This window comes from Aedes albopictus, chromosome 3 (assembly GCF_035046485.1).
Source record: "Aedes albopictus strain Foshan chromosome 3, AalbF5, whole genome shotgun sequence".
Classification (NCBI taxonomy): Eukaryota; Metazoa; Arthropoda; class Insecta; order Diptera; family Culicidae; genus Aedes; species Aedes albopictus.
The window spans coordinates 430,158,745-430,302,145 of NC_085138.1; the positions used below are offsets into that span (position 1 = coordinate 430,158,745).

Here is a 143,401-nt window from a genome sequence, read left to right on the forward strand (position 1 = left end):
ACTGAAATTATAATAAAATACAAGAATTTACCGAGACTAGTCTCTACGGGGCAATATGGTCATACTAGTGGAGGAACATTTCTTTGTCGTTACTGACTGAAATTTATAGTCATGAAGCAAACAAATTCACTGGGTTTAGTGAATGCATCGATTGTTGGTGCTCTCCCAAATTCAAAAAAAACTCTCACTAACCTTTGGTTAAAACGTTATTCGAAAGAAGTGATTTGTTCGCCAGAAACCTTCATCCAATTCGTTGTTCTATTAACCGCGTTATTACGTCTCTGTCGTCGTCACAGTCAACAGGTGGAATCCCGTCTCATAGTTAGTAGCCAAAATAAAAACTAACATTTCCGCAATCGTTCCGCTTATCAATTTTATAAAAAGCATCATTCGCCATCGCTTTCGTAGACGCCACCTAGGTCACGTCGCCGGGATGGACTGCGACATCCAAAACACTCTCTCCACGTGGTGGAATCCACCACCACCCGATTGGGGAGAATCTCGCGAACATGCGAGGGGAAAATTGTACAATACGCATATTCTGGGGTTCTAAATTAATAGCTGAAGAATGTTATGATGCTTAGAATTTGGGAATCAGAGAGAAAGATGCACAAATAAGGTCAGTGCATTTTAAACCATCCTCTCTGTATATCAACAGATAGCCATGGGATCCCGTTCTTCGTATCACGACCAAAATGCGACAATAACGACGACGGCGACGGATTGCAACAATCGTCATCATCACAGAAAAAAAAAAACAGAGCATCTCGCAGTCGCCGTCTCCGAGGAGAGCACCGGCGGCGAACGACGAATCCAGCGAGCGCGCGCCATCAGCTGCCGCAGTACTTGCGCACATGTCGTGTTGAGAAGGCGGTATTTTACCGAACGCTCTTCCAGAAGAACGTGAAATCGTGAAGTCCGAGTCAATCTCACCGTATAGAAATAAACACAGGGAAGCGAAATCTCGCATCCGGTGGAATTCGACAAATCCGTGATATCCAATTGTGATCAGATTGCATCGTGTTGGCCGGAATTGATTGGGCGGGTAAGGTTGCACTGATTCCGGCGATAAGACGAATATCTTCGGAGTGTCCGTGGGAAGTGATAATACCTGCTACTGTTGGGTGTCAATCCAGTCTAGTGAAATAGCAAGTGAAAGCTTGAATAGATTTGTGGAAAGCGAAGAAAACCGAAAATGATAGACAGTCTAGATTCGAAAATTGAGTTCGCGATACCCAATCCCCTGGATATTGCCAAACTCATCCGCGGGAAGAACTACTCCTCGTTCTGGTCAGATCTGCACCAGCAGGAAACGGCCAGGGCCGTGGCCATGGGTTCTCTCGGGCTGGGGGTCAGTGAGCCGCTGCTGACGAGTGAATACAATGCCAGCGATTTCAACCTGTTGAGCAGTTTGCAGAGCTTCGCAGGTCGACCCGGAGCGGTTGGGTTCACTGCAGACGGAAGCGAACAGCTGCTGGATCCCACCTATGAGCGCTTCATCGGCGATGTATGGGTGGGCATCGTGCTCACGCTGATGATTCTGTCGTCGATATTTTGCATGTGTTCCTGCTTCCTGTACCACAAGTTTCGACAGTGGCAACGCAGTGGTAAGTAGGTTGCTGGATGTTTGTGTGATGTTTGGTTTTCCTATTTACGAACGCTGCTGGCTGTCGATATATCTTTTGTTATGAAGCTGTGATTATTTGCCGGAATGCTTATCGGCCTAAGGGGAGATGTCGGCGGTGGCTTGTGATCAAAGTTAATCTAATTAGTGGGAACATGCCTTTAGTCTGGGATTGTACTTTCTCTTCGGGATTATGCATATCGCCAGAGGTTTAATTATTCAACTGACGGCTATCACAGAAGTATCTATAACTATGTATGTTTGTTTTATGAAAGCTGAGAGCAACACAAACATTGTTTTTAATTTATTTCCGATATTTATCATCAGGTCTGATTATTGGGATTAAAAATTATAAGGAACAAAAAGCGGAATAACATTAAATAGAGATGACTTTTCTCAAGATCCTAGTAAAAAACGCTTCAAATATCTTAAATTTGTTTTGTCTGTGTTCCGGGCATACATGCCCCTCTGCATGTCAACATCGGATTTCTTAACAAAAATAAAAAAAGATAAGAACATTTTGACTTTAATCGAAACCCTTGCGGTTTATAGTATGTAACGAATAGTAAACTTTTCTTTATATGGAGATCATTCTTGGCAGCAACAAAACCTAGGACTATCACTATTACCAAGTTATAACATGAAATAATATGATTCAAAAGAAGCAAGTACATACATTTCTGTGACTTGCCTTTTCATAGAAGTTTATACGATCTAACAAGTACATTTTCATTGTTTATCATGTAATCTAGCATGACTCCTATTTCACAATATAAAACAAATTTACGTGGTAATTTTATTATATTACATGATATTTTATTTACTTGACGAAGTTCAACTGTTGCTGGAGCTAATTAAATGATCGCTTTTACTTCCTTGAAAATTCTTCTTGCACTTAAGTGGATTTAACAAAGGTACATTCGACAACTGTTTGGAATTAGAAAATGTGATTAGGACGGTATGACGTATGCAGATGTGTTGCATACTATAAAGAGTATTGATAGACACAATCATGCTATATAAGTGACAAAAATTCCGAATTTCGATAGAGTAAGTATTTACCAAAACTAATTGTCAGAACAAGGAAATTTGCTGTCATGCACATTACACATTCAAATTCCTGAATGGTGATTCATCAAAACTTGCTTTTATATACCACTTTGGGAGATTTGTTGTGGTAGTACTAGTGGTAGTACGCACTTTTTAAGACACCCTCACGCTATTTCATTAAGCATGAGAAGTTTTCTTCAGATGCAAGCCAACTAGATGTAAAAATTGAATTATTTTAATCCAAGTATAACTGGAATATCTGAAGAAGGGGTGAGGTAAACGCCTTATTGGAGCACAGAGAATTTATTATTGATTATATGGCATCAATCCATTAACTACCATGCGCCTCCATCACGTTCCATTTCTGGCATGAATGTAGCGTGGATCAAAAAATCATTTTTACTCTAAACAGCTCTTTTTAATCTAGTCTAGTCTAGTCTACACATATACAGTCATTCATTGAAAGAATCCTGGAAAATGAAAGAATCGACTAATTCTATCATTTTTCTTGTCATTAATAATGCTTGGAGCACATCAAAGATGTATTTCAAGCATTAAAGCGGCCAGGCCTACTGTGCAGCGTTGTTGTTTCTATTAAAGCCATAGAACGGGGTCATCTCGTACCAATCGTTCGGCATACATAGTTTGGGATATATTTGTTATTCGTTGGGAGTGACTTGGCTAAGAGGGTTAATGTACACTCCATGAGTTCTCCTAGGAAGGGACACAGGTATTTCCCCCTCGTGTCCTGGCTAATGTAAGCCTAGGTTTAAGCGCCATTACTCGCCCTTTGAAACGAAACTAAACTAAAATTGAACCCCATTAAATAATGCAACGAAACGATATTCAGTGAAACATTTGCATAAAGTATCTTTCAAAATATATAACACGATACGATCTCACCAAATTCATCCTTATGTCCATTTGATAGTGAGTTGATGTCAGTTGTTTTCAGTGATGTGCAATATCATTCGTCTACTGCTTCATGATTCAGCACCGTCACTAATTAACCCTTTTCACCATAAAGAATTAGGGCCCATATAGCCGAGGCGGTAAACGCACGGGTATTCAGCATGACCATGCTGAGGGTGACGGGTTCGATTCCCGGTCGGTCCAGGATCTTTTCGTAAAGGAAATTTCCTTGACTTCCTTGGGCATAGAGTATCTTCGTGCCTGCCACACGATATACACATGCAAAATGGTCATTGGCAGAGGAAGCTCTCAGTTAAAAACTGTGGAAGTGCTCATTGAACACTAAGCTGAGAAGCAGGCTTTGTCCCAGTGAGGACGTTACGCCAAGAAGAGAGAGAGACCATAAAGAATTATATCACAGCAAGCCGGAAACTTTTGGGACAACTGTCAATCGCTTCTGGTGCGGTGGCATCCATTCGTCAAACTACCATCAAAATGTCCTACGTAAACTTTTACTATTTCCGCTGCATAAGCAAAGCACCACTACCATATTCCTGACACTACACTTCCACGGATTCCCTCAATATTCCGCCAACTATTGAGTCCTTTTTAAACAAGTTATATTTGCGTGCCACAATGCCGCCATCCTTTATATTTATCACGGAGTATACAAGAAAGGCAAACACGAAAAACATTTCAATAACACAACCACACAGCCACCACGAAGCGGATTATACCCGGTTTTGGAAGTCTGCTATATCGAAACCGTCTTCCGAATAAAAGAACACATTACTAATTTCCCTCAGTTTCACTCGCGGATTTATTTGCAATTTCATCGGCCAAACCGAATGGCATAGACAACGAAAACCGTGACAGCGCATCAAAAATACACCCGTCCGCGCGCGCAGTTTACTACGATCTCGTTTTTGCTCCACACTGCTCTTTTTGATTCGAAACCAGATTCTATGCCTTCTCCCAAAAAATGAGCTGATATGGTTGAAAAAATGGGAGTGCACAAGCCCTTCAAATTTTTTTTATGGGAATTACTATGGGAAAAGGAAGTTTTCCATTCAATTGACCGTAGCATTTCCCCAAGTGCCCTAGAGTGTCAGTTGACCCTTGGTACTCCTAGGGGGCTGTCCACTAATTACGTAAGGGTTTATGGGGGGAGGGGGGGTTTGAGAAATCTTACGCGCCATACAAAAATATTTGGGTTCTCATACAAAAAATCTTACAAGGGGGGGGGGGGGTGTTGGTGTCGAAAAATCGTAAAATTTCCCTTACGTAATTAATGGACAGCCCCTAGGCTACTTCTCGCTCAGTCCCACCTACCAGCATGTACTTTGTCTTAGCCGCATTCACCACCAGTCCGACCTTTGCTGCTTCACGTTTCAGGCGGGTGTACTGTTCTGCCACCGTTCCAAATGTCCTAGCAATAATATCCATGTCATCCGCAAAACATACAAATTGGCTGGATTTCGTGAAGATCGTACCCCGGCTGTTGAGCCCGGCTCGTCGCATAACACCTTCCAGGGCGATGTTGAATAGTAGGCAGGAAAGTCCATCACCTTGTCGTAGTCCCCGTCGAGATTCAAATGAACTGGATAGCTCACCCGAAATCCTTACGCTGTTCTGCACACCGTCCATCGTTGCTCTTATCAGTCTAGTCAGCTTCCCGGGAAAGCTGTTCTCGTCCATAATTTTCCATAGCTCTGTGCGGTCGATACTGTCGTATGCCGCTTTGAAGTCGATGAACAGGTGATGCGTTGGGACCTGGTATTCACGGCATTTCTGGAGGATTTGCCGTACGGTGAAGATCTGGTCCGTTGTCGACCGGCCGTCGATGAAACCGGCTTGGTAACTTCCCACGAACTCATTTACTTTAGGTGAAAGACGACGGAAGATGATCTGGGATAGCACTTTGTAGGCGGCATTCAAAATGGTGATCGCTCGAAAGTTCTCACACATTAACTTGTCGCCTTTCTTGTGGATGGGACAGATTATCCCTTCCTTCCACTCCTCCGGTAGCTGTTCGGTTTCCCAGATCTTGACAACTAACTGGTGCAGACAGGTGGCCAACTTTTCCGAGCCCATCTTGATGAGTTCCGCTGCGATACCGTCCTTACAGCCGCTTTGCTGTTTTTGAGCTGGTGGATGGCATCCTTAACTTACCTCAGCGTGGGAGTTGGTTCGTTCCCGTCCTCTGCTGCACCAACATAGTCATTTCCTCCGCTGCCTTGGTCCTCCGTGCCTACATTCTCTTCGCCATTCAGGTGCTCGTCGAAGTGCTGCTTCCACCTTTCGATCACCTCACGTTTGTCCGTCAGGAGGCTCCCGTCCTTATCCCTGCAGATTTCGGCTTGCGGCACGTAGCCTTTGCGGGATGCGTTGAGCTTCTGGTAGAACTTGCGTGTTTCCTGTGAACGGCACAGCAGTTCCATTTCCTCGCACTCCGCTTCTTCCAGGCGGCGCTTTTTCTCCCGGAAGAGACGGGTCTGCTGCTTCCGCTTCTGTCTGTATCGCTCCACATTCTGTCGGGTTCCATGCTGCAGGATTACCGCCCGCGCTGCATCCTTCTCCTCCAGAACCGCTCTGCACTCCTCGTCGAACCAATCGTTTCGTCGACTCCGTTCTACGTACCCGATAGTGCTCTCAGCTGCGTTGTTGACGACTGCTTTGATTGTACTCCAGCAGTCCTCTAGAGGGGCCACATCGAGCACACCCTCGTCCGGCAACGCTGCCTCGAGATTCTGCGCGTATGCGGTGGCGACATTCGGTTGCTTCAGTCGCTCTAGATCGTACCGGGGCGGCCGCCGGTAATGTACGTTGTTAATAACGGAGAGTTTTGGGCGCAGTTTAACCATCACCAGGTAGTGATCGGAGTCGATATTAGCGCCACGATAGGTCCTGACGTCGATAATGTCGGAGAAGTGCCGTCCATCAATCAGAACGTGGTCGATTTGCGATTCCGTTTGTTGTGGTGATCTCCAGGTGTAACGATAAGGGAGGCTGTGCTGGAAGAAGGTGCTACGAATGGCCGTGTTCTTGGAGGCGGCGAAATCGATGAGGCGTAGGCCATTTTCGTTCGTCAGCTGGTGGGCGCTGAACTTTCCAATCGTCGGTCTGAATTCCTCCTCCTGGACTACCTGAGCGTTTAGATCCCCTATGGTGATCTTGACGTCGTGGTTTGGGCAGCGGTCGTACTCGCGTTCGAGCTGCGCGTAAAATGCGTCTTTGTCATCATCAGTGCTTCCGGAGTGAGGGCTGTGCACGTTTATTATGCTAATGTTGAAGAATCGGCCCTTGATTCTCAACCTGCACATTCTTTCGTCGATCGGCCACCAACCGATCACGCGCCTCTGCATGTCGCCCATCACTATAAAAGCTGTTCCCAGCTCACGTGTGTTGCCGCAACTCTGGTAGATGGTATGATTACCTCTAAACGTTCGCACCATAGATCCTGTCCAACACACCTCCTGCAGCGCAACGATTCCGAACCCGCGGTCCTTCAGTATATCGGCGAGTATGCGGGTGCTCCCGATGAAGTTGAGAGATCTGCAGTTCCACGTACCGAGCTTCCAATCGCAAGTCCCTTTTCGTCGCTGTGGTCGTCGCCATTGGTATCGGTTCGCATTCTTCTCTTGTTGATTTTCCGGTGCTAGTCTTTTTTACGGCTGGCTCGCAGGGCCTGACACCAACCCACTAACCCAGGGAGCTGGGCTTACCTTCCCGGAAGCTACGGGTTCTGCATTGGCATTTCCTCCAACTACAGTGCTAAATAGCTAGGCTCGAGCGCCAGTCTTCGCCGGGGGTGGTGTTTTTAATGGGCGCCCAGGAGATAATATTTTACCTGAGCTTCCACCCCCAGGTTTGAGATAGAATCGCCTTGGAATATACCTCTCCTCATGTTGAGAGTTCTGTACCGCAATGCAGCTGTTCCCTTGGTATGTAAGTTGTAGATAGGTGCTCCACAGTGTGCTGTGGTAGCCTGATGACGTTCCTGTCTACGTGGTACAACTGCAGTACCTTCAGAAGGTACGAGTGTGGTACTAAGTCGTACGCCATGCTCTAAAAGGTAAAAGGTTCCTCTGCATTTCGATGGCACGAGCCAAAATGACTACATCCATGATAACCTGATTTTTGCAGCCTTTCAAGGTTTTGCGACACCCTTTTTGTTCTTCAGTCATCACGTTGTTGACATCGCAGTGGTCTTGTATCCTCCTCACTATTACCGACGACAGCACCTTGTACAGACTTGAAAGACACGTTATTGGTCTGTACTTTGCTGGATCAGCTGTGTTATCGTCATTGGGCAGAAGATGGGGTGGGGTCTTCTAGTACCATGTTAGTAGTATCCCACCATCCACCCTTGGACCATCGCGAGTTTTTATACCACAAATTTCGTTTCGCAATCGTTTTGCAAGAGCACTCAACCACTTGTACATAGCTGTCGAGAATCTTAGTAATGTTGATGTACAAATGCATAATGGTTATTGGTAGAAAAATATACATTTATTTGTTCAACATCATTAAGACAAGACATAATCAACAATAGTACGCCACAATACTCGGTTTGTGGCTTCCGCTCTCCATCCTCGGTCGCGCTCAATGCTCTTCAGGTCACGCTCCACCTGGTCCGCCCATCGGGCTCTCTGCGCTCCACGCCTTCTTGTGCCAACCGGATCAGTTGCAAACACCAGCTTTGCAGGGTTGTTGTCCGGCATTCTTGTAACATGCCCTGCCCACCGTATCCTTCCGGCTTTGGCCACCTTCTGGATGCTGGGTTCGCCGTAAAGTGCAGCGAGCTCGTGGTACATCCTTCTCCGCCACACACCGTTCTCCTGCACGCCGCCGAAGATCGTCCTTGGCAAGCGTCGATCAAAAACTCCGAGTGCTTGCAGGTCCTCCTCGAGCATCGTCCATGTCTCGTGACCGTAGAGGACCACCGGTCTTATTAGCGTCACAGAGAACAGACATCCAAGTCCAGTTCCGAAACTGTGTAAGGAATTTAACGACCATTTGAAATCGGCAACACAAGTGGCAATAGCGTGGCGCTGCAATCGGTTAATTTCTCATACTAATTTAATTCACCACTTGAAATGTTTCAATTCACCACTGACTGTGGCAATATGGTGTTTGGCGGCGTTAGTGTTGTCATCGTGTATTGGTTTGCAACCTTACTCAAGTGAAGATTCAAATCCTTACACAACTTTCTGAATGAAATTTGTTCTAGCCTGGATATCTGTTCTCTGTGTTAGCGTTTTGTACATGGCGCATTTGGTGCGTGGGTGAATCTTTTTGGACCGCAGCTTCTGCTGGTGCCCGTGAGCCTACTACTTCCGCTGATGATGTACCTTTGAATTCCCGAATTCGTAGAAAAAGCTCTCCGTAAATAACTGTGGAAGTGCTCAGAGAATACTAAGCTGAGAAACAGGCTTTGTTCCAAAGCGTTTCGCCAAGAGGAATAAATATCTTAAAGTTGGGCTCTGTCGTACTTTTTCTTGCAAATTTTAAATTATTCATCGCGTACCATTCGGGAACAACTCATTGTAACACACGTCACTTTAAATTCAATTCGCAGCCTACATAACGGTTCACATCAATTCACACATGGCTCGCCGCGGCCCAGTCCAGTCCCGAGTCCGGTCCGGACGGGTCGTTCAGCCCTTCCTCGTGAAATATTTTTCCCATCATTTGCCGATTGGCCGATCAGCTCCGCCGCACGTTCTACAGCCGCATTTTAGTCTCTCTCTGTATACCGCAGTTCCCATATGGGCATGCGAAACCAGTTCCAATCAGGCATAAATAATTTCGTGTCGAAGAACTTCCGCGTCTGTCTCTCCGTCTTCTATAAGTATGGCTCCCCCATAAAGAATTATTGCTCAAACTGCTTTGGCTGGCTGGCGAGCGCTGTTTGTTGTTGTCGTCGGTTCATAAATGTTAGTGGTATTATCATTTATCGTCATCGTTGTCGGTTTTTCGATGATCGCCGTTCTGTTTGCGTAGAACCGGATAATCGCGTTGCGTTTGCTCTTTCTCTGATGATGGTCTCTCTCTTGTTGTTGTTGTTGAATCTCGTCGCACCGCCGCCTCGCAACGCATAAGGAGGGTCAACTGACCTTGACTCGTATCAGGCCGGTATCTCTTCACGTGGCGATCGATCGATCGATTCCTATTACCTATAGCCAGTCAGTCGATGTGAACTCGAAGGTGGTCGCGAGGTGCTTAAGTAAGTGATCGTTACGATCACTGACTGTATGCTAAGAGGTGCTCTCTCGCTACTCGTACGAGAAGGTACTTGGGCTAATCGGTAATTATCGATTTACCGGTTATGAGGGAGTCGACTAGCAGTCGATTGCTTCTCGTTTCAGATTATTGATGAGCCGTCTGTGTTTCTACCGGGCAAAGCAATGTAGTGGGGTTAACGATCGCGATAATGTTAGTTTGTGTGAGTGTTTTTTTACTCTTTGTTTATTCGACCTTCTGCTCCTAGCGGTAATATGGGAGATTTTGCACGGCTCTGGAATGTTTGATTGTGTAATGGATGCAGGAAATTCAAACTTTGTATGGAGAAGTATTTAAAACTCTATAAGAATATGCTTTTATGCAACTCAGTATCATAATTTATTTTTATATAACTCATGTTGGTATCATAATGGCCATTTTTTCCGAACTGATTCATTATGCAACTGAAATGAGTTTACTATTACTTTGCAAAAGTGAAGTATTAGTGAAGTGTTTTTAAATTAAACTAGAGTCTGAAATGAGTTGCATAATGAAACATAGTTGCATAATGTTCATAATGCAACTCATTTGGGTTGCATTATGAATTGAATATTATGTAACTAAAATGAGTTGTATAATAAAAAAATCATTGCATAACATTTTGTATGTGACTCGTTGCAAAACTCGATTTTTTCAGCACTCTTCGTATTTATCCAACTCGGAAAGCCTCGTTGGATAAATGTACGACTCGTGCTGAAAAAATCAACTTTTTGCAACTCGTTACATAAATAACTATTATCGAACTATCAAATGCTGACGCAATATTTCGATATGTTTAGTTTTCTGGTTTTCTTAAGTATATTACTTTGCCCATTACGTGCTGCTGATATGCTGATTGCACTCTACATATAAGAGCACAGATTTCAGTCTGAAAAACGGTGCAGAGTCTACCAAGTGAATAAGACCGATGTAGCCTTAGCTAACGAGAGTAGACATCAGCACTTGCTCGACCTTTTAAGGACAAACGTCTTGAAATCCCGCTTCAACAGTGCATCAGAACTTCAGACGCACAAATCTCAGGAAGCAAGCTTCAAACAACAGTGCATTTTATTATTCTGCTCATTTGTAATAAACTTGAAATAAGAAGCTCAGGTGCGCTGGTTTTGTTTACGAAGAGATTTGTGCCCTCGAAATCGTGAGTAGGTGCCAAAGTCGGCCATTTTGGAATTCTAACAAGTCTGTCCTTAAAAGGGAGCCATCAGAGTAACATACAACTCCGACTGGAATTCTTCTCTCCTTATCACTAGATGTCCACTTTTTTCGAGAAAGAAATCTCGTGAAAAATGTTCTAGGTATATGAAAAATTTCAAACAATTGTAAGCAAGAACAACTTTGTCCCAATTCAGGGGAAAGCTTCAGACGTCGCCATTAAGCACATCCATTGGAGATGGCCTGATTTTTATTGGATTGTTCTCACTTCGCCATTTTGCAACAATACAAGACATCCATAAACAACAGTTGTGTAAGTTTTGCTGAAGGTTTGCCGGCATTTTTCGGAGGCAATATAAACTTTCCTTATTCTGAACTCAATATGAGGTGTCCAGGAAAGCTTGGAATGGTCGAAGGGACGCAAAGGCTGACCCGAAATTCCATAAAAGTGGGGACAAGACTCCCCCTTGGGGGCATCAACAAACACTCAATTTCCTAATCGCTACTTGACGTAATATCGAGAAGAGATGAGCATCTGGTAAATCTTATTTTGAATCATTTGGGGTATACCATGACTCCGTGCGGCTTCCAACATTGTATCGAAAGACACGTTGTCGAAAGCACCCCTGATATCTATGAAAACACCCAAACAAGATTATTTTTGAGTGATTGTTTTTTTAATATCGTAAACAACTTTGTGTAAAAAAAAGTCACAGTTGACTTACCAGATTGATTAGTTCACATGAAGAGGCATGCTAGCCAAATGAATATCACGGATGTGATGATTGTTAATGCATTCTAAGTATTTCAGAAGAAAAGAGGTCAAACTGATAAGCCTGAAACTCTTTGCATCTCCATACGACGAAAGACCCACTTTCGGAATAAACTCTACAGTAATATCCCGCAAAGATTTGGGAATATAGTCCGTAGCAAAACGGCACAAAAGTAATTTTTCAAAACATGTTTGTAATACAGGTTGGTTCCGTTTATGTTACTATCCGATTTCGTCAACATTCAAATTTTTATCAAAACTTTTCCCTCGAATACTAGTTATAAATAGTTTAACACATGGCATTCATGAATGACTTAGAAGTTACCGCTCATAACGACATAAAAGACATATGTGCCACAGCAGTAACACATTCATTCACATATTTATTCATTTTATTCACATTTTCAATAAAAAAAACCTCTCGAGGATCTTTTGGAGGAATTCACAAGGAACTCACGGAGGAATTAGCTGGAAACTTCTGGAGGAATTCTCGAGGAACTCGTAGAGAAATTTTCGAGCAAACCCTGGAGGAATACCAAAGCAACTCTTGGAGGAATTCCCGAGGAACTCCCGGAGAAAAAATTCCAGAGGAACCCCTGGAAATATTTCCAAAGAACTCCTGTAGGAATTACCGAGGAACTCCTGGAGTAATACCCGAGGAACTCTTGAAGCACTTCCCGAGATATTCCTGGAGGAATTCCCGAGGAACTCCAGTAGGAATTCCCTAGAAAATTCAGCAGAAATTCCCGTGGAAATCCAGGAGGGATTCCCGAGTAAATGTTGGAGAAATCTCCGAAGAACTCCACGAAGAATTCCCGAGGAACTCCTGGAGAAATAATTCCAGAGGAACCCCTGGACATTACCGAGGAACTCCTTGAGTAATTCCCGCGGAACTCCTGGAGCAATTCCCGTGATACTCCTGGTAGAATTCCCGGGGAACTCCAATAGGAATTCTTAAGGAAATCCAGCAAAATTCCCGGGGAAATCCAGGAGGAATTCCCGAGAAAATGTTGGAGAAATTTTCGAAGAACTCCACGAAGAATTCCCGAGGAACTCGAAGAGAATTTCCCGAAAAACTTCTTGAGGATCTCTAAGAGGAATTTCCGAGGGAATCCTGGAAGAACCTCCGTAGAACTCCTGTATCTATTCCCGAGGAACTCCTGGAATTATTTCTGGGGAACTTCCACAGCATTTCACGGGGAAGTCCTGGAGGAACTCCCGGAAGCAGTCTCGAGGAAATCCAGAAGGAATTCGTGGAGGAATTCCCGAGGAACTCCTGGAGCAAATCCCGAGGAACTCCTGGAGCAATTCCCAGGGAACTCCTGGAGCAACTCCTAAAGAACTACTGGAACGATTCCCGAGGATCTCCTGGAGCAATTCCAGAGACACTCCTAGAGATATTTCCGGGGAACTCCTGCAGGAATTCCCGAGGAGCTCGCAGAGCAATTCCCGAGTAACTCCTGGAGCAATTCCCAAGAAGCTCCTGGAGCAAATTCCGAAGAACTCCTGGAGGAAATCCTGAGGAACTGCTGGAATCAGGGATGTTTTCGATCACCTGGCAATCGTTTGACTCATTTGTCCATAACTCAGTTCAGAAGCCTAATATTGAAATGTGGTGTTCGGCAAAGTTGTAGATTAATGTTTTCCCTACAATTATCACCAAAGACGCCATATTCTAACTCTTATATATACGGCGCTTGAGCGCTAGTATCACCTACTCATAGTAAACGATCGAAAAATCCGATCGTTTAGTATGAGTAGGTGGTACTAACGCTTTTAAGCGGTAAATATTAGAGTTAGAATATGGCGTCCTTGGTGATAATTGAAGGAAAAACACTAATTTACAACTTTGCCGAACACCACATTTCAATATTAGGATTCTGAACTGAGTTAAGGACAAATTAGTCAAACGATTGCCAGGTGATCGAAAACATCCTTGGCTGGAATAATTCCCGAGGAACTCCTGGAGCAATTCCAGTGACAATCCTAGAGATATTTTCGGAGAACTCCTGGTGGAATACTCTAGCAACTTCTGCAGAAATTCCCGAATAATTCCTGGAGGAATTCCCGGGGAACTCCAGGAGGAATACCCGGGGAATTCCTGGAGCAATTCTTGAAGAACTTCTGGAAGAAATCCCGATGAACTTCTGGCGGAATTCTCGAGGAACTTAGGGAGAACGTTTCGTGTAACTCTCAGAGGAAGTTTTTGGAAAATTCTGGGGAAATTTCTAAGGAAATCCTGTAGGGGTTTTGCATGAATACTGGTGGGAATTTTTGGAATAACTATGGAGTTATTTCGAAAGAAATCTTATATAAATTTAAAGAAAAAATCTGTAGGGATTCTTCCACAAATGAAGAGATTACTGATCATCTGCTCATCATTGCTAGCCGACATTAACATCCACGCATCGTATCGTCGGTTAAGAAATTGAGGATTCTGAGGATTGCTGCCAATGAAGTTTTTGACGTGTATGACTTCGGAGTATTTAGGATTACATTCAAAATAGCTCTTAAGGACCTGTGATAGTTTTTAAGAATCAGTCTGTGCAGCATTTGCTGGAGATGTAGTGACATAAATAAATCTTCTAAAGGAATTTGAAGGAAATTCCTGATACAATTCACTGGGATCATCTGAATGAATTTCCGTGGACTGCTCCCGGGAAACGAAAAAATAAAATTGGGAAATTGTTGGAAAAAAATCACGGGAAGGGATTTCCGAGTAACTCCTGAATGAATTTCTTGGATATTGCTGAGAGAGTTTCCTGGTGAACTTGTAAAGGAAGGTAGCTATCGACTGAGGGATCTGAAAACCTGGGACGATTTTCGGCTCGGCAGTCACAATTGCAATCAAATGATCAGATATTATCGTAATAATCATCGAAACGTCGAATAAAGGAAAATATCTGATCGTTTGATTGCAATTGCGACTGTCAAGCTGAAAATCGCCCAAAGTTTGTAAAGGAATCGTCGATGAAATCCTGGTAGATTTCCCGGGTAAATCTTAGAAAAAATCCTTGAGATTCGACAAGTGCAATGCTGTTTGCTGCCCACTCAATCGATTCAAAACTCAAAGCTTGCGTAGTAACATTTAAATGTTCAAAAAGGATGTATCGATGGTCAAATAAAGAGTTTTCGTCTAATACATGCCAATTGGCAACTAGCGGAAGGCCTTTTGAATTGCAGTATGCGATAACATGTTTGAAATCTAAAGGGGATAGTTCATCATGCGGTAACTAAACCTAGCAATAGACGTATTTCTAGTTGATATTCCCAACAGATACTTTAATTATAACAGCAGATGCATAGTTCATAGTCGAGTGTAGCGACAATTGCGTTGTTGACAAGCACACATCCTCGAGGCATGACACGCGAGTTTGTCATTTTGTTTTTACTGAAAATAGCAAACGCCGGGTTCACAAGGTTTCCTTGATAAAAATTCTCCCTATGAAAGTAAGGTTCTTAGACTAAAACCACTTAGGCTACAGAATTTTGCGTAAGGCTGCAAAGATTGATCGTTGCTATTCTTTTATGCAAAAGATTGATCTATCCTACCCGTAGTCACTTCCCAAACTTGGCAAGACTAAACACGTTTCAATCAGAGCACAAAAAAGAACAGCAGCAAGAAAACCAGATCGGTATCGGTAGGAAAACGCTAAAGGCAAGGTTGCACAGAATACACTGTGTAAATCGCATAGTATACGATACCATATAGGTGAAAATTGAAACGAATCAATGGCTTCTTCATAATCCCGCCCTTATTAAGCCTCAAGTTAATATTGATGATCAACTTCATACAAGCCCGAACAACCGTCAGATTTTATCATCGTCTGTATGTTGGATTCACCATAGAATTCATAAAGCTTTTGGTTCATCATTCGCCTTCTATTCTGGTTTGCAAATGAAAGTACTTCTGGTAGAGAACTTCGATCATGCAACATCCGATCGACGTCAATCCTCGATTCGTGTCATATCGGTTATTCCCATGTACACCATTTACAATACATACCATGTACTTCTTCATCGATCCAAACAAGCCCTCCTCATTACGGTCAGTAAATGCCGGCAGCTCATTACGAAGTGTTACAACGCGGCTCCATCCATGTGATAATTACGTCGCACATCAATGAAGGCGACCACGCTAGCGCTGACGAAGATGCTGTACGACGACGACAGGGCACCACAAGATTTGCTTGTCTCATTTCCAGTGCCAGCGCGAAATTCACATCACACAATCGATGATGATTGTGTTTGTATGTTTATTACGAAACCTAATTAGATTAGCACTATCGTGTGGATTGCTGGCGTGGATGCTGCGCACAACAACGGAAGAACTAAATAATTTGCAAATACTGAAAGCAACTGATTGATACCGTTGGGGTACGGCCAATAATGGCTCTAATCAAATGAGTGCACTCCTTCGAACTATGTACAATATTGTAAGGAATATTTCTCGTTTGAATAAGCCGCGTCATGCAGCCTTGATCTGGTTGACAGTGGTTGGGTATGTAGAAGGTTCGAATTACTGTCCAGGTGCCAGTTGCTCACATGATTCTCAATCAGCGAAAGTACACAATGAGATTTGTACATGTTAAATTTCGGACACCTAGCTGAATCATGATTCGCACTTTTCCAGACATGAAAAAAATGCTTTGAACTGCTATTTTGGGGATTTTGTAAATTTTGTTGAGTTTTGCGACACTTTCAAACCTGAGAAAGCAAAGAATTGGATGTAGCAGTCGAGGTACGATTTTTAACAGATCTGGTGATTTTTTTTTGCTTCCGGTAATTCTAGAAAAAGTACTAGTAGCTGAAAATTTTTATGATTTTGCCAATCACTAGTTTACAAAATAAAACGAAAGTCGTGAACTACTGTCAACGACCAAAGTTTTTGAAGCATAATTTAGCACTGACTTCGAAAACGTGTTTCAAAAATTTTTAAGTAGATCAGTTTTTGACGTTTAGCTCAATATCAAGTTTTACAACTTTTTAAAATATGGAATTTAATAAAATTTAAATATCTTGCGTTTTGTTCAACCAATTTTAAATCTTTTTCCATAAATTAAAAGCTGAATATAATACCATTCGATCATCTGAATGCAGGTTTTACGTCAGATTGATGAAATTCAAGATATTGGCGAGTTTTGGGGATGATCTCCTTAAATTTTAGCAAAAATTCCAAAAATTTATGAAGAAATGTATTTTTTCAATAAAAAAAAAACAATTTAAAAATTCTTTCTCATCGTTTATTTGACATGCCATATGTGGGTGAGTTACAGTAAAAAATTCAGCTCAATCGGAGCATTGATTACGGAGAGTGAGATTTGTGAAGTGAGCGACTTTGTTTAAAAATAGAACAAAAATCGATTTCAAATCATCAACCTTGTATGGAAAGTCGAAAAAATGGTCACTCTACTGTAATTTTTTTCCTTCACGTTTTCGAACTCAGGACATGATTCTACACCGAAAACGATCATCAGCTTACCGAGTTCAAAAGTGCTGTAAACTAGTGTAATTGTAAATGTCCAAATTTCACCATTTATCTACGCCGTACCGATCATCCTGCCGCAGGTGCGTCGTTGAATGCGATGTCTCAGGCGACATTTCAATTAGCACATCGCCCAGTCCGGATCAATGTCCACACGGAAACAGTCTGCTTTGCCGTTTCGTTCATATGATTCAACCGGGCAGCCACAGTCGATAGCACATTTCCCTGCACTTTGCAGTTATCATTTGCATGGTCACTACTGCGTCTGCAACAACACCTGCTGACGTCATATGCAGGTACATTGTTCTGGATATTCCATCCTGCATCAGCAGATGCCTTCACTTTCGGTTCAGAAATTTCGTTTATCTCAGCCGGACCATCTCGATTACTGTGCAGTGCATCTGACCTGGTCTGGTGGACCGCAGTTTTTTGTTCTTTTGGAATAAATTTCCGAAACAACGGCCGTCGACCGTCGCTGGTTGGCTGGCTGCCTCGAGTTGGTTTCCTTTTTCTGGCTTGGAACGAAGAACCACAACAGCGCGGCGAAAGGAAACGTGGAGATCATGCCCGGCTGATTATAGGGGTTCGAGTTTCTCGTTTCAAAGGGATCGGCACCAGCTTTCCCGGGGGCTCGTCTCGTCGTCCGTTCATGACAAGCGGACACAGAACAGAATAATAAAGAATTCGGGACCCACTGAACACAGGAATAATGAAGCATACCGGGGAAACGTGGCTCAACAAAAACAAAAGCCCTAAATTATGATGGCACTCGCGCCCTGCCACGAGGGACGCACATAAAATTATAATGAGTTTCGATTTCAATGTTTTGTATGTAATTTAATATATTTGTATCGAATACTAATGATTTCAAATAACTTAAATATTATTATATGTCTCATGCACACTTCGCTTTTCTCTATAAGGTTCTTGGCGTTACGTTCTCACTAGACAAAGCCTGATTCTCAGCTTAGTGTTCTATAAGCAGTTCCACAATTATTAACTGAAAGCTTCCTCTGCCAATGACAATTTTGCATGTCGTAGACAACTTTCTCAACTCTCAGCTCTGTCACGACTTTGGTATACGTGTGCGACCCCTACTCTATTCTTCAAACTTTTAAACAAAAGCACTAGGCAAAAGTCGTCAATACATCGTTTCTTGATTACACGCTTCTGATCTGAGAAAACAGCAAGTGAGTGTAACTCTTTGCGAATGAGTGTTTCCATCCCTGCCGTTGAGTTAAATTTTCCTTGCAAGCACAAGAACAACATTGGCAGATTCAGTTGTCAAAATGGACGTGCTCTGCTTTTAACTAGTGCTGGATTGGGAAACTGTTTTTTATCGTTTGACAATCAGTTGATATCGCTTTTCGAAAGTGACACAATACAGTCCTAAAGTAAGGTTCAGTCAATTAGCCCTTACCTGCTAAGCAGTGCATCACTCAACCTCAGTTGATCTCATTTCTTTGTAGCTTCGAATGCATTCGAATAATGTTTGATGAAAATGATTAACATTGCTTATGTTTCACTTCGACCGCCTCTAATTATATTATCGTCGTAACGTCAAGGAATTCCAAATTGGTCGATATTGCTCCATGTGAAAATCTATGGAAACATTTAGGAGAGGCTTGCCTTTTTTAAGGGATAATGAGCCCGGAACTTTTAGTTGATAATATGCAAAAAGTCACTGTGTTAAATGCTGATTCACAGGGAAATTCCCAATAAATTCAAAAGAAAGTATGTATATCTCACGATTTAGTCGCATATTCATCTACAAAAATTTTAGTGAACCAATCATAAATTTTAGTAATTCTTTTGTATCTTTATAGAGTCCTTAGAGGATTCCCTGGAGGAATCCCTTTAAAAACCCATGAAGAAGTTCCTATGGGAATGACTAGTACAATTCTAGAGGAATTCCCCAAAAATCCCTGAAACAATCACTAAAACTTAAAAAAATTCCTGAAGAAATGTCTGGACAAGTTTATGTAGAAATTTTAAAGAAATTCCTGAAGATTCTTATGTAGGAATTCCTGGCGGAACGCCTAAAGGAATCACTGGAGCTCCTGGAGAAATGCTCGGTGGAATCCCTGGATAAATTCCTGAAGAAATCCCTGGAGAAAGTCCTGAAGGAATCCCTGGAGGAATCCTGAAGAAATCTCTAGATGAATTTCTAAAGGGACCCTTGGAGGAATTCCTGAAAGAATATCTGGAGGAATTTCTGAAGAGATCTATGGAAGAATTTCTGGAGGAATTTCTGGAGGAATTTCTGGAGGAATTCCTGGAGGAATTTCTGGAGGAATTCCTGGAAGAATTTCTGGAGGAATTCCTGGAGGAATTTCTGGAGGAATTCCTGGAGGAATTTCTGGAGGAATTCCTGGAGGAATTTCTGGAGGAATTCCTGGAGGAGTTTCGGGAGGAATTCCTGGAGGAATTTCGGGAGGAATTCCTGGAGTAATTTCTGGAGGAATTCCAGAAGAAATTCTTTAAGAAATTGCTGAAGAAATCCCTGGAGGAATTCCTGAAGAAGCGCCTGAAGAAATCACCTGGAAAAAATTCTCGATGGAATCCCTGGAGAAAATATTAAAGGAATTTCGGGAGGATTTCTGAAGGAATCTCTGTTGGAACTCCTAAAGGAATCTCTGGAGTAATTCCTGAAGAAATCCTAGGAGGAATTGTTGAAGCAATCCCTGGAAGAGTTCCTGAATGCTTGGAGAAACCTTTAAAGTAATCCCTGGAGAAATTCCTAACGGATTCCTTGAAGGGATTTCTAGAGGAATCCATGGAGGAATTCCTGAACGAATCTCTGGAAGAATTACTGAAAACATCTCTGGAGGAATTTCAGGAGGAATTTCTGGAGGAATTCCTGGAGGATCTCCTGGAGGAATATCAGGAGGAGTTCCCGGAGGAATTCCTATGGAGCAATCCCTTTGAGGAATTCCTTGAGGAATTCCTGGACGAAACCTTTGAGGAATTCCTGCAGGAATCTCTGGAGAAATGCTTGGATGAATTGCTGGAGGATTCCTTGGAGGAATTCCTGGAAGAATCCCTAGAGGAATTCCTGGAGAAGCGCCTGAAGAAATCACTGGATGATTTCCTGGCGGAATTTGTGATTGATCTCCTGGAAAAATTCGCGATAAAATCTCTGGAGGAATTCTTAAAGGAATTCCTGGAGGAATTCGTATGGAGAAATTCCTGGAGGAACTCCTGGAGGAATTCCTGGAGGAATTTCTGGAGGAATTCCTGGAGGAATTTCTGGAGGAAATCCTGGAGGAATTTCTGGAGGAATTCCTGGAGGAATTTCTGGTGGAATTCCTGGAAGAATTTCTGGAGGAATTCCTGAGGGAATTTCTGGAGGAATTTCTGGAGGAATTTCTGGAGGAATTTCTTGAGGAATTCCTGAGATAATTTCTGGAGGAAATCCTGAAGGAATTTCTGGAGGAATTCCTATGGAGGAATTCTTGGAGGAATTCCTGCAGGAATTCCTGGAGGAATCCCTGGAGGAATGCCTGCAGGAATCCCTGCAGAAATTCCAGAAGAATTTCCTTAAGACATTGCTGAAGAAATCCCTGGAGGAATTCCTGAAGAAGCGCCTGAAGAAATCACCTTGTGGATGCTGTCGACTGGTGATTTTGTACCTGGGGGTTTTCGGCCTTGCAAGGCCGAAAACCCCCAAGAAGAAATCACCTGGAAAAAATTTCCGATGAAATCCCTGGAGAAAATCTTAAAGGAATTTCGGGAGGATCCCTGTTGGAACTCCTTAAGGAATCCCTGGAGTAATTTCTGAAGAAATCCTTTGAGGAATTGCTGAATCAATCCCTGGAAGAATTCCCGAATGCTTGGAGAAACTTTTAAAGTAATCCCTGGAGAAATTCCTAAAGGAATCCTTGATGGAATTTCTGGATGAATCTATGGAGGAATTCCTGAACAAATCTCTGGAAGGATTACTGAAGAAATTTCTGGAGATATTCCTGGAGGAACTATTGAAGGAATTCCTGGAGTAATTCCTGGAGGAATTTCTGGAGGATATTCTGGAGGAATTTCTATGGAGGAATCCCTTTGAGGAATTCCTGGAGGAATTCCTGGAGGATACTTTTGATGAATTCCTGGAGGAAACTTTTGAGGAATTCTTGGAGGAAACTTTTGAGGAATTTCTGGAGTAATTCCTTGAGAAATCCATGGAGGAATTCTTAGAGCAATTCTTGGAGGGATCTCTGGAGTAGTTTCAGGAGGAATCCTTGAAGGAATTCCTGGAGGAATCTCTGGAGGAATGCTTGGATGAATTCCTGGAGGATTCCCTGCAGGAATTCCTGGACGAATCCCTAGAAAAATTTCTGTAGAAGCACCTGAAGAAATCACTGGAGGAATTCCTGGCGGAATTCGTGATTGAACTCCTGGAAAAATTCTCAATGAAAACCCTGGAGAAATTCTTGAAGGAAGAATTTCTGATGGAATCTCTGTTGGAATTCCTGAAGGAAGCACTGGAGGTATTCCTGAAGGAATCCCTGGAAGAATTCCTGAATCCTTGGAGAAATTCTTGAAGTAATCCATGGAGAAATTCAAAAAGGAATAATTGAAGGAATTTCTAGAGGAATCCCTGGAGAAATTCCTGAAAGAATCTCTGAAAGAGTTACTGAAGAAATCTCTGGAGGAATTTCTGGAGGAATTTCTGGAGGAATACCTGGAGAAATTCCTGGAGGAATTCCTGTAGGAATTTCTGAAGGAATTTCTATGGAGGAAATTCTGGATGGATCCCTGGAGGAATTCCTGAAAAAACTGCTGAAGAAATCTGCGCAGGAATCCCTGGAGAAATTAATGGAGGAATCCCTGGATAAATTCCTGGAGAAATCCATGGAGAAATTCTTGGAGCAATCCCTGGGGGAATCCGTGGAGGAATTCCTAGAGGAATCCCTGGAGTAATTACAGGAGAAATCCCTGGAGGAATCTCTGGAGGAATTCTTGGATGAGTTGCTGGAGGAATCCCTGGAGGAATCCCTGGAGGAATTCGTGGAGGAATCCTTGGTGAAATTCCTGGAGAGATCCCTGGAGGAATTCCAGGAGAAATCCTTGGAGGAATTCCTGGATGAGTTCCTGGAGGAAGCGCTTGAGGAATTCCTGGAAGAATCCCTTGAGAAATTCCTGGAGGAATCCCTTGACGAATTATTGGAGGAATCCCTTGAGGAATTCCTGGAGGAATCCCTTGTGGTATTCTCAGTGTGTGGATTTTTATCGCGAACCACTGAATGGTCCATACTCAGCAAGTGATACATTCACGAATGTAACATTTCGTGAACCGACATGCTCGGGAACGCTCCTCGAAATGCTGTTCATTCTCTTGTCCGGTTCGATACGAGAGCGCAATCAAGAGAGAAGATGCTCGATGACGCTAATGAAAGCGATGCATTCGGTCAGTATATTTTAATGTCATAATTATTTTTTATTGTGACAACACAACCTGCACCGTCATGAATACAGTTAAACTAAATAGTAGTTCACGTTTTTAAAGCGAAAACGCATTAAATACTGATAAAAATAACGATTATTCACAGTTGTTCCAAGCCAACGATGAGAGATCATCGGTAAGTGTTACACTTAGCGATGCCCGCTCATCGCCACAGCTTGTCTATATCGGAGTGTGTCCCTTCGTGAACCATGTGGCTCGACGAGAGAACATACACCGCTTGGTAATTGAAACAGAACCAACAGAAGGGAAGAAAAACTGCCGAGTGGTTCACTTATCACTTTTTCGGCCAAACACTGGGTATTCTTGGAGGAATTCCTGGAAAAATTCCCGAAGGAACTCCTGGAGGAATCCCTGGTGGAATTCCTGGAGGAAGTTCTTAGAGGAGTTCCTAGAGGAATCTCTGGAAGAAGCCCTGGAGAAATTCTTGGATGATCCCTTGAGGAATTCTGGGAGGAATATCTTTAGGAATTCCGGGAGGAATCCCTTGAGGAATTGCTGAAGGAACTCCTGGAGGAATTCTTGGAGGAATCCCTGGAGAAAGTTCCTGGAGGAAGTTCCTGGAGGAAGTTCCTGGAGGAAGTTCCTGGAGGAAGTTCCTGGAGGATTTCCTGGAAGAACCGCTGAAGGAATTCCTGGAGCAAGTCCTGGAGAAATTCATAGAGGAATCTCTGGAGGAATTCTTGGATGAGTTGCTGGAGGAATCCCTGGAGGAATTCATGGAGGAATCCTTGGTGAAATTCCTGGAGAGATCCCTGGAGGAATTCCAGGAGAAATCCTTGGAGGAATTCCTGAATGAGTTCCTGGAGGGATCGCTTGAGGAATTCCTGGAAGAATCCTTTGAGAAATTCCTGGAGGAATCCCTTGACGAATTACTGGAGGAATCCCTTGAGGAATTCCTGGTGGAATCCCTTGTGGTATTCTTGGAGGAATTGCTGAAGGAATTCCCGAAGGAACTCCTGGAGGAATCCCTGGTGGAATTCCTGGAGGAAGTTCTTAGAGGAGTTCTAGAGGAATCTCTGGAGGAAGCCCTGGAGAAATTCTTGGATGATCCCTTGAGGAATTCTGGGAGGAATATCTTTAGGAATTCCGGGAAGAATCCCTTGAGGAATTGCTGAAGGAACTCCTGAAGGAAGTTCCTGGAGGAATTCCTGGAGGAAGTTCCTGGAGGAAGTTCCTGGAGGAAGTTACTGGAGGAAATTCCTGGAGGAAGTTCCTGGAGGAAGTTCCTGGAGGAAGTTCCTGGAGGAAGTTCCTGGAGGAAGTTCCTGGAGGAAGTTCCTGGAGGATTTCCTGGAAGAACCGCTGAAGGAATTCCTGGAGCAAGTCCTGGAGAAATTCATAGAGGAATCTCTGGAGGAATTCTTGGATGAGTTGCTGGAGGAATCCCTGGAGGAATTCATGGAGGAATCCTTGGTGAAATTCCTGGAGAGATCCCTGGAGGAATTCCAGGAGAAATCCTTGGAGGAATTCCTGAATGAGTTCCTGGAGGGATCGCTTGAGGAATTCCTGGAAGAATCCTTTGAGAAATTCCTGGAGGAATCCCTTGACGAATTACTGGAGGAATCCCTTGAGGAATTCCTGGTGGAATCCCTTGTGGTATTCTTGGAGGAATTGCTGGAGGAATTCCCGAAGGAACTCCTGGAGGAATCCCTGGTGGAATTCCTGGAGGAAGTTCTTAGAGGAGTTCTAGAGGAATCTCTGGAGGAAGCCCTGGAGAAATTCTTGGATGATCCCTTGAGGAATTCTGGGAGGAATATCTTTAGGAATTCCGGGAAGAATCCCTTGAGGAATTGCTGAAGGAACTCCTGAAGGAAGTTCCTGGAGGAATTCCTGGAGGAAGTTCCTGGAGGAAGTTCCTGGAGGAAGTTACTGGAGGAAATTCCTGGAGGAAGTTCCTGGAGGAAGTTCCTGGAGGAAGTTCCTGGAGGAAGTTCCTGGAGGAAGTTCCTGGAGGAAGTTCCTGGAGGAAGTTCCTGGAGGAAGTTCCTGGAGGAAGTTCCTGGAGGAAGTTCCTGGAGGATTTCCTGAAGGAATCGCTGAAGGAATTCCTGGAGCAAGTCCTGGAGAAATTCATAGAGGAATCTCTGGAGGAATTCTTGGATGAGTTCCTGGAGGAATTCCTTGAGGAATTTTTGGAAGAACTCTTGGAGGAATCCCTAGAAGAATTCCTTAAGGAACTCTTGGAGGAATTTCTAAAGGAATCCATTGAGGTATTCCTGGAGAAATCGCTGAGAATCCCTGGAGGAATAACTGAAGGAATTATAGGAAGATTTCCTAAAAGAATCCGCGGAAGTATCCCCTGAGGAATGCCTAACAAAATCACCAGAACTAATTTCTGAAGAAAGCCTTTGAGGAATTTTTGAAGGAATCATAAGGAATACCCGAAAGAATTTCCGGAGGAATTTCCGAAGGAATTCCTATGGAGGAATTCTTGAGGGATTCTCTGAAGGAGTTCCTAAAACAATCCTCGAAGGAATTTCTGCAGCAATATTTGAAGAAATGTCTTCTATGCATTCTTAATTAAAATGCCCGTCTAGTCCAAAGATTATTCAATTGATTCACAGTGCATATTTATTTGTTCTTATGTCAGTAATGGTCTGCTTTTATGATTTGGGCAGTCCATGCTTAAGCTGCGATGCCTTTTAATTTTTTTATTTGTTTGGCAAAAGTACCTAATAACATTTAGAAATCAAACTACATAAGTGACCCGATTTTATCAGCCCCTTTTCGAAACACATATTTTGCTCTCTTCAAACACTTAAACAGTTTTTCAAATTTTTATTCCTATATGTTCTGGATCTCAGTTGTAGCTTGATAATAAATATTATTAAATTGCTTAAAATGTGATCGTATGATAATGAGAGCAAAAAGTTCGTCGCATAATGGGGCTGACAAAATCGGGTCCTTACTGTAGCGCGAAAACTTTTAAAGCCATTTTCCCAATCATGGAAAATGTGTTCTGATTCATAAATTCAGCGAAAAAGGAGACATGCCACATTAAGCTAAAAAAAACTCTCAACTAGGTGCTATATCAATTTGTCGAATTGGTTATCCTGCTGCTCCGGGGAGGATTACTCAGAACCCGACGGAGCACTATGCGATAACACAAACGCTGAGCTAATGGACCACTGATTGGGACCAGAAGAGATCAACCGCCTTTTCCCGTTCTGTTTTTGGAACCGGTTGTGCGAGATGTGGCTTCATGTTTTACAGCTATGATGAAAAAATAGGATGACTCACTCCAACCGGGTCAAGCTTCTATGGAATTTTTCGGTTCAATCATAGAATGAAAGGATGGACGACGGATAAGCTCTGGTTTTGGAACTCGCTCGTGTGTGTGTGGTAACAAGGTTATCTAGTAGAAAATATCGAGTTGCTTGTTCTGACCTACATCACCAAAGAGGCAACAAAGAAGATTGATGACCGTGTTCAATCATTAACTATGATGAGAGTGGCTTTTCTCGTGTGAAACCTAATGGCGGTGTTCTTCCGACGTAATATTGATTATAGAGAATCAGTTCATCGCTGCTGCTCGCAGTAAAACGAATCAATTTACAGTTACTTCATGCGCTAGTACCAGCGTTTACGCCGTCGTCACGTCTATTTAAAGCCCTTTGGGCGAGTAGGTAATGGACTTGACCTTCTGATTGAATGCCCCGTGTTTCACCAGATCCGGCGATAACCCTCCGACCTCATTCTCGGTGTGTGACGCTCTTTGTTTTGTTTACGGCAATTTTCAACTGTCACGCGTCCGAAAACATTGTGTGCAGGACAACAAATTGTAACAAGCAGCTGCCAAATTGTTTGCGCTTATCTGTAAAATTTCCTTCGATTAATGTCCCCGGCTAACAGTTAGGGTGGCCAGGCCATGTTAGCCTTTCGTTGCTTCAGGGAATTTTGAAACTAAGTCATTACTAGTCCTGGTTTTTTTGCACAGTACTTACGAAGTGGAAACTAGTAATTTCCACGTATGGTAACCCTACCGCCCTATGACCGTGACCTGCTATTCAATTCGGTCAAACGGAAAAGGGTCACCGCGCATTGTGTCGCCTCCAGCCAGCATATGCGTTTGTCGTTTTGCTAGAATTTCGTAGGCGCTGACAGAATGGATCGATTAAATTGACGTATTGACAACTGTCCCAACGACCAACAAGAGTGATAAAATCTGCTCTTATCCCGGTCCGGTGACCCCCAGCAGATCTGATTAATGGAACACATGTCCAAATTTGGAACATGCTTCATCGGATGGAATGTAGATATGTACTTCATCCTGAGGACTCAACGAGTAGTTCCAGTAGCTCGATATGGTAGCATATTTGAAGCTGGCTCGGGGCAATAAACTTGCAACAACATCCGTCGAACGGTAGCAACAACTGAGGAAGGTACAACCGTGGCAGAGGAATAAAGAAGAAATAAATCCAAAGCCCATAATTTATTCTAGCATTTCTTCCACCGCGCAGACGGCAACAGTTGGCCGCCGGATCCCGTCCGATGATGTCTGACGGCGCAAAATAAACGAGCGAAAAAGAGTGCGCCCAGTCAGGCTACAACACATGGCCAAAGGTATCAAGCAATTTGATTGCATCTTTTTCATCATCTTCGGCGCTCTTATTACCGGAGTATTTCAAATAACTATCCAGCATCCATCCATGGACTCGGTGAAGTGGCTTAAGGGATAGTGTAAGGGCTTAGGAAGGGCCGGCTGCATGACTGATTGCTTTGCCGTCAAGCGATTCCTGCCGGCATTGTTCGCCAAGGAAGATGGAATGAAATTAAGATGTATGCTTTTCGAGCAAAATGGTAGGGGAGGATCAAGGTGATCTGCTGAATGATTCTCTTGTATGCTTGGATCATGAGGGTAAATCGAAAAAGTTACATTGTTGGTACTGAGAAGGCATTAGCAGTATGAACGGTCAAAATTACTCACTATGCTTTGTATGAACTACAGATTCTTGGGCTAACGGAGTAATTTATTTTTTTGTATGGGATACAGAATTTCCAAAAAAGCTATACAGATTTTCGAAAAAGCCATCTGGCATCCCTGCTATGTAGTGACGTCATATTATATTTTAGAAGATAAATCTAGCGCTTCTGAGTAAATTATATACTCGAGGTGTTCCATGGGAATTGATGAGAGTTTAAAAGAAACTCACAGGGGCCTTGGGGAGACTTTCAGATTAGTTTTGAAGCGTATCAAGTCATTTCAGGGGGCATCCGGACAATTTAAGAAAAGTCTACGGTCGCTCAAAAGGGTTTTAATAGGGATCAAGGTATTTCAAGGAGTTACAGGAGGTTTTGGGAGGTTTCAGAAGTCATTCAAGGCATTTCAGAAGAGTTTCAGGGAAGTATCGGGGGTGTCGAGGAGCTTCAGAAGAGATTTAGATAAGTTGTCAGTGCCTCGAAAGGAGGTTTTAGAGCATTATTTTAAGGTATCTACTGTGAAATTTCCGGGGTAAATTGACAAAAGATATATGAATAAGCCTAGGTGAATAAATACCTCATTATTAATAGTTATACTTGTAGATTCGATGACTCATACTCAAAAGAGTTCTTGTGGTCTAATAGAAATTGAACTCGTAAAAATATGAGAAGCATTTTTTGCAAATACAGGTCGGACTCGATTATCCGGGTGACTCCAAAATTATTTCACCCCGGATAATCGAATCACCCGGATAATCGAGCCATGCTTCTTTTCTTTTATTTTTGATGTTCTTCAATCAAAAACTGTTCGTTAAACATAGAAGCTAATGTCGAATTCGTTTATTTGCACCGCCTGCACCGCTTTGCCACCGGGTGTAGCAAACTTGCACCGAAACCGTTCGTTTATTCGCAGGTACTGTTCCGTTTTGACACTCGATTAGCACCGGTGCAAGAAAATGCTACACCCAGATTGAGCTCGGTGTAGCAAGTACAAAGCTAGTTTTACCAATACATGCATATCACTGAACTTGTATCGTGGTTTTGTTTTGGTAGGAACGATGTTTTTTTTTTGGCGTTAGGTAAATAATTTTCTTGGATTATTAAATATTTTGTTTATTTTGAGATGTTTTGTTTCCAAACAGCAAATCTGTGCATTTTAAAATTTTTAGACTTGATCGGCTTTCAACTTCTGAGGAATCTTCAAAATTTATTGGTGAAATGAAATTTCAAAGAGTTGCTACAACGTACATTTTTCCCATCACTATTTTTTTTTGGTTATCGCAAATATGAGGATGTATTTTAATCAGGAGAAATGACACTTCCTTTGCTAATAAAAAAAATGCGTGTTTATCCGTTGCTAACCGTCGTTAACCGCGTCTAACTGCTGCTCAGTTAGCAGCGGCTAGCGACGGTTATGAATGTATAAACCTGGATTTTCCAGTTAGAAAAAGATATGTCATTCCCCTTGATTTTAATGAGAAATATGAAATATTAACATTGGAATTTTCTATCCCAGGGTGATCTGTTATTTATGAAAAATTTTGACGTAATACAGTTTTGATAAGCCGAGAAAAGAATAAAAATCTTTTAATTCAAATTCGACTAAAATATTACTGAAGTAACATTTCGTAGCTACAGAAAATTTCGAAAACCGTAAATTCTATTTATTTTTTTTCAATTACAGCAAATAATGAATTTTTCAAATACATTGAAAGTCAAACAAATGCCACAAAAGGATGGTTAAAGCGTTTTTAAAATGAGTTGCGTTTCAAAACGTTATGTTTTAAAAAGCATTAACTTTTTTTTCTTTTTATGTTGTACCTAACAGTTTTCTATTGGACTGCCTTTAACACTTGAAGCACAGACAAACAGACGTAACACCTTGAACGATTTTCATGGATATCCATCGCCCAGTTCACACTACCATCACCTGGTGGAAAAGTTGCACGAATCACTGTGTTGTGCCATATCGTCAACAGAAGGCGCTAGCGTGAAACGTCAAACGCATAGAAAAACGATGCGCGCGCCTCTGGTTGTGAAAGCCACTACTATGAAAATTTAAAATGATCGTTAAAAGCGTGGTCGATGAAAATTTCGCAAGTGTTACGTCTGTTTGTCTGTGCTTGAAGTGTTAAATTTGGACACGTAGATCGTTTAAAATTGTATGTAAGCATTTTTTTTTTATTAGCCAACGAAAATGTTTAAACTCTGTAAAGTTACTTTTTATTGCAAAAGAGTATTAAAACATTGGATAATAATTTTCAAGTATAATTGATCCACATACAATTGATCATTACAAGTTTATCATGTACAAGTGGATTACTGAAAACTTTCAAAATTGTTTAATTGGATATCGAAAGTAAAAATATAAATAAATTGAGATAATTTTGATTGTGTTTATTTTCGATATTTTTCATTATTTTCATTAACGCTCTTACGCGCTCTTACTAATACTATCATAAACTGTTAACAAATTGCACCGAAACCGTTCGTTTTTCCGGTGTCAATTGCTACACCGGTGCAGTGCACCGTCGGGAATAAACGAATTCGACATAACATACATAACGTTGTTGTGCCTAAACTCAACGTCTAGTATTATTACAACCATGTTTTTTAAAAATGAAATTTTAGCTGAAAAATGTGAAAAAATAAAAACAATTTTTAAATAGGCTAAATTCTACTTACAGGTGTTGTATTTGATGTTTATCACATTTGTTGACGTATTGTTATCTAAAAATTTGTAAACAAAGCAAAAACAAACTTTTCCCCGGATAATCGAGCCATTTTTCCCGGATAATCGAGCCCCGGATAATCGGGCCCCCGGTTAATTGAACCCCCGGATAATCGAGTCCGACCTGTAAATGCACTATTCAATCCATTACATTTTGGAACATAATATTTTATAATAATGTGCCTGTAACTTCAGAAGCTGACTCCGAAAAAACTCTAAACTCCTCTTGAACCCGATGTAACGCACATGAAACTCTACGAAGCCCACATAAATGACACTGTAACGCCTCCAGAACCCCCTCAGAATCCTCTAAAACATCTTTAAATTATTTCTAAAACCCCCTAAAACTCCCTGGAACCCCATATAACGCACCCTCCGAAGTCCGAACACATATCAGCCCCTTCCCAAAAACGCCCCTGACATCCCCTGTGACGTCTCGGAATTAGCCCCCTCCTAAAACTTACTAGAAAGCCCTCTGAAGCCCCGCATGACGCTTTAAATCTCCTAGCCACTCACCCTTCTTAAACTTCTTTGAATCCTTGATATCAATTAGGTAATAAACTGAATCTATTTAAGCAAAAAATCTATGTATGCAGTCCCGACACACACATAAATGGAGGTTTAGGTGTATTATAGCTGTAGATTTTAACTCTTAATCTTAATCTTAGTCCTTAACTCAAAAACACTCTGGATGACCAAGCACATAATAAAGATTTTTCACCTCCAACTGTCTACGAATGATTAATAAAATGTGGGACACAAAAATTTCAAGAAATATAAGGTAAGATTTCGATTCTATCCAATGGAAACACAAATTAAACAGAAGAAGAAAAAATAAGTTTCCTCTGAACTATACTGTTGGTACCAAAATTGCTGTCCAGAGCTGCTTCCAATTCAATCAAATTAATTTGGTCCACTAAACAAAAAACACCTCACGCGCTGAACCTCATGCAACCCTAAAACCCACCCGGTTCTCGCTTCTTTGGCAGATAGCCTTCCCACCGGCAGCCGAAAGCTAACTCTAGGGGAACGTCCATAAATTACGTCACGCTTTGAGGGGGGAGGGGGGATTCAGCAAAGTGTGACGACTCATACAAAAATTTCAGGGGTCTATACAAAAAGTGTGACATAGGGGGGAGGGGGGTTGAAAATGATCGATTTTTGCGTGACGTAATTTATGGACGTTCTCTAGTCCGTTTTGAAGCCTCCTCGTTTACTTGAACCTTTCCCGAGCCGAGCCGCAAATTGTGAAATGTGCACGAAAATGTAATTTAAATACACAATGCAGTACCGTTGCTCGTCATCGTCCCAGAGCCGCCAAATGAATTTCGCTGAAATGAATCGTAGCTGCAAAACTGTGCAGCAGATTCGATGATTAACTTCGGTGGAAGTGGGGGCAATCCAGCTTCGAATGAGAGGACCCTCGTCGTGTCCGCTGCGGTTCAAGCAGAGCTTAACATTTTTCGCAGTAATTTGGAGAAAAGGTAGAAACCTGACCAAACTCCTGAGCATGGGATTAGCCGTTCAATTCATTGTAAGTTTTCACAAGATTGGTTTCATCCGATGAAAATGCAATAAATGGCAAATGCTCCGAACACTCCGAACAGAAATGCACGTTCTACACGGACTATAACGAAGTATGAATTAAGGTTTCTCATTTTAGGCAGTTTTTTTCCCCTGATTTTCAGACAGATTATTACCGATCGGTGCTCGGCGAACTAAGTGACTTGAAGGGAAAACATGGTCTGGATCGATAAGAAGTGGCCAACAGCTGCTGAAAGCAAGCAATGAAGTCATTTGTGAAAATCAGGAATGCTTTGTTGGTTATGTTCCGAAAATGAAATTTGTCGCAACAGTAATCCAATAAAATAATCATCTTCTTCTTATGGCGCTATAAAAGCATGCATTGAATAAAATTGACAAATAGTTTAACTGTAAAGTGAAGAAACGATGCATACAAAAAATCGATTTATTTAGAACTTGAGATAGGAATAAAATTCGCTCAAAACATTTCTATTAACGGGCGTGACCAGAGCTTTTGTCATCAGCGCCCATTATACAAGAAGACTCAATGAAGAGAAGGGTCAAGTTCACTTCCAAACTAATTAGATCGATCAATAATACAACATTTCCGTGCAGGCAGTAAGTGTATACATACAGTGTAGCAAATTCTGGTTTGGATTACCTCATTATTGGATGGCTTCATTATCAGGTGCCGGTTGCATTGCATAACGACCTGTTAGATGAGCAGTTATGCATGAACGCGACATTGATGCATTATTGGGTCACTGCTCAATAACCTCATATGGGGCCGTCCATTCATTACATAAGGCATCTTTTACAAATTTCCGATACCTTCCTTTTTCCCTTTGTAAGATTTTTTTTGTGCAAGTTTTGTATGACACGTAAGATTTTTGAAGCCCTCTTCTCCGTGAGAGTTTTAACGTAATTATTGAACAACTTTGTATTTGTAAATATAGATGGCAAAACCAAGTGCACACTTTCTTTCTATGCAGATTTATAATGAACTAGCTGTCCCGGCAAACTTTGTCTTGCCGTCTTGTGGTGGTTTGACAACTGTTGAGCTCAAAATAGCACCGCACTCTAGATTGATTTCATTTCGATCGTGTTGATTTCCTTCCCAGCTTATAAAAAATCAATACTTTATCAATTTTCTTACATTTTTCAGTTTATTTTTGTAACTTTTTATACATATAAACACAGCCACCATGAATACGTATCGAAACGTGCAAGGGTCATGCTGATCGGTTCGGCCGTTCGTGAGTTTTGTTGCCTCAAAGGGACTACAAACTCATTTTTATATATATAGATTGGAACATCTACAGATAACTCACTCGTAAAACGATGGTATTGTTATTAATTTTAATCTATATCAGCATTGCAAATGAAATTTATATGGGATTTAGTATTACTTTTTCGCAAAGCGATCCGACACTTACGATAAAAGTTATAGCGTTCAGATCGTATGATGGTGCTTCACATTTAAGGACAGACTTGTTAAAATCCCAAAATGGCCTCCACAATGGCCGACTTTGGCACCTACTCACGACTTCGAGGGCACAAATATCTTCGTAAATAAAACCAGCGCACCTGATATTCTTATTTTAAGCTTATTACAAGTGAGCAAGAACAGAATAATAAAATGCACATCTGTGTGAAGTTTCCCTCTTGAGATTTGTGCGTGTGAAATTCGTTTGCACTGTTGAAGCGGGATGTAAAGGCGTTTGTCCTTAACATGTTAAAGAATAAGGCTATCTGACGTTTGTTCACCCCTCTCTTTTTGGCTCTCGAGAAGCATTGTTTCCGTATGAAAATATTAAACAAAAACCTGCTATCTTCTGCTGCTGCTTGAGAGAGAAGGGTGATAATCGTTAGATTGCCTTATAATATCTATATATATAAAAATGAGTTTGACTTCCCTTTGAGGCAACAAAAGTCACGAACGGCTGAACCGATCAGAATGAATCTTGCATGGTTAGATTCGTATTCATGGTGGCTGTGTTTATATGTAAAAAAAAACTAGGAAAATGAACCAAAAATGTAAAAATATAGACAAAATGCTGATTTTTTATGACCTGGGAAGGAAATCAGCACGATCGAATTGAAACCAATCTAGAGTGCGGTGCTATTTTGAGCTCAATAGTTGTCAAACCACCACAAGACGGCAAGACAAAGTTTGCCGGGACAGCTAGTCAATAATAAAATCTTAGTTTTTGGCTTGAATAACCAAGCGTATAACTCCGGTATGACTCTGCATCCATAGGTAATCCTTACGCTGATGATGGGTACATAATCATCATCATCATCATCATCATTTGAATTACCAAGCGTATAACTTTTTTCACAAGCGACGGATCATTGTGCGGTCTTTGACAAAGTTTTTCGGTGTATCCTAGGCTAGACTTCAATTTCAATACTTAAATAGTTTTAGACAAAAAAATCAACTTATAGGAATAATACAAAAAAGTACGTTTTCCCATACTAAATCCCATACCAATTTCAATTGCAATGCGGGATACGGGGATGCCACCAATCGCTCCTAAATTTAGCAAAGTTTTAATAGACGCTAAAAGTGATTCCAATTTACAGTTTGTTGGCCCAGAACCATTCTGTGGTAAATATATCAAACTGTACAATTAAAATGGACCTAAAACGCTGGGATGAGCAGAGGGTGATATCCAATTGGATGGATGTCAAAAATTGCAATCAGTCAAAACGATTTATAACACCAATTGCTTATAAAACCAAAAAGCTCTTTGAGCTCAACAAGAGAGCTCTAGTAACTGGACACTGCTCGAGCAGGTATCACTTGAAAAATATTGGCCAGATTCAGAGTGATAGCTGTCGTTTATGTAATACGGAACGGGAAACCTCAGAACATCTGCTTTGCAGTTGTGGTGCTTTATACACGCGCAGGCAAAGATTTATAAATAGTGGTTGCTTGCAACCCACACAGCAAAAAATTTCTTGTGATATCAGATCAGTTTCGCTGCACATCAGTCGCGTCGTAAAAGTGATGTACATATTTACATCCTTTCCACGCAGCAAATCAGCCGCCGCAGCTTGACAGAAGGTCTAGCAATCGCTAGAACCGGAACGATAGATGATTCATATATAAGTAAAATATTGGCATGGATTCGTACACTGATCCGTTAATTGTAAGGCATATCCCTTACCTCTCGGCTATTTCACCGAATTGGAAGACGGATGATAAATATGATTCTGCTTCTGGGTATCAGCTGAAATGGGTTTGTTGACACTTTCCGGTGCCAACTAGGGTGTACATGGTGAGTGTGATAATTGTTGGAAAACGATGCAACAGTCTGAAATTACGTTCGAAATTGGATATGTCGCCAGAAATTACGCGCCTGGATATTACAAAATTATTTGCTGTGCAGTGAGGTCTGGTCTGCAGAACCTGGTAAGGTCTTGGGGTTTAGTAATTCCATTGCACCTGACTGGAAGACGACGCGTCGTGGCAGAAGCTGATTACTTGGCATATGGTAATTAGCTAGCTAGATGCGAATATCAAAACGGGACTTGCCACAATAGTTCAACTAATTGGACGCTGTCAGTGGCTTAATTTCCCCGACAGGGGAAGGAAAAAATAGGCGCTAAAAAGAATCGAAAAAGCTTTATTCCAAAAAATCGACCTTGTTGACCCAGTTTATTACCTACCCTTCCTCAATGACCGTGATCGTGTTGGCCAGCGCCGTTATTGAATTTTTAAAACCTCTGACTCTCAAAAGTGCTAACCTTAGAGGTTCCATCTTCCATATTAGTTGTATGTACACACCCATAAAAAAAATCATGTAATTTCAGCTAAACCTAACGTATGCGAGCATCTTTGGAGACGTAAATTTGCGAGCAATTCCATTTGACTTCGATGATCAATTTATTTTGTATTTTTGCGCAAGCAAAAGGACATTTAAAAACCCCTAACCTGGAGATCAACACAGCGCACCACATTCGAAGCTAGGATTCGATACATGGATTTAGAGAAAAAACGATTTTCGCTCACTCCAAGAACTTATGCTGAGATTTAAGCTGGATTCCTGCAAGATTTTATTTTTTTGAAGTCCTTCACTAAGTCATGGTGCGATTCCTCCAGGAATGAGTGCTTCGATTCTACCAGGAATTTCTGGTGGCGTTTATCCAAGAGTTCCACCGAAATTTCATTAAAAAATTCTTCCAGGGATTTCTGTTAAAGTTCGTTCAATTATTTTCCGAATATTACTCCAGAGGTTGTTGCTGGGATTCCTCTAGGATAGCTCCAAAAATGTTTGCTGGTATTCTTACAAGATTTTTCCAGGAATTTCTACAGGAACTCCTAAAAAATGTATCCAGGGATTTCACTGGGGATTTCTCCAATAACTCTTTCCAGAATCACTTCATGGATTAGTCCAGGAAATTATCCAGGGATTTTCGTAGGGATTCTTTCAGGAATGTCTCTTGAGATTCCGTCAGGAATTCCTGCTAGAATTCCTTCAGACATGTTTGCTGCGATTTCTCCAGAAATTTCTGCTGGGATTCTTCAGGAATTTCTTCTGTAGTTCTTTCAAGCATAATTTAGGATCATCCTTCAAGAATTCTTCCAGGGATTTCTATAAGAAACTCTTCAGATGTTCCCGTAAGATTTTTCCAGGCATTCCTACTGTAATACCAACATAAGTTTTTGTTGGGATTCCATCAGAAATTCATACTGATATTCCTGCCGAACTTTCCCAGGAATTTCTACTGGAGCTTCTCTATGGATGTAGGGCCTGGAACCATTTGGGCAGGGTCTATTTTAGTCAATTGTTGATGTAACTCAGCCAATTTGAAGCAATTGAATTAGATGTTGTACGTAGCTCACCGTGGCGCAACAATCAAGCCAATTGATTCAAAGTTGACTGAGTTATAGCAGTAAACGCCCAAAATAGGTCTCCCTGACCAAATGATCCCAAACCCTGTCCAGAGATTTCTGAAGGGTTTCTCCAAAAAATCTTCCTAAAATCACTCCGTGGATTTTTTTTCTAGGGATTTTCCTAGGGTCTCCTAGGACTATGGACTTCCTCTAAGGGTTCCTCCAGAAATTCTGCTGGGGACTCATCCAGGGATTTAACCAGCGGTCCATCTAAGGATTTCTTTAAAAAAAAACAGCAGCCTATGCTTTGTTTTTTTTTTTGCACGGGTCGTTTTTCTACCATAACTCAATCAATTTTAAGCATATTGACTTGAATTTTCGTTCACTGATAGTACTGATGGTGTTTCCCTGTGAAATTTTTTATGTGGATCGGTTTAGAAATGGCGGAGTTTTTATCGAAAATCAACCCGCGCAAAAAAAATCGGGTGTATGCTTTTAGTTATTTCTCCAGGAATATCACAAACAATTTAGCCAAGAATTTATGTGGGAGAATGTTTCCAGGATTCTTCTGTAGATTTCCCTACATGACTTTCTTTATAGATGTCCTAGATGTCCCTCTTGGAATTTCTCCTCCTGGATTTGCTCTTGGTATTTCTCCAGCAAATCCCTTGGTATTGCTCCAGAAATTTCTCTTATGATTTCTTCTGAAATTCTTGTAAAGATTCTTTTAGAAATTCTTGCTGGGAATTCTCCTGGAATTTCATGAAAAATTCAGAATTCCATGTAAAATTCCATGAATTTCTTAAGAGATTTCAATAGGAATCTCTCCAATGGTTCTTTTAGGTAGGTAGTAAGGTTCACCGGACCGGGGCAAGTTTAAACGGGTTGATAAGATGAAATAGCTGCCCGTGTAGCTGATGGCTTAGAATAGCACTACGGACCACCTGTTCCGGGGGTAAAAGTCCACCAAACTGGGAACCTCAATCCAAGGTGTCAGACGACCCATGCTGATGGATGAATGGTTGATCAAAATCAAGTGTATAAAAAAAACAAAACAAAAACTGTATCAAAATCGATACTTTATTGCCCTTCAATGGCAGTTGAGTAATGTGACATGCACATGCGGGTAATGTCACAATAGATCTAATAACTGGTCGGAGTGACAGACAACAGGAATAAAAAAGAGATAAAACAGCAGGTTTACGTGATTATTCTCTGGATATGGTGCATGAACCAATTTACATTGGGCCCTTGCTAATCCTAGTTTTTCACAGATGTTGATATTCTATATGTATCTCACTGACAGGCTCTTCAGCAACAAAATACCTCTGCTTTAAGTAGAAAAGAATGTTTCACCGCCCAACTAGGCGAACGAAACTGATATCCCTGATTGGCACAAATATAAACAGCAATCAAAATTAAAGTCGGGTGGTGACGATGACACCAATGTCAGATCCTGCGAACGGCTGGCCTCTTATAAAGTAAATATTTTTGTTTCCACTTGACGATGATGGCTCCGCGTGCTCGTTGGCTTGGCTCAGTGAGCAGCAGTCAGGCAGGCACGGTTGATTACCTATTCCTATATGAGGATATTCGATTAAAACGTGTGGTGCTCGCATGAGAGCCATCAAAACGGTGCACGCGACCCCCGACGACCGACGACTCGTTGTTGATTGCAATAACACAAAATAGCCAAATTTGATTTCCAGTGAGTTTATTATGTTGGCCTGTACTCTACACACCTCCTAGCATGCAGCACCGTATGTTTGCCATACTTGAATGTAGTTCAAAGGATAGGTGGACCGAGGATTATTTTGATTGGGGTTAAAGGTGTGCCGGAACGAAATACAATGTATCCGATTGGAAGTGCTGCGAATGGATCGGGTAAGCGAAATGAATTGGGGTGGGTTTCAAAACAATTACACGTGTATGGTATGAGTACCGCATTAGTTGAAAAGGTCCTGGTGTGTGGTGGCAGATGTTGGATTGTACGTATGGTTGATGTGATTATAGTAGGAAAACGTACACCAAATTGATTCCGGGAGATTCATGCCTTGTCAAAAAGCTAGCCTTGACTAAACTTGCTGCAGGTTCTAAACTTTCTGAATATAAACTGAAAGCAATTAGACAATCAGTTATCTGCCGCCACTCGCATAACAGTCCCATCTTTGCTGGGTTTCCTATTCATATGGGACTGTTTTGCGAGTGGGGGCAGTTATCGCAATCAATCAAAACGTATATACATTATAAGTAAATTATGCGTTTTTTTTTTGAGAAAGATTTTGGGAATCGATTTCTATACATATTTGCAATAATATGCTAAGATGGATCGAGCTTCAATAATGCAATAATATGCTAAGATCGAGATCGAGCTCAACAAGTTGACAGTATTTCAACTAGTGATTCAGTAAGAATAACAGGTGCACCGTTTTCCCTATCATAAATATGTGCAAATACACTTTATTCTTTCCATGCCTGACGAACAGACTACAAAATCTAAATAACGCTGTATAACATCTCCTCAACAAGTACCTAATCCCAATCCATTACGCTTTGCAACCAAAGAACGGTGTCAAAACGGACTTCCTGCCACCGCATTCACCACGGAATCGTGTCGTCGTTGCCAGCCCATTTTTATGACACATATGTGCGAAATTAGTCATAACCCTCCCTGTTGTCAGTGAGCACTTGCTGTGACAGCAAGCAAATCCTGCAAGTTTACCCAAGTGAACAAATCCTTTTCGGATTAGATGATTCGCTGTTTGCACTAAAAGTGAACAAACTGTTGTCGTCGTCCACTAGTCGACCACGTTGAGCAGCTTGAAATAATACGACGGGAAGGCGGTAAACTTGAAGGCAAACGGGAAAAGGTTTTCGCGCCCGCGACGCGTTTGCTCTCTCGGTTCGGTAGTTAGTTACGTTCGAAACCGCACATGTGCGAACGTTTCCTTAATTTGCATGAAATGCGTTGCTTTGCAATGTGCTGCTGCTGCTACCGAGAAGCTTGTGGAAACCACAAACTACAGTTTGGATATGAGATGCAGGAAAAGAAAAAATAATACAATCGATGATTGCCATCGGTCAGAGGTAGAACATTGCTTCCTTGCAGTTGCGTTGCAGTGACAGAAGCAGGAGCTATATTATTGAGTGAATGAATTATCGTAAGGAAGGAGGAAAGTGTTGTAGATCGATTGCATGGTTTGAATTCCTGGCACTTGATGCTTGCTTGGCATCTTTAGTTTTGTTAACACATATGCTCATACCTAATTGTATCAATTCAGTGTTGCCATTTTTTAAGTGTTTCAATGACTTTTGACATAATGGTTTTCTGTTTAAGACATATAGGGAGACTGCAGACTGATCGATCTGTTCCAATGAATGTGCGTCCAATTTCATCCTGTACAAAAACATCGAAAAAGGGCACTGTAGGTTTCTGTTGACCCTTCATGCAGGAAGCTGAAAAGCACAGAGATAAGGCCAGAAGCTTTTTGCTCAGGAGACGGAGACATTCGAGTGGCTTTTTATGTTGAAGGAGGAAACAGCTACCGTCTAGTGAATGGCAAGCCGTGGTTTCGATTTCCACTGAAGAACTTAAATTATTTCAACGAACATATGAATGTACAGGGGATGGCCAAAAAATCTCAAATTTTTACTGTTTGTCAACCTGTTATATGTGCATCATTGGTACAAATTTGGACTCGATTGATAAATATTTCGCAAAGTTAGAACCGTTTGGGTAAAACACTATTTTTTAGACAACTCATTTTTGAACTGTCATATCTCGGAAACCAGTGAACCGAATTGAATGAAATTTTGAACGTACACTATTGGTGTATTTAGGATTTTTTCCAAGGGGGTGCCAGTTTCAGTGGCTTCCAGGTTATTTTTCTTTTTTTTTTGTAAAAAGAAATACCGATCCACCCTCAATTTCTCAGTACAATGATATACTGAGTCGCGGGACAGATTTAAGCGCGCTGTACAGGTACTCTTCGATATAACGTACAAAAAAGTTTTCTCTTTGTACGTTATATCGAAGTGTACGTTATATCGAAGCAGAGAAAAATTTAATATTTTTTATGCTAGTATTCTTGGAGAATTCCGTTCGAAATTCTTGGAGAATTCCGTTCGGAATTCTTGGAGAATTCCGTTCGGAATTCTTGGAGAATTCCGTTCGGAATTCTTGGAGAATTCCGTTCGGAATTCTTGGAGAATTCCGTTCGTAATTGTTGGAGAATTCCGTTCGGAATTGTTGGAGAATTTTGTTCGGAATCCTTGGAGAATTCCGTTCGGAATTCTTGTAAATGTTCGTGGAAATTTTTATATTTTCATCAGGAATTCCTCTGGTAGTTCTTATATGAATTATTTTGGCAACTACTTTGAAAGCTCTAAGGTAATTTTAATAGATTTTTTTCCGGAAATTTCTTTGGAAATTTGTCAGGAAATTTTTCGTTGAGAATTTCTGATTTTCCAGTTCAGCAATTTTCGTAAGCAATAAATTACAAAAGTAATCACGATAAAATTGCCTGAGAAATTTTCAAAATAACTAAAAAAGAAATTGCTTAGATAATTACGGAGGTATTGCCATTGAAATTTAGAAAAAAAAATCCAAAAAATTGTTGATTGCATTCTCAAGAAACGTAACGAGCTGAATATCAGTTTCTTAAACTGAACTTGCTTAAGAGTGGTTTGTTCCTCTCCTACAAAGCTAAAGTATTTGTTGGGTTGAATGAAACTACCGTAGGAATTTTCAAAAAAAAAAAAAAACGACCATGCCGAAAAAACCCTCAAAGAAATGGCCTTAGGTTTAGCAAATAAGGAGCCGTGTGTTCTTGAATCCCACACATTCATCTCTCATTTTGTCAATTAGCAACATGCTGTGCCTTCTAATTAATTATAAGTTTTTCCCGTACATTTCTATAGGATTTCACTAGAGATTTCTCTAGTAACCCCCTAGGATTTCTCTGGAAATTCCAACTATTTCCGAAACACGTTTAGGGATTTCTATTGGGATTCCTTCAGCTAGAATTCCTTGAAGAAGGCCAAGAGGAGTTCCAGGTGTAATACCATGATTAATTTCTAGAGTAATCCATGAACTCCTGGATGAATCTTTTGAGAAATCCCTGGAAGAGTCAAAGGCATTTCTGGAAGTATCCTAGGAAAACTGGCTAGAAGAATCCCGGCAAGAATTTCAGAAGAAATCTCTAGAGGGATTCCTGCAGGTATCACAACAAGAATTTTTGGAGGAGACCTCGGAGGCATTCCTGAAACATTAGAAGTAGCAGGAATCGCTTATGGAATCCTAGGAGGAGTTCCTGGATGAAAGTCAAGAGGAGCTCCTGGAGAAGTCCAACAAGAAATATTTGGAGAAATCCCAGATTTTTTTTTTAGGATTTCCAGGAGGACACACCGAAGGTACTTCTGCAAGACTACTAGGAAGATTGTCTTGAATAATCCCAGCAAGTTTTTGAAGGAATTTCTGGCGAAATTCTTAGAAGAATCCGTAGAAGAATTCTGGGAGGTATTGCGGTAAGAATGGAATGGAAGAACCACAGCAAGAATAGCTTGAGAAATTCAGCTGAAATTCCTGGATGACGGCCAAGAGGAGTTCCTGTAGGAATCCCATGGGAAATAATTCTTAGAAGGATTCTGGGATGTATCACTGTAGAAACCTCAGCTGAAATCCTAGAAGGAATTGCTGGAGAAAACTGTACAGGAATTTCTAGAGAAACCCCATCAGGTATGCCGGGGGGAATTCAAAAGAAATCCTTGGAATACCTAGAGAAGTCCCTGCAAGAACCGGTAGAGGTATTCTGGAAGAATCTATAGAGAAGGCCCTGAAAGAATCGCAGGAGGATTTTCTGAAAGAATCTCAGGAAGAATTCCAGCCATAATGCTAGGATAAATTCGTATAGGAATTACTACGAAGAATTTCTGAAGGAATTGATGGCAGAATCATAGGAGAAGTTGTTTGAGGTATTCTTGGAAGAAGGCCAAAAAGAGTTTCTGCAGCAATTCCATGAGCATTTTCTGGAGAAATCTTTGGATAAAATCTCTGGAGGAATTCCTGGATGAGTCCTTGGAGAAATCCCTGGTGGAGCAACCAAAGAAATTTCTGCGAGAATTCCAGGAAGATTGCCTGGAAATGTCTCAGCAAAAAAGCCAGGATAAAGCTCTAGGACAGGCCTGCCCAACCTTTTTCGGCCGCGGGCCACTGGTGAAACTGCATACCAGTCGACGGGCCAGAAATAAAAATTCGTTATATTCGTTAAATATAATGTATTATTATTTTTTTATCTTTTCTGAGCATGGCTAGATAATAGAAAAGAACTTTTTTGCAGTTTAATGTTTCTAATGAAATTTGAAAGTTTTTTTGATTTCTTGCAGAATATTGGAGCTTGCAAAGAATTTAGGAAGTTTCAATAACATGTTTCAATGTAGTACCAGACAGAGCTATTGAATGGCACAAAAAATCTCTGAAAGCTTCAAAAATTGTGATAAAATTTTTCATGTTTTTCCTAAATTAAGTTTATGATGTAATCTTTCTATTTTGTTTTACAATCTTATCAAGCGAATTTTCACATTACATATTATTTTAATGTTAAGAATCTTTTTCTTCAATTCTGTAGGACACTCAAACCAAATGCTTGCATATTTTTAAATCTTTAAAAAATTTACAAAATATACTGTAAAAAGTCATTTTATTTTTTAGAATTATTAAAATACATTTCCATTAAAAAAGAAAAATATTCAGTATAATAATATCTCGGGCTAAATTCTATCATTTTTGTCCAATCGTGCCGCGGACCGCACAAAATGTCCTCGCGGGCCGGATCCGGCCCGCGGGCCGTATGTTGGGCGGCCCTGTCCTAGCTGCTTCCAACTAGTGGAACAGCATAACTTAGTAATCAAAGGAAAACACTTTGGTCCTTATTACATTTTACACCTTGTTGATAGTGATAGGTCTCGGTTTTAGGTGTGGCCGAGATAGACCTTGAAACAGGGACAAATGGATTAGTATTATAATCTTTTATACGATGTTCATTAGTTTGAAACAACAACAAGGATTCCGATGCATGGTCAATATCGGTATCATTTCTTGACTTTATCGTTAGGGGATCCGACTTTGACTGAAAAAGGAGCGTGTTCAAAGCGGAACCTATCAATCAGAATCCTTCTCTGCGATCAAGTTGAAAATGACTACTGTAATAAAATCGAATACTTTATAACTTCTCAATGGTGATAAAGTAATACGACATGCACTATACAAATGACACGGAATATACCACAATAGATCAAATATTGGTCGCAGTGGTTTATGTTCCGAACAGAGAGAAAAAAATGGAGAAGTCTATTGATTGTTCTTACTAATATGGGAGCATCCATTAAGTACGTCACGCTAAAGTCGGGAATTTTCGAACCCCCCTCCCCCATTTGTACGGGTTTTTTTCTATACTTAATACATTGCTTGTCACACTTTCACAAACCCCCCCTCCCCCATAGGACCGTGACGTACTTAATGGATGGCCCCTATCCAAAACGCCAAAACGTACAATAGTTATACAAATAATTCCGGGTGTGCTTAAGTTTTGTTCAAATGTGCCATTAATAAATATTGGTATTATTATGTTAAGTTTTAAATTTTAGGTGACTGTCAAGGAAAAATTCTAGGGGGTGCCAAATTTGTTCTAGGGGGTACCAGGCACCCCTGGAACTCCCCCTAGCTACGCCTAACACTATGTAAATGCTTCACAAACTATTAAAACACAGGCACTTTTTAAACGTTGAAAAAAGTTATTATGGGTTGACATTTTTTGGATTTTTTTGGAAAAATTTATATTTTTTTAAGGTACACCGGCGCAAGTTGAAACAGGTGGGGCAAGATGAAACACGAAGTTTAGAAATAGATTTCAATACAATTTGGTAATTTATCCTTCGTTGAAAGATTGTTTGAATCAAAAACTGTGCGTTATGGCGATCAAACTGTTTATCATCATTAGAAAACATCATGTTAACTCGCTGTTTCAACTTGCCCCGGTGTACCTCACATCAATGTCAATAAATTTTAGTGCTGATATCCAAAGATTTTCCACTTCTGTTCTCAAGTTATCTCTGATCAGATATATCAGAGCCTGTTTAGATTGAAGGAAGAACACATTTAGTAATTTTTGTGTGGCATTGTAAATTTGACTTATTTTCCTCTATATGGGTAAAAATTTCAACCCGGTATAACGTTTTTCGCCGTGAGAAAATTTTACATTTTATAATGTTGTATTAAGTATCAATATATTGTTGATAAACGTTAAAAAAATCCAATGCCAATGATGCACATATAATAGGTTGACAAACAGTCAAAATTTGAGATTTTTTGATGCACTTTATGAAAGGTTATAGCAAATTTAACTTTTTTTGTGAGAGAAAAAAAAGTTGCCTATCCCAAACAGTTTGGCCATCCCCTGCACCTTCTTATGTATGTAAAGAAGAGGGAGAAATTACATAGAAAGATACAAAGTAGAAGGAAAGGGACGGGCCAGGGATTGAACCCAATACCTTCTGCATACGAATCAAAAGCGGTAACCACTAGACCAACCAATCCCGTCTGATATACAGAACAGTCCTAAATAACTCAATAAAGAGAAGTCATCGGTAATACTAAGCACAAACAATCACGGAATTATCTCTGTTTTTAAAAAGTATACAGTAAGAAAGATGGAAGAAATCAGACAAAAATCGTCCGTTACATTGAAACGAGCTTTTCAGGAGTTCATCGTGGATATCCTTACTATCAAAAATCGTACAAGGGTTCAATAATGAATCTATAAGAGTTTTGCTTAAACTCTTCGAAGTGATCGGTGTAGTATTCCAGAAGTTTCGTGTTAGTCCTGGAAAGGAATTCATAAAAGTTCTTGCAAGCAATTATATGTTACTGAATATAAGCTACATAGATAAAAATAATGAGATTTACACGTCATGTAAACTTAATTTATGTCATGTAAACATAGTGTTATGACGGTTTACATCAAACCCTGCACAAGGGAGGGAAGTTAACATGATATTTCATGACTTTTACATGATATGTCGTGTAAACTTTTGCGATATCCCACGCTCCAATTATATGCATCATATGTCACAGAAGTTCACATTCTTTTTTCGTTCTGTGTAAATATTCTTCAAAGAACTCTACTTCAGATTTCCTTATGAGTTGATCCGGAAACCTGGACGGAATCTGCCAAAGATTTCTTCAGTAATAGAATTTGCAATGGGAATCTCCGTAAATAATCCAATAATTTTGAGAACAACATCAACAAGTTACTGCAAACCCTTCTGAAATTAATGCATACTTTCACCGCAGTTCCTTCTTTGAAATATTTCTATAACTTTCAATTTGGGAAAAATTTCACAGTGATTTGCACAGGATCTTATTGTGGTAAAAAAGTACTTCAACGGCGAGAACATGCACCTGGAAATCCCGCAGAAAAAAAAACAACAAAGTTGTTTGATAAACTATATATTTCATTCTTTGCAAAGCAGATTTTGGCAGATAATGTCAGAACATGATTTCCGGCGAAATAAATCAAACGAATAGGTGTAATTTGGATAGATCAAAATCAAGAGATCGGATCGGATCACAAACGTTTGTGACCATTCAACATTGCACTCGAAGAAGCGATTAGGAGGTCTGGCGTGCAGAAGATTGGCAAATAGCACTAGGCACTATCATCACATGATCGTACATGCTCCTCGACATGATATTGATTTTATCGACATTGATCGCATGATAGTAGAGGCGGCTCAAGAAAGGAATAAAGGATGTGTGAATTGTAGAGACGAATATTGTAAAACGTATACAATGCGACAAAACTTCAGTGTACTGGTCAGTGATCATATATCCAAGAACACAGTTTAAAATGCTCCGAAATTGAAGTACCTACTTATAGAGCTGTGTCTATACATGATCCAAGCTGAGGGTGACGGATTCGATTCCCGGTTGGTTCAGAAACTTTCCGTGAAGAAAATTACTATGACTTCCTTGGCCATAGAGTATCCTCGTGCCTATGTGACATACACATTAGAGTGGGTTAACGTTGTATGGAGAAACTTTAAATTTGTTCGTATCAACCCGGAACAAAGCTTTTTTAATTCCTTTTAGCGTCCAAAACAACTGTGCAAAATTTGGAAGAGATTGGTTGCGTCCCCGTGTTCCGCATTGCGATTGAAATTTATATGGAAGTTAATAAGGGAAAACGTACTTTTTTGCATTTTACTCATAAGTTGAATTATTTTGTCTAATACCATGTAACTAACGACGTTAAAGTGTAGCCTAGGATATGCCGAAAAACTTTACCGAAAGCCGCAGAGTGATTTGACGCTTGTAAAAAAGGTAATTCGCCTGGTAACTTAGGCCGAAAATTGATATTTTATTATTGATGTTATTTCTTCATATGTTAAATGTTGAGCACCACTGGGCAATCTGTACGTTATAACTTTTTTCACATGTTTCGGATTACTGTGCGGTCTTCGGCAAAGTTTTTCGGCATACCCTAGGCTAAACTTCAAATATTTCAATTTATGAGAAAAATGCAAAAAAGCACGTTTTCCCATACAAATTTCAACGTAATTCGGAATACGGGGAAGCAACCAATCTCTCCCAAATTTTGCACAGCTGCTGGACGCTAAAATGAATCGAAAAAGCTTTGTTCCGAAAAATCGACTTTGTTGACCCAGTCTAATACACTAGACCTGTGCGCCGATTATATTTTGCTCGGCGGCGGCGTGAGGGCCATTTTGACCATAATTTCAACATTGGCAAAGCGAAGAAGTTGTTATTACGTTCTAGTATTTGTAGTCCGAGTCTGAGTCTTAAACTAAAGTTATTTTTATTGCACTCCTGTAGAGTTTTGTTTTTTTTGTTATGTTTTCTCAGAATCTTCAGTAGCTATCAAACTTGATAATAAAGTCACGCTGTTTACACTAAGGAATCCCCGAATGATTTCAGGGAGGAATATCAGTAGGAATTCTAGGAAGAGCCTGAAAGAAACTCCTGAAGAAATCCATGGACTAATCTCTGCAAGAACTGCTGTATGAAACCATAGAGAAACTTCTGCTGGAATCTCTGGCGGTTCAAGAATCTCTTTTAGAGATCTCAGCAGAAAATTCTGAAGAAATCCCTGATTGCAACTTTCGAGGAAATTCAGAAGGAAATCCAGGACGAATCTTGCCAAGAAATTCCGGGAGGACTCTCCAAATGAATTCAAGCAGGAATCCCAAGGAAAATACAGCATGAATTTCCAAAGGAGTTCCAGGAGGAATCCCCGACAGAATTCTAGCGTGAATTTCAAAAGAATTTCGAGAAGGAATTACCAAAGATTTTTAAGGAGGAATCAACGTAACACATAAAGAAGGAAATTCTCAAGAAATTCCAGCAGAAATCTCTGAGAGAATACTGAGAGAAATTTCCGAAAGAATTCCATGAGGAATCCTCGAAGGGATTTCAGGAGGAATCTCATAAGATATTCCAGCAGGAAACTCCGAAAGAATTCTAGGAAGAATCCCCACAGGAATGCTAAGACGAATCCCCGAAGGAATTCTAGGAGGAATCTCCGAAGAAATTCAAAGAGAAATCACCATAGGAATTTCAAGATGGAATCCCGCAGGAAATCCAGAAGGAATCACCGACAAAATATCAGGAAAAATCTCCGAAGGAATTTCAGGAAGAATCCTTAAAGGAAGAACTCCTCAAAAGAAACCCCCGAAGGAATTCTAAAAGGAATCTCCGAAATTACTCTAGGGGGAATCTCCGCAGGAATTCCAAGAGAAATCCCCAACAGAATTCCAGGAGAAATTCTCGAAAGAAATCTAGGAAGAATCACCGGAGGAGGAACCCCCGAATGAATTTTAGGATGAATCCGCGAGAGAAGTCTAAAAAGAATCGCCGAAGAAGTTACAGGAGAAATCCCTGCAGAAATCCCAGAGGTGACCTTCGAAAGAGTTCCGGGAGAAATCTACGAAGGAATTATAAGCGGATTCCTCAAAGAGGAATCCCCGAAAGAATTCTAAGACGAATCTCACAAAGGAAGTGGAGGAGGAATCTCCAAATAAATTTAAGACGGAATCCTCGAAGGAACTCTAGGAAGAACCTTGGAATACCAGGAGAAATTCCCAAAGGTATTCTAGGAGAAATAACCGAAGAAATTCAAGAAGGAAATCCCGAAGGAATTGTAGGAGGAGCGATTCCATGAGGATTTTTTGAAAAGACGAAAGGAAATCTCCAAAGGAAATCTATGAGGAATCGCCAAAGGAATTCCAGAAGAAACCCCCGAAGGAAATTCAAGAGGAATCCCCGAAAAAATCCCAGGAGGATTTGATGAAGCAAGTCCAGGAGGAATCCCCAAAGAATTTCCAGATTTTTTTGAGGAGTTCGAGAAGAAATCCTCAAAGTATTTTTAGGAGGAACCATCGAAAATATCCAGGAGGAATCCTCGTAGGAATTCCAAGAGAAATCCTTGAAATAATTCCAGGAAGAGTTCCCGCTGCAATTGTAAGAGTAAACCCCGAAAGAATTCCACGAGAAATCTCCGAAAAAAAAACGAAGGGGAATTTCCGTAGAAATTTCAGGAGGAATCCCCGACGGAATATCAGTAGGAATCCCCAAATAAATTTCAGGAGAAATCCCCGAAGAAACTCTAGAAGGAATCCCCGAAGGAATTTAAGGAGGAATATTCGAATTAATTCCAGGAGGAATCCCCGAAGGAAGTCCAGGATAAATCCCTGAAGGAGGTCCAGTAGGAATATCCTACGGGATTCCAGGAAGAATTCCTGAAGATATTCCTGGAGAAATCCCCAAAGAAATGAAAGGAGAAATCTCTACAGGAATCCCAGGGGGAACCCTAGAAGGAATTCTGGAAGGAATCTCCGAAAAATTTCCAAGCAGAATACTCGAAGGATTTTCAAGAGGAATTCCCATAGGAAATCCAGGAAACATCTCCGAAGGAATTCTAGGAGAAATCACTGAAGCAATTCCAGAAGGAAATCCCAAAGGAACCATTCTCAACTGAACAGTTCCTCAGAAAGAACTAGTTGCAATTTCAATTTTTTATGGTGCAATTTTATTTTTCTATGGAGCAATATTCAATTTTCTATGGGTACAATTTTGATTTTTTATGGAGCATTTTCATTTTTCTATGGAGCATTTGTATTTTATTATAGATCATTTCAGTATTATTTATTGGTGCAAAAGTTCACTTTTAATGAGAAAATTTTATGTTTTACCGGTACATTTTTTCTAAAGTATGGAACGTTTTCAATAATTTATGGGTAACATTGCACATTTTCATGGAACATATGTTCATTCTTTATGGAGCGCTTTTTGATATTCTATGGAGCGTTTGCAATTTGTTATGGTTGCAATAACCTTTTGCCCCTTAGAACTAGTTCTTCGGAACCGTTCGCGAACGGTTCGCCCATCCCTAGACGGAATATTAGAAAGAATTCCCGAAAGAATTTCAGGAGGAATTCTCGATGGAAGTCTAGGAGGAAACCCCGCAAGAAAATCTAGGAAGAATCTCCAGAGGAATTCCAAGAGGAATTCCCAAAAAAATTCCAGGAGAAATCCTCGAATGAAGTCCAGGTGCAGCTCTGAAGGTAGTCTAGGAGAAATTCCCGAAGAAATTACAGAAGAAATTTTCAGCGGATCTTTCCGGGTAGGGGAAAGGATTTACAGGAGGTATTGTCTCGAGAATTCCAGAAGGAAATCCTTGAGGAATTCTTGTAGAAACTTCATGAAAGATCCCTCAAGAATATCCTGGAGATATGCCTGATTATAATCCTAAGGGAACATTACATTCATTAGAGTACAAAAAGTGCAGTGCTTCTGTACACCCTATAATTGAATAATCTTTAATAAAGTTGAATTGAATTGAATTGAATTATTGAAGGAACTCCTACAAGATTCCCTGAAGGAGCTCCTGTAGGAATTCCTGAATGAGCTTCTGAAGAAATCTCTGATGTAATTCCTGAAAGCATCCGTGAGTCTTCCTGAAAAGATCTCAATCTCAATCTACAATCTAAAAGAACCCCAGGAGCGATCCATGGAAGAACTTCTGAAAGAATTCCTAAAGGAACTTCTCAAACAATCCCCTAAGGATATCCTGAAGAAATCTTAGAAGGAACTCTTATATAGGAATCACTGAATAAACTTCTGGGGTAATCCGTGAGTTCTTCTGGTAATATCCTTGGATCTTCTTATAAGCACAGAGAACAGACATTTAAGCACGACAAAAATACGTCGAAATCGTGTGTAAAGGATTTAAGGGTCGATTTCTTCACCTCGGCTTAACCGGTAAGCCAGGCTTACCCATACAGTTAAACCTGGCTTAACGCTTAAGCCAGGGTGAAGAAATCGCCCCTAAGTGTACCTCAACGCTATTAACGGAGATTGCCCCACTTATAAAGTCGATTTGACCCCACGATGACAGTGTTCATCGTTAAAATACACTAGCCCACAAAACGACACGAGCGCTCAAACGCCAGAAACGGTGAGCACTGGAAACAAAAACGACAACACGACCGTGTTATTGATGGGCTGCTAGCGCCATGCAACGGGAGCATAACCACATACTCTGATATGACCGTTACAAAGTTTTACACAAGGCAGAAAGCAAAGATAGACGTCTGTTCTCTGTGGTATAAGATTCTCAGAAGGAACTTCTGTAATGATTTCAGAGAGAACTTGGGAGACCCTTTAGCGAACTCCTGGAGAGGTCACCGAAGGAACTTCTGGGGCAATCCTTGAAGAACTCCTGAAAGAATCTGTGCAAATTTTTCTTGAGGCATCCCGAAGTAATTCCAAGAGAAACCCCGAAGGAATTTCAGGAGGGATTCTTGAACAAATTCCAGGAATTTCTGATGGATCTCCTGGAGGAATCTCTAAGGAAACTCCTATACTAGATCCTAGAGAAACTCCTTTAGAAATTCCTTAACCCTCTAATACCCAAATTTTTGATTTTGATCTAAATATCATTTTTCGTCATCTAAAATCGATTTAAACATGTTTTGGAAGATGATTCTTTTTAGTTCTCGATTTCGTGAATTTCAGTTTTTGATTTTTCTTATTTTTTTTTTTGAACATCCCCACACTTTTATATTTTCCCTGGAAGCCAATTTGGGAAACGGATTTTTTGAGATGAAAACATTTTGAGATTTTATGATTATTGTTGAATTATTATTAATTTAAATTTTTTCACAGAAAATTTTATTTTCCGTGTAATTTTAAGGAAAATAGTTTTAGAGTGTATTCGATTCCCTTAAACTATTAAACAAGGATAGAATGATTTGGGAAAAATTTAAAACATGTTAATTGTAGCGATTCAATACAAAATAAACAATGACTTCTAAAAGGTGACTAAAACATCAATTTATCAATGATTTTTAAAAAATGTAAATACACTTTAAAATACACCAAAAACCGTTCTGAGATATACAGAATAGTCCCAAAAATCAGCCAAAAAAATAAAAAAATTTCATTTACCACGAAACAAAAATTACAAAAATGCTCAAACTATACCCCGTCTAAAGGCGGGATTGGGTATTAGAGGGTTAAGGAACTTCTGCAGGAATCCATGAAGGAACTCTCAGACTAATCTCTGAAGGACCTCCTATGAGAATCCCTGAAGGACCTTCTGGGAGAATCTCTGATGTATCTCTAGTAGGCATCCCTCAGTTTTCCTGAAATAATTTTTGAAGGTATTCCTGTCGAGATCTTCTTGAGATCTTCTGAAAAAAAAAATCATCCTGGAGGCATCCCTGAAGATCTTTCTGAAGGAATCCCAGGCTGATCTCCAGGAGGCATCACTAAATCCTTCTGGAAGATTATCTGAAGAAATTTCTGGAGAGATGAGAATGTGTGTTTTAAGAAATGAGAAATCAACTATTGTAATTAAACTATTATGATAGTGATCGTGAGATTTTATCTCAACTTTATATAAATTTAATTTTATTCATGCACTGATCACCGACCGGCGCGAAAAATGAAAATCGGCGGCGTGACAAACAGCGGTGTATGGCGCGCCGCCGATACCTCAGTCGGCGTCGGCGTGGGACAAAAAGTGTCGGCGGCGGCGCACAGGTCTAGTCTACGCAGCAGCTCCCTCACGACTTCGGTATGCGTGTGCGACCCCTACGCTATTCGGCAAACTTTTAGACAAAACCACAAGGCAAAAGTCGTCCATGCATCGTTTCTTGATTGCACGCTTCTAAGCTGAGAAAATAGCAAGTGAGTGTAACTCTTTGTGAGTGTTTTCATCCTTGCTCAACAGAAGATACCAACTACCGGCAATCAAAAGTTCCCAGCAACGAAGAATAATTTAGTTAACGTCAGATGCAGTCAACCCGCAAGAAACGTTTATGGGAAACTGAAACGAATCCGCTCGTTCCGAACTATACTAAAGGGAAAAGAGACACTTCACTGAGCGACGACACACATCTGTGCCCTTTTGCATCAAGAAGTAGATATCAGCGCACTTGTCACTGTACTGCAAGAAGTCCTACCAACTGTAACCAGAGCAGCAGCCAACAAGTCAAACGTCTGTTGAATGCTCCGCTCGCTCATCTCTTCTGTCGCTTGGAGATACGACGACAGACGGTGCTTCCTGATGGCTCCGGATTTTGCTACTTCTCCCTCTGAAGCAACTTCCCCGACCGGCGACGTCCGACAGACACATACATGACTCACACTTGAGGAGGACTAATAAAAATAAAATTATTGCTGTAAATACAAAAGACGATCCCTTCTCCCTGCAAGTCGTGGTTTGCTCCTCAGCCTCCGCCTACGATGGACCACATTTTCACGAAGGGGGTTTCCTCTCTGGATCTGAGGGGGAGAAAGAAGCGAAGGAGCTTCACGAGGAAAACATTCTATGATCCATGAAACTGGCTTTTCTTGCTGGCTACACAAGCTGCTTGCCTTGCGTTGTGGGTGATTGGTTTTTGGTGAAGGTGTGGGAAGTTTAATTTTCCTCCTAGATGCCCAAGGGAGAATATTCGGAAGAAGGGAATGACATCGCATTTATACCTTGCCGAAGGGGAACGACACTTGAGTTTAATTAGTGACTTTCGTTGAAGTTTTTGGGGAGAAGGTATGAGCGAGCGCATACGTACGCTAGATGGTTACTGATGAGGCGTTGAAAATCTGATGCTTAACTTCGATGGAGCGCAATGATAAATCAATGTGGTTTTGTCAATGATCATTAATGATGAGGCTGGATTTGTGTGTTCGTTCGTTGGAGAGTTCAGCATGAATGAAATCTAACGTGCGTATGTTAATGGAGGAAATGCATATATGGCTTTATTAGAATATGTCCCCTTTTCGGAAAACGTACATGCTCTAGCTTGATACCCCCATCAATCCCGAATGCCGCTTGATGCTCTAATTTAGATTGTTTTTTACGTGAAATTCGATCCACTACCAGCATGCTTGCTATGCTGTAATTTTATTGCTTCTGAATGCACATCATGTTGGAAGCGGAATCTAATTGACGCTTGTTTATTTAATGCTTTGCTTAAGTTAATAAATTTCGTTAATGTCTTTTTACGTCGCTCGGAGTCGGAACAACATGTAAGAGGCAATTATCATTTCACCAATTCAATCTTTCTAAACAAATATTCAAAGTAAATTTCTTACAAAACCATTTTTCTAACTTTAGAGAGCACAAATCTGTGATATCAATCGCCTTTCTGTGTCTAAATATTGAAAAAATTAATTGAAAAAAAAAAATGGCAATGTATGAAAACTAGCGTGGGTCATCGGAACCGATTTCTCAGATCAAAGCTTTTTTGGTTTCGTTTCGGGTCCTGAGTATCTGTGCAAAATTTGAGTACGATCGGTTGCGTCTACACTTTGCGCATTGCAATTGAAGTTTGTATGGAATCTTGTATGGGAAAACATTTTTTTTTTGCGTTTTCGTCATAAGTTGAAATAGTTTATCTGAAACTTTTTAACCGATGATGTAAAGTGGTAGCCTAGGATGTTCTGAAAAACTTTGTCGAAGACCACAAAGCGATCCGATGCTTGTAAAGTTATGCCGTTTTTCTTGTTTAACCTGGGTTGGAACTGGATTGGCGGAAAATGTGTAAACAAACAACGTCAAACAAACTTTAGTACAAGCGAAACCGAAGTCGGGTTGAGGTTGAAACTGTGATCTGATCCAGTTCCAACCCAGGTTCCCAAATAATCGATTAATAAATACCGTGGGGTGCCCTAATTTCGCGCGGGTCCAAATTTCGCTCACTGATAATATTTAGAGAACATAATCATAGAACTAATTGTTGCATTGTCCAAATTTCACTTTAGATAGTATAGTTACAGTAATATTGGGACAATTGCACAATTGTTTTTATGATTATGATGTCTAAATATGATCAGTGAGCGAAATTTGGACCCGCGCGAAATTAGGGCACCCCACGGTTATCGATTTACAATATACGCAAACAAAATAATATTTTATTAGATGACATCTAGGAATACATCTATGGTAGAATTTGAATGCTCCCTCATTATAGAGACACCGAATGTTCAACATCAAAATTTTAATTTTTCATCCTAACTTATATTTTGCCCTGGTGATTGCTATTTTCCTTTGACAATGGCTTTTAATATCATCATTCTTGATGCCCATGCTGACATCGGGTTAAAGCTCCTCAATTCAATCGTATAATTTGTTCTAGACGCATCTGGAAGGGAGTTTACTCTTCTATACAGAAATGGCTTGTTTGTATTTATATGGAGCAAAACTCGATAAAAAAGTGAGAAAAGTTAACTTTACCTCGAGCTTTACCTATGCTGCGCCTTTACGGAGTCGTACTTTTGTCATATTGTTGTTGTTCGAAATGCTGTTACTATTCCTAGTCATACTACACAGGACTTTACCGAGAGATCATTTAATCATTGATCGTGTTTCTTGGAAGTTCGGAAAATCGATCGTTGCAGTTACCCTATGGAAGGTACTGAACGGTATGGTATTTGCATGTCGCAATTTGGATCGGATATGTGGTTTTCAGACTCGTAGAGCTCGATAACGCGTTAAATGGTTTACATATCTTTCACGGCGATGCCTGCACTAAAAGTGTTTGATAAAAATAAGAATAGAAAATCGGCCAGAGAAGTATACAAGAAAACCCTGACCACTTTAAACCTTTTTTATATTTTTTTTCATAGGACTGCATGTAAAAACGTGGGTACGATGTTGGCCAGGACAACTACTCCCAAGTAACAATCTTAATTCTATTTGGTTTTATTTGTTTTTATGATAGTTTTATCGGAACATTGCATATTCTAGTTGATCTTATCGGAGTCTCAGCTGAGCACAACTATTCTTCGTCAATATGTGGTTTTAAAAACACCTCCAAGAATACTTGAGGTTCAGTTCATAAAACCATAAACACAACAAGAACTGTTGAACTTATTTTCAGTTTTATAAGGTTCTTGTAGTTATCTTCAATCATCCGTTCTTGATCAAGAGTAACTGTTCTCGCATAAGAACAGTTTGGTACATGAAAAATACAAGAAAAAACTCAAGCATCAGATTTTGATTCTCATCGTTCCATTATTGCTGCCAATCAAGAACACCTACTCGGAAACCCAACCGCAACGCGGTGCAGTGCCAAGTTCCTCCGGTTGCAGCATTCGAAATGAGGTGGGTATGGTCATCTAGGACATCGTTTCCCGTGCAATCGGGGTTCCAATCATCGATCTTCAAAATCAACAACTACTTACCTGTTGGAAGTGCTGACCGGAGGAATGAGGCACTGCACCGCATCAAGGCCGGTTATTCATCGGACGAGATTCACAAAATCCACCGCGGTGCGATAATTTATTGTTTGTTTACAATTTGGTGTACATGTTTTATGACGTTCTTGGCGGAGTTTGCATAAACCTATATCAAGAACGTTATAAACCTGAGTACTCTTGAGTAATACTTCTTACCCTTGCATAAGATGAAATAAATTTAAGGCGTTCTGGATGGAGGCCAACCAGGCTGCATTGAGAACGTTATAAATCCTAGTATTCTTGAATTATGCTTTTAGCTCTGGCATGAGTTGAAAGAAATTTAAGACGATCTTATGGTGATGTTGATTAAAACCATCGATGATGGACCGACCACCGGCCTAGATTTCAATGGAAGCCATGTTGAGAAAACTCATGAGCAATGTTCGCATGACCAGGAATAATATTTTTAAATATTTTATTAGTGCGTTATAATGGAAGCGCGTTGCAATTTTTGGAAGTATCTTGCAACATTTATACGATGAATTTCGCTTGGCATTTGGCATCCTTGTTACACCACGGAAATATTTCCAATTTGTGTAATAAATTAATCCCGATTACAATAATGTGTCATTTTCATTGTGTTTTTAATTTCAATTTAATTCACCAAACTTTTCTGTCGACATAAAAGCTGCATCAGCAACAACACTGACAAATTTATTATCGTTTTATCGTGCACTTGAAGAATTCTACAAGGAGAGAGCAATTCGCCTTGAGGACAACTTGGGAAGTACAACAAGTTTTAAGAAAAAATTAAAAACAACTCTTCAAGAGCATCTTAGGATGGGCCTCTTTGGTCTTATGGCGGGTTTGTGGTTGAGTTGATGCCGTGTTGCAGAACAATTTGGTTTATGCATGGTTTTAAAGAACAGGTGTTGAAGAATACTTCAAAAGCATTATAAAATTAATTTTGTTACTTGGGCTTTCAATTTAATAATCCATTTTGGGTTGGAGTTAAAAAGGTGAATATGTTTTTGTTGGAAAGTGTTTTCTTGTCGTTTCTGAACGTATCTTTGTAAAGAAACGTATATAATTTGAAAATCGCTCGTAGACTTTATGGCCTTGAAGAATTTTGGCTTTTATTGTCAAAACTTTTCGTCAGATCGAACACAGAAATTCTATGTTGAGGTCAAGGTATACACGATTGAGGTATACACGATTACAAAAAACGGCAAAAGTCAAGAAAGTGAATCTGTGAATTAGTTCATTCACGTTTTCTTTTCATTTTACAATGTGCTTCAGTTCATGTCAAATCGTTTTTCAAGTATTTGGCTTTGGTAAGTTAAAGTTGGGGTGTGGGACCAATTAGGTCCTATGTTGGTCACTTCATGCTATATAGGCAGCACCTATTTATTACATTTATTCAGTGACGATTCCCATACCTCAAATATACATGTTCAACAAACGTAAATTATTATTGAATTTTTTCATCGTATTTGGTTGAAAATGGCGAGAATTGTCGTTTCCGTCCATTTTCAATTTGATTCTGATCCTGAATTCTATATAAATAAAAATGGAATGGTGTTTGTATGTCACGAATAGGCTCGGGAACGGGTCAACAGATCGACATGATTCTTTCACAGTTGCATTCCGCCAGGGCTCCGACGTGTTCGTAAAAAAAATATTTAGGAAAAGTGACCGGGAAGGCAAGAAAAGCGGGAAAATCAGAAATTTCATTTTTTGGAGCATTTCTTCATGGAACCGGATGTCAAAAAACAGAGTAGGCAGGCAGTACGACGTTTGCCGGGACTGCTAGTTCAAAATATATAAAAAAAAAACAGTATGCAAGACAAAGTTTGCCGGGGACAGCTAGTTTATTATAAATTCGATAGAGAGAGCTCTAAAAATACCTGTGAAAATGCGAACAGAATAGTAAGAGGAGGTTCAGATTCTGATAAAGTTGGTTTAGCACGCCAGAAAATGTTAAAGACTAATTTGAGTAGTTGAAAAAAAAAATCGATTATTATTTAACCGATTATTTAAGAATAAATGGGCATCCCCACCATGCAATGACATTTTGACAGAATAAACGTCGTTCGGATGGCGCATGCATTTAGTGTGATAGTAGTACCTCTTCTGCCGCTTGGTGGCGACACATTCACTAAAAAGGAGTCGCCAAAAATTCGTAAGAGTGACCTATATTGTTAATATAGTATACTAGCGGTACCCGGCAAACTTTGTCTTGCCTACTGCGTTTTTGACGTTTCAAGTTTCTAGCCAATACCAAGTCCCCGGTCAAAATGTATGGAAGATCGATTTTCAAAAACTCTCAATTTTTCCATGTTTTTTGCCTCATAAACCTTCCTTGGGTGAAAACTAACAGAACAAAACAAAGATGATCAAAATTGGACCTTCCGTTCGCAAGTTATGCGCGGTCCCACGTATGCCACTGCATTTTTATTAATATAGTATATTTGGAGTAAGTCAACCAAGTGCTGGTACGTGCCGTTGCTTGTTTGCCTTGGATCGAGTGTAGCTCACTCTTTCACGCGCATCGGTCTCACGTGCTTTCCCATGTTCTCACTGAATCTGCACCACGGTGGCACTGGGGTGATTTTCTACACATAGAGGCTTGCAGCAAAAACCTAACCTAATTCTCATACGATTTGTAAACATTGCCCTCAATTTTTTTGAGGACAAGGACGGCTTTATGGACCGACGCCGAAGAAAAGAAAGAGACAATGCTGACGTCACTGTGCAAGCGCTCATTCGCTGGAGAAAATCCTAAAGCTCTCTCACCACACTGTTGTGTGGTTCAGTGCTCACTAAGTGAGTTTAACGATGTATCTTTGCTCAGAATATTTGCGCGCAACTGAATCTCATTGGTGAATACGAGAGACGGGCTCCTGTTGGGTGAGAGGTGTATTTTGCTTTTCTCTTTGTTACACTGGGGATATGGATATTTCTTGCAACTTGCAGATGAGTTTCATTATAAGCTTGATGAGCGTAATAGGGGTACCGTTAAACGGGGTAACATTGATAGTTTTTCAGCAAATTCCATGATGTTACCTGGGAACTTATCTACTTTTTTATTTTTAAAAACCAAAAAAGTTTTTGAATGAATCAAGGTGATTTCAAAATTCTAGTGAAAGTTTCATTCTAAAAAAAATCCGAGGGCTTTCATCGCATTCATTTTAATATTTTACAGTATTACAAAAACTAAAATTTTGCAAATCTAGCAGAAGTTTTTTTTTTAATTTAATTTCTTCAAATAAAGTAAATCGTTCATAAATTTCACTAGGTATTTTTTGGTACTCATTGCAGGGTTTGTTTCACAAAAAATATTTCAGGAATTCTTCTAGGGATTTCGTTGAAAAATTATCAAGAAATTCCTTAAGAAATTCTCAGAAAACTTCTTCAGTAATTGCTTAAAAAATCAATTCAAAAACTCTTCTGCAGATTCTTCTTAAATTTTCTCGAAATACTCGTTTTGAAATTCCTCTTGGGACGCTTTCAGGAAGTTATCCAGGATATTTCTCCATAGTTTCCCTAAGAAATTTCTGCTGATATTCTTTCAAAAATCTTTTATGGATAAATTTGGAAATTTCTTCAATGATTCAACACTTATATTAAACATTTTCTTCTGGAAAATTTAATGAATTTCTTAAGAAGAGGTTCCTGTAGAAATCCCTCCAGGCATTCCTTCATAAATGCCTCTGGGAATTCCCTCAGCCATTTTTCCAGGTTTTTTTTTTAAGAAAATCTCCTATTGACTATTTTAGAAATTCGACCAAATTTTTCTTCGGAGAGTTACTATCGATTTCTTTAAAAAAAAGAAATCTTTCAAACCGCTGAGAAAATCTTCCATTGATTGCTTTCGAAATTGTTCCATGTTCATTAGAGATTGCTACATAAATTTCTGTTGGAATTCCTCAAGAAAATCCTTCATGAATTCTCTCATAAATTCCTTCAGAAATTCATAAATTTGGAATTCTTTTTAAATTTTCTCCAGCTATTCCGCCATTGATAATCTGCCACTGATTTCATCTAAAATTGCTCCAAAAGTTTCTTATGAAACCTTTCATGCTCCACGGATTGCTTCATAATGCGTTCTAGAGATTTTATTTTGTTTCCAGAGATTCCTGAAGATACTTTTTCATGGATTCCTTCTCTGGTGGCCGGCAGTACAACAAGGATTTGCTAGACTTTACTGGATTATTCCAGCAAAGCATTTCAGAGTGTGAACGATCCGTGACTGGGTAACGGGAGATTTCGGAAGAGCTGTGGAGTAGTTCAGCGAGTGGGATTAGTAGGATCTTACAGCTCCAAAAATACTTCTTTCAGAAATTCTTTCAGTGGTTCTTTACAAACATTCACTGGCATTTCTTCAGAAACTGCTCCAGGAATTTTTGCAAGTATTAATTCCAATCGGAAATTCTTGCAGATATGTATCCCGGATTTTCATTAGGTATTTTCCGGATATTCTTGCAAGAATTCCTCCAGAGATTTTAGCGAGTTCATCAGGATTTATCCAGAAATCCCAACAAAAAAACATATAGAAATTTCTACTGGTATACCTCCATGTCAATTTTTCGGCTAATGATTACTCAAAAAAAATCGGGAGATTTGTAATATTGGAAATATTTTGATTGAATTTCAGTAGAAACCTTTGGTAAAGTTATTGGAAAATTCTGGTAAAACCAATTGAAGTAATCGCCGAAAATTGGTAAAATGGATCATTTGAGGATTCCTGAAACCCTCTGAAAATCAATTAGGTGCTTTTGAAAACAAAATTCAGTTGAACAAAGCATCCAGAAAAGAAAATAAAAACACTGTAAAATTTCTTGATTTATGTATCACTTATGTTAAGAATTTGTAATATCAATTCTAATTATTGTGCTGGTCTTAGTTAGGTTTTTGACACTACAGGTCGGACTCGATTATCCGGGGGTTTATTTAACCGGGGGCCCGATTATCCGGGGCTCGATTATCCGGCAAAAATGGCTCGATTATCCGGGGAAAAGTTTGTTTATGCTTTGTTTACAAGATTTAAGATTATAATATGTCAAAAAATGTGATAAACATCAAATACAACACCTGAAAATTGGATTCAACCTATTTGAAAATTGTTTTTATTTTTTCACATTTTTCAGCTAATATTTCATTTTCAAAAAACATGGTTATAATAATACCTGACGTTAAGATTAGGCACTACAACGTCATGTATGTTAGCTTCTATGTTTAACGAACAGTTTTTGATTGAAGAACATCAAAAATAAAAGAAAAGAAGCATGGCTCGATTATCCGTGTGATTCGATTATCCGGGGTGAAATAATTTTGGAGCCACCCGGATAATCGAGTCCGACCTGTATTTTTTGCACGACTCCATTGAAATTCCTAAAAAAAAGCACAAATGAAAAAACTTCTAGAAGAAAAAAAAACGGGATGTTTTTTTTTAAACACTAGCGTTTGAAGAAACTTAGAAGAAAAAAAAGAATAACTGAGTCCTCTCTGTTTCAGTTGTTTTCGATTTTTTTCATAAATTAATTTTGACATAACAGTTCTAACTACATGAAATTACAAGGACATTGCATGCTTTCAGGCGTTTTTTGTGTATGGAAGATTTCTGTCTATATTTACAAAATTGATTCCATTTCGTAAAAACACCCCAAGTAACATTTTTAGTTTTTTTTTTATTGCCTACAAGCTGTTGTTAAATTCAAAACAATAAAACTCATTTTAAAGCTTAGTAATCCTAACAGCTCTGATTGTTGATTCCGCCACGTCCAGAGATCCGACGAGCCCCAACGTCCCCATTTCTAAACAAACGTGTTCACACCCAATCCGCACAGAGAGGATCGTCGATAATGCGGACGGTCGTGCATCCGAGATGAGAAGAATGGACAGATAAATTGAACACAAACAAAACAGCCATTGGTGAAGATACAGTGCCGATATTCATTGCTAGGAAAAATGAAATTAATCTAAAGCTGATTCTTATCGCTACTTCAAATGCTAGTTCTCTAAACCCTAATTCTTAAATAATCTAAAACTAGGTAATATTGAATTAATTGAATATTGGGGTTTGTGCCTAATTAGTGTTATTGATAAACCTATATTATGCTATTTACAGTGAAATCTTATTACCTAGTGTTCATTCACTCCATTCTTACTGAAACAGTATTTTTTTTTACCTAAACCTACAAGGTGAGAACATGCGCTTAGTTAGCTTAAACAGAACATGCAATTACTTAAACTATACAAACATTCACAACAAATAGGTGCGTGTAGTTACATTTCCCGAGAGTCTTGGAATCTATCTACCCATCATCCTCAAGCAAACTGTGGTGAGATTGTCTTAATTTATACGCTATATGCTATTGAACCTTATACTATTTCTATTAATTAGGCACTAATTGTCAGTGTATCTCAGCTCCTAAATAATCACGGTGGCAATAGCGAATCACCAAAAGTGAGTTAGGTAACTAAGACAACCAAACGTAATTATTAATGCAAATCGTAAACTTGCAGGAATTTTGTAACCGTTCCTACCGTGTAAATTGGAATAAAGAGTTCACGAAATCTACATTCGCTTACCGCCCAACATCTTACAAAATTCTTTTGCGGCTCTTGTATGATGTCCGGAAAGAGCTCGAAGACTGGATCTGGCAAGAACAGTTCTGCCGGAACGTTCAACAACCACCGGGAAGGTGGAACGAGCGTAACAGGCGCGGCAGCGGTAATCCCAACTCGAGTGACCGTACCAACGACCGCAGCAAGTTCTCCAGGAAACATCTCTATTGTCGCTGCAAGTGCAGCAGCGGTCGCGACGAGCGAAGCAATGGGCATAACGAACCTTGGAGTCGGTGCATTGCGCACTGCAGCGGTAGCGGTCAACAGTTCAACGGATCTGGTAAAGGCAGGAAGCCCCCTTCCTACCACGCAGGTAAATGCTGACGTAGCCAATAAACTTAGTTCTAAAGGAGCGATTCCGAAGCAAACGGCTTTGATTGCCGAGCAGGGAAAAAGGGCATCTCTGTCAAATCTACGCGGAAAGGTCGTTGTCAGGCGTAATCCGTTCCGTCGCGCGCGTCCGAATCGGTACAGAAGTTGTGAGTTGTGTGCAGATAGTGACAATAGCAGAATGGTGCAGTGTGATGGTTGCGAGAGATGGTTCCACTTTACATGCGTGGAAGTCACCGAAGGGATAGCCGAAATCAGTTGGGTTTGTCCAGTGTGCCCGGCCGCACAGTACGAGACGGAACAGTTAATCCCTCCTAAAGACGTCCGAGCAGTGTTGCAGGCAGATAATCCACCCCCAATGGACAACGGCGAAACAAAATCATGCGGAAAGAAGAGCAGCAAACGAAGCGAAAAACGGAAGCTAAATTTGCGGTTGCAGAAACTTGAGGAACAGAAGAAGTTGGAGCAGAAGTTCTTGGAGGAGAAGTTCAAAATCCTGGAGGAATGCGAAGGTGACAGCGAGACAGATTTCGACGACGAGGACCTCGAGAAAATGTCCAACATTTCGCAATGGATCAGAGACACAGAAGGCGGGGAAGCAGTCCAAGATTCCGGTGTCGTCGAGGAGGACCTGCAGGAAGAGGATAGACATCCGTCTGTACCTACTGAACAGTCAGTACTAGTCGAACAACGACAGCCAGGCCAGCCACATTTTTCGCAAGGTGGACAGCGAAACACATTTCACATTCCGGATTTCGCTCCCGAGCAGCGCTCTACGCCACAGACGCAGCCGGCGATTCGTGCAACCAACCCAGCATCGCAATGTTTCCCGATTCCTTCAGCGAGACCGCAATCTATCACGCGTCCACGGCTGACCGGACCGGCACTACAAGCAGAACCGATCCCTGCGGAAGAGACCGTTTGTATTCTCAATCGGAGTCAGCTGGCCGCCAGACAAGCGGTCTCAAAAGACCTTCCGGAGTTCGAAGGTAACCCTGAGGACTGGCCTCTGTTCTTTTGCATGTACACTTCATCAACGAAGATGTGCGGCTTCTCCAACGAGGAAAATATGCTGCGTTTACGCAAGTGTTTGAAGGGTAAGGCACTAGATGCCGTGAAGAGTCGCCTGCTTCATCCTTCTAATGTTTCTGGCGTTCTCTCGACGCTTAAGATGCTTTACGGCAGGCCAGAAGCGATCGTCCAAGCTGGTATTAGAAAAATTCGTTCACTTCCAGCCCCGGAAATAGATCGACTAGAGAGTCTGGTCAATTTTGCGCTCACTGTCGAAAACCTTGTGGCAACAATAGAAGCATGCGGTGTACAAGACTTTGTGTATAACGCTTCGCTCAAATTCGAACTGGTTGAAAGATTACCACCGACGCTTAGATTGGACTGGGCGAAGTATACCCGAGGGAATTCGGCCCCAAATCTCTTGGACTTCAGTTCTTGGCTGTACTCTATGGCGGAAGATGCGAGTGCGGTTATGCAGACATGCTCCACTGCTCCGCGAAGTCGCAGTAATAAGGGAGACGCGTTTGTCAACGTACACTCCGAGTCTACCAAAAATTCGCGAGACCGAACGCGAGAACCATTCAAAGAATGCTTCGTTTGCAAAGGTTCTTGTCCAGTAATCACAAAGTGCAAACGGTTCGGTGAACTGAGCTACGAGTCGAAGTGGTCAGTAATACGAGAAGCGAAGCTGTGCCGTAAATGCCTACGTAAACATAACGGTACATGTCGGCAACAAAACAAATGCGGAATCAACGGGTGCACTTATTTGCACCACCCTTTGCTACATAATGAGAAAACTGGAAGCGAGCATGGAGCAGTAGCGGCAACGAATTCCAGTTGCAACATCCATCAAACTCAGACCAGCGATGTATTGTTTCGGATTATTCCAATAGTACTACACGGTCCTGCGAAGACGGTGCGGACGTACGCCTTCATCGATGACGGATCCGAACTCACGCTCATGGAAAAATCACTTGCGCTGGAGCTTGGACTGCAAGGATCTCAGATGGCCCTCTGCTTGAAATGGACAGGGGATACCAGCAGAATGGAGAATGATTCTCAAAAGGTTGAGGTGGCTATTTCTTCCGCCAGGAATACATCCCAAAGGCATAAACTCGAGGATGTTCGTACTGTTCAGCAGCTGAAGCTAAGACCACAGACCTTGATAGCCTCTGAAATGCAAAGGCGCTACAGTCATCTTGTCGGCATACCTTTCGATTCCTATATTGATGTGTGTCCGCGTATCCTGATCGGTCTAGACAACGCACAACTAGGACATGCATTAAAAAAGTCGAGAAGGCAAGTCATCTGAACCCATAGCCGTCAAAACACGTTTAGGGTGGATCGTGTATGGAAGTTGTTCATCAGTTAACCACTCTGAAAGTTACGTCAACTACCATGCGGTACAAGTGTGTGAGTGTAATGACGCTTCCGATGAAAATCTCCACACAGCAATGAAGAACTATTTCGCGCTTGACAGCATGGGAATCTCCAACCCTGGAAAGACATTACTCTCCGTAGATGACCAGCGTGCAATGGAGATCTTGGAAGCAGTAACACATCGTAAGGACGGCCATTATGAATCTGGTCTTCTCTGGAAGTACGACGCTGTGCGACTTCCTGACAGTAAGGCGATGGCCTTGAGAAGATGGGAGTGCCTGGAGCGTCGGATGAAGAAAGAGGAAGGATTGGCAGAGGCTCTACGTTCAAAAATGCTCGATTATATCCAGAAAGGATACGTCCGCAAATTGACAGAGGAGGAGCTCAAAACTCGTCAGCCTCGTGAGTGGTACTTGCCAGTGTTTCCAGTTTACAATCCAAACAAACCAGGAAAACTGCGATTGGTATGGGATGCAGCAGCAACAGTTCAAGGAATTTCTTTAAACTCGGTTCTATTGAAGGGACCAGACCAGCTGACATCCCTGCTTACTGTTTTGATTCAGTTCCGGGAGTTCCGAGTCGCGGTATGTGGAGACATTCGGGACATGTTTCACCAGGTCCTAATGAGGAAGGAAGATCAACATTGCCTGAGATTCTACTGGGAAGGAGACACTCCAGGTAGCGCGCCGAATGTGTATGCCATGACGGTGATGACGTTTGGCGCGTGCTGCTCGCCCACGACAGCTCAATACGTCAAGAACATCAATGCGGAGCGATTCGAAGTCGAGTATCCGCAAGCTGTCGAAGCCATTGTTAAAAAGCATTACGTCGACGATATGCTTGCCAGCGTCGAAAGTGAAGCGGAAGCGGTAAAGTTAGCACATGATGTGAAGCACATTCACACTGCAGGAGGGTTTGAAATGCGCAACTGGTTGTCCAATTCGTCAATCGTCCGAGCTTCCCTACAAGAAGAAACAACTACAGAGAAGTACCTCGGGGCCGAGGAAGAAAACATTACCGAAAAGGTATTAGGTCTGTGGTGGAACACAACAACCGATTGTTTCACGTTTAAGGTATCTCAACGATACGATCAGGACCTGCTAGCCGGATGCCGCCGACCCACCAAACGTGAGGTGCTTCGAACGCTAATGATGATGTTCGATCCGCTGGGTTTCATCTCGCATTTTCTGATGTACTTAAAAGTACTGATGCAGGAGATCTGGAGGTCGTCGATTGACTGGGATACCCCTATTGAAGAACCACAGTTCCAGAAGTGGTTGATTTGGCTCAAAGTTCTACCAGAAGTAGCCAATGTCCAGCTTCCACGATGTTATAGACTATCAGTGTCAACGGATAGCAGTTGCAACATTCAGATGCACACGTTCGTTGATGCGAGTGAGAGCGGATTCGCAGCAGTTGTGTATCTGAGGTTCGAAGAAGACGACGTTGTTGAGACTGCACTCGTCAGTGCAAAAACTAGAGTTGCTCCATTGAAATTTCTCTCCATTCCTCGCTCAGAACTACAAGCTAGCATTCTCGGTGTTCGGCTAGCTAACAGCGTTGCCCAATCATTATCCATTATTGTGAGCAAGCGCTTCTTCTGGACTGACTCCAGAGATGTCCTTTGCTGGTTGAACTCCGACCATCGAAGATACAGTCAGTTTGTGGCATTCCGAGTAAGCGAGATCCTGGAGACGACAGATGTAAGGGAATGGCGTTGGGTTCCAACGAAGCTGAACGTGGCCGACGAAGGAACTAAGTGGACGCGTCAACCTGATCTCAGCGCTTCTAGCCGTTGGTTTAAAGGACCAGAATTCCTACATGAACCACAAGAAGAGTGGCCAAGTACCTCCCGGTATGGAGCAACGAACACGGAGCTCCGAGCACATCTGATGACGCACGTTTCTACGGTGGAATCCATCATTAATCCTCAAAACTTCTCGAAGTGGAGCACGATACTACGTACAACAGCGTTCGTGTTCCGGTATATAAACAACTCTAGGCCGAAGACAAAACAACGAACTGGAGGGCCGTTGACGCAGCAGGAGTTGAAAAGAGCAGAGAACTTTCTGCATCGTCTTGCCCAGAGCGACGAGTACGCAGATGAAATGGCTATCCTATTTGGAAATCGCTTGAACGGAACGGATAAGCAAGCTATACCCAAAAGTCGCTCTATTGCTTATTTCTGCCCTTTTCTCGATGAAACCGACGTATTAAGGGTTCGCGGCCGAACCGGTGCCTGCCCGATGATCAACTACGATGCAGTTAACCCCATCATACTCCCTCGTAACCATCGTGTCACACATTTGATCCTTCTCCAATATCACCGCAAATATCACCACCAAAACCACAACACTGTTCTCAACGAGATTCGCCAACGATACAGGATCCCACGTCTGAAATCCACGTACAACGCAATACGCAGGCAATGTCAGGAATGCATGAATGCTAGCGCAATGCCACAGCCCCCAATCATGAGTGACCTGCCACCGTCCCGTCTGGCCGCCTTTTCTCGTCCGTTCACGCACATGGGGGTGGATTACTTTGGCCCCATATTAGTCACTGCTAACCGAAAAACTGAAAAACGCTGGGATCTAATAGCTACCTGCCTAACCATCCGCGCCATCCACTTGCAAGTTGCACACACTCTCAGTACCGATTCCTGCATCATGGCCCTGCGAAACGTCTTTGGTAGGAGGGGTACGCCGGCAGTTATCTATAGCGACCAAGGTACCAATTTCCGTGGTGCTAGCAAGGAGTTGAAGGCCGTTGTGAAAAGTCTTGACCAGGAGCGACTAAAAGCTGAGTTTACTACTCCGCACACCACTTGGATCTTCAACCCACCAGCCTCTCCGCACATGGGCGGAGCATGGGAGCGTCTTATCCGCACAGTCAAGCAAAACCTCAATAAGCTGCTTCCAAACCGTACACTGCCTATGATCGCATAACTGTCCCATATGAATAGGAAACCCAGCGAATATGGGACTGATATGCGATCATGGGCAGTACATTGTCCTACGAAGTTCTTGAGAATCTTCTCATTGAAGTGGAAAACGTGGTAAACTCCCGACCACTCACCAGTATCCCGGTTGAAGATGATGAATCCCCGGTGCTCACCCCAAACCATTTTCTACTTGGATCGTCTAACGGTTCGAAGTCATGGGTACCGTTTAACGACAGCCCCGCTGTGCTCAAGAACTGCTGGCAGCTCTCTCAGATCCTGGCCAATCAGTTCTGGACCCAATGGTTGCGGGATAACCTGCCGTCGATCACTCGTCGAACCAAATGGCTTAACCCAACAAAGCCCATTGAAGTCGGCGACATAGTTGTCATTGTGGACCCAAGCTTTCCGCGCAACTGCTGGCCGAAAGGACGTGTAATATCTACAAAACCCGGAGCCGATGGCCAAGTAAGGTGGGCCACCATCCAAACTACGAGCGGCATCTATGAGCGTCCAGCCGTGAAGCTCGCCGTCCTAGACGTAGGCGTCTGTAAGGATACACCCCTGAATAACCACCGGTGTATCCCGGGGGGGAGTGTTGATTCCGCCACGTCCAGAGATCCGACGAGCCCCAACGTCCCCATTTCTAAACAAACGTGTTCACACCCAATCCGCACAGAGAGGATCGTCGATAATGCGGACGGTCGTGCATCCGAGATGAGAAGAATGGACAGATAAATTGAACACAAACAAAACAGCCATTGGTGAAGATACAGTGCCGATATTCATTGCTAGGAAAAATGAAATTAATCTAAAGCTGATTCTTATCGCTACTTCAAATGCTAGTTCTCTAAACCCTAATTCTTAAATAATCTAAAACTAGGTAATATTGAATTAATTGAATATTGGGGTTTGTGCCTAATTAGTGTTATTGATAAACCTATATTATGCTATTTACAGTGAAATCTTATTACCTAGTGTTCATTCACTCCATTCTTACTGAAACAGTATTTTTTTTACCTAAACCTACAAGGTGAGAACATGCGCTTAGTTAGCTTAAACAGAACATGCAATTACTTAAACTATACAAACATTCACAACAAATAGGTGCGTGTAGTTACATTTCCCGAGAGTCTTGGAATCTATCTACCCATCATCCTCAAGCAAACTGTGGTGAGATTGTCTTAATTTATACGCTATATGCTATTGAACCTTATACTATTTCTATTAATTAGGCACTAATTGTCAGTGTATCTCAGCTCCTAAATAATCACGGTGGCAATAGCGAATCACCAAAAGTGAGTTAGGTAACTAAGACAACCAAACGTAATTATTAATGCAAATCGTAAACTTGCAGGAATTTTGTAACCGTTCCTACCGTGTAAATTGGAATAAAGAGTTCACGAAATCTACATTCGCTTACCGCCCAACACTGATAAAACCATGATAAAACCCTATAAAGCTCGAAAGGGCCCACCCTACAGGAGGTCGTTAAAACCATTCCTTAAAACGTTTTACATGCTACTTGGCTTTATGACACATTCCTGTAGTTAAGATCTGTTGTGTAGGTAGCAAAAAGAGTAACAAGCCGTATCAAAGTTGGTAAACCATCTTGAATGAACGATTAGAACCTAAAAATGAATCCGAAACATAAATAATAAAATGGATTGGAGTAAATTACAAATTAATATGACAAAATACGAACAAAATTATGTCAGCCAGCCATGTCAAAAATATTTAGTAGCAAATTTGGACGGAGAAAACTCTGTTTCCGTAACAGAAAAGCGCATGCCATTAATACTGAATGTATGAAGCGCCTCGTCAGTCCGCGGTTTTGTTATATCAAATATAAATATTTCAATCCCGCCCTCAACATTATGCATGCAAATATCAACATGGCGTATACAATTTGCAAGCAGGAATAGAACATCATGACGAAAAATATGGATGCTGTCAAGTTAAACCCTCTTGGTTTTAACTTGGTTTTAACCCTCTTGGTCATACTCTAGAGTTGCTGTTCTTGAGGAATACGAAACAAAGCCCAGCATACGCTCTCTTCTACTTAGCACATATAAATTGCGTTACCTAAACACTATTTGGTTCTGAGGAAGGCGTCTACAGACTGATTGTTCTTAAGAACTTTCCGGCTGGCCGATAGCCGTCAATAATGTAAACAAACAGAAAGTTTTTTTTTGCAAGTTTCTCTGAGGTGTTTCGTGCTTTTTTGAAACTGCTGTTTTCTCTGCTCGAGTATAAGGTAGGTATATAACGTGATAAAGCACAATAAAGATAAATAAGGTGTTTAATTCAAATAGTGAAGAGAGAAATCATACGTTTTCGTTCGTCTTTCGACTTAAATCTTTTTTCCTAGGTAAGATCGCATAGCAGCTACATTCCTGATCTTGTTTTAATGCTTACACTAGAAATTCCTACAAGGTTTAAGATTGCTTTATTATGACTTTATGCAGTCTATTACGTTATAAGGCCGAAGCGATACACCATACAAGCGGCTTTAAAACAAGTTTTAGGGTTAAGTCTTAATATGTTCTTAACAGCCCGCTTAGAATAAAAGTTTTGCTCGGCAAAAGGTCAAGCAAACTAGTTTTATTGAATAGACTTGTAGGTGTCTATAAAGTGTTTTAAAGTTGCAAGTGTTATTAAAATTGTTTCACAATATAAAATGCTTCATTAAAGCTGAAAGGGTTTTGCAAATCAATGACAAAACCTCCATAAATAATGTCTAAGAGTAGAAAGCATAGAAATTGTTACTTGGGCATGCTTCGTTAATAGATTCAAGACTAGATTTTGAATCTAAAATGATCGATATATCGAGAATAAGTGATATAGAGCAGATTGTTTGCAGGCTTGGACAAAAGACTAAAATATCCACAATGTTCATTATTTTGCTCAAAAAATGTTATATCAATTTAGTTTTAATGAAACAAAAAAACCTAGCTACTGCCCAAAGACGATCCAAAAACGTTGGGCTCATTCATACTAAATTTAAATAGAAGTGAGACTCTACAAAGTATTTTAATTGGACATTTACTTTTCGACGATTTGTCGCTAAAATTATGTGTCCTTAATTATATGCGCTAAAGTGCGCGTTCTATTCATGACAGAAGCTGCTTTGTTCAAAAAATCGGAGAAAATGCCACGAAAACTCAGTTCACTATGCCACCTTGACCTGCCCTACTGAATAATGTTTTGTGGCGTTCGCTGACATTAGCAGTAATTTAAATTATGCTTTCTCACCAGGTCACATTAGACGCGTTTTATCGTGGTTCACTTCCCGTTACCTTCGCAACTCGATAAACTTGACTAGTCATTCACACCTTTTGGCTCTTCCGGTGGTCAGAACTTCCATTTACCATGCAAGGGAGCATTCCCGTTTAATCATACATGTATGTATGGTGGATGAACCGTTCATTCGTTTTATCTTAGCTTTCAACCCAACACCTTTCGATTTAACCTTTTCCTCCACTATGATTGCGTTTTCATTTTTCACCAAAAAAAGACAGACTGACATCCGACAGGTCATTTCCTTTCGTTAGCTGTAATTCCGTGACTTTTTTTTAGCAATATACTGCCCCCACTCGCAAAACTGTCCCATATGAATAGGAATCCCAGCAAAGATGGGACTGTTATGCGAGTGGGGGCAGTATACACGGGCGGTGAACCAGTGCATGGGCGTGTGAAATGTGGATAGAGTACGCCAAAGTTCAAGTCTATCATATGCTTTCAATGTTGTTCAATTGTTGAACAAGTTCGCTTTAATTTCCATCAAACTTCACTGGATCTTAGAAACAATTAGGTAAATGTGACATTGTTATTTGTTTGAATTTGCTCAGCACACTTTATTCAGAATGTATTAATTTGGCTAAACTCTACTGAAGTTTGTACAACGGTTGTTGAACGGTTTTTATTTATTTTCAGATAATACCAAGAATCAGCATATTTAACACGCTCTGTTATGATTCCACCTAGCACTTCATTGGATTGAAAATCCGAGAATTGCATAGCCGTACTCAAGAAACAATACTGATTGTGAAATAATTGTAGAACCACATTTGTGGTTACTAATTCTTAACATTATTTTTTACTCTGCTGTTCGACTGTATGGTTCCAACAATCAATTAAAACCGGCTACTCAGTCTTGAACTAACAAACGATGTTTATTACTTGCCCAACGTTTCGACACGGGGTTAGTGTCTTCTTCAGGGACAGTTACAGTTAGACGAAACATAAGACCAAAAACGACCAAATTAGTTTCCCCCTGAAGAAGACACTAACCCAGTGTGGAAACGTTGGGTAAGTAATAAACATCGTTTATTATTTTTTACCGAAACAGTGTAACAGTAAAAATCTTGTCCCACCCTAGTTCGATTGCGTGACGTGACAGAACGCTCCAGCTTATATCGCCCGTGGTGGGCAGAGAATGAAACTTAATCGCTTCCACCATGCTAGGCCAGTCAGTGTCCAAATTGCCGAGGAAATTAATGAAAATCACCCTCGCATGTGCCTGTGGAACATGACTGGCTGGAAGCCCTATTTTCACCTTTCCGTGTTTGTTCTTTTTTTTTGTGTCAGTCAGAGGTATGGCATAGGTAGGTACCTACCTAACATTCACGCAACAAAAGAAGTGGATAATTGAAAATTTATAAGCGTTTAAAGGTTCTCGCCGTGAAGCCATCCGAACTGAGCTTCGCTTCTGCGACAACAGGAAGCAGTAAATTTGAAACTTATTCAACTTATGACGGGAGGTGCCGAATATTGTCCCATGAAAGAAAGGTTTACAAATGGAAAGGAAATACACATTAGTCATTTATAAGCCAGCCAGTGGCGTTCGTTCCGAACGAGGGGTTTTTAAAAACGCATCCATTCTCCGTTCGAATGGTGAAGCTCTATGGTCAATGGATTGATCGGAGACAGATGTTCCTGTTTTTTTTTTCGGTGGTAGGGCTTCCACGTGAAATGTTTAATACTTTAAACACACGAACTACCATGCTTCATATTGGCAAGCAAAATGACGGAAGTGTGCCACAAATTTTGAGCTACAGGCACCACGTCGAGCAGCGATAGGTGATTTATTATAGGTAACTTTCATTCGGTCAGATGGTGTAATGTGTGTGTTCTGTTCAGAGCAGCTGTCAGCACCATGCTGCACAATTTGTAATGTAGGTCAAGGGTTGTATCACGCTGACTGATTGGAGGAACTGTTTCTACTCGACACAGGGGATTCACTTTAGACATTATTTTAAATTAATAAAAATAACTTGAAGATCCTGTTTTGACTATTTCGTTTGTTAGTATGAAAAAGTGTTTATATTCGTTACTCTAGCAACAGATAACGAGCAGAAATGGTACGACCAGTGGTCTTATCCAGTCGTCAAGATAACTTATTTGCTTTTAGTCCTGAGCATCAATGGTAGTGCAGAGGGCCTAATTGAAAGATCTCCATCCTGGGCGATTGCCAGCCATCGCCTTGACCTGTGGCCAGGTCAAATTTCTGTTGACTTGCTTGATTTCGTTGTTGAGGCTGCGCCGCCATGAGCTTCTAGGTTTTCCACTGCTGCGATGTCCTGCTGGGTTCCAGTCTAACGCTTGTTTGTAGATTTCGTCCCCGCCCCTGCGTAGAGTGTGGCCGACCCACCTATATTTTCGCTCTGTCGCTATCGGCTTTTGATACCATCGACGATGGAGTTCCACGTTTGGGAACCAATCCACAATGCACCGCAGGCATCTAGTGATGAAGACCTGCAGCCGTTGAGTGTTCTCCACTGATACACACTAAGTTTCACTGACGTACAGCAGCACAGATTTAACGTTCGAGTTTTAAATTCGGATTTCGGTGCGTCGACTTATCTTATTTTTTTCCAATAACTCTCGTCTTCTTGATCCGTGCACCTATGTCGATCTTGGTGCCGCCATCGGCCTTCATTTGCTTACCAAGCGATTGGAAGCTTTCAACATTCCCTACTGTTTGCTCAGCCTCCGCAAAGCTGGAAGGGTTGACCGTGTTTACTTCCAACGATTTGGTCTTGTTGACCGCCAAGGAGCGATCGGAAAGATCATCGAGCTTACCTTGCATATCAGAGCGCCGTTGAACTAGGAGAGTAACGTCATCAACCTTCAGGTGCTCCATGGTAATGGGCTGTCACAGTAACCCACGATTTGGTTCACGAGCAATCGCACCTACCAGGATCTCGTCGATTACGATGAGGACAATAGCGATGATACTTAGTATACATCCTTACCTCACTCCAGCAACGACCCGAATTGGATCGGACAAGGCACCGCACCGTTGTGCAGTACTCTGCACGAAAATGTCCTTTCAAGTTGTTACAATTATTATGGAGTCACTCTCTATGAATGGCGAATTTCCCAAATAAAACTTTTCTTCACAAGTTTGTCACATTTTTATTCACAGAAAACCTTTGCTAGCCCTGCTCCTGATCTTTCCCTATCCTCTTCCTTTTACAATCTTCGATTACCTTGAACAATTGCTCCATAACCTCGCACTGGATGTGAATCCAGCCCTCGGCGGAATTCCGCGTCTCGCCTGGTAACCAGCAGCGACGTGGCGGCCTTCAGGGAACCCCTCGGTGCTGACTTGCGGCCTTGATCTTCGACGGTCTTCTCCATAACCTCGTTCCTGATGTGATTCCAATCTTCGCCGGGATTCGCATAGTGACCAGAAGCGACGTAGCGGCACTGATTTTCGGCCTTGATCTTCACTGGCATCCGCTGCATCGGCATGGAAAGAACGCACCCTGTTGCATTCACCTGGCCGTCGTTCTTCGCCTCCCCTCGTGGCAGAATCGTCCTCCGTTTCTTTCGCCACACTCTCACACTCACACTCTCACTCTCACACTCTCCATCTTCGCGAGGCACTAACCACGGTCACGACCGTAACTACGTTTTGCGCGGCGGGACCGGTGGCTTCTTGATCCTCCGTCGGTTATCGGTGTTCACCACTTTCCAAGAGAGCTCAACTTGCTTCCGTTGCCGCCTTTATAGCGTCCAATCCACTTTTTCCCCCCGTCGGCCTCTTTTTCTTTTCCATGACAGCTGTCACTTTCCCGTGAAGAAGAATTAGGCGACGCGTCGAACCGGTTGAAGCGCAGTGAAGCAATTGCTTTAAAGCGGCGGTTGACTCAATGGCGGGCGTTATTGCGAGGAACGGTGGAGCAATTGGAAGGTTTTATTGGAAAACTTGAACATAGTTAGGTCGATATTTTTGTTTATATTGTCTACAGGGCCATTGAAACCGTCACATAAATATAAACGTAACAAAGTATCAGAAAGCCGGCTCCAGAGGCACGTTATCCTCCATTTGGGACATTTGTGATATTGCCAAAATAAGGGCGCCTCAAAAGGGCACTGTAATAACGCATAAAGCGAAAGAGAGCCTATAGCTCTTTACCACAGCGGGTTAAGAACAACAGAATATCCTGAATATTCAGGTCAGTGAAGTCAGTTTCACTTAATAAGTGTTTACCGAATACTCGGAAACGCAGCTATCACATGCAAATGAATCAGCTTGCTAAATATTCGCCATGTGATAGCTGAGTCGGCAGTGGCCAGGCAGTGCTTTGACCAGAATGCTGCAATTCTGCTTTGACAGATTTGAAGGATACTTCGCCACCCTTGGAGATGGCTCAGTACAATACAATTTGGTTTGACGACATGACTCCAAACCTTGCTCCAAACTATTCCAGTATTGTCTGTGTTGAGTAGCAGCCCAGGTGTGAATCTGAAGCTTTACCCAACGCTTCGATATCGGAATAGCAGGCTCAGGGCCAATGAAGTTTCCAGCGAAGGAAGAAGCACCCATACAAGGTGAACAGCGTTTGCTGAATTCAGCTCCTCGATTTGAGTTCGACAAGCGATAACTATATTCGACCTGCAGCTGGCTGAAGCAAGTGCTTTAATAGCAGCCTGGCTATCTGAACAGAAGTATATTAATTTGCCCATTTCGATTGTACTCCGCACATAAGAGCAAAGATTTCGGCCTGAATAACAGTGCTGTGTCTACCAAGTGAGTAAGACAGATACAGCCTAAGCTCAGGAGAATAAACACCAGCACCTGCCCTACCTTCGAGAAGGGAGCCATCAGTGTAACATACGATGCTATCTGAAATACTTCTTTCCAGATATCCAGATGTCCACTCTTCCCGGGAAGGGAATTTTGTGGAAAATGTCCTATATACAAAATTACAAGCAATTGTAAGATCACTTGGAGCAAGGACAACGTTGTCCCAATTCACCAAAAGTGGAAACAACGAGGTGTGTGTTGAACTACGGTTCACAGGAGTTTCCTCTAGTAAACCGAGTACCCGTAGACGGTAAGTGCAAGAAAGTGCTTCTTGTTTGAGATGAATGTGTAGTGGGGCAACGTCAAAGAGAACTTCGAGCGCTGCCGTGGGAGGTGAAGAGAACGCTCCAGACATCGCCATTAAGCACATCCTTTTCAGATGGCCTAACTTTGATTGGATCGTTCTTATTTCGCCCTTTTGCCACCACACAAGACATCCATAGGCCAATATTGGCCGAACAACAGTTGTGTAGATCCATTTGATATACTTGGGTTTAAGACCCCAAGTTGTACCAAAGGTTCGCCGGCATTGCCCGAAGGCCATACAAGCTTTCTTGATTCTGAACTCAATGTGAGGTGTCCAGGAAAGCTTGGAATCAAGAATGACTCCAACGTACTTTTCCTGTTCAGCAAGGATGGGAAAAAATCATTCAATTATTGCGTATCCCTCACTCACATCCACGCACAATCTGATGCGAGTGTGCTTCTCCCCCAGCCAAGCAAAATCTTTCCACTTTCATGCACAGCGTAACAAAAAATAACTTTTTGTCTGTCTCAAAAGCAAATTTATGTGTCTCCGAAGGATTTTGGGCCGCTGAATCCGAATCCGGGCTCAGATTTGCTCTAACACGTCACAATTTTGAGTTATACCCCAATTTAAAGGACAAAATATGCGATTTTGGGCTTTTTTAACTGCAAGCCATTAAGCAAGGAAATATTTTTTAAGCAATCAAAAGGTTAATTGGTCAATTAACATCTAAATCAACGACTCATGCAAAATATTCCGTTTTACCAAGTCGGATTTGATAGTTTTAAGCGATTTATGTTAGGTAGGACATTTCCCATCCAAGTCACCCTCCAAAAGTTGCATGCAAGTTTTCATACTAACATAAAATGCTTAAATCTATGAAATTTGATTAGGTAAAACGAAATATTTTGCATGAGTCGTTAATTTAGATGTTGATTGACCAATTAACCCTTTGATTGCTTAAAAAAATATTTCCAAGCTTAATGGCTTGCAGCCAAAAAAGCCCAAAATCGCATATTTTGCCCTATAAATTGAGGTATAGCTCAAAATTGTGACGTGTTAGAGCAAATCTGAGTCCGGATTTGGGTTCAGCGCAGGGAGGTATATTAAGGGTGAGCAAATGCGTGGTCCGGCGCGCTGCCGACGCTCGGTGAATTTTCCCGTTGCTCGGTGAACTTTTGAAATTTCTTATGGAAAACTGTTCATTACTGTTCATGATTGAAATTTTTTATGGAAACTTTTTGCACCATAAAACACAAAATTCCTCCAAAAGTGAAAATAAAGCAGGAAATCATGAGGCAATGACTAACAGGCATCCACCTGATGCGATCTGGTAGCAAATATCAACGGTATTTGCTACTTTTCTGTGATGTTTCAATATTTGAAAAAATACCAAGAACAGCTGATTGGATCTGCCATAAGAAATTTCGGTTCAGCTTCGGGTCTTTTCGGGTGAAGCTAACGAAAAATAACTCACGCATACCTGACCAGACACGTCTGTCTTGGTACCCTTAATATACTACTCTGGGTTCAGCGGCCCAAAATCCTCCGGAGACACATAAGTTTGCTCTTGAGACAAAAAAATGTTGCGCTGTGTTGCCCATTCTTTCTGATCGCCGAGCACCGGCCGTCGCAAGCAACGACGGCCAAATGAATCGCTACCGAATCTGAGTGCCGAAGACGAACGAACCAAGATTGAACGAATGTTTGCGTTCTGAGTCGGGTGCGAGAGCATTCATGTTGGAACGTTCATTTAGCGTTCAGTGGAAGCATTCAGTACTGGGAATTGAATCAGTGAGTGCGTTTTGATTCAATCAGCTGAATGCCACTCGGTAGTTGAGAGAGCGAACTTTTTTTTCGGATACACCGATGCAAGCTGATTCATTTCGCACTCTATTTGTTTCTCTCCTGATACGCTTCGGTGGCGTCGGTGGCGAGCCGTTCGTGTTGCCTTCGTTCTTAGTGCGCCGTGCTCTCACTCAGTATTGGGTTGTTGGCGTTCTTTTTGCTATTTTGCATCGCCGGTATTCGGGTGAGCGAATGAGTTTTCCCATGCTTGCTGTTCAGTCACATCGATTTCAGAATCAAAGAGACGCAAAAGTCGAACGCCATTACGGTTTCGCCTTTCCGTAAAAAGAACAATAGATGTTTTACTCGGATTAACCGAAAGGCCATATTGGGGACAACCTTCCACTACTTGAAGGGCGCTTTGCATCAGGTCGAAAAGGGTGGTGATACACATACCAACTAAGCATTTGGTGAATCCAATTGGAAATCATTGGAGATATACCATGACTCCGTGCGGCTTCCAATATGGCATCGAAAGGCACATTGTCAAAGGCACCCTCGATATCTAAGAAAATACCCAAACAAGATTACTTTTGAGCAAATTCTTTCTCGATATCGTAAACAACCTTGTGTAAAAGAGTCACAGTAGACTTACCAGATTGGTAGGCATGTACGTTCGCATGAAGAGGCACGTTGGCCAGATGAACAACACGGATGTGATGATCCACAATGCGTTCTAAGCATTTCAGATGAAAAGAGGTCTGAAACTCTTTGCTTTTTCATACGACGCACGACCCACTTTCGGAATAAACTTTACAGTAATATCCCGCCAAGATTTGGGAATATACCCTGTAGCAAAACTGCAAACAAGTATTTTTTTCAAAACATGTTCGAAATAATCAATTCCCTTCTGAAGCAAAATAGGATAAATCCCATCTGCCCCAGGAGATTTGAAAGGAGCAAAGCTAATAAGTGTCCACTCAATCGATTCTATAGTTACAATACTCCGAGCCGAAGCCAGGGAATCGTAACTACAAGAAAAGACATCAGGTTCATCCGAAGATGTAATATCTACACATCCAGGGAAGTGTGTGCTGAATAAGCATTCCAGAACTTCCTCATCAGAGGAAGTCAGATCACCATTTGGCAACCGAAGTTCGTTCACTCGGAAATCCTTAGATTTCGCAAGGATTTTATCTAACCGACTGACTTCACTCAAACTGGAAACATTTTTACAAAGGTTTTTCCAGCCGGATCGTTCAGCAGACCGGAGAGCTTTCCTGTAGGCCTTGCGAGCCGACCTGAAAGCCTCCGTACCAACCGAACGTCGGCTGTTCCAACTCTTTCTATATTGTTTCCTGAGTTTCGCCAGATCAGAGTTCCACCAAGGTGTTCCTCTTGTGATCTTCACAGACCGTAGAGGGCATGCTTTTTCAAAAGCTTCCATGATGAAGGTCGTTGTAGTATCAACGGCATCATCTAAATCACTTGGAGTGTCAATGGACGGTGAGTATCCATGAAATTTGGCCGCAACCAAATCAGTAGAGATCCCAGTTTGTTGATCGGGGATTCCTGAAACGCAATGTTTGCGAAGTAACATTTAAATGTTCAAAAAAGATGTAGCGATGGTCAGATAAAGATTCTTCATCTGACATATGCCAATTGGTCAGCTCGTGACTAATTCTACTAGAACAAAGCGTTATGTCTAACACTTCCTCTCTAGCAGATACCATGAAGGTTGGGCGGTTGCCTATGTTAAGTAATGCAAGATCTGTAGAGTAAAGTGGGGCAAAAGTTCAAGTGGGGCAAGAGTTTCTTTTGAAGTTTTTGAGCTTAATTCAAATGATGTCTTTCGGGTGTCAAGGTTGTTCGATGCCTTTTTGGAAAAGAGTCTTTCACTCCAAAAATTATGAAAATTGATCAATATTTCGAAAAGTTATGACAAAATGTTGGTTTTTGATCAAAAAATTGTAATATGCGATGGTCCTTCCGACGCATGGAATGGAATTGTAATGAAATCGAATTCGATATTTTATTTTGGGGCGTAACTAGGTATATTTTGAAGATGCTTTAGCATGTATAATTTTTTTCAAAAAAGTTTTGGAAATCATATTTTACACATAGTGGGGCAAAAGTTCGAATTGTGGGGCAAGAGTTCGAGTCATGTGGCAACTTTGGGTAAAACCCTAAAATTCTGCAAAATGTACATATTATCTCTAAAAATGATGGAATTAGTGAAAAAATTCGATCGAAGTAGAACAAAAACCTTGTTTTATCTGAATTTGGCGGAAAACTACTAATTTTTGGTAAAGTAAATTTAATTCTGATTTGGGTAAAATCCAGATCGAACTTTAAAGTGTATTCAAATTCCAACATCAAATATTTATTGGTTTTAGGTATTACAATTACCAAAGTGTCGAAATAGTGTGCTACGGATAGCGGAATACCACAAACACTAGATTCGAACTTTTGCCCCAGTGGTGGGGCAAGGGTTCGAATTAGACACACACATACAAAAAGTGTTGTAACTCAAAATTGAAAAGACATTTGGCGTAACTTTGTTCAGCAAAATTTTAGCTCATGGATGGTAGAATCACCACACGGTATTCATTTATTTTGATCTGCTTCGATTTCTTGAAAATAATTGAATTTTCAACTAGGGTCGAACTTTTGCCCCACCTTACTCTACTACTTAAGTACTCCATCAAACTGGAGCCTCTCAAGTTAATGTCTGAGCTGCCTCAGATGATATGGTGAGCATTGGCATCACTGCCAACAATTAGCGGAAGGCCTTTTGAAGTACAGTATGCGATGACTTGTTTGAAAGCATCCGTAGGGGATGGTTCATCATGCGGTAAATAAACCGAACAATAGACGTATTTCCTATTGAGGTTTCCAACAGATACATCAATTGTGATAGCACATACATCTCTGGTGGTTAGTTCAGAGATGAGTGTAGCAACTATTGCGTTGTTGACAAGCACACAGGCTCGAGACATGACACGCGAGTTTGCTATTTCATGTTTACTGAAAGTAGCAAACACCGGGTTTACAAGGTTTCCTAGATAGAAATTCCCCTTACGGAAGTAAGGTTCTTGGAACAAGGCCACTTGGGCTGAACCATTTTGCATAAGTCTGCAAAGATTGATTGTTGCAGTTCTTTTATGCTGAAGATTGATCTGAGCTATCCTAACCGTAGCCACTACACAAACTAGGCAAGATTAAACTCTTCGCAACAACAAAACCGAATCGGTATCGATTGGAAAACGCCAAAGGCGAGGATACACAGAATACACTGTGTAAATCGCATAATGCGAAACCATATAGGTAAAAATTTAAACTAATTAACAACATCTTCATAATCCCGCCCTTATTTAGCCTCAAGTGACACTAAAGAAGGGCAGCCGATTGTCTCGGAGAAACACAAAGTCCACTGCACCATTGCTCCAGCTAGCGCAGTAAGGGCAACATGCTGTGGAGGGCGCTCTGGTACTCCACAGGCTCCGTTTGCGGTTAGGTTTTAATTAAAACCCCCCTAGCCATTCATTCCTAGGCACGGTAAGCATGAAGTCGCATCACACCATGAATTAGGGGTCACCTGTTGGTGGACTCTTACCACCGGAACAGGCGGTCCGTAGTGTTATTCTCAGCCAATTGAGACAATCGCTATCGACACTACACAGCTATCTAGGCTGATCGAGAAAATAAGTTAATATTGATGATCAACTTCATACGGGCTCGAACAGCCAAGCCTCACTCCAGCAACGACCCGAATTGGATCGGACGAGACATCGCATCGTTGTGCAGTACTCTGCACGAAAATGCCCTTTACTGTGCTTCAATGAGATCGATGATTTTCTCAGAGACACCCTTGCGCCTAAGAGCTTCCCACAAACTTTCGTGATTAATACGGTCGAAAGCTTTTCCGTTATCAATGAACACCAGGTAGAGAGAATCTTGGATTTCATTGATTTGCTCCAAGATGATAGAGAGTGTGATAAATGGTCCACACAAGATCGTCCGGCACGGAATTCTGCTTGCTGCCGACTGGAGAGTTGCGTCAATCTTCTCCTGTATCCGGTTAAGGATCACTTTGCAGAGTACTTTGAGAATGAAGCACAGCAACATGACACCCCGCCAATTATCGCACACAATCAGGTCACCCTTCTTAGGCACTTTTACTAAGACGCCGTGCATCCAGTCTACCGGAAATGTCGTGGTTTCCCATATATTGCAGAATAATTGATGCAGCAGTTGTGCAGATAGGGTCAAGTGGGGTAAGATGCCATTTTTCAAACTTTCATCGTTTTCAATGATAAATAGGTTCATTTTCTAGGCTTTCAAAGTGTTAACAGCAACTAGACAATATTTGCTCGATACATCAGCAAAAATATTCACTAAACTAATGCATTTTCATCGATTTATTGCGATTTCCAAAACTGGTTCGTAAAACGGAAGTGGTGCAAAAAGGCCATCTGCCATGGGGTAAGATGCCACTTCATGAAAACGTTCAAAAAATACGTCCATCATTTTTAGGGTATTTCTGACTCCCTTTGCTCCTCTGGTCCGCTTTTTTTTATGCTCAATACATGGAGTGTCAACCCTCTCCCCGCTAAAGGATGGTCGTCATATTTGAATGACCCCTAACATGAAAAGCGTAGACATCAACAACCATGCGCCTCCATGGGTGCCTCAATCTCCTTGGAAACACATGGCTGGTGATAAAATCACCCGAAAACCTTAATTGCAAGCACGAAAAACCGGAAGTTGCCTGTTTTCATTGGGAAATCGAAAGATTTTCCATGGGTATGGCGGCCTGGCCTCTAGAAGAATGTTTTATGTAAACATATCTTGACACCATTCACCTATAGTAAAAGTCAAATCACATCGAGGAATGATTTTATATGTTGGGCCATTTTACCCCATCTTGGCATTTTGGGCTTTGTTCCCCTACTAAGGGGTCCATGACGGGGTCAGGTTTGAGCATATCATATAGGTAAATGCACTTGGCCTACCTCTTGCATCACCATATTCATTCAACCAACCTATCCAAATCCAGAACGCACATGTTGAAGTGCACGAGTTAAACTGCTATCTTTTTTTCTGTCTGATTTATGAAGTACGGAACGAGCAAACGCAGAAGTCATTTTTTCCTATTTCAACCGAAAAAAAAACCCTGCCTCTCTCCGGTAGGTAACTGGCATGCACACGCCAACCAAAATGTAATCCCGAAACAGACAGACACTAGGTACTATTTGGTTCTGTTCTTGTTGCCCGATGATGGTTGGCGTACCACGCCACCGCACCGCCAGGAGCATTGAATTATGAGAGTTCTGGCCGAGTGCGTGTTCTTGCATAATAATTGGTTTGTACGTTCCGGGAATGCTCAAGTACCGATTAGACTTTCGCCCAAACGCACGTTGCTCTGTTTGCTTTGGCTTTTCTCTCTCTGGGCTTCCAACAACCAGGCCCATCGGAGGTAATCGGAAAAGATTTATTATTTGTTTAACTTATCTAATCATCGGACCTGAAATTATTGGTCTTTCACCGATTCTGATGGCTGATGGTCGCGTCCTTTGGCTGGAGTGGCTCCGAAGCAGATAGCGTCAGGTTTGACAAATCCTTCAACAAATCGTTGTCAGATAGTCATCGTGTTCAAACGAACGAAAGAGTTTTTTACGAGGAAATCGATTGACACAAACCACAGCTGTTACAAGCTGCCAGTGGCTGTGGCTGTTGCTGCGGTGGATCGGAACGACTCATCAAATATTTACTTTCATTTGGAGCGATAAATTTCCTTCTGATCATTTCGAGAGAACGCACGCACGAGTGTCGATTTGGTTGTTGGGCTGGGCGAGCAACGTCTGATCAATTTCGTCGAAAGTAATTAAATGGCAACAAATCACTATTCGGAAACGCTGTGGGCTACCCAAATTCAGATTTTTTTTCCTCGTATCGTATCTACGGGCATTATATTAATGTGGTTGTTTGTCGCACGTGCACACTTCAGAAGCTGACTTAAAGGTATTCCTCACGTCACATTGTTGCTGGTTAGTGGTTGTGTCCACAACCGATCAGCGGAAGTGATGGCCATGGGAGACCGAGAAAGTTTGTTTCTCCGCTGTTTCGATGCTTATGCTTGAATTCCATCTCAGGGGCTTAATTAGAATGTTGGTGCAATGTCGTAAATTACAAATCAATTAACATCGGCTTTCGGTTTACGAACGGATACGTGTTTGCTTTTTCGGAGGTGTGTTTTCTCAATCTTTGGGTTATTTGAACGTTGTTGAGAACCGCAGATCGACAGGAATAATTAATGCCCAAATGGGAGTTCTTTCGTCGCTTGAGATGCCAGATCCATCGGTGATTGGATTGTGTTCGAATGTAAATGAGACAAGTTTAGTTTAGTGTAAAGAAGAGTTGAGCGATGTTTGCCATAGGCATTAGTGAGCGTTTTTGGTGGCGTATTCTCAGATGTGGGTGTTGCTATCGGAAGTTGAATGCCACTGGGACAACGACTCCCTTGGGGGTAGTTTAGGCATATATTGTGTTATAAAAAGCCACACTGATTTTACAATGCTTTTCCGGTTTGAGCAAATATGTGAAGAAGAGCTTCGTGTTCTAAAGGGCCAATATAACCGTTGCGGTAAGCGCACGGGTATTCAGCAAAACCATGCTGAGCACCTCAATGGCGACGTTGCAAGTACCGAACTGCCGTTTGCAGCATAGTTGTCCCATGTTAATAGGAATTTCCATAGAACATGGGACAACTATGCCGCACACGGCAGCGAAGGTGGCGTGGTAACATATCTAGGAGTATGTGCACAGGACGAAAGACTTCCGGCCCCTGACCTCCAAGAGATTGAGGAGGAGGTTGGCCGGTTGAAAAATAACAAAGCCGCTGGAGCAGATCAACTGCCAAACGAGCTTCTTAAATACGGCGGAGAAGCACTGGTGAGAGCACTACACTGGGTCATTATCAAGATTTGGGAGGAGGAAGTATTACCGGAGGAATGGATGGAAGGTATCGTGTGTCCCATCTACAAAAAGGACGACAAGTTGGATTGCGGGAACTACCACGCGATCACATTACTGAGCGCTGCCTACAAGATACTCTCTTCAAATTTTATGCCGCCGTCTATCACCGATTGCAAGAGAGTTAGTGGGGCAACATCAGGCTGGTTTTATGGGTGAACGCGCTACAACGGACCATATGTTCGCCATCCGCCAGGTGTTGCAGAAATGCCGCGAATACAAAGTATGCCCACACATCACTAGTTCTTCGATTTCAAATCGGCGTATGATGCAATCGATCGAGACAGCTATGGCAGATTATGCACGAATACGGATTCCCGGATAAACTGATACGATTGATCAAGGCGACGATGGATCGAATGATGTGCGTAGTTCGAGTATCAGGGACACTCTCGAGTCCCTTCGAATCTCGCAGAGGGTTACGGCAAGGTGATGGTCTTTCGTGCTTGCTGTTCAACATTGCTTTGGAGGGTGTAATAAGAAGAGCGGGGATAAACACGAGTGGGACGATTCTCACGAAATCCGTTCAGCTGCTTGGTTTCGCCGATGATATTGATATTATTGCTCGTAAATTTGAGACGATGGCGGAAACGTACATCCGACTAAAGAGTGAAGCCAGGCGAATCGGATTAGTCATTAATGTGTCGAAGACAAAGTACATGATGGCAAAGGGCTCCAGGGAGGAATCACCGCGCCCGCCACCCCGAATTCATATCGACGGTGATGAAATCGAGGCGGTTGAAGAATTCGTGTACTTGGGCTCACTGGTGACCGACGACAACGACACCAGCAGAGAAATTCAGAGGCGCATTGTGGCAGGAAATCGTGCTTACTTTGGACTCCGCAGAACTCTACGATCGGATAAAGTTCGCCGGAAAACGAAGTTAACTATCAACAAAACGTTGATTAGACCGGTCGTCCTCTATGGGCACGAAACATGGACCCTACGTGCAGAGGACCAACGCGCCCTTTGAGTTTTCGAACGGAAGGTGTTGCGTGCCATCTACGGCAGGGTGCAGATGGAAGACGGGACTTGGAGAAGAATGAACCACGAGCTGCATCAGCTGCTGAGAGTACCAACCATCGTCCGCACCACAGGATGTCGACTAAACTAAACCTGGTTCTCGAGAGTCATCCGACCGGTACAAAAAGGCGTGATGCGCAGCGAACTAGGTGGGTCGACCAAGTGGAGAACGATCTGCGGACCCTACGCAGAGTGCGGAACTGGAGTCAAACAGCCATGGACCGAGTGGAATGGAGACGGCTACTATGTACAGCAGAGGTTACCCCGGCCTTAGCCTGATCGGTAAGTAAGTAATCCTGAGGCTGAGGGGTTCGATTCCTGGTCGGTCCAGGAACTTTTCGAAATGGAAATATCCTTGACTTCGTTGGGCTTTCACAGTATCTTCGTACCAGCTACACGATATACACATACAAAATTGTCATTGGCAGAGTTTATAATTGTCACTCAGTAAATAATTGTGGAAGTAGGGCTGAAAGTCTCTTTGATAAGATTTGTCAATCAATCAAACAATTGTGAAAGTGCTCATAGAACACTTAGCTGAAAATCAGGCATTGTCACGCTTGAGACGTTGCGTTAAGAAGAAGAAGAACAATAATCTCAGTAGTCTTGAGGATCACACGTTAACTTTATAAACGATTCGTCATAGAATCAGTTTTATACCTCTTAATTCCGCTCTGTTATGCTTATCCTTTTATCCTTTGACAGATAGGATATTGGTTCCCTTATTAAGCATGTGGCTCCCATTTTCATCCCACGAAAAACAAAGGATTGAAGCGCTGTTTGTTTTTTTTTCTTATTTTTGTATTTTTTGTTAGAAGTGAGCACCCATGAAAACAAAAAGGACGGAGTCAATCGGTGCCGTAATCGCTTGTTTTCGAATAGGATGAATATGGGAGCATGAGATTACTGATGGCACACATACCCTATGTACTTGAAATTTGCCGACTACCACTTGTAATCTCTAGTAGCCAGAATGCCATTTGCGCGTGAACCTTAAACATACACACATGTGGGAACTCAACTCAGATTTTTTTTCGACCGGCGAGCCTGAACTATCACTTTTTACTCAGTGCGTGGAATGTATCCTTAGTAAAATCGAGAAATTGAATAAAAAATAATCCAATTGGCGGAGATAGATGTGTGTGTGTGTGTGTGTGTGTACAATCCGTCTCCCACTGACCGGCAGTGCTTTTATGGAAGAAATTTGTTTACACATTTGTGTTTTTTTTTTTTTCATATTTTTACTATCAAACATATGTAAACAACTTTAATCCGGGAGATGGAAGGTGATAGCTCTATTGCAAATCCAACAACCCATTTCGAGAATGCCTGTTCCTACACGTGCATTCTGAGGTCATTTTCATGTACAATAAGCCCCGCATGATATCATCCACATCCTCTCTCTCCTCTTCTTGGCGTAACGTCCTCATTGGGACAAAGCCTGCTTCTCAGCTTAGTGTTCTATGAGCACTTCCACAGTTATTAACTGAGAGCTTCCTCTGCCAATGACCATTTTGCATGCGTATATCGTGTGGCAGGCACGAAGATACTCTATGCCCAAGGAAGTCAAGGAAATTTTCTTTACGAAAAGATCCTGGACCGACCGGGAATCGAACCCGTCACCCTCAGCATGGTCATGCTGAATACCCGTGCGTTTACCGCCTCGGCTATATGGGCCCTATCATCCACATATCAAATGAATATCTGAGATGAGATCATACTTCCTGAATCAAAAAACCATTTCTGATTCTGGCGCGTATTTAGTTGGTTTTAAAGGCGGTGTATATGAAACGATCTTACCAGTTCTCATTGATTCTTCTTTGCCAGTTGGGTTGATTCATTATTTCTGTGGAGAGAAAGTATCATTTTTAAACATCTGTGGGGTATTTTAGTATAATTATACTCTTATTCTTATCTGTTTTTTTTCTCAATTAGGTGAATTTGTGTAGATTATTGCACTCTACTTCCCCACACCATTATCTTCTCTCGTTCTCAATTCTTCACACCAATTCATATGTTTCTCCTCCCGATTTATATGAATTTATTTTTGTTTTTAATTATTTTTACATTCAATTCCAGATTATTCCAAGTTTATTCATTTACAAGTTCATTTACTTACATATTTACATTATTTATTTATTACTCTACCTCTGATTCGGATTCCTCCTCACTGCCCTCAATTCTATATATTTCTTCTGCCTTTCCTTTTAATTTTTCTTTATCCTTTGCTAATTCTATCCACTCTTCTTCTGATATTCCTTGAATCATTTGTTTATCCTCTATGACTGAATCGTTCCACGTTTTAAACGGTCTTCCCCTTTTCTTTTTCTCGTATTTTATTTGTTGTGCAATTTTCAGTGGGTGACCAGGAGGTCTTCTTTGAATATGACCCCAGTAGTTAATTCTCATTACCCTAATCTTCTTTACCGCAGTCTTCCCCTCTAGCAATCTTGACAGTTTTACTCTTCCTCTTGGCCTATCTCTACAGTACCTGATCATTTCTTTTAAAATTTGCATTTCGTATTTACTAATCTATTTTCTGTTTCTTTTTACAAGAGCTGCCGCTTTCAAACCGTATGTTATGGCCTTGAGATATTACCGTTTTATATATTAATCTCGCCAATTTCCAAGGCGGTTTGTATCGCCTTAAAAATTCAACAATAATTTTACTGCTCCCTACAGCCAACTTTCATCGCTTTCTTGTCGTTTGTGGTCTGTCTAACGATTCTGTCAGAAAGGTCCCTAAGTACTTCATATTTTTCACAACTTTATACTCTTCTCCATCAATTTTGATTTTTTCAGGGATATTCCTATCACTTTGAGGTTCTCTGATTAGTATTTCACTTTTACTAGCATTAATTTCTAGACCTACTTTCTTTAACTCCATCTTTAGTGTCTTCATAATTATTTCAATCTCATTTGTTGTTCTGGCAATAATCAGCAAATCATCTGCAAAAGCTAGAATCACTGGCAGCTTTCCGTTATTAAGTTCCAATAGGTTAATATTAGGGTGTTTCTTCTTAACCTCATTCAAAACTTTCTGGATGATCAGCGTAAAAATGTAGGGTGATAATGGGCAACCCTGTTTAATTCCTTTGCCTTTGCTCCGTTCCTCCGTCCTGACTCCTTCCCACTGTATGCTCGTTCGCTCTGCTGTCAACGCTTGTAGTACTCTATTTGTTATATGTCAAGGGACGTTCAGTTCAGTCAGTATGTTTTCCACCTAAATGTGTTTTAAAATTGTATGCAATGTTAATTATCTACATTGTGTATACCTGTCCATTCTAGGGTCATTCAAAACTTCGTCTACTGATTAGAAGAGAAGCTAAATAGAAAATTGTTCTACTGTATATTCAACTCCTTCCTTCCCCGTTATCCATGACTACCAAACCAATTGTGCTAATCCTGAACTTTTACTTAATTAATTACTCAATCTTTTTTTTTTACTTCGTTTGATTTACTTTCTATAATTGAATATGTCTACATTACTATCCCCGTCTGTGCTATTATATTATCACAGTCTATCAGCATTAGCGATGAATTAGTTGTATATATCAAATATTTAAGTCTGTTTCTTTTTCTTTTTTTTATTACATTGAGTATCTCAATGTCATAGGAAGGATGGAGCTGCAATACATACATACATACATACATACATACATACATACATACATACATACATACATACATACATACATTATATGACCAACCCTCGAAGAATTGTGAGCAAGATTGTGATAGTGTTGTTCCATTTAACTATTCAATAAACTTACAATCAATGGGTAATTTTTCCTTGTAAGAAGACAATTGGAAAGTTCGAGCTTCCACCATTCTCGTCTGACACATGATCTACCCGCCCAGAACGGTCACCGACTAAGAAAAATCTCAGCCAACATTTGTGGAAGCGCTCATTGAAGCTCTGCTGTGAAGCAGGCTTTTCGTAGTAAGGAAGAAAAGTCAAGAAAAGAAGAGCATAGAAAGCGCAGTAGAGGATGCAGAAAGAGAGGATAATTGACGTCGTATTTGAAATGCCCCATATACACTCCCGTTCAAAAGTTTGGGGTCACCCCCTCAAAAACATGTCATATTTTTAGGCCCATATCTCCGCCAATTTGCGTCCGATTTCTAAACCCTAGGTTTCATTCAAAAGATAATAAGTCGAAGAAACTTTGAACATGATTTAAAAGAAACTTTTTTAAAAAATTTTGTATGTAAGCTTAACCCAAAGTTGCCAAATTTTCTAAAAAATGAAAATAAACTTACGGCAGTGTCGCTGGAAGTTGGGTCGACCAAATTTCAAGATGAGAGCGGTAATATGACCCATTTTCTATTAGCTTTCAGCTGCTTTTTACAGAACTTAGCTAAAAAATCTAGAAAAAAAAGTTATTAAGTAAATTAATCCTTGATGTCATCGACCAAAAGTTTGGGGGCACCCCTCAATATGATGTATCGGCCAAAAGTTTGGGGTCACTATCGTAAAACATGGAAAAGTGTGATTGCTTGATTAAGAGCGGCGAAATCAGTTCGTTTGAAATCAAACGACGTATCATCAGCAATATCCCTGAAGCGAGTGAGAGGTGAACTCTGGAAAGCAACCACAAAGGGTGGATGGTGCAGGTCTACACGTGTTAACAGTTCAGCTGGTTCACATACAGTACATTTCAGCACTATGTCATGACTCACGAATAGTAGATCAAGAGTTCTATTGAAGCCATTTTTGTTTGGATTGATCTGTGTCATGTTGAGCATCGAAAAACCATCCAGAAAGATAGCGCTGGTCCTAGAAACAGTCGAAAGCTGTGGGTCCACGGTCAATCCATGTGCAGAAGAGGGAAACCATGTGCGCATCTAGTAGTTCCGATGAGCTGACGATTGTCTCGATTGAGTTAATGAAACCTCCAATAGTACTGGAATCAGATGCCACATCAGGCGGTATATATACGACCCCGACATACGTTTTATTTCCAGTCACTTCAATGCTGATCCATAAGTGTTCAATGCCTTCAATGTGAGCGATATCGATTTGTTTGGAAGCAAGCTTGTTGGTAACAGCGATCAGGACACCACCACCTCTCGACTTACCACTGCGTGACGGGTCACGGTCGTGGCGGTAAACGGTGTACAGTTGTCCAAACAACTGTGGCGAATGAATTACCGGATTTAACCACGTTTCCGTCAGTACGACAACGTCATACTCAGCGTCTAATAAAGCCAAATAAAAGTCTTCAATATTCGTTCGCAGTCCTCTGACATTCTGATAATAGAAGCTTATAGAATGCTCAGATGAAGATAGCGGCGGGACAGGGGGGCGGGACAGGGGGGACGGTTGACGCACCGGCTTGACTGGTGTCCACTCCATCGGTACAAACGTGTAGATTTGTTCCCTGAAAGCCAATGATTTCTCCTAAGCTGTGTGTAGTATCCTGCCATGCTTCGGCGTGACATATACTATGCATAGATTTACCTGCCCGAGCAGTACGTCGCTCATCGTGGTTGTTTGCTAGGTGTAGCTCAACTGGAAGCTGGTGGCCAGCCGAATGGTCCTGAAATCGTTCGTCATCATTTGAATGGGGTGCAGCATCATAGGTAGCTTCGGCAAGACATATACTGCCAGCAAATTTACCTGGACAAACGGCGTGTTGCTCCTGTGAGTTGATGTAATGGCTACGTTGTTGATCATCTGTTGGTGTATGCTCAGAGGTCTTCAAACTCGAGGAACTCTGCAATCGGTGAACATCATTTGATTTTGGTGCAGCATCTATATTAACTTCGGCAAGGGTTGTATACCATTTCACCGAAAACCATTTCGCGGAATTTTTATTCGCGGTGTAACATTTCGCGGAATGCATCATTTCGCCGAATACCATTTCGCGGAACGACTTTTCGCCGAATACCATTTCGCGGAACGACTTTTCGCGGAATGTACTGTTTCGCGGAATACCATTTCGCGGAATTTAATACTTTGCAAACAATAATGGAATAACACATTATTTTCTCTGCTAAACTTTACTGCCCATCACCGATTCATGCGCAATCATAATCACATCAGCTCTACGATACTAATTGATGCTAAATCTGTTACTTTTCTGGACAAAGATTCATCTTCTTTGATTCGTAAGCTGTTCTTGAGAGTTTTGAACGTCAGACCAAAAGTCATTCGGCCGAATGTCTTTAGATCGAATGGAAATGAGGCCAAATATATTGCTAATTCTTTCAGAGATTTTGATTTCCTTAAAATAAGTCTGTTCTTTCCAGTATCATTGTTATTTGGCGACTGAATTGTTAAATTTGTATCATTTACCTTCTTTTCTTCAAATGCTGTTCATGTGGTGTGTCGTTTTTAATGATCAAATAGATAACTCTATAGGAGATTTGACCTTCTTTTGATAATAGGCTGTTCTTTCAAGTTTACTGTTAGAAATGTTGGCTAGTGACTAAACTGCTAACATATCTGAGATTTTTCATTCTTTCAAAAATGGGATGTTCTTTAGGGTTACACTGTTGGTGAGTTTTTTTGGTGACCAGACTGCTGACGTTAGAGATTTATCCTTCTTTAAAACAAGGGCTGTTCATTAGCGTGGGACACAAAAAGACATTTTACTCCTGTATACTTTTTAAGTTCCTGTTTGGCCCCATATCAACTGTGCAAAATTTCAGCTCGATCGGAGTTACTATATTTTAGCGCCAGCCATTTTAAGTTTTCATACGAATTGGTATGGGGAAAATCTCTTTTTCAAAGAAAAATCGCCTCAGGTTCCCCCTTAACCCCTAAAAATAAATCAATGAATGATTTCTGTTGGAAATTTCACGAGGAACCAATCTTCCGAGGACCGCAAAGCGATCTAAAGCACGTAGAAAAAGTTATTGACCGAAAACCGAATGGCGTGCAAACGCTGTTTAACATGTAAGGAATAACAATAAATAATAAAATCTCATCATTTTATCGATCGGGCGAGGCCTAATAACTTTTTCCACGAACGTCGCATCGGTTTGCAGTCTTCGGAGGTCTGATACGTAGTGAAGTTTTCTACGAAAATCATTCATTGACTTATTTTTAGGGATCTAGGGGTAACTCCTAGCGATTTTTCTTTGCAAGAGAAAAATTTCCCCATAGTAAATCGTATGAAAGTCTTAGAACGGCGGGCGCTAAAATATAGTTTTTCCGATCGATCTGAAATTTTGCACAGTTGATATGGAACCAAAGTGGAACTCAAAAAATATACAGGAGCTTGAGTTTTTCCATTTTTTTGTATTTTCCCATATAAACCGTGTACCAGGCTACTGTTCATTCAAGTTGCACTGTAGTTATCTATTGGCGATCTTATTGCTAACTCTGTGGGAGATATGTTCTATAGATCTTTCGAGGCCTATTATCTTATTGATCTAACATCTATTCAGCCCAATGATTGTTCGGCTCAACGTCCATTCTGTGTAATCTTCTTCGGCCTAATGACTCAGAATCATAATTCAGGTACTGAATCTGCTTATCAGCTTCCAAACTTTCACCTTTATCGATTGAAAGCATTGTAATTACGCCAAAATGATGCTATTTGTAATCAGTGTGACCTCATAACCCTTAAGCCAAGTAACACCCCTAGAGATAACTTTACCAGATTTCTCTTTCATTTTTTTTTGTATGTTCTAACTAATCCAAACTGTTGTGAAACATATTAGAAAAAAAATCATTTTTGTATCACAGGTTTTTTCCATCTTTCAAACAAACGCTGCTTTTAACGTTGTTATGTTCAATACGAAACTTTTCCTTCTTCTGGTCAAAACTGTTCTTTCATAAATTGTATGCATTATACTTATTTTGGCATAACTGCTAAATTAATATTATCAGAGAATGTCCCTTCTTTCATACATAGGCTGTTCTTTTAAAGTATACTGCTACAAAAATGAATTTTTGATATGAAGTAATCAATTTTTCATTTGCTGATTTGAATTTTGAATATCATCATGATGTTGTCTCTCGATAAGTTAATTTTTTTGCTCTTATTAACGATTTTCCGCGAAACGGTACATTCCGCCAAATGGTTTTCGGCGAAACGGTGCATTCCGCGAAATGGTTCATTCCGCCAAATGTCATTCCGCGGAATGTTACACCGCGAAAAGGAATTCCGCGAAATGGTTTTCGGCAAAATGTTATACAATCGTTAATTGCTATGTCGAGTAATCAATGCGCTGTTTAGCAATCTTTTCACGTTTCCGGTAAATGGGACAATCCGTTCCCCACGCTGAATGGTTGACATCGACAATTTCATCATATGGTGATTTTCGATCCTTGTTAAGTCGTTCACAGTTAACACATTTTACGAAGTCAGCTTCACATTCGTCAGCATTATGATCACCAGAGCATTTAGGACAACATGCATTGCAACTGCATGAGGACGCCTTGTGGCCGTAGGCGGAACAATTATAGCATCGAAGAACATTGACTACTTCTACAACTTTGCAACGGTTCCATCCTATGTTGACACGTTTCGACCTTATCAAATGTTCAAACGAACGTGCATCGACCTCCAAGATTGCATCGATTGGATTTGACTTCCGCGATTTCGCCTTTTGTAGCCTTATAATCTTCACGTCATGAGATTCAGCCAGGTTATTCTGTCTTGCAAGCTTGGTGAGTATCTCTTCAGGAGTCAAGTCGTCAGATAAGCAAATGATCGCTTATCATAAATTCCCAAAACATATATTCTTTTTTTATATTTTAATCATCAAATAATTCCAAATTCTGCTAGTTATTCGATCTCTGTTCACTTTGTCATTTAGATTGTGATTGAATCAGTATGATGAATTTTTCGAATCGTTTTTTCGAAAGTAACAATCTATGCAAACATAAGCAGTTCCGAGTCTTCCACTCGAGTAATCAATTGAATTTACATGAACACTGTCGTTTCTGCGCCCCGTTTGTTTGTTTTAACTATGCAATCACATTTCTCGTTCTCATGTGGTGTGCTGACTACTGTATATTTGATCTGCTGATTTCTGACCTTCCTCAATGTACAGATGGTTATAATGCTGCAGCCTGGACTTAATCCTATTTTCTTGCACATAGTAGGTACGACGTACGATTTCTACAATATGTATTGCCGTTAGTCTTCGAGGAAATTTCATACTCACATTCAATCTATTAAGACCATATTGCAATGCAATATCAGTCGAATGCAAATCTCGTAATATTTCTAAGCAGCACGTCTGAGTATGAATTCAAACAGGGGATTTTATGAGGTGTATATTGCTCTGCTGCCTTATCAATATGGGGTGGCTTTGAATCGACTACATCTCTCCCTATCCCTAACCGTTAATCGCATGATGATTATTTATGTTTTTCTCGTCGTCATCGGAATGGACGTTTCGCTCCAGGAGGCATTTCTTTAAGAAACACATTATCGACCGGCGTTCCCCTTTGGTCTCCTGCCTATTCCAGCTGAGATAATTTGGGCGAACGTAACAATTTTCAAAAGAATCAAGCCGTTTGACAGACAGCTTCAAATTTAGAATAACCATTCGGTGTCCACCGGCCTGACAGCGTGTCACTAATGAGCGTTCTCTTCTTCATTTTCCCGTTCACTTTCAGTGCTTAACGCCAGGTCACAGACGCTTTCCTCGATGGACCTGGAAACTCCTCCGCCGTACGACGTGGAATCCCTGCCGAGCTATACGATCGTATCCGGTTTGCCGAGCTACAACGACGCCATCGAGCAGCTCAAACAGAAACAGCAGCAAAAGAGCACCGGTGGCCACCTGGAACCGGTCAAAGTCCAGCGACCGTCGGTCATCAAACTTTTCGAATCGCAGTCGCAAGATTTGCTGGCCGGGGCCAAGCTGGAGGAAATCCGTTACAACTTTGCAAGCAATCTCACAACCAGCGTAGTGTCGGAAAACTCCCCGGAAGTTACCCCGACCACCAGCAGCGGCAGCAGTACGGCGGTAAATGCAACGACGGTTGCAGTTGTGCCAAACTTCAAGACCCAAGTATCCGCAAGTGAACCGAAAAAGTTTACCGTTTGCAGTTACAGTGTGGAAAATGAACGGTCTGGCAGTTAAGTTGGAAGATGGGTGGTAAGAACAGGTACCTTTCGCCAAAAGGAGCATTCACAAGAGAAGACTATGACTGTGTTATTAATCATTAATTTATTCCATTAGATGCGATTTTAGGGCATAGTTAGGTATATTTAAGATGACGATCCTTTAGAAGAAGGGTTATATTTACTATGACTACAACTTTGTGCCAGTTCCGTAATTGTAATTGCAAGCAATCTGTTGAGAACGTCCATCTCAGTCGAACAAATCAATTACGAATTATACTTGTAGATAGAAAACAGCTTCCTTAATTCCAAGACTTAAATGATATTATGTGAAATGAAGTCTATCTATTAATAGAGAAAATGATTAACACCTACCAATTGTGCTTCAATTGATATCACATCCCTATTTAAATATGTAACACACTCTCTTCGACAACACCACTCTGATTTTAATCGGCTTTAAAATAGCCTTCAATTGATCAATCCCTGTGGATGCGGGCACCATTCAAGAACAAAACTTTCAATCGACGCTTCGTTCCCCCGCTGCTTACAATTGACTTTTTAAAGCGATAAGTTCATTTGATGAAGTGTAAATTTGGCCTCCCGGCTTAGAACCGCTATCTGTGAGTCACCATCTTGATTATGTTTCAAAATAATTCAAGGAGGGTGTGCGCACAAATGGGCAGATTCCTTAGCACCTGATACCCGGCCGACCGACAACGATCCGGGCTCATTGCTCATTCCGACGAATGGATTGCCGTTTTCCGATTCGAATGATGAAATGTGGCAATATAGTCACCCCTGCCAGATAGCGCAAAGGAATGAGATGCCGAAACTGCGACGAAAGCCTACAGCCGGCACACATTTGCACTCCCTCAGGAAAAATCCTGGCACTGTGTAGTGCACCTATTGTTGGGGCGGAATTTCCCTAAGCTGAATCGCGGGTAGGTACGGGTGGCCGCAAGCAGCACTCAACGAAATGAATGTAATAACATTTTACATGACAAAAGGGCTCGGATCGCTTCTGCCAACCTTGTCGGCCAACGCACGTAAGTGGCAGTGTAGTATTCGGTGCCCCCAGGATCATCCAGTAAGGATTACAGGTTTACCCTGAATAGTTCGTATAATGATGATAACAATAACAGCCCACTTTGAAGATTCCAAGTTTGATGATTATTCCGGATAGAAGAAGTTTTCAAAATTTGTCACCCTGATACAGTACTCCATTTTGATTGATAATAGGGGGATTCACTTAACTTAACAGTAAACTGATTAAACTGATTAAACGTCGCGATCACCAAGGCAATCTTCGATTACCTATTTCATTCGCAAAATCATGAAACATTTCAAATAAGCAAAAAATCATGGCTTACGCAGCAATTTAATCTGTTTGGTGAATATCCCTAATAACTTTAGTTAAAAAGTATGAATCCTCAGTACATTGTGTACGGAGAGATCCCTTGCACGTATTTCTTCAAGTAGTGCATCAGGAATAGCTTCAGGGTTTCTGTTAAAAATTAACACTGGTGATTCACTGGAATTGCTTCAGAGATTCATTAAAAAAATCCTCCAGGAAGTCGTCCAGAAATTTTTGCATAATTTATTTTAGCGATTCGGGAGTTCAGGAGTTCATATAGCGTTTCCTTCAAGATTTCCTCTATTTTCAGGGGGTGGCCAAAATGTTTGGGACAGGCAACTTTTTTTCTCTCTCCAAAAAATCCAAAATGCATCCAAAATTCTCAAATTTTGACTGTTTGTCAACCTATTATATGTGCATCACTGGTACAAATTTGGACTCGATTAATTAATCTTTCGCGAAGCTAGAATCATTCTCGTAAAACGCTTTTTTATGCAACCAATTTTTGAACTGTCATATCTCCAAAACCAGTGAACCGAATCGAATGAAATTTTGAACGTTTATCAACAATATATTAATACTTTATGCGACATTATAAAGTGTAATATTTTCTCACGACGAATAAAGTTATACCGGTTTGACGTTTTCACCCACACAGAGGAAAGTAAGTCAAATTTACAATACCACACAAAAATTACTAAATGTGTTCTTCCTTCAATCCAAATAGGCTCTACTACAGTGGTACAAATTCGTTTAAACGCACATACTTCTCTAAACATTCTCTGTATGTTGCTGCATATTAAAATTTATGATAATAACGCTCTAAGTATCACATGTAATAGTACTTGTAGAAATGCATATGGATATCAAAAATTATGAAATAATTTGCCAATAACAATTATGGAAAAATTGGAAAAAGTGCGTTTAAACGAATTTTCCTCCAGAAATTATATAGTTATTCTTTAAAAAAAAAATAAAACGAATTGAAAAGAATTCCTCTTTATTCGTGCAGATAGTATATGACGTGGGTGTCTGTCAAAATATATACCAGTAAAACACAGAAGCCCTTCAAGTAAAGTTTGGCGTAAAAAAATCAAGTGCGTTTAAACGAATTTGTACCACTGTATATCTAATCAGAGATATCTTGAGAACAGAAGTAAAATTTCTTTGGATATTGAAACTAAAATTTAATGACATTAAACCATACGCATCGGCAGAGGAAACAATCGCTACTCTTCAGAATACTACCAGTGACCCTGCACGGGCCCAAAGGATCAGCGGATACTTTTGCGTTCCTTGACGATGGATCATCTTTGACGCTAGTTGAAGACAGCCTGGTCAGAGTTGGGCGTCGAAGGTGTAACGATGCCGTTATGTTTGCTATGGACAGCGAACGTATCACGCACAGAGAAGGGGTCGAAGCAACTGTCGCTTACCGTTTCATCAACTGATGGGAAAAGATACTCACTCGAGGAAGTAAATCGTAAAGGAGTTTTCGTTGCCCACACAATCGCTGCCATACGATCATCTCTCCGAGCAGTTCGCACATCTTAAAGGTCTTCCTGTTAAGAGCTATTCCAAGGCGACTCCAAAGCTACTGATTGGAGTCAACAATCTAGATTTGATGGTTCCATTAAAAGTGCGCGAAGGATACAAACGCGAACCCATCGCTGCCAAAACCAGACTAGGCTGGTGTATCTATGGCGGTAAAGCGTGCGACGGATAACAATTATCAGTAAACTACCATGCCTGTGGATGTGCATGGGACCAGTCACTACACAACCTCGTCAAGGATTTCTTCTCTACGGAAGACATCAGTGTACCGCCCGTAGCTCCTCTCGTATCAGCAGCAGAAGAACGCGCTCTGCGAATACTACAGAATACTACAGTGCGGGTCGGAAATCATTTTGAGACAGGCCTATTATGGAAGTTTGACGATGTTGAACTTCCTGATAGTTATGGTATGGCTCGTCGACGACTGGAGTGCCTGGAGAAACGTATGATGCGGAACCCGGCTCTGAAGCAAGAGTTACAGACACAGCTGGAGGATTATCAGGCCAAAGGATATGCACATCGTGCCACTCAGGAGGAGCTAGCAAGCGCGGACATTCGACGCGTATGGTACTTGCCGCTAGGAGCAGTAGTGAACCCTCGGAAGCCAGGCAAGATTCGCATGATCTGGGATGCTAGAGCAGCCGTGAACGGGATCTCGCTCAACTTATTGTCCCGACCAACTTACGTCCCTTCCTGGTGTTCTAGTACGGTTTCGTCAATTTCATGTGGGAGTCTGCTCTGATATAAAGGAGATGTTTCACCAAATCCTTATACGCAAGAAAGATCGCCACTCGCAGAGGTTTCTTTGGCGCTGTGATTCGTCCGAAACACCTGAAGTGTACCTAATGGATGTTGCTACGTTCGGTTCGACCTGCTCCCCGGCATTAGGGCAATATATTAAAAACTAGAATGCCAAGGAGTTTTAAGAGACGTACCCTCGAGCAGTCGAAGGAATTGTCGACAATCATTATGTGGACGACTCTCTTAAAAGTTATGAGTCCACAGAGGAGGCAATAAAAGTATCCCAGGAAATGCGTTTCATCCACGCACATGGAGGATTCGAGCTGAGGAACTGGTTATCCAATAGTAGCGAAGTTCTGAACGCTTTAGGTGAAGTTAAACCCAGAGAAGACAAGAAATTCGCAACGGACAAGCAAAGCAACTTCGACCGTGTACTCGGGCTCCTGTGGTTGACACAGGAAGACTCATTCACCTTTTCAACCGAGATGAAGGAAGATATTAATGACCTGTTGCAGAGCGACCAACATCTTACTAAAGAAGAAGATTCTTCTTCAAGAAGTCTGGAGAGAAGGGATATAATGTGACAAAAAAGTGAACAACGATCTGCATCAAAGGTGGAAAAGTTGGACCTACCTGTTTAAAAATGTTCCTGAAAATTCCTCGCTGCTATTTCATTGCTGCTACTAAGGAGAGATATCAGGATCTTCAACTTCACGTTTTTGTGGATGCCAGTGAGAGTGCGTACAGTGCAGTAGCGTATTTTCGGACATCCAACGCTGATGGACTACCAGAATGTGCGCTCATTGCAACGAAAACGAAGGTGGCTCCCTTGAGGACTCAATCCATTCCTCGATTGGAGTTACAGGCTGCAGTACTGGGCGCTCGACTGTCGCAGTTCGTGGAAGAAAACCATACTCTACGCATTTCGAGGAAAGTCATTTGGAGTGACTCAGCAACCGTCCTCTCCTGGCTGCGAGCTGACCATCGACGATATAAACAATTCGTCGCGTGCAGGATCGGAGAATTTCTGATCATCACCGATGTTGCAAACTGGCGGTGGGTTCCAACCAAACAGAACCCAGCAGATCTTGCAACGAAGTGGGGAAACGGGCCCGACCTAACGGGCGAACAGCGTATGGTTCAGAAGTCCCGGTTTTCTTCAATTATCAGAAGACGAATGACCAGTGCAGAAAACATCGACGCCCTCACAGAAGAAGAGCCCTGCTATGCGCATAAGGCTACAAGTATTCCTGTACGTTTGGTAGAACTTGAGCGCTTCTCTCAGCTTACCCGAGCGACTCGAGCTGTCGCTTACGTTTTACGTTTCATTGAGAACCCAAAGCGGAAAGTCACACGACAGGAGGGATTAGTTGGCCCGTTAGCTTCTGAAGAACTGGTACGAGCTGAATGTCTGCTTATTCATGAGACACAGTGGCAATCTTTTTCGGACAAAATGGTTGTCCTTGTACGCAACTGATCGAAGCCTAGGACCGAACAAGAATTTCTGGGAAAATCTAATGCCCTCTATCAACTATGTCCAGTTTTGGATGAGCAAGGCATCCTTCGCGTTGATGGCAGAATCGGGGCAGCCCCAAATGTCAATATGCAAACAAAATTTCCGGCGGTTGAAGGCGCAGCTAAAGCTTGTCAATGGTGTAGAGTCTACAAAAGCACACTGGAGATTCCCCGTATGGCACCTCTGCCACTAGCAAGAATGGCGTCGTTTATGAGACCGTTTACCTACGCAGGCCTGGATTTCTTTGGGCCGTTAACAGTGAAGATCGGGAGAAGCAACGCAAAACGCTGGATGGCCGTGTTCACATGTTTGACCATACGGGCGGTACACGTTGAAGTGGCTCACAGTCTAACCACGGATTCGTGCGTCAAATGCAGTCGACGGTTCATTTGTCGCAGAGGAGCACCAGCCGATATTTATTCGTACAACAGAACCAATTTTCTAGGCGCCGCCAGACTTCTTCGGGATCAAGTTGAGCAGTTGGCCGTAACATTCAAGGGCACCGCTACCAAGTGGGTATTCATTCCACCTGGCACTCCGCATATGGGCGGAGTATGGGAGCGGAAACAGCCGTTGAAGCGGCGTACAACAACAACCGTAAACTGAATGACGAGGCGTTGGAAACGTTTATGGTGGAAGCCGAAGCTATCGTGAACAGCCGTCCTCTCACATATCTGCCGCTAACGTCGAAGGAAAGCGAAGCTCTCACTCCAAATCATTTTGTGCTGGGCAATTCGAGCGGCGTTAAACAACCTGCTGTCGAAGCAACGGATCTAGCGGTAGCTCTCCGCTCATCTTGGCACTAAGTTCAGCACCAGCTCGACATGTTTTGGAGGAGGTGGCTTAAAGAGTATTTGCCAACGCTGACAAGACGACCGAAGTGGTGTGGCAAAAGCAGTGGCGGAAGGACAACTGGTCCTGGTGGTCGGTGAAGGAAAAAGAAACGAGTGAACAAGAGGCCGTGTTGTCGAAACCATTCAAGGGGCTGATGGGAGAGTACGGCAAGCTATTGCCCAAACTGCGAGGGGACTTGTTCGTAGACCGGTGGCTAGGTTGGCAGTATTAGAGGTTGGTGAGGTTGGTAGAACTGGACCTGGTGGCCAGTGTTACGGGGGTGAGGATGTTGATACTGGCAACACTTCTGGTCACGCTCCGATTACGGCCGGAGGGAACCGTCAAACTAATGTCAGGGAATCTGTAGTGGTGGGTGATGACAATTAATAGAGCAATGTGATGGCCCGCCTCGTCATCGTTATTGTTGGCCAAAGTATAGTGAAGAACACTTGTGTAAGGTGAAAACTCACTTGAACTTTAATCAAAAATGTATTGCTAAAACTTAATCTAATTTGAACTTACAGCTATTTGTGCCCAGTATCTACAGTTATAAAAATTCATAGTTTGTTATCCCCGAGGACCTATGCAAAACGTTACACAAATTGTAAAATAGAGTCTAAATTGTTTGAACTTAACCTAAATTAAACTATATACAGATACTCTTCGTGTTAACGGTAGTACGGTTAGAATTGTGCAATAAATTACCCATGCAAACGATTTTCTGTGAGTACAAACATGGAATTAACCTATAACTTAAACTAATTAAAAATAAAATTTGCAGCTAAAGCTCTATTACCACCAATATAACGGTGTTGTGATTTGCTACAAGAAATCGACCAGGGGTTTCCAGTTCATAACCACAACGGGAACAGCCGATATCGGCGAGTATCTGATTTCACCCACGAAACAACGGTGCTTGAGGCGGTCCAAAAAAATGCGCGTTTGATCTGTACCAAATGATCATCTTGCGTAGACGTACGTAAATCACTGCAGCCTGCAACTCCAATCGTGGTACGGAGGTTAGCTGTAGAAGAGCTACCATCGCTTTGGGTGCAACTAATGCTAGAGTCTGCCGTCGATCTTGCACGAAGAAGTACGCTACCGATGAATACGCTTGCTCACTTCCATCCACGAATCTGTGCAGCTCAGTCTTCGTAACAAACAGGATCGAATCCCGGAAAGTAACTCCGAGGGATTCGTACGTTGTCCAACTCCTTTGAAGACTGCAACCACGAGTCGTACATTTATCCAACGAGACTTGCCAAGTTGGATAAATGGAAAGATTGCTAAGAAAATCGAATTTTACAACGAGTTTCATCCCTTTTTTATCGTTTCAGAGAGCTATTAATGGTGATTAAGCATAGGCTTCGAAGCCAGGACACATGGAGAAATGCCAGTGCCCCATCCCAGGAGAAGAGACTCCAACTAGGGTAGTGGACGTATTTTGGCCCTGGGCATGTATTTTGGCCCACCCTGGTTTTTTATTACATTTATCATATAATCTCTACCAAACTTCCGATAATCATTTGCCAAGATTTTGTAGAGATTTTATAATAAATGTAATAAAAATCCCAGGGTGGGCTAAAATACATGCCCCGGGCCGAAATACGTCTACTACCCTATAACGGAGTGTGCATTAACTTTCTTAGCAGCACCACTCCCAACGATTTTATGTTCATACACCATTCCCTAAAACGAAAGGGTTGGTACGGTTGTCCCTGTTTCTTCCTTCATTCAATTCAAAAAGGTTAGTCAATTATGTTATTCATAGGTGGATAACCTGATTGCCTTAAGCTTTTTAATTATCTTCCAATCCATCAGTCTGCACAGTGGGCCGGCTTAATATTTGAGTCACGTCGCAGATATGCGGAAAATATTAATGCTGTCAAGAAAATATCAGAAGGAATTTTGATATTTCCAGGATGCTTTTAGAGTTCCATACAAATATTTATGCATCATCTCTTTAATTATGCAACCATTTTTTTTTATTATGCAACACATTTCAGTTGCACAATGAACCAGTTTGGAAAAAATTGGCATTATGATACCAAAATGCGTTATCTATATAAATTAAAATGTCCATTTTGAGGGGCATTTCTTCATGGAACCGGTTGTCAAAAACAGAGTAGGCAGGCAGTACGACGTTTGCCGGGACTGCTAGTATAAAATAGAAATTATGATTACTGAATTGCATAAATACGTGCACTAGTGTGTACACAATCGGATCAACTACTGTAAATTGAAAACATGTACCGCAATGTTCGTCCTTTTGTGCATCCCTCCTGGCGAGGGCCAGTACGTCGCGTTCCAACATTGCTCAAAGGAAAGGGATCCAACATTTATTATCCACTTGCGTCCATTGCTGTTGCTGTTGCTGCTGCTGCTGCTGCTCCTGCTATAGCTGTTATCTACCAGGTCCCATGGGAGAAATGCTGCACATGAACCCATGAAATATAACTTTTCACTGTATGTAGGGTAGGTTGAATGAATTAGAATACTCACAGATAAAAATAATGATATTTACACGTCATGTAAACTTAATTCTAGTCATGTAAACTTAGTGTTATGATGGTTTACATGATATATCATGTAAATTTGTGTTATATGTCATGTAAATACTCAGAGTCATGCTGAATTACATGACATATAATGGAAGTTTACATGATATTTTATGACTTTTACATGAAATGTCATGTAAACTTCTGTGATATCCCACGCTCCAATCATGTGCATCATATGCCACAGAATTTTACACTCTTTTTTCGATCTGTGCTCGAGTTTAAGATACAAGCTAAAAAGGGTTATACAAGTAGAATTCATACGAATAGATAATAATATAAAAATCGTTTCGTACCACGAGCTTACAGTTGTGCAATCATCACTAGAACAAATCCGTATCCAAATCGCCGTTACCGATTTGAAAATTTGTTTTGTATTGTCACGATGAAACACCAAAAAATAAATGGTGCAATTTTTCGTGGAATTGCAATAACAGTATACAAATACCTTCAACTTCTCTGTACACACGCTGGTAATCATTTTTTTGTTTTTGATAAAAAAAACCCTAAAAATCGCAACCCCTCCGAATTAGCAATAAAAAAAAGTTGATTTGAGTTGATGCAATTTTTCGCACTACCACCCTCTTGGTTTATTTGTGTTCTCGGTGATCCTTTCTGCTCCAGAAATTTCTCCATTTGTCAACAGAAAATGTTTACATGCACTGCAACCTCTTGGTCCCGCTTGGCCCATCAAGGTCCGTTGTTTTGAGTGCAACATAGCATACCTACTCGTAAAATTTACAAGCCAAACAAGTACGCACTCCGCTGATGCTTCGCTTGGCGCTTGGTGCGATGGCATGATTGTTTTAACAAGCACACAGGATTACCTAACAAACCAAAAGGTCCACCCCCTAGAGGAGAGTGGTTGATAATGTGTAGAACAAATTACGATAATTTGGTTTATTTCCGAATAAATTTGATTTTTGTAAGAACCATGCGTCTCCATAGGTTTGTTTTAACTTGTAAAGATTTTTACTGTTCAACTCTTTTCAAACCTTCAATTTGGTCTGTGAGAGAAGATCATAGAGAACACTTGTTTATGAGGAACATAGTAGATAAGGTAGAACGAAACAACAAACATTCAATATTTTGCGGAAAAAAAATAAAAAAGAGAAATTCAAGGAAAAAATTAGAAAGAACGAAATCTTCTTTAAAGTGTTGGGTGAATGTGTTGTTGAATTTTATCCCATTTGATTGCTTTAAACTTTTATCCCCTACACAGCGAATAACGATTTTTGCTGGCACGTCGTCGCCACCCTCATCCTACTTCGCGGTTTTGGTCCTTGCTGGAACGAACCAAAAAGTGATAAAAGTCTGTCGCAGAAGTTTAAACTGTGGCAGTATTTTCGCTGTGTTGATTAAATCTCTCGCTCTAGTACTTTCCGGTTAGGTTGAAGGAAAGTGGGAAACAGGATACAATTATACAAGGCAGATGACTGAGGAATGTTGTGGGAATGATGGGGCTGATGTTTGTGACCAACGACGCCGTGATGAAAATTCTGCGTTCTCTATGATTGTTGTAGTTCAAAGCATTGTTGTAGAATGGTTTTGTAAAGCTAAAAAACCTGCTGTATGTTGAATTTATTCCTGGAATGTAAGTTCGAATATAAATGAAAAAGTTCGGCTTTCAGTTATGCTTCCGTTGCCTATTTTCCAGTTAGTCACAAATGTTTGACTGTATAAAATGAAAGATTTGCAGCTTTAAACAGTATTTATTTACTCCTGCTAGTTAATTAGTTTATCCTCACATTCACATGTTCACATCTGATTGACAGACACAGTTCAACCGAAATTCTCGACTGGAGTCAAAAAATTTCCCACTCCCAACCCGTTGCTCGTTTTCCCGTGAATAAATTAATTAATCTCCCGGCTAATTAATACCACAAATTCAAACTCATTACGTCGTCTTTGTTTTTCAAAAGCACCTACCGCACGCCACCCGGCCGAACTCGAGTATCATCCGTCTTGTTGGGAAAGCAAGAAAACGGCTCCCCATTAGTCCGAACGCGCCGGGGCTGTAAAGACTAAAGGCATTAATTATCTCTCGGAAAACGGATTATCTTCAGCGCAATGATTTGTCGAGTTTCGGTTCTTCGCGCGCCGAGTCGCTGGCCGAGAGAAAGGCGGAAGCATCTTTGAACGGAATCTGTTTGAGCATCAATTCAAGCGTGGAGATGAAAATTCAATAAATTAACGAATTTCACTGAACCAGCAGAATTCCACGGATGCGACCCTATACCTATGCGGAGTGCGTTGTCGTCCCGCGGCAGGGGACATTTCAGCCAGTCTCGATCAAATGGAAAACTTATTATCTCGTGATACGGGACCAACTAGTGAGGGTCCTGAAATGGGTGAGAATAAAACGGTAGCAAAAACAAATAAACAGAAAAGCGGTCCTTCGAAGGGGACATTTTCTCACAGTTAAGGGGCTGTCCATAAACCACGTGGTCATGAGGGGGGGGGGGGGGGGGTTCGGCCAATGAACATTTTGTAGTGTTTTTCTTCTGTCTTCTCCCCTGCAAGATGTTGGTATGCTGCGAGCAAAACCATACGGTGGTGCCTGATGTGTGGATTTCTTCTGATGTCAAGCGGGACCGAGATTGAGTGCCTACCACACTTGTACAGGGCTTATTCGGAATCCTTAGATGACAGACTTGTAGCAAAAAATGTCACCAAAATGATCGAGGCTGAGGGCTGAGTTTCCCTCCATCATCACCGACGAGGAAGTTTGTTCCAAGGAGGATAGCGAGAGAGCGTGACCTCTAGGCTACGCTAAAGACGATATCTGTGGGTAAAATTATTTCCCAACTCATCGGTATTTTGAAAAGTGTGAGATCCGTATGTTTGTCCAAGGGTATGGAAACGGATGATGGTCCTGTGGGATCGATTAAGTGGAAACGTAACCGTTTGTTGTTTGCATTTTCTTGCGAGAAATTAGTTGCTTCGTTCTTGGAAGTTGTGTGAATCTAAAGAAGATGTCTTTGTGTACCCAATCTGATTCATAGAATTGGTCTTATTTGCTATACAGCAATGCCAGATGTGCGCGTCTTCATATTTTTCTGCATAGACTTGCGTTAACATTTTGTTTTAGGAATTTTAACCCTCTAATACCCAAATTTTTTATTTTGATCTAAATATCATTTTTCGTCATCTTAAATCGATTTAAACATGTTTTGGAAGATGATTCTTTTTAATTCTCGATTTCGTGAATTTCGGTTTTAGTTTTTTAATTTTTATTTTTGAACATCCTCACAGTTTTATATTTTTTCTGGAAGCCTATTTGGTGTACGGATTTTTTTTTTATATGAAATCATTTTGAGATTTTATGATTATTGTTGAAATATTTTTTTTCATAGAAAATTTTAATTTCCGTGTAATTTTAAGGAAAATAATTAAAGAGTGTATTCCATTCTCTTAAACTATAAAACTAGGATAGAATGATTTGGGAAAAATTAAAAAAATATATGTTAATTGTAGCGATTTAATACAAAATAAACAATGACTTCTAGAAGGTGACTAAAAAATCAATTTCTCAAATTTTGATTTTCCGCGAAACAAAAATTATAAAAATGCTCAAACTCTACCCCCCGTCTAAAGGCGGGGTTGGGTATTAGAGGGTTAATATAGGGAAGTGGAACCATCTCGGCAGGGGTCCTATTTTGGGAACTTTCTGTTATAACTCAGCCAATTCTGAACCAATTGAAACTATTTTTGGAACGCGATGAGATACATATAGTAAAGCCTGTATCCGCAATATTCGGGACACAGAAACACATCTGTAACTCTGCAATGGATACATTAAAATTGCTGAAATTTTGTCTAATAACATCATAAGATGTGTTCATTTCACCTACAAAATTTCATGTGAATCGGTGCAGTACTTTTTGTTGTAGCAACGAAAGAGTAAAATGTGCGCCATTGAATTTTGTACAGCCCCTAGTTTTGCTTGTTAGCGCTGTAACTTTTGAATTTGGCAAACGAAATGGCTGACATTTTGAACACAAACCTCTCAATCTACATTTGTTGCATGGGCAAAATTTCAAAAAAATCGATGCACTATCAACAATTTTATAGTCGAAACATATTCTGGGACTGAACGTGATTTTAGCCTCTCAGACAGCAATAAGTCAGCACCCTTTATTGTTTCGCTTGTACTATTGAAAGTACTATACCAATAATCATCAAATTTAGCAGGCATAATATACACATAATAAACTAGCTTCTGTGAAATTTTCATGAAAATTGGCAGAGAAATTCAAAAGTTCTGAATAGGCAAAAATCGCACATGAAAGACACGAAAAATTTTCACTAACACTCACCCCTATCAACACCAGTAGCTTTCAAACCAATTGGTCAAAGTTGATGAAATTTTGCAAGAAAGTGTCTCTATAAGTATCATAACTGCTAACAAAATGTCATAATTATCATCACAGAACTTTGAACTGTAGCGTAAAAGAACCATCTACTATGCGAATGAAAATTGGTCATGATTGTACAAAATGCTTAAAAGCACGTCAATTTGTTTTTCATCCACATTTAAAAGTAATGCATCGATTTTTATGAAATTTGGCATAAATAATAAACATACACCAAAGAGTTCTCAGTCAATTATTTGGCCAAATTTACCGATTCATTACAGAGATACTGGCGTACTTCTGTGTCCCGTTTATTGCGGATACAGGCTTTATATAGCCGTGTACAAAATTTTAAATCAATTGGTTTGAACTTGACTGAGTTATAGCGAATAGTGCCAAAAAAAACCGGCCGCTGCCCAAGTGGTTCGCTACCCTATGTAGCTTTAGTAATCCTCGGACAGTCGCGTCTCCGGTCCTTTTCGATGCCTTTTTCATCACTTGAACAAATACAGTGGTAGACATTTGTTTCGACGAGGCAATTTTTTTTTTCTTTTTTTTTCGCAACTGTAATAATATTATGTTCTTTTTAATTTTTGGAGGATCTTCTAGGTAATTTGCATTAGTCAACGGGATGAAACCATATATTATTTATTTTATGGCCGTATAAAACAAGAAAAATAGAAAATTTGCCTAGACATTCGTTTAGCATAATTTTACATTTTTAGAATTCCATAATAAAAACTATCAAATTCGAATAATATCCAACACAATCATTTTGTATGATGACCTGTATTATGACTTGTAAATCATGAATTTGATCGTTTTTAGAAGTGTTGCCATATTAATTTTACATGCATCTCAAAACAATTAAAAAATCACGTATTTAAGTATTGTTTTGATGAAATATGATAGTTTAACTTGTATAAATCACAGCGTTTGCTACTATTATGTCTTCTAATAGCTCCCAATATCTGCTAAACTGTATTTTGGCTGAAATAACATACATTGGGCGTCTCACATTTTGAGAAATGGCAATGAAATTTCTAACATAAACTACTTGTTTCATAATTTAGACGTTCTTTTCACATTAATTATGTTAAAAATGAATGTGGTTCAAATCTAATACTCATTTATAATATATTTCTTCAGATTGAAAGAAATAAGCCAATGTTTTGACCATGTCATGCATTTTTGTATGAACATCTGCTTTAAAATAAACAGGGGTCAAAAATTCCGACTCTTCTTGCAGTTCTTTCACTTGGCAGTCTTCTAATTCAATTAGTATTGCTAGTATTAAACAGTTATACTTCAGAGGCATTAGGATACGTCTTTATTACTACACAGAACTACTTATTTTAGCTTTTATCATTCCCATTTTGATGTTTAACCAACCGAATATCTATATACTTTATTTTCTCACGACATTTTATGCAATAATTTAAACATTTCCAACAATAATTCTGTGCCATATTTTAAAAAACAACTAATCTAGCTTACATTAGAGTGTTTAAAGAAAGCATTTTCCTTGAAAAAATAATTTACCATCGTTTCTTCTTATCGGGACATTTTTTGTAATGTTTCTTTGAATGTCACAAATAAATCAACTTTTTAGGTCAGTTATCTTGTTAACACGTCATAAACTAAGTGCATTGTGGTATATTCTCGAAATACACTCACGAAATTACAAAAATACTGTTGAAAACCAATTTTTCATTCATCTCGACTAAACGAATGTTTAGGCAAAAAATGACATTTGAAAGGTTTTTACCCTCGTTTTTGTTTCAGTGTATATGTAAGTGTGTTGTATCACCTTTTCATAAAGAGTACTAGATATACAATCGCTGCCATAAAAAAAAATATCATAAAATCTTTTGTATGAGTTTCCTGACAAATTTTTGAAAATTTTTGGGCCTCGGCTAAACGAATGTCTATCACTGTATCGACTATAACGCATACATTCATTTGAACATCACACATGACCAATCGTATCCCTTGAAGTTTGCTCTTTTACTAACAGCACCCAAATTTCCGTGACACCTAGGTCTGAAAGATCGTACAGCTGTCTACATCTTTCTTAGGTGTCCAACTAACCATCCTTTATTCCCATCTCGAAGCAATCGCAAGGACATGGCCACGACAGTTCTCGACCATTGGAGGTTTGCGTCAGTCTTGTACTGACGCCTCTAGCGTCCAAGTTACCAACTAATCATATGAAGTTCTAAATGGTAGATCTATTCAAGCCCTGAAACTTTGCCAAAGAAAGTATTGCGCTATATTTTAACACACCCGAGATAATTGTCCATACCCCAAAAAGCCAAAATCTCATAAGTTCTTAGTCTCCTATAACGGTTACCCCTAGGAGGAGTCCATTTAATAGGAATTCGTTTAGTAAGAGACTCGACTATACTATCAAGAACCCTGCTATGCATCACCATTTAACACTGCTATCAAGAACGCATAATCATAATACAAGGCATGCAAACAATTTGGCGCGATCTAGAGCTATTTACTCATAGCTTGGTCAGACGAGGATAACTTTCAACGGACCTTCTGCATACAGCAACGTACGTGAGTGACTTATGCGCGTTGTTCCAGTATCATGGACCCTCTCGAGTCCCTTCAAATCTCGCAGAGGATTACGGCAAGGTTATGGCCTTTCGTGCTTGCTGTTGAACATTGCTTTAGTGGGTGTAATAAGGATAAACACGAGTAGAACGGTTTTCACGAAGTCCGTTCAGCTGCTTGGTTTGGCTGGTGATATAGATATTATAGTTTTATAGTACCTAATAAAATTATAACTCAAAAACTTCTTAGCCTGTCAAAAAAAGACTTGAATACTTTTTGTGGTCTTATAACAGGGCACTGTGCAAGTAAATACCATTTGAAACAACTATGTATACTCGAAGATGATACCTGTCGTTTCTGTAATAGGGACAAGGAGGATTCTGAACATTTGTTATGTACCTGTGAAGCACTTTTCTAACAAAGATGCACATTTTTCGATAAAGGTTTTATAAAACCATCAGATGTATGGATGACTTCTCCTAGCAAGGTAATACATTTCATTCGATCTGTTATACCGTACTGGGATAATGCCTACAGTCAGCAAGTGGAAATCACTCAAACTCATAGTGATATGACACACTGATATGGGCAAAAACATTAAAACGGGGCCGTCCACAATAGATCAAAAAAACTGGTCGCAGTGGAAAATGTACCCAACAGGAAAAAAAATAGATATTATAGTTCGTAAATTTGAGACGATGGCGGAAACGTACATCCGACTAAAGAATGAAGCCAGGCGAATCGGATTAGTTATTAATGTGTCGAAGACAAATTACATGATGGCATAGGGCTCCAGAATCACCAAGCCCGCCACCCCGAATTTCTATCGACGGTGATGAAGAATTTGTACTTTGTACCTCGACCCACTGGTGACCACCGACAACGACACCGGCAGAGAAATGCAGACACGCATTGGGGCAGGAAATCGAGCCCTTGGGTTCCGCGGAATTCTACGATCGAACAAAGTTCGCCGTCACGCGAAGTTAACTATCTACAAAACGCTGATAAGATCGGTAGTCCTCTATGGGCACAGAGCATGGACTATACGTGCAAAGGACCAACGCGCTCTTGGAGATTATGAACGGAAGGTGTTGCGTACCATCTCCGGCGGAGTGCAGATGGAAGAGGCTAAAAAGCAGCTGATTTTTTTTTTATTTATTTATTTTTTTTTATTTTTGTTTTTTTTTTATTTTTTTTATGGATAATGAACTCATCAGCTAAGTAGATGAAGGCGGGGCGGGTTTCTCTATGCCTCTCTATTTACAGGTCCTTTCGGGCGGCGACTTCGGGGACGATGAGCAAGCAGCGCAACGTGGGACCACACAGCAGGACGATGTACCACCAGCCAATCGTATTCAATGCAGCTACCACAAGGTACGCGTTCAGACGGGGATCTTCGCTCCAACGGATTAACTTCTGTTGAACGGGTTTATTCCTTGCTCCAATCGACTTATTAGATCCGATTTAGGTCCTATATGAACTGTACAAAATTTCAGCGCAATCGGTGAAACTATAATTTAGCGCAAGCGGTTCAAAGTTTGCAAAGGATTTACTATGGGAAAAGTTACAATTTCAGATAAAAAACCCCAGAGGTCGCCCCTTGTCTCTTTAATTCAAATCGATCAATGCTTCTTGTAGAATAATAATTTATGAAACTTTACTTCGAAGACCGCAAAACTATTGGATGCTTGTGGAAAAAGTTATTGATTTATTACCGATTAGAGAGCCAACGAACGGCTTTTTGTTTTGTTTTATCAGCAGCACTGCTGCTGCCGTTGTTGCATGGGGTGGCGGGAGGCATCACTGTTGGATTGGAGTAGTGGCAGCCCCTTGGTGAAATATGGATAAATGAGGTGGAGTCAACCTCCTGGACAACCGTCAGTTGACTGCCTACTCAAATATGTATGTGTGTGTTAGCGACGAAGCTTTTAGCTGATCAAGTGTTTTTGTTTATAATTGTATTTTTAGTCCGTACTATTTTGTCGCTGGAATTAGACGTCGATGAGACAAACGTAGTTGTTTTTATTCTGGTGTGAAGAAAATCCCGGGTCGGGTTACGGTTTCGATCGGTTTGGATGTAAAACCGTACGCTGGGATTCTAACAATCACCACCCCCAGAAACAGCAGCAGCCAAAGCAGCAGCTGCAGTGCTGCTAATAAAACAAAACAAAAAGCCGTTTGTTGGATCACTTATCGGTAATAAATAAATCAATAACTTTTTTCATAAGCATCCAATTGTTTTGCGGTCTTCGAAGGAAAGTTTCATAAATGATTTTTCTACAAGAAACGTTGATCGATTTGCATTAAGGAGACAAGGGGTGACCTCTGGGATTTTTTATCTGAAAGTGTAACTTTCCCCAAGTAAATCCTATGTAAACTTTGAACCGCTTGCGCTAAATTATAGTTTCACCGATTGCGCTGAAATTTTGCACAGTTTATATGGGACCTGAATGGAATCAAAAAAGTCGACTGGAGCGAGAATTTGATGTGTGTCCCATACTACTGTACACACAAAAGCTTCATTTGCGGTAACTTTGGCAATCGGCAGTTGGCCGATCGGTTGCTGCATGGTGTGTGGTTTTGCTCTGCTGCACTCATAACAATTTCGTATAGCACTTCGGACGGCCTTCCGCCCATTCAATGGCCAGAACTCGTCCCGGACGACCGAAAGAGTCATCATGATCCCGCCATGAACAAGCTGACGATGATAGTACTTCAGGAGAAGTCGGGTGAACTGACGAAAACCGGGAAGGACGACTTGATGTTTAACGTCGTACCAAAGACAAAATTCGGTCTTTGGTCGAACGGTGTATCGGACAGCCACAATCGGCCACCAACACGGATTAGTCCTTCAGCGTCTGGAAACGGGCTCAACAAGCGAAGAGACGACTTGCTCGAAGCCGTGAATCCCTTCTTCAAGCGCTTCAGGTCTTCGGGAAACGCTTCAGCCTGAACAAGCTTCACCAAGACTGCCTTTGCGTTTTGTAGTTCGGCAATATCCGACTGTATGGAGGAGAGTTTGGTACGACGAAAACCTGTCGAATAGGGGGTCAGGACGATGAATCTAGGTGGTGAGAACCACGTCTTTCTCAGCTCGAGTTCCTCATCCATGATGTTTCTCTCTGGAAGACACTACGAAGGCCACGTAGACTTGTCGTTGCGTAGCCACATGGAACCGAACTTCCACAGATCACTGTTGATCAGCTCTTCGAAGGTGACTCCACGTGAAACCATATCAGCGGGGTTTTGTTTCCCAGCCACATGTTGCCAGTTTGAACCAACGATAGTAGCTTGAATCTCGGCGATTCGGTTCGCCACAAATGTCTTCCAGGTACGCGGGGGATCCTACAGCTAATGAAGGACAATTGTCTAGTCGGACCAGAAGACACATGCTTGAAATTGCATGTCCAGAGCGTTAACGATCTTTTCGTACGAGCAAGAAGCGAGGAGAGTGACACATAACTCGAGGCGTGGGATGTTGGTGGAACTCAGGGGAGCCACTCTCGATTTTGAAGCAAGTAGACTCACTTGCACGTGCCCATCAGCGGCCTCGGACCGCACATATATGCATGCATCGTATGCGGTCTCAGACGAATCCGCAAAGCAATGTAACTCTGCAGATAAGAAATTGGTAAGATGGAAAAGCGCTCGCAGAATTGGGTCCATCTGAGCTGAAGATCTGGAGAAACTTCGTCGTCCCAGTCCAAGGTTTGGAGCCAGAGATTCTGTATAAGAACTTTCGCCTCTACGACGACGGGAGAAATTACGCCAAGGGGGTCGTAAAGCTGTGCACTAGCGGAGAGGATGAGGCGTTTAGTTGGCGGTTGATTCTTTACACGGTAACGGAGAAGTCCAAACGAAACACGTCCGCTTCTAGTTCCCATCGAATTCCGAGGGTTTTGATGCTTTCGTCGGGGTCGAACTTCATGGACGATTGCATTCCGAGCTCATCAAGAGATAGACCAGCCAAAACTGGAAGTGAATTGGAGCACAACTTACGAAAACGAAATCCACCTTTTTGAAGCAGATCGCCTAACTCCTCACGCAGTTGGATGGCTTCATCGGTGCTGTCGGCTCTTCCGATGAGGTCGTCTACATACACGTTCTTCTTAATCGCCGCGCTAGCTTTCGGGAACGGACATCCTTCATCTTCGACAAGCTGTAAGAGAGTTCGTGAGGCGAGGAACGAGGACGGAGCAAGACCATAAGTGATTGTGCCCAGTTCATACGTTGGAATGGGCTCAGACGCGTGAAAACCCCACAGGATTCTTTGTAGTGGACGGTCCTGTGGATGCATCGAGACGAGACTTGGCGATACATCTTCTCAATGTCCGCCACCAGAGCTACCGGAAACTTCCTGAAACGAAGGATTAGGCTCAGGAGGTCGTCATGAATCACGGGTCCCACGAGTAGCGAATCATTGAGCGAGTGCCCGGAGCTGGTGTTGGCCGACCCATCAAAGGAGTTAACAAGCTTTCGCATTGTCTTCTTCAGCTTCTTGAACAGCAGCCATGTGGCCGAGGGCGATGTATCCGTGGAGGAAGTCGTGGTACTGCTTCTTCATACCTTCGTCTTTCGACAGTCGCTGTTCTAACGGCCTCAGTCGGCGGATGGCAAATGCTTTCGATACTCCAATCATTTGCTCGTGATCGGGGTGCTTTGGCATCCGGACGACGTATCGACCTGTCGGATCGCGGGATACGGTTTCCTGATACTAGTTCTCGCGCTTCTGTTCCTCTACAGTCTACGGAGTAGTTTGGTCCATGCAGCTCCTCGATGCGCCAGAATCGCTCTAGCAGTTCGTTTACGGGGGTCACTGTCGCCGCATGACAAGTTACAGCGGATCGCTCGCCTGTTTCCTGCGGGTCTTCGAACTTTCCGGCAACGATCCAGCCGAAAATAGTCTCGACGAGCAAAAGATCATGGTTTGGTAAAAGAAATCGTCCATCTCGGCGGAACGAATAGAAATGTTCAGCACCAATTTATCATGTCGACTCTCCTGGGAGTGCTGAAGTCGGGGTCAGCTAGAGCAAACCTGTCGGGAATGTCCCATCGAGTGGTGGAGAACGACACAGACGGTGTATCGCTGGTCACCTCCCGAAATACCAGGAATTTCAGGGTATTGCCTTCAACTCCATCGATCGAAGCGTTGACGACCTTTCGGGAAAGGTGAAGCAATTGGCTAACTCCGCTAGCAATGATGGTTCTCCGTAGTTGCATGTCCGAAAGATCGTGAAACTATTGAGAACTTGAGCTACAGGTCCTAAGCCCTGGCCATCGTGTAAAGAAAAATGGATAAACCCCAATGCCAAGGTGTCATGCGACCCGTGCCGAGGGCTGAATGGTTGAGGGGGTTCTAAACATGCTCAACCGCGAACGGAGCCTGGGGTGCACCAGGGCGAACACCCCAGTAAGCAGCCCTTACTGCACTACGGCGGGGCACTGGTGCAGCGGACATTTATTTCCCTAGCTACTCGTGGGACCAAAAATGAGTACAAATTCTACAAACAACCTTCAAGGTGACGACTGCCTCTCTCAGTCGTGTGAGAGCGAAGTGGAGAATACTCTGAGTCAGCTTGGCCTTACCGAAGACCAGCTACTCAGTAGTTCGCAGGAGAAGATGGAAATATCCTGCCCCTCAACGCCTACCTCCCGGAGCAGCACATGTTTCGACAAAGCTGATCCAGATCTACAACACCCCTCATCGACCGACTCCAACCTGCTAGACATGGAAGATAACGAAGATGATGGTATACGGATCGTCATCAACCCCCAAGAATCTTTAGCAAGTAGCAAAGGATCCGAAGATAACAAGGGTTCTACGGAAGCCAAGGGGGCTCCGAGTAAGAAATTCCCCACACTCACACGCTCGCAGAGGAAGCAGCTTAGAACTCTCCGTGAGAAGGGAAAAGACCGGAATGAGGCCTTGTCCATAATCCTGAATAAGGAGAGCGAGCCCACTTCCTCAAAACGCTCGAGAAACGACCTAGACAAATCCGCCACAGAGGACCCCAAACAAAAAAGGGTGAAGCACCATCTGGATCCGAGAGAGCGCGCCCAACAGTCCACAAACAGCGCGCCTCAGAAAAACGTGTCTGGACAACAAAACCCACCCATGAGGAAAACACCTGGTATCAGCTACAGTGATATGGCCAAAAGCGTGAAGGTCGGGATAATACCCAAAGACTTTCCCACCGTCCAACTCACTACAGCCCAGCTAGACCTTCTACAAGAAGCACTCCTGCTCAGAGTAGTTCAACAACGAAACGAGCCAATAAAACCCAAATTCAACAACCTCATCTACAAGTCCGGTTACATGGTTCTAATCTGTAAGGATCAAGAGACTGCTGAGTGGTTAAAGAGAATATCCCCATCCATGAAACCCTGGGAAGGTGCAGAGCTGATGGCAATGGACGAAGTGGCGATTCCACGTCCAGAGATGATCCGAGCATTCTTCCCACAAAGCTCCAGCTATGACGACGACCGAATAAAGGCTCTCATAGAAAGCCAAAATGACATCACAACAACTAATTGGCGTATTGTGAAACGATCCATTCTGAAAGACATTCATGTCGAATGGATCTTCACAGTAGAGGGTGCGTCGATGGAAAAGTTGAAGAAGTCCAAATACACCCTCAACTACCGATTTGGTGAAATCCAACTAAGGAAGATTACAGATCAACCGACTGCCGATACCGCCAATCCGACTGGAAGGCCGACCCAAGAGCAATCTGAGGAGGCCTCCTGTTCGGGCAAGGTTCGGCTAACTGGAAGGCCGACCCAAGAGAAATCTGAGGAAGCCTCCGGTTCGGGCGAGGCAAGGTTGCAACCATTCATTTGCAAAAATTTACATTCATTTGCTATTATCTCAGTTCAGAAGCATGCTATCGAAAAACAATGTATGGATGAATTTAACCTTGCAGTTTTATCTGAAAGTTTGCCGAATAACATTGGGGTCGCAAACGTATACCAAAGTCGTGAGCGAGCTGTGGAGGCAACTCTCCACGCGGTGAATGTAAATTTCATTCACGCTGTGGAAAGTTGCCTTCACAGCTCGCTCACGACTTTGGAATGCGTGTGCGACCCCAATGTTATTCGGCAAACTTTCAGATAAAACTACAAGGTTAAATTCATCCATTACATTGTTTTTCGATAGCATGCTTCTGAACTGAGATAATAGCAAATGAATGTAAATCTTTGCAAATGAATGGTTGCAACCTTGGGGCGAGGTTAGTAAATCTCACCCCAAAAGCACCATAAAGGCTAGTCAGTCCGCCTCTAAAGGAAAAGCTCGAAGCTTACATGCGACTCCCTGCTCTAGTGGTACCAAACCAAAGGTATCTAAACAGGGCAAAGGGAGTGCAAAAAGCGATAGTTTGACCACAGAGGCGAAACTGGCGGGCCAGGTCGCTACAGGGAAGAGAAACAACCCAAACTGTAACACCAAACGACACCCTGATGATCCGCAACATCCAAAGCCGGATAGTCGTCGTCCGGAAAAAGGCGGGAACCCCGGAAATGGCGACTAAAGTTCTGCAAGTGAACCTCCACCATGCTGAGAGCGCCACGGGTGTGCTCTGTCGGAGGTTCACCAAAGAGAATCTAACCGTGGCCCTCATTCAAGAGCCATGGGTCAATAAATCCAGAATACAAGGTATTCCACAACACTCATGTAAGTTGGTATATGATGACAGCCAGCTTTCTCCTAGAGCGGCTATTTTATTACATAACAACTGTAAATACTTTCCAATTTCAGAATTCATAAAAAGGGACATCGTAGCTGTCAGGATGGAGGTACCTTCCGCTAGAGGGAGTAGAGAGATCTTGATGGTCTCGGCATACTTCCCAGGTGACGTGGACGAAATCCCTCCTCCAGAAATAGCTGCGCTCGTAGCCTACAGCCACCGACACAACATCCCCTTCGTCATAAGGTGTGACGCAAATGCACATCACACCGTGGGAAGTACAATTATAAACACCAGAGATGAGTACCTGTTACAGTTTCTCTCTTCCAAGAACATGTCAATTTGTAATGTTGGTGACAAGCCCACGTTTGAAAACTTCATTCGTCAGGAAGTTTTGGACTTGACTCTATGTAGTCGGTCTATCTCTGATAAAATAAAAAACTGGCATGTTTCTGAAGAAATATCAATGTCAGACCACAAACACATCATCTTCGAATGGGAAGGGGGTCTAACGATAGAAAAAACGTTTAAAGATCCTAAGAAAACTGTTTGGGAATCCTACTCAGCTATCCTACAATCTGAAGAGTACATCATAGAAAGTCACATCAAGTCCATTACACAATTGGAAGATGCGTCCAAATCCATTAAAAACAAAATCCTTAATGCCTACCAAGAGAGCTGTCCAACTAAATCAATTAGTTCGAGCAGAGACGTTCCATGGTGGAATAAAACTCTTGAGAAGCTTAGGAAAACTGCGCGTAGGGAATTCAATCGTGCCAAGCGAACCGGCGATTGGAGCCTATACAGAAAGGCCCTGACGAACTACAACAAAGAAATAAGGTCAGCCAAACGGAAATCGTGGATTCTAATGTGTGAAAGCATAGAGAATACACCCGTAGTGGCCAGCCTCCAAAAAACTCTTTCAAAAGACCACTCCAATGGTGTGGGTAGCCTCCGAAAGACGGATGGTTCGCTCACTGTAGAGCCTAGCGATACACTGAGCGAATTGTTAAAGATCCACTTCCCTGATTCAATCCCTGAGTCGAGCATCGGCGACCAAGACACTGGAATTGCTGTTTCAGATCCACAAGAGATCCAATCATGGGTTTCTGGATCTAAAAAAGACGCAATAAAGGTTGCAAAGGAAGCTTTCACTCGGGCCAGGGTTGAGAGGGCTGTGAGATCTTTCGAGCCATTTAAGTCTCCTGGCATGGATGGAATATTCCCAGCGTTGATCCAAAAAGAGGAGAAAACACTGGTTCCACCCTTGGTTGAGATTTTTAGGGCGAGTCTGATTTTGGGGCATATACCCAACGATTGGCGTCAAATCCGGGCTGTCTTCATTCCGAAGGCAGGAAAGAGAGATAAAACCAACCCCAAAGCATTCAGGCCGATAAGTTTATCCTCTGTAATGCTCAAAATTATGGAAAAGGTACTATGCGAGTACATAAATCACAAATTTATGAAAGCAATGCCTTTGTCAAAAAACCAATTCGCTTATCAAAGTGGAAAATCTACGATCTCGGCACTACATACGGTAGTTCAAAAGATCGAAAAAACACTTAATGCAAAAGAAATTGCTCTTGTAGCATTTCTTGATATTGAGGGCGCATTCGATAACGCTTCTTATTCGTCTATAGGGTCAGCAATGTTGAGGAGAAAATTCGACCCATGCATTGTTACCTGGGTACATGCTATGCTAGCTAATCAAAAAATCTCCTCTGAGCTTAGCGGTTCATACATTACTGTTAAAGCAACAAGGGGGTGTCCGCAAGGCGGAGTGCTTTCTCCTTTGTTGTGGTCACTGGTGGTGGATGAGCTTCTAGACTTAGAGATTTTACTTAGAGCTCTGCTTAGAGAGAAGAAGAGGCTTCGAAGTGGTTGGATAATGCTGATGACGTTGTCATTATTGTACGAGGCAAATTCGAAAGTGTTATCGTGGAAAGAATGCAATCTGCCCTAAATCACACTTTTTCCTGGTGTCATAAGGAACAACTAGGCATAAATCCTACAAAAACTTCCATTATCCCTTTCACCAAACGGAGGAAGGTCCAACTGAAACCCCTTTTCTTGAATCATACACAACTAGTTTATTCAAGCGAAGTAAAATATCTAGGTGTCATACTCGACGCAAAACTGAATTGGAACTCTCATCTCCAATCAGTTGTGCAGAAAGGTCTCAATACACTTTGGGTTTGTTCAAAAACCCTGGGTAAAAGATGGGGCCTAAAACCAAGTATGATCATGTGGATATATAAAACCATTGTTCGTCCCAGGACTACTTACGCTTCCCTTGTCTGGTGGCCTAAAACTAATGAGGCTGCTGCAAGGGCGAAGCTCAACAAAATCCAACGCACCGCTTGCATAGCGATCACTGGTGCAGTTCGTAGTACACCCACTTTGGCCCTAGACGCAATGCTTCACCTGCCCCGGTTAGATCAATTCATAAAGCTGGAAGCGGAAAAAAGTACTCTAAGGTTAAATAGAACAAAAACACTGCTGTCGGGAGACCTTACGGGTCACCTCAGCATATTAAACGAATTTGCCATAAATCCCGCAATAGGAATTTGTAGTGACTGGATGGAAACGGTAGTCAATTATGACTTACCTTACGATGTGTTCATTCCTTCCCGCCAGGAGTGGGAAGGAGGTGGACCCAGCGTTCCAACAGGCTCTATAAATTTCTTCACAGATGGTTCGAAAATGAATAATCTGACAGGCTCCGGAATCTATGGCCCTAGAACAAAAATATCTGTCCACTTAGGACAGTGGCCCACAGTATTTCAGGCGGAAATACATGCAATATTAGAATGCGTGTTATTATGCCTGAGGAGAAAGTATAGGTTTGCAAAAATATGTATTTTCTCTGACAGCCAAGCGGCACTTAAGTCGCTTAATAACTACACTTGTAACACAAAGCTAGTGTGGGAATGCATTCTGGCTTTGAAAAACTTATCCATACGCAATCGAGTCTACCTATATTGGATCCCAGGACATACGGGTCTAGAGGGAAACGAGATTGCTGATGAGCTAGCCAGGAATGGATCTAATGAAAGGTTCATTGGCCCTGAGCCCTTCTGCGGGATCTCAGACTGCTCTGTAAAAATGGAACTGAACAAATATATGGTCAGTCAAATCACATCAAACTGGAATGCACTTCCCCATACGAGCCAATCCAAAAGACTCGTAACGATAAACCCCAAGAAAACCCAACAACTATTAGGTCTCAACAAAAGGGATCTCAACATCTACACCGGTCTAATAACTGGACACTGCCCCTGCAGATACCATCTACAAAAGATCGGAGCAATCCAAACCTCAAATTGCGCTTCTGTGACGAGGAGAGGGAAACATCAGAACACATCCTCTGCTATTGCAGTGCACTCACTCAACGTATGTTCAAAGTTCTCAGCAAGCCCTTTTTAGGACCTGCTGACATATGGATCTTATCTCCCAAGGACGTGGTTGGCTTCATAAAGCTAGTCTCGCCAGAATGGGGGAGTCACATACTGTAACTCAGGATCTCTATTCATCAATAATAGATGGTCTTGAGTTCAGTCGATACCTAGGTATCTCAGTGACAAATATGTTACTGAGATAACTTGCGTACCTCACAGCAAAAGGGTATATCACAATAGTTCTAAAATCTGGACGCAGTGATCTTCACCCGACAAACGAGAGAGAAGCAATTGGCACAATCGTTCGCTGGTTGCGTTGGGTTGGCAGAATCACGCTGGCGTTGGATGATTTGGCCGTCGAAACGGCCTCGGGTGTTAGGATTGCAGCGACCGTTGTCACTACACTGGACGTGATGGGCAACGGATTCACGGAACCGGCATCAGATCCCTGCTTATCCATCTCAAATGGTCCAGGGTGAATCATGGAGTGATGATGCCGCCGCGAGCAGTGTTTACAGTTGAACTTCGAGCGACAGTTGCGGGCAAAATGACCACAGCGACTGCGGAAACAACTGATGCAAAGCTTTTTGTCCGCCACCACCTTCATACGGCCCTTTGCGTCCAGACCGTTGAACACGGAGCAGTCGAAGATGGAATGTCTCTGTTTCTCGCACGCAGTGCAGTTTGGGAACGATTTGGACGATCCGTCAGAGGCGGCATTTGTAATAAATCGGGTGGAGGTAAACTCCTTTGGAGCGGGAGGTTGGTTATTTGACTTCAACGGGGTGTGCTGAGGACGGTTGGTTGAAATGGTCTCCAGTATGCGGGATCGCTTTTGCAAGAATTGGACCATGTCGTTGTAGTTTGGGTGCGCTACTAAGGCGACGGATTCCTCCCACTCGTTGATTTTGAGCAGGTGAATGGCATCCTTACTTCCCTCAACGTGAGAGTTGGATCATTTTCGTCCTTTGCCAGGTACACGTTTTGTCCGGCGTTGCCTTGGTCTCCCGTGCCAATTCACGCCATCCATGTGCTTCACGCCATTCAGGTGCTCATCGAAGCTTCCACCTTCCAATCACCTAGCGTTCATCCGTCCGGGTCCGGTAGAGGACGGTCATGCTACTTGGAACAGAACTATGTATTTGAGGAGAATGGTGTGTGTCAGTGAAGTCGAACCAGGAGCTCTTCCCATAAATCGGTGCATCCAGCATCTAAAAGATAGAAAAAAAAAACCGAAAGGATGTGGTGGACATTACATGTTGCAAGAATACCGGACATCAACCCTGTGGTGTTGATAAGGTGAGTGCAGCGGGCAAGGTGGGTGAACCAAATAGATCTTGACCTGGAAAATATTTGGGCGTTTTTGAAGCCCAGTCACAAATCGATAATGTGGCATACATTTAAGTGTCATCATGAATATGAGAAAATAAATGAATGAGTTCCATTCAACGATTTTAAACATTAAAATGAGAATGCTCGAAGAACACTGAATTACCAGATTCAGCCAAAAGAACAGACGCAGGTATGACACCCCAGTCGAATTCAAAACAAATGCAACATTCTTCAATCAACCATCCATAAATCAGATCCACGCCGGCTGATCTCCAATGAGACAATACATCATTTGAAATGCGGTGCCAAGCCAACCGCATCAAACTAGCAGCGGCTTAGGCGAAGATCTTCATCAACGAGACGCAACCGACGTTGCGGTAACTCATTCCTTTTCTTGTTTTCGATTCATGTGACAAGAAACCGCCTTCTAAAACAAAAACCCTTTCTTTGCCGCATCGTTACGCTTCCGACACAGAGACCAACCTAAAGCCGCAAGAATGTCATCCCATATGGAAAAAAGTAGAATGATATGTTTTGCTTCGGACTAAAACCCTTTTTGTTTTAGGTGATGGTACTTGAAATGAAATTTAACCAGCAGCACACTGAGCTCCGGTAGACTACTGTTCCACCCGTCTGGGCTATATAGGTTTTGCCTAAAGGTGATATCTTAATCCGTACAAGCTTTCAAAGAATGTTCAGCTTAACGCACCAATAAGTAGGAAGGGGTTCCCTAACACATTTTTTCCTAATGTCGAAACGTATTACCTCCTGACAAGAAGTTCGGTTTTTTTGTTCTTTCGAGTGTAGAGTTTCAAGAAGATCTAATTCGATTAGAACCTTTCGTCTATTTTCTAGCAGTTGCTTCTGTGACAGGCAAAAAAATATTGGTGACATGGTTCGATGTCTGTTCGAATGAAAATTTGATACCCATCGTGTTGTTAAGAAAACGGAATCCTTATTCTGCTACCGCGCTCTTCCTTGATGTATCGTGCTTCATATACACATCATTGTCATTTGGGAGGTTGCGTTGGCGGAAATATGATTTTGTATCATCCATGAAGTGACACACATTGAACGGATATTCGACACCGATATTGCATTACCACCGCGACCGATGATTGGTGATACGCAGCGATGAGAGAGATAGGTTGCCATTCCACCAACCTAATTATTGTCTAATTTATGAAAGCCTGCTCTCATTCAACAAAGATCGTAAATCTCTTGACAACTTGTTATTTCTTGGGGTAATTTATGTTCCATTTTTTTTTTACCACAATTCGTTGATTTCCCATTGAAATACCCTAAATTGAAATCGGTTTGAATGTTTTCAACACATGTAAGGTACAACGTTGATTACATCCAGCTGCCAAAAACAGAAACCATGGCATTTCCCTTCACGACGTTTCCAGCTGAGGCTCCCGTTCCCGAAAAAAGGAGACCAAAACCAACATCCCGCTGTTGTGCAGCGAACGAGAGAGAAAAAAAAGGAAATGTGTTTCAAATTTTCTCCTGGACCGTGTTTTAGTGCTGTTACACGACGACCGAAATGTTGTTTCTGTGGTTCACAACGTAATTTGTCACATTTTATATTTCTTTCTGCTGATGGCTTTCTCAAGTTCAAAGTCCAAGAAATCAAGTTGCACAGTCAAAACACTCGACAGCAGACATTATCAAAATAGAAAACATCCTACGCGAACGGTAATGGGATGCACCCTGGCCGATGATGAAGTACATACTCTTCCGAGAGGTGGTTTCTGGGCGGGAAAATTTCAGAAAAAAAAAGTTTATCGTCTGTAAGTGTACATCTATAAGTGACGAACCACGAGTAGCATAGAATGATAGAATTACATATGTTTTGTGTTCTGTTTCACTCGATGAATACACGGGGCTGAGTTTTTCTTTCTATTCTCTCTGCTACTGTCGAGCTCATTAGGAGAAACGTGAAACATCTTTGAACCTTTCGAACCTAATTAGCGTAATGAGGTCGGGGCTGTAGATAATGTAGACTCTTTGGAAACTGAATAGTTCAGGATGCAAGACGCACCATTATGTAAATTTGTGTATAAGTGATAGAAATGTTTGCAAATAATAGTTTGGATTTGTTTGTTATGTTGGCCACCGTTGCATAAAATACTTCAAATTATTTCATCGTCGAATATAAGGTGGATGTGACATGGCATTTTAAGTTTAAGGTTGGTGGTACTACCAATACAGAGCTGCTTTTTATGATTTACCTTCGAACGATATTTTGCTCATTGAAGGTAGTGCCACGTTCGTTACTTACCTTAACGGTCAGACTAAGGCCTGAGTGTTCTCTGCTGTACGTAGGAGATGTCTCCATTCGACTCGGTTCATGGTTGTGCGTCTTCAGTTCCACCTTCTGCTAAGGGTTCGAAAATCGGCCTCCACTTGATCGACCCACCTAGCTCACTGCGTACCACGTCTACTTGTATCGGATGGCTCTCGAGAACCATTTTTATCAGATTGCTATACAACACTGTAGCCTCCCTATTTTCACGGTGTGGACGATGGTTGGTTCTCTCAGCAGCAGATGCAGCTCGTGGTTCATTCGCCTTCTCAAAGTTCTTCCTCCGCTGTAGATGGTATGCAACACCTTCTGTTCAAAAACTCCAAGGGCGCGTTGGTCCTCTACACGTAACGTCCATGTTTCGTGCCTATAAAGGATTCCCGCTCTAATAAGCGTTTTGTAGAGAGTTAACTTCGTGTGACGGCGAACTTTGTTTGATCGTAGAGTTCAGATGGGATGCCTTCAAATTTTCCATTTTTCCATATACATATCGGATGACCCACTCTAGTGGACACGTTGTATTCGTGGCATTTCTGCAACACCTGGCGGACGGCGAACATCTGGTCCATTGTAGCGCGCTCACCCATGAATTGCCCCACGAACTGTCTTGCAATTGGTGATAAACGACGGCAAAATTTGAGAGAGTGTCTTGTAGACCGCACTCAGTAGTGTGATCGTGATAGGTCCCGAAATCCAGCTTAACGCTCTATTTGTTGATGGGAACACGATACCTTCCATCCATTTCTCCTTCCAAATCTAGGTAATTCCCCGGTGTAGTGCTCTCACCACTGCTTCTCCACCGTATTGTAGAAGCTCACTTGGTAGATGATCTGCTCCAGCGTCTTTGTTGTTTTTCAACCGACCAGCCTCCTCTTCAATCGCTTGGAGGTTAGGGTCTGGAAATCTTTCGTCCTGGGCACGTACTCCTAGACCTGTTACCAGGCCACCTTCAGTGCTTTTAACGTCGCCATTATTGCAGTTTTCTAACGGAAGGTGATGCATACCATCTACGGCGGTGTGCAGATGGAAGCACCGCGAAATTCGGGAGACTACGGTGGGTGGGTCACGTCATCAGGAAGCCGTATAGCAACCCGATTAAAATGATTCTCAAGAGCAATCCGACCAGCACAAGAAACTTAGAGAACGATTTGCAGAGTGCGGGATTTGAGACACGCAGCCATGGACCGAAGAATGGAGACGACTCCTATGTACAACAGAGGACACTCAGGCTTCAGTAGATGGGCTAGAGAGGCACGTTCTCCTCAGGCCTCATTCAGGCCAAAAGGGACAAAAGGGGTTCCCAAGATTATCAAGGTAGCCTAAAAGGAGTTTCAGGGCAGTATTCTGGGAGTTCCAAAGAGATCGAATAGGGCTTTCAGAGTAGTTTCAGATTTTTTCAATGGGAAGAGGGAGTTCAAGAGAGTTTACAGACTTCGAGTTTTTCTGGGTATTTCAGGATATATTATGACGTTTTAGAGGCGTTTCTGAGCATTTAATGTAATTTAGTAAGGGACGTCTCAGGAGTATTCCAGGAAGTATTTCGGAGGTTTTAAGGTGTTTCAAAGGCGTTCTATGGGATTGCAGGGAGTTTAGGCGGTGTGTTAGATGGGGAAAAGCCCATGAAACCCCCTTGGAACCCATATAATGCGCCTGAGATAATCAGAAACCTCCGGGATGTTCCTGTAACACCTCCGAAACCCGTTGGAAATCCTCTGAAATTTCTTGAAATACTGAAAAACCCTTGAGTAGCCTATGTAACTCTCCTGAGATCCTCAGAAACCCACAAAATGCCCCGCCAGAACCTCTTGAACATCTGCTAAAACTTTTTGAAATGCTACAGACACACCCATGGTCTCCAGTTAGCCTAGTGGTTAAGGCTATGGTTCACCAATTCGGAGACGGTGGGTTCGATTCCCGTTCCGGTCGGGAAAATTTTCTAGACTCCCTGGACATAGTGCATCATTGTACTTGTCTCACAATATACAAATTCGTGCAATGGCTGGCAAAGACAATTATTAACTGTGGAAGTTCTCTAAGAACACTAAGTTGAAGCGAGGCAGGCCAAGTCCTAGTGGGGACGTAGAGCCATAAAGAACCAGACGAAGAAGAAGAAACCGTCATGAACCCCCTCGGAAGTCCTCTAAAGCTCATGAGACCCTCCGAAACCACCAGGAAACGCCCCTGAAGCACACACCCAAGACCCTCCTGTTGTGACCGGAGGAATTTTAATTGCTTCTGTACTTCGTTCATTGAAAGACTGATTCGATATCTCTGAAGACCATTGGCGTAGCTAGGATTTTTTTCTGGAGGGGGCCCAGGGGGGGACCTGACTTGTAATTACCTTTAAGCTGGATGGGCGCCTGATATGTGAATATGCAAATCGGCACTTCTATTTTGAGGAATCAAAATGACTGTTTTATATTTGTTCATAGTTTCGTAAACTATATGAGTGTCAATAATTCCTACAGGATTTTTTTCAATAGCTTGTTGCAGCGATTCCATCATGAATTCCTCAAGAGATTCCTTCAAGAGTTTACCCAGACATATCTTCGAGGATTTTTCCTGGGATATCTTTAGTGGTTCCTCCTCTTTGAGGTTTCCTTCAGGAATTTCTCCAGAGATCCTTCAAGGTACAGTGACCCATGGATTCCTCTAAAAAATTTTACAGGGATTCGTCCAGGAATTCCTCAAGAGATTCCTCTAGGGATTCCTCTATGAATTCCACCAGGGATTCCTCCTGCAATTGTTCCAGTGATTCTTTAAGGAAATTCTCCAGGAATTCCTCCAGGGATTGCTAATGGAATTTATTCAGGGAGTCCTCCAGAAACTCCTCTAGAAATTTCTTAAAGAATTTCTCTAGAGATTCCTCCAGATATTCCTTCAGGCATGTCTACAGGCATTCCCCCAGGAGTTCTTCCAAGGATTTCTATAGGGATTCCTCCAGAATGATCCCAGGAATCCCTACAGAAATTCCTTCAGAAATAATCATCGCAGTTCCCCCAGGATTTTTCACAGAGTACGTCCAGGAATTACTTTAAGAGTTCCTCCAGGGATTCCTGCATAAATACCTCCTGAAATTCCTATAGAAATTTCTTCAGGGATTTCTTCAGGAATTATTCCAGGTATTCCTCCAGGCATTCCTTAAGGATTTCATGCAAGCATTTCTCCGTGAATTCCTCCAGGAATTACACCAATCATTTCTCCAGGAATTACCCCAGGAAATTCAGAAATTTCTTCAGGAAACTTTCCAGGGATTCATCAGAAAATTTGACCAGGAATTTCTTCTCCAGGGATTCCTCTAAAGATTCCGCCAGGAAGTTTTTCATGGATCCTCCAAAAATTGCCCCAGGAATACACCAGGAATTCTTCACGGATTACTCTGAGGATGGTACCTCTAGTATTTCCTCCAGAAATTCTTGAAAGAATTGCTCTAGCAATTCCTCCTGGAATTCCTCCAGATATTCAGGAAGGAATTTCTCCAGGGATTCCTTCCAAAACTCCTTTAGAGATTGCTCCAGGAATTAATTCAAGAATTCCTCCAGGAATTCTTTCAGGGATAGTTCCACGGAACTGCCCCAAGAATTCCTCTAGGGATTTCTCCAGGAATTCCTTCTAAGATTCCGCCATGATTTTGTCCAGAAGTTCCTCCAAGAATTCCTCCTGGGTTTCCGACAGAAATCTGTGCAGAAGTGGCTCCAGGCATTCCTCCTGAGGTTTCTCCAAAAATTGCTCAAGGGATTCCTCCAGGGTTTTTTTTCCAAGAATTCCCACAGGGATTCTTCAAGAATTTCTCTAGAAATTTCTCTGAAGATTCCTCCAGGAACTCATCAAGAGGTTTCTTCAGCATTGCCCCAAGAATTCCTTTAAAATTTATCCCGGGATTATTTCAGATATTCCTCCAGGCATTTCTCGAGAAACTTCTCCAGGAATTCCACCAAGAATTCCTTCAGGAATTGGTCCAGGAAATCCTCTGCGACTTTTTTTCAGAAATTCATACAGCAATTCATCCAGGAATTTCTGCAGGAAATCCTCCAAGGATTCCTTCACAAATTGTTTCGGAAATTTCTGCAGGAATTTCTCCAGGATTTTTTTCCAGGGATTCCTCCGGAAATCCTTCCATGGTTTCCTCCAGGAATTAATCCAAGAATTTCTCCCAAAAGGATTCCTCCAGAAATTATTACACAGATGTTTCTCCAATGATTCCTCTAGGGATTTCTCCAGGAATTCTTCCTAGGTTTCCGAAAGAGATTTTTTCCATACCCAAGTAACACAACTAGTTATATAGTAGTTAAATATGCATGTTTCATACATAGTCGATTGTATTTTTACTGTATTATTGACTGCATTCCGGACACCTATATATTGAAAACAGCGCAAAAAATGGCGTCTTATACAACATCTTACTAGTTGTATAAGATGTATTTGAATACACTTGTCGTACTAATGATTATACATCCACCTAACTTTCAAAACGGCATGTTTTATAATCAAGTTATTCTTTAGTAAAATGAACTAGAAAAATGCTTATATCATACAAAGACATCCATTGGTTGCAAATAAGCTATTTTTAGATGTTATGACTTTAAGAAAGCATATATATTACATGTCATATGGCTAGGTTGAAATTCAGCTATATGAAGGTAATATGACTTACATAAACCATTTTTATAACAGACAAATAAGATGTCCAACACGTGAAAACAAAAATATGGGCAAAAGCACATTAAAAAAAAATTAATAATAATGCTCACCTAGTTCAACGCGAAAAATTATGTCAACGTGATGGAGTCAGAAATTGTTAATTATCCGGATAATATATTTTTACATGGGCCTTTACTTATTGCCGGTAGCGATATTTTATCTGCGCTTAAAAATTTATCGTGGAACTTTTATTTTTATTTAACCATAATTCAAGCGCCACTGAGATAAACCTATATTGTAGCATGAACCACCCGAAAAATGCTGTTTTATCATTTTTGTTTTTCGGTCCACAAGATCAAACAACCAGGGCTGGCATTTCCTCACTCACTGCGCGCAATGCGCAGTTTCTAAACGCAAACCGCAAAGAGCAGGCGGCTACGCAATGAGAAATGAAAAGAACGCAGAGAGCAAACTCACACGCAGAGAGCAGTTTGCCATTACACACTGCGTTATTTGTTCTGCTCACTGTGAAAGAGTGTGAAAGTAAATTGACAATGAGTAAGGCGAAACGAAGTGAAATCAGAGACAAACAGACGTAACACTGTCGAAATTTGCTTCCTATATTTGTCAAGATCCTGATTACTTTGAGAATTGATGTTTTCGGTAAAGTTGTTAGTCTGATCAAGGGCCTAAAGGTTATGGATCGTTTGATTTAGTATTCCACCACTAGGTGGCAAGGATGGCAGAAAATCACTTCAAGCGATAAATGATACAGGATACGAATAATCCAAGATAGCCTTGTTCTTGCAGTAGCATGATGCCGACGCCTCGCACCGTGCTCGTATCACAGAACAATTAAAGCATCTGATGCACGCTTTATCGCGTGATGACCCGTTATCGAATCATGTTACAAGTCATGATAAATTTTATTCATCACATTGTTTGCCACTTATGCACTCGTAAGCCGCATTCATGATTCGAAATAATACATTGATATGCATATCTGGAAGTTAAATCACAAGAATGCTGAAAAAGTGAATGAAATTACTAATTTATCATTTCGACTTCATGATAACGATCGCATCGCGCCCGCACATACCAAGCGAATCATTCTTCTCGGACCGAAGTTTGTTTTGATGCTTGACGACAAAATGTTATCGTTGTTGCTATGATCGCGCGATGCCGTTCGACCGCGACACATTCGAAATCTGATCATGATCACTAGATTTCCATCCTTGCTAGGTGGTGCTAGACGTCAAACAAATTTTATATTTCATACTAGCTGTCCCGGCAAACGTCGTACTGCCTGCCTACTGTGTTTTTTGGCGTACAGCTCCATAAGGACGTCCTCCGCAAAGTCATCTGTATGGGAGCCCCCGGTTCCAGAAACCGGAGAGATCCCGCACCAAGCTAAGAACCTTCCCCGGCCCGAAAAATACTCACATACAAAATTTTCCAGCGATCGGTCCAGTAGTTTTCGAATCCATAATGGTCAGACAGACAGACAGACAGACAGAAATTCATTTTTATATATATAGATATCTCAGGACTCTGATCACTTAGAAAGTTGGTGTCTTCGGCAATGTTGTTTGGTAAGTCAAAGGCTCAAAGTAAATGGACCACTTGTTTCGAAACTCCGCCACTAGGTGGCGCTAGTTACACATTTGCAAGATCATGAAAATGATTAATTTTTTTCATTAAGTATTCAACATGCTGTAATTTTGTTTTCTTTGAACATATTCAAGCCAAGTCAAATGTTTTACAAAGACCAATATGTTAGCCGTAAATGTGCAAAATTTCATTTCATTCGGTTCAATAAATTCTGAGATATAGCAGTTTAATGAAAAATACTCAAATATGAATCATTTAACTAGAATCGCTCTAACTTCATGTAAAATCATCCAATAAACTCCAAATTTGTATTCAGAGCTAACTAGTTGTGCAATAAGCGATAAAAATTTGAGAATGTTTGGTGCACTCTATAGAAAGTTACAGCTTGCTGAATATTTTTGCGATAATTATTGAAAGTTGCATGCTTCTTCTAATTGATAACTAGCGCCATCTACTGGCAGAATATTGAAACAATTTATCAATCAACTGAAAGGCCTTAACCAACCAAACAACATTGCCGAAGACACCATCTCTCTAAGTGATCAGAATCCTGAAATATATATAATATAAATTTTGTTTGCTCTGTAGCGCCGCCTAGTGGAGGTATTTTTAATCAAACAAATCATAATTGGTAAGTTCTTAACCAGCCAAATATTTTTCCGAAGACATCAACTCTCGAAGTTATCACGATCATGAGATATTTGGTATAAAAAACTCTCAGTATTACGTCTGTTTGTCTCTGACATAACAGAAATCACAGACAACAAGATGTGACACTTGTGAAAATTTCATACCGTATATCTCAGCACCATTATTACTTAGATAGTTAGTGTGTTTGGCAAAGTTGTTAGAATAGTTAAGGTCTTGCTAGCGATAGGCCGGTTGGTTATAAATACCTCCACTAGGTGGCGATAGCGATCAAGCAAATTTTATATTCCATATATCTCAGGACTCTGATCACTTAGAAAGATGGTGTCTTCGGCAATGTTGTTTGGTTGGTTAAGGCCTTTCCGTTGATTGATAAATTGTTTCAATATTCTACCACTAGGTGGCGCTAGTTAAAAATGAGTAGAAGCATGCAACTTTAATTATTTACCGTAAAAATATTCAGCAAGCTGTAACTTTTTATTAAGTGCACCAAAAATTTTCAAATTTTTATCGCTTATTGCACAACTAGTTAGCTGTAAATGGTACAAATTTGGGCTTGATTGGATAGTTTTACATGAAGTTAGAGCGATTCAAGTTAAATGATTCATATTTGAGTATTTTTCATTAAACTGCTATATCTCAGAGTTGAGTGAACCGAATGAAATGAAATTTTTCACATTTACGGCTAACATATTGGTCTTTGTAAAACATTTGACTTGACTTGAATATGTTTAAAGAAAACAAAATTACAGCATGTTGAATACTTAATGAAAAAAATCAATCATTTTTATGACATTGCAAATGTGTAACTAGCGCCGCCTAGTGGCAAAATTGCGAAACAAATTGTCCATGAACTGTAAGCCCTTGTCCTACCAAACAACAATGCCGAAGACACCATCTTTCTAAGTGATCAGAGTCCTGAGATATATGAAATATAAAATTTGTTCGATCACTAGCGCCGCCTAATGGAAGAATTCCGAATCAAACTACCCATTACCAGTAGGTCCTTGACCAGCCTGATAATTATGCCGAAAACACCAACTCTGTAAGTTATTAGGATCCTGAGATATATAGAAAGACATTTTCGTCAGTGTTACGTTCGTTTATCTGTGATCTCTGTCATACCAACTGCGCAATGAGCAGCGCAATGAGTATGCGTGCATCATGTGTCCTTTACTCTTTGCGTGAAACAGATACATTACGCACTGCGCCAAAACGCAGTGCGCCTCAAAGAGCAAAAGATCCGTGAGAATGAGCATCCGTACGCAGCACATTCGTTTGCATTGAATGCGCGCAGCCAGTGGCTCACTGCGTTTTTACACTTTGATGAGAATTCCAGCCCTGCAAACAACATGGCGCAAGCTTTATGAAACTTACAGTGCCGTTCAAAAAAGTGAAAAATATTCCTTGGAATTATCTGAACTTCTAACCCTATTCAATTTTCTCATACAGTATTATTTATTCGGGGTTGTTCATGAACCACGTTAACCAAAATTTGGTCATCTCAGATCACCCCCCTCTCCCTCGTAGACTGTTCTCCATACAAAAATTTTGAAATTTATGTGGTGCGTAGACTTTGGCATGACCAATCCCACCTACCCCCTCCAAGTCTACGTGGTTTATGAACAGCCCCTTCACAACATTTTATATTCGAAGACCCGTTGTTTAACTACTTTTTTTTATAATGATTATTGTAGAAAAATGTAAATTAGTTTCATATATTTGCCTACCTATTAATAATTTTGAGCGGTACTGTAATCTAAATAGTTTTTCTTATTTAAACTGATCCACAAATCTAATGCCTTGATTTGAAAATACGTTGGAATCATGTCAGAACTTGAAAGCAACACAATAATATTTCACGGAAGAATTTATTTTAAACATTTATTATACGTCTCTTCAACGTGTTGTTGACATTATGAGTGTCAATTAAAATCTACAACTATAATACAACTCCAAAAATACTAAATTACAACAGAGATCTCAGTGGGACTTAACCTGTCAGAATGTCAGATGTCAAAATATGTTTACTGAAAATCGCGTTGTTTTCTCTACCTCTACCAGATTTTTATTCCACGATTGTCGATGATTTATTTGGCCATAGCGTTAAAAAATACGTGATTGGACGGTTGACGAATTTAGGCACATATTAATAAAAGTTGGGGCTTCAATCAAATGATGCTGCATCATCAAACAAAACAACAAAGGTTCATGTAGAGATGTGCAGGTTCCCGGTGGTGCTAAAATCTACCGGAGATTGATGCCTTGAGATACCAACAGCTGTTAGAAGTGGCCAGCAAATTTTCTGAGTTGAACTGGATCGCAGCTCTAGTTGGAGATCGGATAGCTCCAGATGTATGAACGTTTCATGCGGGTGGACCGGTAGATTGAGCTCTGCCAAAGTTATGACTCCCGGTTCGGCCATACTGGTGAGTATAAGCTCTTAGCGCATTGCGGTGAGTGTTCTTCCTTGAGAATTAGACGACATGAAGGACTGGTGGATAAATCTTTCAGCATTTATGAACAAGTTTTCTCCATAAAAACCGTAAAATCAACTAGCGTTTTTGATGCTACAGGAACGATTTATAGGTGCATATTCAACGTATTCTTTACATGATAATGCCAAGAAAAATTCCAATAGGTGATTGAACGTTTATTTTTCTGTTTGTTATTGGCCAACACAATTGGAACTTGATAATAACACAAGATGTTTTATCATACGCTAATAATACATTTGTAATACATCTTCCAAAATTTTTATTTTCAAAGATGTTTTCTGTGTTACTTGGGTAAGTTCCTTCAGGCATTCCTCCAGAGGATTTTCTAGAAATTGCTCTAGGGATTCCTCCAGGGATTTTTCCAAGAGTTTCTCTAGAAATTTCTCTAAGGTTGCCTCCAGGAATTTCAAGAGTTTTTTTAGAATTAACCCAGTAATTCCTTTAGAAATGCCTCCAAGAATTCCTTCAGGTATTGAATCTGGAATTTCATCGGAAATTCCTACAGCAATTCCTCCAGGAATTTTCCCAAGAATTCCTCCAGGGATGTATCCAGGAATACTTCCTGGGTTTCCGACAGGGATTTGTCCAGAAGTTCCGTCAGGCATTTCTTCTGAGGTTCGTTCAAAAAAATTCTTCAGGGATTTTTTCCAAGAATTTTTGTAGAACTATCTCTAAGGATTCCTTCTGGAATTTCTCAAAAGGGTTTTTCTAAAATTTCTCCTGAGAGTCCTCCTAGAACTCATCTAGGGAATCATCCAAGAATTCATTCACGGATTCCTTCAGGATATCTTCCAGGGTTTGCTCCAGGAATTCATACAGGAATTTCTCCAGGGAGTCCTCAATGAATTTCTCCTGTAATTCTTCCAGGGATTCTTCCAGATATTCCTGCATGAATACCTCCAGGAATTCCTTTGGGAATTCCTCCATGGATTAACCCAGGAATTTTTCCAGGGATTTTAATGGGAATTCATCCGGGAATTCCTCCAGTGATTGCTATAAGAATCCATCTAGGGATTGCTCCGGGAATTTTTCTTGAGGTCCCTCTCAGAATTCCTCTAAAGGTTTCATCAGGAATTCATCTAGGATTTTATTCAGGGATTGTCCAAGGCATTCGTCCAGGAATTTCTCCAAGGATGCCTCCAAGAAATCTTTCAATTAATCCTTCAGAAATTCATCCAGGAATTTCTCCAGGGGTTCCTCCAGGGATTTGTCCAGAAGATTCTCCAGGATTTCCTCCAGAGATTTATCTAGGAATTGCTTCAGGGATTTCTCCAGGAATTCCTTCTGTAATTTCTCAAAGAATTTCTCTTGGGATTTCTCCAGGAATTCGTCCATAAATTCCTCAAAGGATCCATCTAGGATTTTTTCTAGTAATTCTTACAGGGATTCCTGATGCGGTTTCTAAGGATTCCTCAAGGAATTCATCCAGGGATTTCTCGAGGCATACTTTCAGAAATTCCTCCAGGGATTCCTACAGTATGTACTCCCGACATACCTACAGGAATTCCTCTAGGGTTTTTTTTTTCCAAGAGATCCTTCAGGGAATTCTCCGGGAATTCCTGTAGTGATTCCGTCAAAAATTCCTCTCGGGATCATTTCAAAAATTTGTTCGTTCAAAAATTTCTGTAACCCGTTAATCATTTTTGCCAGAGAATCACCCAAGAGTTTTTTCCAGGATTTCCTGAAGAGTTTTTGAATTACTTGAAGGATTTCTAGAGGAATTACTCCAGCGATTTGTATTGGAATTCTCTAATATAATTTTAGAGGGATACAGTAGCAAGGAAATTCGCCAAGAAGTCATCCAGGTATTCTTTCAAATTTATCTCCGAGAAATCTTTAAGGAATTCATCCACAGCTTTATTCAGGAATCGATCCATGAATTTCTTCAGCAATACTCCCCGCAGTGCCTTTAGAGCCGACCTACTGATACCCCGCAGTTCCTGCACAGTAGTTTCCTCATAAAGTCGTCCTGCGATTCTTTCGGAAATAAATTTATTATGCCAAATCAATGTCTATTATAGATCTATGCTTATCATTAACACAGTGGCTCGCAGAATTTTTCTAATTCTAATAATTAATTAGTCATGAAAAATTTCTGGGTGGGGGGAGGGGTGGATTGGGGTTCTGGTGGATTCTGGGGAGGGGGCCTGCCCCCCGTCGGAAGCACCTGTAAAGCATCCGAAGCCCCCCGAAATCACCCGGAAACACCCATGAAGCCTCTGTAATGCCTCTGAACTACCGTCTTCTGCACTTCCTTGAAGGATTCCGCATGACCCCCTTTAAATTTCCTAGCCACTTGCCCTTCTCAAACTTCTTTGCAACCTTGAAATCCATTTATGTAGGTAAAATATCTACTTAGGCAGTCCGACTTATTACTTACATGGAGGTAACGTAGAAGGAACTTACTGCAAAACGGTGAGTCGAAAAGGAGAGCGTCCAACATAGCTCTGGTCCTCACAAGTTCGTACCTCATGCTTCCACGGGTCAAGTAAAATGCTTCTCCACCGGAAGCTCATTGGCGTAACTAGGATTTTTTCCTGGAGGGGGCCCAGGGGGGGCCTGATTTGAGATGAATTTTAAGCGGGATGGGCGCCCGATAAGTGAATATGCAAATCAGTATTGTAGTTTTGAGTAATCAAAATGACTGTTTCAGATTTGTTCATAGTTTTGTAAACTATATGAGTACGAACAATTCCTCCAAGATTTTTTTTCATAGCTTAATTCAGTAATTCCATCTTGGCTTCTTCCAGAAATTCAATCAAGAATTCATCTAGGGATTCCACTAGACATTTTTTCGGGGATTTGTCCTGGGATATCTATAGAGGTTCCTCCAGTAATTGTTCCAGTGCTTTTTTCGAAGTTTCCTTCAGGAATTTCTCCAGAGATCCTTTAAGGTATTTCTGCAAGTATTCAGAGATTTCTACAGGGATATCTCCATATATGCCTTCCAAAATTCCACTAGAGATTGCTTCAATAATTACATCTGGAATGATTCGAAGTATTTCTGCAGGAATGTATTCCAGAAATTCTTTTAGAAAATTTTACTTAGAGGTTCTTAAAAAAACACTCCAAGGATTGCTTGAAAAATTTGTACAAAAAACCTTTAGGGATCCTAGTTTTTTTCATGTGTATTAACGAGATTTTTAGCCCTAGGCTAGTTCATCTCGGGGCACACGCTTTATTTCCCTTCCGAAGGAAGAAGTCACATTTTGCGAGTTTGTCGGGATTCGATCCCTCGGCGTGATAGTCAAGTGTTCTAACCATCCCACCAGGTCCGCTCCACTAGGGATCCTAGTATTCCTTCAACAATTACTGCAGACATTGATTTCTTCATTTTTTTTTTATCCAGGAATATTCCTACAAAAAATCTTCCAGGTATTCGCTAAGAAAGCTCTCCTGAGATTCCATAAAGAGTTCCTAATGGGGCTTGCTTCCGGGATTCCTCATCGGATTTCTTCAGAAATTACTTCAAGAGTTCCTCCAGGGATTCACCGGAAATTTCTTCTGTTATGCTTACAAAAACGAATTCCGAGATTATTTTAAACATTTCTAGAAGAACTCTTATTGGGATTCCATCAGAAACTCCCGCAGGAATTAATCCAGGATTTCAGGATTTCCTCAAGAATTTCAGCGAAGATTTCCCTTGAGAATTCTTCAGAAAATCCTCCTGGAATTCCCTCAGAAATCGAACTTTGTATTTCACATGAAATAGAAATATTCAAGAATTATTCCAGGTATTCCTCCTGGCATGCCTCTAGGATTTCATTCAGGCATTTCTCCAGAGGCTTCTGCAAGAGTTCTACCAAGAATTTCTCCAGGTATTACCCAGGTATTTCCTCAGGAATTACTCCAGGAATTTATTCAAGTTTGGATCCAGGAATTCTTCCATGAATTCCTCCGAAAATTCTTCCAGGAATTTCTTCTCTAAGGTTTCCTGTACACATTCCTCCAGGATTTATTTCATGGATCCCTCCAGGAATTCCATCGATGATTCCTGCAGTAATTCCTCCAGAAAATCCTCCTGGTACTCCACCAGAAATTCCTTTCTGAATTCCTCTAAAAATTTCTCCTTGAATTCCTTCAGAAATTTTTCCATGGATTCCTTCCAGAATTCCTCTAGAGATTCTTCCAGGAATTCATTCAGGGATTCTCAAGATATTCATTTAAGGATTCCTCCTGCAGATCTTCCATGAATAGTTCCACGGATTTTCCTCAAGATTTCCTATAGAGATTTGTCCAGGAATTCCTCCTGAGGTTCTCCCAGAAATTGTTTCAGGAATTCCTCCAGTTTTTTTTTTTTTGCAAGAATTCCCCCAGGAATTCTTCCAAGTAATTCTCTAGAAATTCCTCTAAGGATGCCTCCAGGAATTCCTCAAGAGGTTACTTAAGTATTACCCCAAGAATCCCTTCAGAAAGTCCTCCAGGAATTGATCCAGAAACTCCCATAGGAATTCCTTTAGAAATTACTACCGCAATTCCTTCAGGAATTCCTCCTGGAATTCCTCCAAAAATTGCTCTGGGAATTCCTCTAGAAATTTCTCTTGGATTTTCTTCAGAAATTTCTCTTGGAGTTTCTTCAGAAATTTCTCTTGGAATTTCTTTAGAAATTCCTCCATTAACTGCTTCCAGAACTTCTCTCGAGATTCCTCCAGGAATTCATTCTAGAATTCCTCCAGGGATAGTTCCAAGGAATTTCCACAAAAATTCCTTTACAGATTAATCAAGGAATTCTTCCTGGGATTCCGCAAGGAATTTATCCAGAACTTCCTGCAGGAATTTGTCCAGAACTTTCCAGGCATTCCTCCTGAGATGATGATTAACCTGGGCTTGTTATTCCTCCTGAGGTTTCTCCAGAAATTGCTTCAGGGATTCCTCCAGGGATTTTTCAAAGAATTTTCCCAGGGATTCTTCCAAGAATATCTAGAAATTTCTCTAAGGATTCCTCTAGGAATTTTTCGAGAGATTTCTTTAGGGAGTTTCTCCATGGACTCATCTCAGGATTTCTCCAGCAATTCATCTAGAGATTGCTTCGGGAGTTCTTCTAAAAACTCTAAACTCCACTAGATTGCTCCCAGAATTCTTTTGAAAACTTCACCAGGTACTCATCCAGAAATGTATCCAGAGATTACTCCAGGCATTAGTCCAGGAATTTCTCCAGGGATGTTTCAAGGCAATTCCCCAGGATATCCTCTAGGGATTTCTTAAGCAATTTCTCGAGAGATTCTTCCAGGAATTGATACAGGCATGTCTCCAGGAATTTATCCAGGGGTTACTCCAGGCATTCCTCCAGAAGTTCCTCCAGAGATTTCTACAGGGATTCCTCCAGGCATTAATCCAGGATTCCTTCAGAAATTATTACCGCAATTTCTCCAAGAATTTATCTAGAAAATCCTCCAGGGATTCATTTAGAAATTACCCCAAGAATTCCTCTCGGAGTTTATCCAAGAAATTTTTTAATAGTTCTTCCTGGGATTCCTGAATGATTTCCTCCTGAGATATCTCTAGGAATTCCTTCAAATATTTTTTCAGGAATCCTCCAGGAAATCCTCAAGGGATTCTTTTAAAAATTTCCCCACAAATTCTTTCGGGAATTTATTCAAGAATTATTCCAGGTCTTCCTCCTGGGATTCTTCCAGGATTTCATCCAGGCATTTTTCCAGGGACTCCTCTAGGAGTTCTACCACGAATTTCACCAAAAATTACCCCAGGTATTTCTTCAGGAATACTTTCGGTAATTTATTCAGGAATGGATCCAGGAATGGATCCAGGAATTCCTCCAGGAATTTCTTCGGAAATTCGTACAGCAATTCCTTCAGGAATTGTTCCGGGAATTCCTCCAGAAATCCTTCCAGGATTTCCCCCAAGAATTAATCCAGGAATTCAGTCCCCGAGGTTTCCTCTACACATTCCTCCAGGAATTATTTCATGGATTCCTCCAGAAATTCCTCCGATGATTTCTCCAGTAATTCTTCCAGAAATTCCTTCTGAAATTGCTCCTGTAAGTCCTCCAGAAATTCCTCTGGAAATTGCTCCTGTAAGTCCTCCAGAAATTCCTCTGGAAATTTCTCCTGGAACTCCATTAGAAATTCCTCTCAGAATTCCTCTAGGAATTTCTCTAGGAATTTCTTTGGGAATTTCTCTATGAATATATTTATAAAATTTCACCATAGATTCCGTCCAGAATTCCTCTAGAGATTCTTCCAGGAATTCATTGAACGATTCCTCAAAGAATTGATTAAAGGATTCCTCCTGGAATTAATCAATGAATAGTTCCATGGAATTTCCCAAAGATTTCCTATAAAGATTTGTCCAGAAATTCCTCCTGAAATTCCACCTGAAACTTGTCTAGAAGTTCCTTCAGGAATCCCTCCTAAGGTTCCTCCAGAGTTTCAGAGATTTCTCCAGGGTTCTTTCCAAGAATATCTCCAGGGATTCTTTCAAGATTTTTTGTAGAAATTTCTCTAAGAAATTTAGCGGGAATTCCTTATGAGGTTTCTTCAGAAATACTCCAGGAATTCCTTCAGAAAGTCCTTCAGGAATTCATATAGGAATTCCTTCAGGAATTCCTCTGGGATTTCCTCAGAAATTACTACCGCAGTATCTCCAGGGGCTCCTCAAGAAATTCCACCATGATTTACCGTAGGTATTTCTTCAGAAATTCCTACAGGAATTTCTTCAGAAATTGATCCAGGAATCCCTCCAGGAATTTCTTCGGAAATTCCTACAGCATTCCTCCAGGAATTTCTGCAGGAAATCCTTTAGAGATTGCT

The 143,401-nt window shown here is 41.3% G+C and overlaps 4 protein-coding genes across 5 annotated transcripts; all 4 read left to right on the plus strand.

Annotated features, from left to right (window-relative positions):
- The first annotated feature begins 755 nt into the window (after nt 1–755).
- LOC109621475 (protein commissureless 2 homolog) lies at nt 756–97,404 on the plus strand. Its single transcript, XM_020075504.3, has 2 exons — nt 756–1,607; nt 96,580–97,404. The coding sequence occupies exons 1-2, from the start codon at nt 1,196–1,198 to the stop codon at nt 97,047–97,049; spliced, it is 882 nt and encodes a 293-aa protein (XP_019931063.2). The 5' UTR covers nt 756–1,195; the 3' UTR covers nt 97,050–97,404.
- On the plus strand, nt 55,235–65,941 carry LOC115267346 (uncharacterized). 2 transcript variants are annotated; one of them, XM_062856488.1, is made up of 2 exons: nt 55,235–62,981; nt 63,041–65,941. In XM_062856488.1, the coding sequence occupies exon 2, from the start codon at nt 63,144–63,146 to the stop codon at nt 65,793–65,795; it is 2,652 nt and encodes an 883-aa protein (XP_062712472.1). In that variant the 5' UTR covers nt 55,235–62,981; nt 63,041–63,143; the 3' UTR covers nt 65,796–65,941. The 2 variants fall into 2 exon arrangements, with proteins under 2 accessions (XP_062712472.1, XP_062712471.1); XM_062856487.1 differs by having other exon boundaries at nt 55,235–62,565; nt 62,643–65,941.
- LOC134289850 (uncharacterized) lies at nt 65,806–72,908 on the plus strand. The gene is made up of 2 exons (XM_062856486.1): nt 65,806–69,687; nt 69,765–72,908. The coding sequence occupies exon 1, from the start codon at nt 65,938–65,940 to the stop codon at nt 68,809–68,811; it is 2,874 nt and encodes a 957-aa protein (XP_062712470.1). The 5' UTR covers nt 65,806–65,937; the 3' UTR covers nt 68,812–69,687; nt 69,765–72,908.
- A 20,399-nt stretch (nt 97,405–117,803) lies between the features above and the next one.
- Nucleotides 117,804–120,464, plus strand: LOC134292078 (uncharacterized). The gene is made up of 2 exons (XM_062860807.1): nt 117,804–119,267; nt 119,740–120,464. The coding sequence occupies exons 1-2, from the start codon at nt 117,999–118,001 to the stop codon at nt 120,037–120,039; spliced, it is 1,569 nt and encodes a 522-aa protein (XP_062716791.1). The 5' UTR covers nt 117,804–117,998; the 3' UTR covers nt 120,040–120,464.
- Nucleotides 120,465–143,401: the final 22,937 nt, after the last annotated feature.

What these genes read in the sequence shown, in the direction of transcription:
- LOC134289850 (XM_062856486.1), top strand. Translation starts at nt 65,938, where the DNA reads ATGAAGAACTATTTCGCGCTTGACAGCATGGGAATCTCCAACCCTGGA.
- LOC109621475 (XM_020075504.3), top strand. Translation starts at nt 1,196, where the DNA reads ATGATAGACAGTCTAGATTCGAAAATTGAGTTCGCGATACCCAATCCC. An exon ending in TCGACAGTGGCAACGCAGTG is followed by an intron (nt 1,608 to 96,579) that starts GTAAGTAGGTTG and finishes GTTCACTTTCAG; the next exon opens with TGCTTAACGCCAGGTCACAG.
- LOC134292078 (XM_062860807.1), top strand. Translation starts at nt 117,999, where the DNA reads ATGAGTACAAATTCTACAAACAACCTTCAAGGTGACGACTGCCTCTCT. An exon ending in AGGCCTCCTGTTCGGGCAAG is followed by an intron (nt 119,268 to 119,739) that starts GTTCGGCTAACT and finishes CCTTGGGGCGAG; the next exon opens with GTTAGTAAATCTCACCCCAA.
- LOC115267346 (XM_062856488.1), top strand. Translation starts at nt 63,144, where the DNA reads ATGATGTCCGGAAAGAGCTCGAAGACTGGATCTGGCAAGAACAGTTCT.